General features: G+C 39.9%; 15 protein-coding genes, 1 long non-coding RNA gene and 1 pseudogene across 22 annotated transcripts; 12 read left to right on the top strand and 5 right to left on the bottom strand.

The window, feature by feature from the left end:
* The first annotated feature begins 2,199 nt into the window (after positions 1–2,199).
* LOC115738101 lies at positions 2,200–2,988 on the top strand. Its single transcript, XM_030670616.2, has 2 exons — positions 2,200–2,694; positions 2,833–2,988. Exons 1-2 carry the CDS (start codon positions 2,233–2,235, stop codon positions 2,905–2,907), a joined length of 537 nt encoding a protein of 178 aa, XP_030526476.1. The 5' UTR covers positions 2,200–2,232; the 3' UTR covers positions 2,908–2,988.
* A 1,246-nt stretch (positions 2,989–4,234) lies between these two features.
* LOC115735650 (SUN domain-containing protein 3) lies at positions 4,235–14,630 on the bottom strand. Of its 2 annotated transcripts, XM_030667028.2 has the most exons (5): positions 7,803–8,132; positions 6,732–6,948; positions 4,857–6,112; positions 4,678–4,763; positions 4,235–4,509 (listed from the first exon to the last, which is right to left on the bottom strand). In XM_030667028.2, the coding sequence occupies exons 2-5, from the start codon at positions 6,889–6,891 to the stop codon at positions 4,260–4,262; spliced, it is 1,752 nt and encodes a 583-aa protein (XP_030522888.1). In that variant the 5' UTR covers positions 6,892–6,948; positions 7,803–8,132; the 3' UTR covers positions 4,235–4,259. The 2 variants fall into 2 exon arrangements, with proteins under 2 accessions (XP_030522888.1, XP_048130508.1); XM_048274551.1 differs by lacking the exons at positions 6,732–6,948; positions 7,803–8,132 and adding an exon at positions 14,627–14,630 and having other exon boundaries at positions 4,857–6,039.
* A 2,714-nt stretch (positions 14,631–17,344) lies between these two features.
* On the top strand, positions 17,345–20,806 carry LOC115739067 (pentatricopeptide repeat-containing protein At1g71420). 2 transcript variants are annotated; one of them, XM_030671932.2, is made up of 2 exons: positions 17,345–19,917; positions 20,519–20,806. In XM_030671932.2, exon 1 carries the CDS (start codon positions 17,554–17,556, stop codon positions 19,792–19,794), a length of 2,241 nt encoding a protein of 746 aa, XP_030527792.1. In that variant the 5' UTR covers positions 17,345–17,553; the 3' UTR covers positions 19,795–19,917; positions 20,519–20,806. The 2 variants fall into 2 exon arrangements, with proteins under 2 accessions (XP_030527792.1, XP_048131121.1); XM_048275164.1 differs by having other exon boundaries at positions 17,345–20,201.
* Positions 20,807–27,116: 6,310 nt separating this feature from the next.
* LOC115736406 (RNA-binding protein 7) lies at positions 27,117–29,604 on the top strand. The gene is made up of 4 exons (XM_030668148.2): positions 27,117–27,203; positions 28,212–28,423; positions 28,806–28,968; positions 29,069–29,604. The coding sequence occupies exons 1-4, from the start codon at positions 27,170–27,172 to the stop codon at positions 29,230–29,232; spliced, it is 573 nt and encodes a 190-aa protein (XP_030524008.1). The 5' UTR covers positions 27,117–27,169; the 3' UTR covers positions 29,233–29,604.
* A 515-nt stretch (positions 29,605–30,119) lies between these two features.
* On the bottom strand, positions 30,120–32,439 carry LOC115736137 (endoglucanase 9). Its single transcript, XM_030667699.2, has 6 exons — positions 32,172–32,439; positions 31,558–32,061; positions 31,302–31,451; positions 30,999–31,110; positions 30,727–30,890; positions 30,120–30,649 (listed from the first exon to the last, which is right to left on the bottom strand). The coding sequence occupies exons 1-6, from the start codon at positions 32,379–32,381 to the stop codon at positions 30,317–30,319; spliced, it is 1,473 nt and encodes a 490-aa protein (XP_030523559.1). The 5' UTR covers positions 32,382–32,439; the 3' UTR covers positions 30,120–30,316.
* A 6,681-nt stretch (positions 32,440–39,120) lies between these two features.
* Positions 39,121–41,721, top strand: LOC115737403 (annotated as a pseudogene).
* Positions 41,722–49,217: 7,496 nt separating this feature from the next.
* On the top strand, positions 49,218–51,142 carry LOC115736208 (mannan endo-1,4-beta-mannosidase 5-like). Its single transcript, XM_030667820.2, has 5 exons — positions 49,218–49,597; positions 49,679–49,873; positions 49,978–50,100; positions 50,198–50,400; positions 50,572–51,142. Exons 1-5 carry the CDS (start codon positions 49,268–49,270, stop codon positions 50,939–50,941), a joined length of 1,221 nt encoding a protein of 406 aa, XP_030523680.1. The 5' UTR covers positions 49,218–49,267; the 3' UTR covers positions 50,942–51,142.
* A 1,812-nt stretch (positions 51,143–52,954) lies between these two features.
* On the top strand, positions 52,955–54,774 carry LOC115736542 (molybdopterin synthase sulfur carrier subunit). The gene is made up of 3 exons (XM_030668325.2): positions 52,955–53,084; positions 54,009–54,438; positions 54,627–54,774. Exon 2 carries the CDS (start codon positions 54,052–54,054, stop codon positions 54,367–54,369), a length of 318 nt encoding a protein of 105 aa, XP_030524185.1. The 5' UTR covers positions 52,955–53,084; positions 54,009–54,051; the 3' UTR covers positions 54,370–54,438; positions 54,627–54,774.
* A 634-nt stretch (positions 54,775–55,408) lies between these two features.
* On the bottom strand, positions 55,409–60,513 carry LOC115736283. The gene is made up of 2 exons (XM_030667938.2): positions 59,389–60,513; positions 55,409–55,852 (listed from the first exon to the last, which is right to left on the bottom strand). The coding sequence occupies exons 1-2, from the start codon at positions 60,292–60,294 to the stop codon at positions 55,721–55,723; spliced, it is 1,038 nt and encodes a 345-aa protein (XP_030523798.1). The 5' UTR covers positions 60,295–60,513; the 3' UTR covers positions 55,409–55,720.
* LOC115736621 lies at positions 56,252–56,978 on the top strand. Its single transcript, XR_004014914.2, has 2 exons — positions 56,252–56,359; positions 56,798–56,978. It is a non-coding gene; the product is annotated as an uncharacterized LOC115736621 (long non-coding RNA).
* Positions 60,514–67,274: 6,761 nt separating the features above from the next.
* LOC115737370 (disease resistance protein RPV1-like) lies at positions 67,275–71,298 on the top strand. Its single transcript, XM_030669459.2, has 5 exons — positions 67,275–67,765; positions 68,314–68,434; positions 68,841–69,854; positions 70,033–70,278; positions 70,357–71,298. Exons 1-5 carry the CDS (start codon positions 67,275–67,277, stop codon positions 71,296–71,298), a joined length of 2,814 nt encoding a protein of 937 aa, XP_030525319.2.
* Positions 71,299–73,070: 1,772 nt separating this feature from the next.
* LOC115734625 (histidine--tRNA ligase, cytoplasmic) lies at positions 73,071–80,089 on the bottom strand. Its single transcript, XM_030665487.2, has 7 exons — positions 78,670–80,089; positions 77,774–77,953; positions 77,224–77,481; positions 76,620–76,754; positions 75,664–75,945; positions 74,755–74,895; positions 73,071–73,564 (listed from the first exon to the last, which is right to left on the bottom strand). Exons 1-7 carry the CDS (start codon positions 80,032–80,034, stop codon positions 73,265–73,267), a joined length of 2,661 nt encoding a protein of 886 aa, XP_030521347.1. The 5' UTR covers positions 80,035–80,089; the 3' UTR covers positions 73,071–73,264.
* Positions 80,090–85,156: 5,067 nt separating this feature from the next.
* Positions 85,157–88,166, top strand: LOC115735221 (nuclear pore complex protein NUP50A-like). Of its 3 annotated transcripts, XM_048274583.1 has the most exons (3): positions 85,157–85,402; positions 85,486–85,614; positions 86,559–88,166. In XM_048274583.1, the coding sequence occupies exon 3, from the start codon at positions 86,585–86,587 to the stop codon at positions 87,818–87,820; it is 1,236 nt and encodes a 411-aa protein (XP_048130540.1). In that variant the 5' UTR covers positions 85,157–85,402; positions 85,486–85,614; positions 86,559–86,584; the 3' UTR covers positions 87,821–88,166. The 3 variants fall into 3 exon arrangements, with proteins under 3 accessions (XP_048130540.1, XP_030522208.1, XP_030522225.1); XM_030666348.2 differs by lacking the exon at positions 85,486–85,614 and having other exon boundaries at positions 85,157–85,441; XM_030666365.2 differs by lacking the exon at positions 85,486–85,614 and having other exon boundaries at positions 85,158–85,402.
* A 1,801-nt stretch (positions 88,167–89,967) lies between these two features.
* LOC115735784 (probable protein phosphatase 2C 2) lies at positions 89,968–93,358 on the bottom strand. Its single transcript, XM_030667185.2, has 5 exons — positions 92,546–93,358; positions 91,759–91,932; positions 90,850–91,020; positions 90,575–90,754; positions 89,968–90,435 (listed from the first exon to the last, which is right to left on the bottom strand). The coding sequence occupies exons 1-5, from the start codon at positions 93,236–93,238 to the stop codon at positions 90,289–90,291; spliced, it is 1,365 nt and encodes a 454-aa protein (XP_030523045.1). The 5' UTR covers positions 93,239–93,358; the 3' UTR covers positions 89,968–90,288.
* A 6,048-nt stretch (positions 93,359–99,406) lies between these two features.
* On the top strand, positions 99,407–109,592 carry LOC115731634 (bifunctional aspartokinase/homoserine dehydrogenase 1, chloroplastic-like). 2 transcript variants are annotated; one of them, XM_048274521.1, is made up of 19 exons: positions 99,407–99,587; positions 99,618–99,661; positions 100,182–100,246; positions 100,399–100,773; positions 101,199–101,287; positions 101,388–101,691; positions 101,849–101,901; positions 101,978–102,192; positions 102,320–102,407; positions 102,486–102,599; positions 103,629–103,727; positions 103,955–104,149; positions 104,966–105,048; positions 106,864–107,089; positions 107,344–107,489; positions 107,631–107,766; positions 108,509–108,592; positions 108,683–108,775; positions 109,341–109,592. In XM_048274521.1, exons 1-19 carry the CDS (start codon positions 99,507–99,509, stop codon positions 109,584–109,586), a joined length of 2,736 nt encoding a protein of 911 aa, XP_048130478.1. In that variant the 5' UTR covers positions 99,407–99,506; the 3' UTR covers positions 109,587–109,592. The 2 variants fall into 2 exon arrangements, with proteins under 2 accessions (XP_048130478.1, XP_048130477.1); XM_048274520.1 differs by having other exon boundaries at positions 99,407–99,661.
* Positions 109,593–110,367: 775 nt separating this feature from the next.
* On the top strand, positions 110,368–116,486 carry LOC115737375 (TVP38/TMEM64 family membrane protein slr0305). Its single transcript, XM_030669479.2, has 8 exons — positions 110,368–111,033; positions 112,432–112,484; positions 112,810–112,902; positions 112,983–113,206; positions 113,785–113,851; positions 115,251–115,361; positions 115,912–115,960; positions 116,087–116,486. Exons 1-7 carry the CDS (start codon positions 110,541–110,543, stop codon positions 115,933–115,935), a joined length of 1,065 nt encoding a protein of 354 aa, XP_030525339.1. The 5' UTR covers positions 110,368–110,540; the 3' UTR covers positions 115,936–115,960; positions 116,087–116,486.
* Positions 116,487–117,156: 670 nt separating this feature from the next.
* LOC115746421 (phospholipase SGR2) lies at positions 117,157–131,350 on the top strand. 2 transcript variants are annotated; one of them, XM_030682210.2, is made up of 22 exons: positions 117,157–117,442; positions 117,671–117,943; positions 119,210–119,310; positions 119,699–119,881; positions 120,335–120,490; positions 120,733–120,804; positions 120,912–121,064; positions 121,859–121,909; positions 124,732–124,902; positions 125,235–125,384; positions 126,259–126,324; positions 126,412–126,963; positions 127,049–127,127; positions 127,263–127,339; positions 127,699–127,771; positions 128,221–128,323; positions 128,821–128,914; positions 129,034–129,096; positions 129,726–129,774; positions 129,903–130,006; positions 130,704–130,750; positions 131,013–131,350. In XM_030682210.2, exons 2-22 carry the CDS (start codon positions 117,724–117,726, stop codon positions 131,248–131,250), a joined length of 2,802 nt encoding a protein of 933 aa, XP_030538070.1. In that variant the 5' UTR covers positions 117,157–117,442; positions 117,671–117,723; the 3' UTR covers positions 131,251–131,350. The 2 variants fall into 2 exon arrangements, with proteins under 2 accessions (XP_030538070.1, XP_030538230.1); XM_030682370.2 differs by lacking the exon at positions 131,013–131,350 and adding an exon at positions 130,861–130,928 and having other exon boundaries at positions 117,178–117,943.
* Positions 131,351–131,614: the final 264 nt, after the last annotated feature.

The following is a 131,614-nucleotide window of genomic DNA, read 5'->3' as shown; positions in this document are numbered from 1 at the left end:
TTTAGAATTTTTCTAGTCAAAAAGAGTTCATACTTGTGATTTATTATTTATTATTATTATTATTATAGAATTAAGCACATGTTTTTGGCTGTGGCTTGGTCCGACACCATACCCCTTCTCATTCAACTACGCTTCTCTCTCTCTCGTTGTGGAAGTTGCTCACCAGGTTTCATGGAAAAGAGCGGAAAGCCTATACAAATTTCCAGGAAATTTTCAATTAAGAGCCCAAAATGCTTTTATTTTCTCAAATAAGGGTATGAACTGAATTTTATTTCAAATAATGGCCTAAAGTACTATCATTATTTCAAATAAGGGCCTAAAGTGAATATTGTTTCAAATAAAAACCTAAAGTGACCATATTAATCTCAAAAAAGGACCTCTCACTAATCAATTAGGGGCATTTTCATCATTTATTTATTTTTTAATTTCTTCCTTTGTTTATTCATCTTTTAGTTTTCTAAAATTTAAAAAAAAATTAAAAAAAAAAGCACATAGGTGGGAGGGGCTGCCTCTCGCTTGTGGACGCCGCCCCATCATTGGTGGGGAGGTGAAGGTTGTCGTCGGGGTCGCCGGCCCCTCAACGAGGGCCGGCGACCCCACCAACAAGTGGCGAGGGTCACCGGGCCCTCGCCGCGATTGTAAGAGGGACGCGACCGGGAGAGGGTTGCGACCCCCTCCCGGATCCGGGTGAGGGTCGCCGGCCACCTCGCCCGGGTTCAAGGGACGGCCGCCGCCCTCAACCAACGACCCTTGCCCGGATTTGGGAGGGGGTCACGGCCGTCTCCATATCGCGACCCTATCACGGTCGTGGTGAGGGCTTGCTAGCCCTTGCCACCGGTCGGTGGGGTCGCCGCCCCCGTCGAGGTGCAAGCGACCCCATTAGCAACCACAAGCGGGAGGGTAGCCTCTCGCCCGTGTTTCCTCTCTTTTTTTTGTATTTTAATTTTTAAATTTAATTTAACTAAAAATTGAATTAAAATTGTATTTTGACGAAAATACCTCCGATCGGCCCGAATGTGTAATTGGTTGGCTTGCCGAAGTGGAGAGACCCATATTTGAAACATGCATAATCATTTCGGACTCTTGTTTGAAATATGGATGACACTTCAAGTCTTTATTTGAGAAAACGAAGGTACTTCGGGCCCTTAATTAAAATTTTCCCCAAATGCCCCTGGACCACTTGCAAATCTAATTATTTGACCTAGTCACTGGTCGGTCTTTTTCCTCATCCAACTCTTAGGAAGTTTCAAAAAAAAAAAAATCTTAGAAAGCGGCAATATTGTAAGCGAGTGAAGCCTAATATTTTAATTAAGGTTTTTTTTTTCTTGTTTTTAAGTTGAAAGTAGAGGCAGAATATTTAGCGCAGATATTTAGTATAGAGATGCAGCAAAATATTTAGCACGGAAATGCATTAAAATTTAGCGTAGAGTAGCAACAGATTTAGCGCAGAATAGAGAGAAAATAGAGAAAAGAAAAAGAGAGTCCGTGACGGCATTTGTGAGTGTTCTCAATTTCTTTGTACCTTGATCTTGTGAGAAGATAATCAATTGTATTTCTACTTTCTCGAAAACTAGTGGATTAGCAGAATGCTTCTGCGCGAAAATATAGCTCAAGTTTGGATGATCTTCGATAACAAATTTTCCGAGGGCATGGAGGATAATAATGCTGGAGCAGAATTCCCTCTGAAATGTTTCTGAAGTAGAAATTCGTTGGTTACGCAATTTCATTTTTCTACTTCTGGATTTTCTTTTTTGCCCCAAGAATAAGTATAAAAAAAAAAAATTTACTTCTCTTGAGAAGTAGAAAAATCAATTTTTGCTCAAAAGCAAAAGTTAATTTCTAGATTAGAAATATTGCCATACGAGACTTTAGACTTTGATGCATTTTGTTTTTTTATTGTTATATTCTAGTCAAGGATTGTTTGCTTGGATTATTTATTTATTCATTTTAAATTAGTGCGTGATTCCTAATAAATATATTGTTACGTAAACTTTGACGCATTCAATGTCTTTCTCGTTTCTGGGATGTAATCGAAATGACGAAAGTTCCTGCGAGGGCTCGAGAAAAGTCGACGCTGGAGATTTAAGACTGATGCATGAAACTGACCCCGCGTGGAGAACTCGAAAACACACGATGGGGATCGAGGTTGACGAAGACTTCACGACTTATAAAGCAGGGAACCAGTTTTGCAGAACGTGCGAGAAGAACAAATCACCAGCAGCGTCGTCGCAAATGGAAGACATCCGTTTGGCCGCTTCCTTGTTCTTTGAGAAGAACCCAGGATCGAAGAACGCCGCGCGGGCCGAGTTCTCGACCTTGAGAGAGGCCAAACCGGGCCGCGTCGCCAAGAAGGCGTTCGGCGAGCACCTCCAGCGGTGCCACCCGGGGTGCTCGACCCTCAACTTGGCGTCCGAGCTCGACGCCGACCGCGACGGTTATCTCACGTTCGAGGACTTCCTCGTCTGCTGCTACTTGTTCCAGACGAGGCCGGTCTGCAGACAATGCAAGGCCATCGCCAAGCTCGTCTTCTACACCTGTCTCCAGTGCTTCGTCGAGGGCAAGTCGAAAGGGCCGACCTACGATCTCTGCCCCAAATGCTACCGCGACAGGAACAAGTCCTCGCACCCGCACAATCTGTTCGTCGACAACTATGCACTGGCCAACATCATCCGGATCCCGCCCAAGGATCTTCCAGTATGTGTCCTCAACATTTGCCTTTGCCTCCATCTTTCTCTTCTCGGTTAGGACGTAGGCGTACTGGCTACATGAATTTGACGCGCAAATCCATCGGTTAGGGCAATGACTTTCCAAATGTTGTCGCTTTTTTGACAGATCGAGGCGAAGATCGGGTCGTCAGTGGCAATTGGATTGACCATGGACAAACTATTGTCTGGCTCAGGCAATTGACAAGTCGCATGGCCCCTGAAAGAAGAATTTACATGTCGAGGATTTCCTGAATAAAGTCGGTCCCCAGACATTCAGATGGAAAATTATTCAAAAAGCCATAAACCTATTATACCGTGATAAATATAGTACTAAACCTTTTATTGTGCTAAGTCAATCTTAAACCTTTTGATCATTTGCCAATTTAGTCCTATACATTTTGATGATTTATCATTATAATCCTTTCGACCGATTATTCAAATAATAGGTTTAGCACTAAATTGGCTAAACTTGTAAATATTTACAACTAAATTGGCATAATCGGAAGATTGACGACTAAAATTGGCATATCGTCAAAAGGTTTAAAACTAAATTGGCCTAATTGAAATAGTTTAGGACTATATTTGCTGCCCTGTAATAGGTTTAGCACTTTCTGGACAATTATCCCGGCATTCAGAAACCATACTTTGATCAATTCTACTATAGGAGGTTCCATCGAGTTCTTGACTTTAAAGTGAGATTAAATCCTTGTTGCAGTCTCATTGATTCTTGCGATTCAATCTTTTCCGTAATTTTATTTTCATGGCAATTATAGAGATAAATGCTATGGTAATATTCTTAGTGAGGTATCTTTGTAGAGACATTCTATATCTGAAATTCATTTGATACAAGAAGGATTAAGTCATGTGAAAACCCGTGCGTTTACTACCAACCAATGCTCTTCTTTTACTATAAAGGTTTGCTAAGCTCGTGTTGTGCTATGGTGGTGGAAGAAAAATCTCATCTCTACACGCTGATAACTAGCAATGATCAAGTAAAGAAAGGCGATCGTTAAGCTCGTCTTCTACGCCTGTCTTAAGTGCTTTGCCGACGAGAAGGGGCCGACCTACGATCTCTGTCCTAGATGCTACCTCGGCGAGTTAGATCATCCGCACAAACTGTTCGTCAATAGCTACGCCATGGTCAGCAATGTCCGGAAGCCGCCCAGGGGTGTTCCGGTATGCGTCCTAAACATTGCCATTTAACTCCATCTTCTCTTCTCTCGGTTTATCAGCTTCTTAAGATCATACTGGCCCGCTACATGTATATCCAGCTCAAGCCACTCAGCATATTTTTCACAAGGTGGACCTAGCTTTTATCTTAGTGAACGGATACATGTAAAAGGTAAGATTAAGATTGTTTGTAGTACCGATAGCATTCGCTGCATTGTAAGGATCCCGTCGAATTAAACCGCGAACGCGAACTCATCCCCATCGGGATCTGTGTAGCGATCCCAATTATCTCAATTGTGTTTATCGGTAGCTATAAAAAGTTCGAAGTGCGCACCAGATATGCCATTAACAAAGGAAGCTCAACAAGTAAATTTTTTTCCTCGGCTATAATGAAAGTACGAAAATTACAGTGCTACAGCTGAACAACAATAAAAGCCAGGAAGAGCTCATGCAACAAAATTTCCCGGGCTTGTCCAGTGTATGAACGCTACTCAACACTCTATAAACACCCACTGCCGCATCTATACATAGCCTCACAACTGCTATTAAACCGAAAATAAAGCACACCAGAAATGCTACAATACCCTTGTTCTCCATCGATGTTTGGTCCTTCCGCACCATCTCGACCTTGGATCTGCAAATTAATGGAATCCCTTAGGTCTCAGTTAAGCCATGCATAGACACAATGATTGCTATGAAGGTTTGCAAAACTCATGTTTGCTATGGGGGGAGAAAATCTCATATCTACAGGCTGACAACTAGCAACTATCAAGTAAAGAAATGCGAAGTTTAAAATAGAAACCTGAGAACAGCGTTATCCTTAAGCAGGTCATCAAGCTGCATGGAAACAATAGTTTTCCAAGCTACAAGATCACCAACATCTTTACTCTGCAACCAAACATTAAGGATTAGCCGAAGTCAAAGCAACACCCAGAAAAGGAAAGACAAGGGAAAAGAATGTAAAATTTTTGGCTCACACACCATAGCCTCCTTGTGGTCCAGGAGCATAGTAATGTCTGATCTAATGTATTCCAGAAGTAAATTCTGGTCTCCAATATCCTTGTCAAGTTCTTTGAAAATATTGCCGTATCTAGAATTCAAATCCTCCAGATAACGCTCCAAAATTGACAGATTCACATCTAGGGAGCGGACTTTCTGCATCAAAATCTTCATGACAGTGTCCCCAGGCATTCTACCAATTTGCTGACGCCCCTCTTCTACAGAGTCCTGTGAATTCTTGTGAACGTCACGCTTTACATTGATTTGTTCTGGCACAACATCAGATTCCATTACATGATCCAGATTTTGATTAAAATCCTCAGCATCAGGTGATTCTGGCTGCATTGATTCTGCTTTCTTCTCGTCATTTCCTTCCTGATTCGCAAGCGAGTCTTCTGGAACAGAAATCAAATCCTCCAGCATTCTTTCAACAGCATCAACTCCATAAGCCTCAAGGATGCTCAATGTACAGTAGAATTCATAACCATGGTGACTTAAGAGATTCAACTTCAGATATCTCACCCATTTCGGTTCGGGAAGAGCAAATCTCTGAGCCTGTTTGACATTGGCAGCTGTAAAGATCCCAAGGTTGATCCATGTCTCCGTGGGGTATACCAAACTGCCAAGAAGTTCAAATTCTTTGAGATTGGAAGAGTAATGCTCAAAATTTGCAATTTCAATTGTATCTACCAAGGTTTCTTCTGAAAGTTCGATGACCACAAACTTCCCTTCTGCAGAACATGGGTTTCTAAGGTATTTGTCCTTGTCCCGGGATAAGATATTCGAAGCACCCTTAGCTTCTTTGTTACAAGCCAAGACCTTTGCTCCTTTTGCAGCAGAAGCATAATTATAATCTGCACCCCCAGGCTCCACTCTGTGGTTGATGCCTTCAGACATACCAGTGCTGGATTTGCTTTTAGAACTGTAACTCTTGCTCTTGAACTCGTCAAGACCAACTGGCACTGCACGGGATAGGCGGTCTACTGCCATGGTATCTTTTCCAGATACATAATTTGAACCTGAATTTTCTGTCTCAGAGGACTCTTTAGTGGATGGGGAGTTAAGTGTATTTCCTTCAGCAGAATGACTTTCGCCCTCGGGAACCTTGATTCCAGCATCATCATTGCTATCGACAGAAGATTCTGACATCGGTCTATCGACAAAGCTAATATTTTTATGATGTCCCGACGTTGTCTCAGCCCATGGTGATGTGGTTGGTGGAGGTTTGTCTGATCCATCTGAAACCATAGTAATGACAAGGACATCTCATAAGACAGAAGGCTTGGAGCAAGTTCCTAGACTATTTACAATAAGAGCAAGAATGTGCTCAAAAGAAAATACATCTATCTATCGCCCATCCCTAGGACAGGGGTAGCTCTTGCACAATAAGTTGTAACATTAATAGACATTCGTAATTCCTATCAGTTTGACCAGCATTGTGTGCTATCTACTTCCATTTTCACTCTACTCCTTGTAACCAGAAGTTATAATGGGTATAGAGCATGCTACCTATCAGAGGTAGACTCAAAAACTTGATGTGTTCATAGACTTGCTAAATCTAACTCTGAATCCACACAAATATGCCTGATGTGTACACAGACACACAAACTGCATTTAGAGCCTCAAATGCAATTTGGCATGAACATCTCTGCTGAATTGAAACAGTGGCCCATCAATGATCTCACTGAGGGAAGAGAACAAAATATTTGGATTTCAGAACATAAACTAGTGCTCAAAATGAACTTTCATGAAAACAGTGGGTACTGCACTCGTTTAAGATTCCATTAGAAGACAGTAAAGAAAGAAAATTAATAATTCAGCCATGTGAAACAAAACTAATGGTATTCAGAAGCTTACGTCTGTAGCCATCACCACGACTGATCCATAAGCTGACAAGGAGGACGAGGCCCCATAGAACAAACACTAATGACAAAGAAAGTTTATAAAATCGACTTCGACAACTCGTTGCACTGTCCAAAGCTCTCCTTTGCAGAAGAGCTCTGCGTGATCTCTGCATCGGGCATCAATCCAATCAATATTCAGGCTCTAGGATGGGAAAATAACAATGAATGCCCTGCAACAAACACAAGCATTCCATTTAGTTCCACAGCAAGAGAAACAGAAAAGAAAAAACTACTTTCTTTTTTTTGGTGAAGCTGACACATAGAAGAAAACTGGCATCTAAATGGGAAAGAGAATAAGCAAAGCTCACATCAGAGGCACATGGTGCAGTGGTGAAATTGATCTCCAAAGGCTAAAGTCACTAGTTATATAGGATCTGGCTTGCAGAATCAACTATTGCATCACAGATCATTGCATTTCCCCTCTTATCAAAAGACAGAATCTACTTGAAAGTCAAGTAAAACAAGGCTTTTAACAAAAGGAATGCCAGATATGACCGAGAAATTGCTAAGTCTGCAACCTTTTTCTTGAAGCAGACGAGAAAAACTTCAACAGAGCAGTGCACATAGAAGTCCAATTGCCACCAGGATCAAAAAGACTGAAAATTGAAAGAAAGAAAAGAAACGAAAATCTTTGCACAGACAATAAAGACAATGGGTAAAAGAGGTCGATTCCAGCTTCCAAATAGCAACGGTTGAAGTTTCACTATTCCTAGGAACTATAAGACCAATCATCATTCATCATCGTCCAAGCGCACCCAGCATCCCCATCCATACGAAAGCATCCACCAATTTGATCTCCACGTATTATTTCGAGGAAAAAAGGGGGGGATCAAGGGAGGTGGAAATGATGCCGGCAGATCTCAGTGAATGCGACGTCAACTTCAATTGCTTTGGAAAGAGCAAATCCAATGTCATAACTGAGTCAGAAGACCGGCACGACCGATCTTTGGGTACGCAACACAGCCCGGAAAGAGTAGAATTCGAAATTTGAAATCCGGCGGAAGGATTCGGTCGGCGCAATCACCTGGATTTGCCGAATCGGGACCCTGTCCCCGGTCGATCACCAGCGAAGGAGAAGGGATTGACACTGCGATCGTAAACTCGGAGAGGGAGCTCGGAAATAGCGATCCTTGGCGTTCTCTGGTGGGTTTGTCGCCGCACTCTGATTCGGTTTCGTCCTCTTTCTCGTTCTCATCTTTCCTCGTCTCAGTAACGTTCGCCTCGCGCAACGATGCTGATGCTTTCGCCGAACGCGTCGTCTCCGTTTTCAAATCTCTCTCTCGATTGGATTTTACTCCATTGTACTGTTACTAGTCTCTCTCTCTCTCTCTCTCTCTCTATATATATGTATAGCGCGTGTAGGCTATGAACATGGTATTGATGGTGTTAGAAGCAGAGGATTTCTTTCCTTCCAAGGAAAATTTTTTGCACCTACAATAACACGACATGCTCTTAATTATGTAAGCACAATGTTTTTTTTTATTTCCAATTATTTATTCCGAGCCCATCGCTAAAGCTAATTTGCATTAAAAAAAAATCCGTGATTTTCATTTCACCGGAAGTTATTGAACTAAACTCATCATCCAGTTATCTCGCGTGTCCATTATTTTTTTCATACAATCCCTTCATTCTCATAGGCTATTATCGAGACCGGATGATCGCATAGCCGAATCCATCAGAGTCGTTGAGTCCGCTTATGAAGTGAAACAAAATGACGATAATTTCGCTTTCCCTATGGGCATACTTGTTTTAGCGTGTCATTGTCTCGAAAACTTGCGGGTTATTATTAATTGAGAGGACACGTCATGTCCCGACTTTAACATTAAACATTGTAAATAGGGTAGAAAGAAAATCAATCATGTTAATCCATAATAAGATTTGTCTAATTTATAAGGATTGGGTAAGACTTAAAGAGTATTTTTCTTTTTCCCCCATTGACGTGCAATGATGCAAGTGACGCTACATACAAGAACTACAAAAGTAATGTCTTGGTAGAGAGACCCCTTTGAAGAATTGAAATCTCACCTAAGCATAGGGAAAAAAAAAATGATGAAAAGAAAAGAAACCGGCTATGGGAAGTTGACTGATGCAATGGACTTATTACAGGGGTAAAATGATGTCTAGCCACGTGGCGACCAACAAACCATCATCCCATCCCATCTTCATCAAACCCACCCCGCATGCCATGAATACAAAATTAGGACAAGTCTATCCTGGAATAAACAGGTACTTATCCTAAGTTAGGTCATAACATAATTATTGATGTTAGGATGACTCAGAGTGGCATTAACGCCAGCACGAATAAATAAATGAACCGGAGTTGTCTCCGCGTCAGAGTAGTTCCATGCGTGCCAAACATAGGCATAAAGACACTTCAAGTGTCAATATCTATTGACGATGCTCACTTTAGTGTCATTATATTTTGGGAAAAATCCAAAAAAGGGCCCGAAATCCTCACGTTTTCTCAAATAAGGGCCCCAAGTGAACACTGTTTCAAAAAATGGCCCAAAGTCTTCATATTTGCTCAAATAAGGGCCCCAAGTAAACACGATTTCAAATAAGGGCTTGAAATGACCATAAAATCTATAAAAAAAAAAAGAGCCCGATTTAAGGGTATTTTAGTCTTTTTACTTATTTAATTTTTTTTATTATACTTTTTGTTATCTGTTTTTTTTTTTTTTAAGTTGGACTTTCATAGGCGGGAGGGGCGGCCCTCCCGCCTGTGGCCACCGCCCCACCGCCGGAGGGCGGTAGGCAGGGGTGGCAAAGGTTGGCGGGGTCGCCGGCCTTCGCCGCGCCTGCCGACCCCCCCACCGACGGTGGGTCGGCGGCCACAAACGGGAGGGGCGGCCCTCCCACTTGTGAGTAATTTTTTTTTTAATTAGAGAAAAGAAAAAAATGAACAAAAAAATTAAAATGTGAAATGACGAAAATGCACTTTAGGTCAGACCCTTTTTTGAAACATTATGACCACTTCGGGCCCTTAATTGAAACGTATTATATCACTTTGGGCCCTTTTTTGAAACAAAGTTCACTTGGGGCTCTTATTTGAAAAAATATGAGGACTTTAGGCCTTTTTTTGAATTTTTCCCTAATATTTTTTATCACTTAAGGGCCTGTTTGGTTCAACTTTGAGGAAATGTTCTTGGAAAAATGCAAATACATTTAGGTTAAAAGAGATTTCTAAAATACAAATAGTGTTTAGTAAAGTGTATTTTAAAAACACATTGAAAAGTAACTTTCACGCAAATCCCATTTGGTAAAAAATAATCCTTTGTAAATAATTCGATTTTCTAATTATTTTTTATTTTTTCGAATAAAGATTATTTTATTTTTTATTTACTTTTTAAAATTTTTTCTTGTTTTCTTTTCCTTCTCCCTTTGTTAATTTCTTCTACGCCCGTCGTCGGCCACAACGACAGCTGACGAGCCGAGACAGAGCCTCGCGGGATTTGGCAAGGCAAGCCTCACTCGCTAGAGTTCAAGCCGAGCCGAGCTAGATTCGACGAGGCTTGGTCTCCCTTGAGGCCAACGATGCTAAGGCTCGCCTTGCTCGCTCAAGGCCGAGCCGGATCCGATGACGCCAAGGCTCTCGTTGCCGAGCCTCGAGCTCACCACGTGACACCAAATCACTTTGGGTTAAAGGCCTTTGAAAATGCAATCGTATTTTTTCAAAGTTGAGCAAAAAACGAACCAAATACTATTTATATTTGGTCAAGGGACTTTTGAACTCTAAAATCCCTTTCAAATGTTGAACCAAACAGGCCCTAAGTACCAAATCGGAGAAAAAACTATCACTTTAATGTCAACGAAAAGAAATTTCGGCAATCTCATCGGATATTGGCACTTAAATAATTATTTTTCAAAAAAACTGATATTTAAGTGATAAAAAAAAATATTGACGCCAAAGTTAGCGCTGTAAATAAATAGTGACACTTGAGATGTTCTTTTGTCCGAGATTATATGTATAATACTCCAAATCCAGCCTCTATCCGTGCCGTGTAATGTTCAGCTTATAGAATATGAACGGCAGGTTCATCGTCTAGATGTGAGGCACGCAACTTGAGATGAATTATGGAGGATGGAAGATTTTCCGAGATAAAATAAAAATCGACGTGGCTCCAATGACAAAAGTCAACGTACTGACGTGGAAGAGGTGGCGATGCCACGTGACGGCCAGTGACTTTACCGACACAGAGGCAACTCCAAGGACAAAAGATGGCACATTTTGAGGGCTGTGCCTTTCATGTGCGCATGAGCTGGAGGCCAGGGCGGCACAGCGTTTCCCGGTAATTCCGCCATCTGATTGGCCTGTCACCCTTTTACACGACCCTTGTTAAATAATTAAAAAAAAATTAAATTAAGATCCAAAATGCCACTATTTACTCACTATAGGATTCTAAGTGAACTTTACTTCAAAGAAGAGTCTGGTAATTAAAATGGATACTTATATATGCTAAAACAAATTCCTTTGAGCACTCCGAAATAGTGACATTTTACTTTGCCCTTGTCTAATGGCCGGCAAGCTCCGAATCTCGCCGGCCACACTAGCAATAGGGAAGGAAAAAGAAAAAAGAAACAGAAAAAATAAGAAAAAAGTATAAAAATAATGTTAAAAATTGGCCACGTCGGCGCCGGTCCGCAAAATGGATCGAACCGGCACGATTACAGAGGTTTATGACTCAACCGGCAAGAAAAAAAGAGTTTATGATTGAATTGGCATAATTACAATAAATTTATGACTTTTTCGATGATTCTCCTCGAGTATTCTCTTGATAGTTTGAATCTGTCAATAGAATGAAAACTTACTTATATGAGAATTGTATTTTATATTGGTTAAAAAAATTATACAAGTCTTACATCAGCAATGGACTTAATTAATAATCCTTTAAGGCAAAAGGCACCTCAAATGCCAATATTTGTGTATGGCTCTCATTTTGATGCCAATATTTTTTTTATGATCACTTAAGTGCCAAATCGGAGAAAAAAAAATCACTTAAGTGCCAACGGCAAGAAATTTCGGCTATCTCACTGGAGTTGGCACTTAAATAATTATTTTTAAAAAAAAATTGGCACTTAAGCGATAAAAAAAAATCACTTTAATGTCAAATCGGAGAAAAAACGATTCATGTAGTACCAACGGTGAGAAATTTCGGCGATCTCACCGGAGTTGGCACTTAAATAACCGCTTTTAAAAAAAATTAGCATTTAAGTGATAAAAAAAAATATTAACACTAAAGTGAGCGCCGTACATATATATTGACACTTAAGATATTCTTCTACCAATCCTTTAATGTGTCATGCCTTTGTTAATAAGTTTCATTGTTATTGTTTTGTATAGATTCACGTTACATTTCAGGTTTGTCACGAAGTTGAAACTAGTATTAGGCTAATTCCGCTAGCGCACACTCTTTTCTTAACAAGCACAACATTTGGAATACATTTGGGGATTGACCATAAAATTATGAATAAACTACATAATAAACGATCCGTTTATTTCATAAAAAACAAATTATTTCAAATATATATATTAAAAATAACCACTTATATTGCTTATAAAAATAATACGATGATGCTTCCGTGTGAATTAGAGTTTCTTATTCCCGGTGCTGTGACTCCCAAGCAGTTGAAGACTGATCCTTGGCCGCCTGAGCTTTCTCTTCACTCTCCATGATACCCTCAAATCGATTTCTTGATCGTTGTACCGTCAAAATGGGTTTCTCGTGGGAATGCTATTCTGGCATTGAGATGGAGCCGTGACGTTAAACCAGTATTATTTTTGCATCTCGGATCACACACAAACAAAAAAGGGTGCGCAATCTCATTAAGTTTTCGCGTTTCTATCTAAGGCAATCTTGTTTCGGCGAAAATTCCACATCGGGCGAGCGAAAGACGCTCTTTCGCAGGTTCTCGAGCGAGCAATTCGCGGACCGTCCCGTGTGGAAGATTAGGTTTGCAATCAAAAGGCAACCCCGGATCAACCCCGTCGGTCTCTAACTCTCCCGTCTCGGCGGCGACGTGGATGTTTGCATAGACAGCGGCTACCACGAGGAAGCAGATCAGGCGGGCCGCAAATGGGATGGTAGACTCGGCGCACCGAGGGGGAGTGTCGGAAGTGGTGGGCGGAGGCCGAAGCTAGACATAATAAAGGATTTCGAAAAAATTTCTACCCTATCTTAAGTTGCACCAAACATATGATATGATTTTTTATAATCTAGAAGGTATAATGAGGGTATTCCAAGTATTTCTAATACTAATTATCCTTCGTATCCCAATCCAAATGCGGACGACCAAAATAGCGGTGCCTTTATTACCACAAATGGCTATTAAAATATAATTGGCAACCGAAATCTTCACAATAAAGGGATATGGAACCAATTTGGAAAATAATATCAGCTGAACAATTTGAAAAATATTAGAAGGATTTATAATCCTACATTATCTTATCATATTGCAATCGAAAACAATGGCGCATTTTCTTCCACAAACGACCATTGAAATAGACTTGGCTAAGGGTGTGTAAAAGAACGGAGAATCACTCGAAATTGGATTGAACTGGCCCAAAACTCGATCTCTACTCTCTCTCGCCACAAACTCTCAGTGTTTCACTCTCTCACCTCGGTCTCTTTGTCTCCGTCTCCGTCTCCGTTTTGATCTCTCAACTCCTCTCGATTGATGACTCCCATTAACTCACAGCCATGCCTCCGACCATTCATCACCTCCCTTTCTTGCTCTCACATCTCCATTTTCTATAAGTTTGAATTCTCAATCTTCAATCTCCATTTGGCTGATGAAGCTTGGTGGGACCAATGTCATGGATCCACTAGAGAGCCGGACCGGACCCGTGGTCTAGCTCCCGAGTGAATCCATGGAATCAATTGAAGTTTCCCCGTTTCAAATTTTCGGAATCAGTCCTTAGTGGGCGGTTCCCGATTCTAAGGTCTTTGGAATAGCCCACCTGGACCCTGCTCACCCTTTGAATTGTCAATCGAAACCATCACAATAAAGAGATACGAAGTAAATCTGGAAAAGAGTATCAGACAAAAAATTCGGAGGATATTCGACGATATTTCTCTTCCAAAAAGAAAATGAAATCAAGATTAATGATGGATCGATTGTTGATCATAAAAGAAGATTCGCCGATATCAAATTGGGTCTGTTAAAGTTATTTTCAGGGCTCCGTACCAGAGCCATGATCCGACTCGTGAAGTAATCATAGAGAATTTAGTTGGTGAAGTAAAGTAATTGATTGTTACTCGGAATCAATCGCGGAAGATCTATGGGTTTTCCATTGGATTTTGGTGAGGTAAAGCGATTGATTGTTACTCGGAATCAATCGCGGCAGATCTATGGCTTTTGCAGTGGGTTTTGCATAGAGTGAAAGAGAAGACCTTGGTGAAGGATGTGGAGGAAGGAGAGCTTGAAGATATTAAGCAAGAGGACTTCTGATGCGATGTCCATTGACGAGATCAAGGAGGAGGACTTCAATAAGCAAAGAGGTGAAGCATGAATTAGCAAAGAGAAATCGGCAAAGCAAGTTCTCCGGTTTCTCTTGAAATATTTTTGGTGTACGCAAAAAAAAAAGGGTGATAGTGTTTGAATTCTTGCATCACCGCCATTTCTAAACTAAGTAAAGTGCGGCCGCCTCGCCATTTCCTCCTCTCCCAATGCCATTCCACACTCTGCATTGCTCACAGACTCGCACTCAAAACTTTCCTCTCCGCCATCTCCATCAACCTTATCAACCGCCTCCGAGTCCAAATCGATTTCACCTTCCTCAAGCTCTCCGTCCTCCTCCTCATTGCCGCCGAACTTCGCATCCTCTTCGTCCCTACCGTCATCGATCACGACTTTCCACTGCCTTCACCGAATCGTCGCTGCCCTTTTGCTCGTCCTTGCCGTTTGACACCGCCACATCGACTTCCATCGTAACAACCTTACTTACAGCTATCTCTACAATCCTGCATCATCGAAACCCTAGCCGAGACCTCCTTTGTCTCCTTCACCCCCTGCTTGTTGGAGTTGTCTTCGTTGATCTCCTAAATCGACATCACACCAGAAAAATCATCTTCCTCTGCCGGGTGGTTCTCCTCTTTCACCGTTAGCAAAACCCAACTCGGCGACGAAAAAGCTTTAAATCTTAGGATAATTACACAAATGGATCATAAATTTTGGCTCGAAGTGCAGTATTGTCCCTGAAATTTTAATTTGTACAATGCGGCCATGAACATTATCCCTATGCGCAATTGCTTTTAATTTATTCAATATGACTCATAAACTTTTGGTACATGTTGAATATAATCCCTAAATTATGTGAAAATGTTCAATGTTGTCCCCGAATTTGAATTAATAGAAGGACAACATTAAACATTTACATATAGTCCAGAGACTAAATTGAACATGTAACACAAGTTCATTGATCACATTGAACAAATGAAAAGTTCAAGGATGATGTTTCACGTTAAGCTAATGTTTATGGACTACATTGAATAAATTAAAAGTTGAGGATCACATAAAATATCGAGCCAAAGTTTAAGAACCATTTATGTCATTTGTCCATAAATCTTCTGCGATCGCTTCCAAGTAACAATCAAACGCTTTACTTCACCAAATTCCATCGAAATCCACCACGATTATTTCACGAATCAAATCTTGCGCATAGTCCTGAAAAATAATTTAAATAGATCCGACCTGATTTTAGTGACTGTTCTTTTACTATGTGTGTTCAATCCATCATTGTTCTTGGATTTGTTTTCTTTCTGGAAGAAGAATATCGTTGAACATCTCAAAATTTTTTGTGTTAGATTCTTTTCCAAATTTGCTCCATATCTTTTGGACGGCGCTATTTCCGCTCCCTATATGACTAAATCCATTCAATTTTCTTCAAAAAGACAAAATTGCCCTCTATCATTAGAGTACAATTTAAATTGGTGGTTCCAAATTTATTTACTTTCCTTTTTATTAGTTTTCTTATATCTATGTAGGACCTACCTGCCATAATTAAGAATTTCATATGTTTTTTTTTTTTTTTGGGTAAGGAAGAATTTCATATGTTCAGTTTTTGTTTATTGAATATTTTCCTTGTATATTAAAGGAAATATTTTTTTCTATGTCAGATATTACTTCCATAAGAATTCTTTTTTCAAAAAAAGAAATTTCCAAGAAAAACTAGTTCTTTTCTACATTGTCGATCAAATTTATGGATATATTAATAAGTAGATGAAATTTAATTAAATCAAGACATTGCATAAGGTAAGATTTTTTTTTAATGCCATTTTAGATTAACAAAAATGAATATCCTCTAGGAACTATTCACGCAAAAAAAAAAAATCAAAATACCTCATCGTGCATAACGATTTTTGTGTATTCCTAGATATTCCTCTAACTTCCTAGATACTTTGAATAAAAGTATCTCGCCAATATAGTAAGCAAAAAAAATTCCTTGATATAGGAAATGAAGAGACTTGACATATATTTTAGACTAATGAAATTAATAAAAAGTTCACCTACAAAGTGAGCTCTTGTGATAAGAGGGACAAAAATAGAGAAGTATGATGAAGAAGATACTTTTGATTTTTCTACTACATCAAAGAATGTCTTTTGTCTTACTATTAACGAGATAATTTTACATGGAGTATGTAAAGCATTATAGGAATATCTGAAAATGCGCTATTCTTTCATACGCTACAAAGCAAAACACGTGAAATGCTTACTTATGGTAATTATCCTAATCAGAAAAAAGGAGGAGTGTGGCCATAACTTTATATCATAATTGAAAAATTGATGGTAATTTTGTCTTATTAGTGTACAAGGAAGTGGATTTAATCTTTTATGGGCTGGAAGGTTGCCAATTCTATTTCAGTGTCCATTTTGGTAAAAAAGGCACTTTACCATGGCAGGACTCAAATTAAAATACTATTGTCCATGTCATATTGCCTTATTTTTTTAGAAATAAAAAACTTTGTTCATCGCTCTCTCTTTTTTATGCAATTTCGATATACGGTTAAGAATTGAGATTTTCGATAAGTTATTATTGTATGGATACTTAGGGGCTAAATTAAAATATAGATATTCAAATAACACACATCGTCTTGGAAATTTGATTATCGCCATATACAATTAATGTTTCGTAATGTATATCATGCGATTATATAGGTAAAAGCATCTTAGAATTTTCCCATCTAACACAAATGATTTTGTTTTGATGAGAACCAATTTAAACATTCAAAATAACAAAATGAGAACTTCACATATTGCATTTTTTTTTCCAAGATAAAATGATTTCCATTTAAGGAAAACACTCAAAGCAATAATAATTTATTAATAAAAAAAATTGAAAAAATCACCTAAAATTTTTAATTGGCACTCTTTTGCCTCTTTCTTAGTTTTGTCTTTATTCACAAGAATATATTCTTCAACGTCAAACTTCGACCAAAAAAAAAAAAAAAAGGAGAAAGAAAGAAAGGACAATTGTCAAAAGAACGGGTCTTGTTCAAATTCCAAAACCCGGATTGGGCCGAATTGGATATTGAACCGGATTGGACCGTCCCTGATGTACTAACCAACCCAGCCATTCTGAATCACGTTCTTCGCTCTTTGCTCTCTCATCGTTAGCGAATGAAAGCTCTTACCGGGGAGAGGAAATTCAGAAGCTGCTGCTGCTGTAACCGCTTGAATACAATGGTCAATGGGGCTCACCAACAGTGGAGATTGCCATGCGAAGCGGGCTGAGCAAGTTGTAATCTGCAAGCGTTACAGACGGTGATGTCACCACCATGCAGACGACAAGATCGCACCACCTTCGCCAGCTATCCTCGCTCGTGTCGCTGACTCCAGGATACCAAGCTCCCGACTGCAGAAGCCTCCTCGACTGGGCACGCGTGGTCTCCACCCGAGGCCAGCTCCAGGAAGTCCTTTCTCAACTGTACGCTCTTGCTTTGCCCATTGACGACCAGGCCTTCGCTGCTCTTTTCCACGCTTGTGCCCGCCACAAATGCCTGGAACAAGGCGAGGCCTTGCATCGTTACATGCTTCTTAACTGGAATGGCCCACCGGACCTCTTCGTGTCGAACCACCTGGTCAACATGTATGCGAAGTGCGGGGATCTAGAGTGCGCCCGCAAGGTGTTCGATGATATGCCGCATAGAAACCATGTTTCTTGGACGGCTCTCGTTTCTGGGTATGCACAGCATGGCCGGGGGGACGAGTGTTTTAGTCTGTTCTCGGGTATGTTGGCCCATCACCGCCCGAATGAGTTCGCGTTCGCCAGTGTGCTCAGTTCGTGCCGGGAGTGTGACGGTGATCGTGGCCGACAGGTACATGCGCTTGCCCTGAAAATGTCCTTGAACTCGTGTCATTACGTTGGGAACTCTCTTATTGCAATGTATAACAAGACAAGTGGCCGCCAAAGTGGTTTTGATGAGCATAAAGATGAGGCTTGGACTGTGTTTAGAAGTTTGGAATCTCGCAATCTGATCACTTGGAACTCAATGATTGCAGGGTTTGAGCTCCGTGGCCTTGGAAGACTGGCTATCAATCTGTTCGCCCAAATGCATACAGGAGGATATGGATTTGATCGTGCTACACTTCTTGGAATCTTTTCTTCCTTGTCAGAAACCAGCGGTGCTGATGTTGGATTTGCCCTTAATTGTTGTCTGCAGTTACACTGTCTCACAGTTAAAACTGGTTTTACCTCAGAAGTGGAAGTGACGACCGCACTGGTGAAGGCTTATTCAGATCTTGGAGGAGATGCCGCTGACTGCTACAAGCTCTTTTTGGAGACTGATGCTCACAAAGACGTTATTTGTTGGACGGGCATCATAGCAGCATTGGCAGAACGTGAACCTGAAGAGTCCTTCTTCCTCTTTCGCCAGTTGCTTCGAGAGAGAATATCTCCCGATTGGTATACGTTTTCTAGTATCCTAAAAGCATGTGCCAGTCTTATGACTGAGAAACATGCCTTATCGGTGCATTGTCAAGTAATTAAATCTGGATTTGATGGGGATACAGTGCTTGCCAACTCCTTAATCCATGCCTATGCAAGATGTAGCTGCATGGCTTTGTCTAAGCAAGTTTTTGACCTGATGGATTCTCATGATTTGGTTTCTTGGAACTCAATGCTTAAAGCTTATGCTCTGCACGGGCAAGGTAGGGAGGCATTGCAGCTCTTTGTACGAATGAACTTCCGACCCGATAGCAGTACTTTTGTTGCTCTCCTCTCCGCATGTAGCCATGCTGGACTGGTGGAAAATGGAATTAACATATTTGATGCCATGTCAACAGACTATGGTGTTGCTCCACAGCTTGATCATTATGCTTGCATGGTCGATATTCTTGGAAGAGCTGGGCGTGTTCTTGAGGCACAGGAAGTGATAAACAGAATGCCTATGCAACCTGATTCAGTGGTCTGGAGTGCACTTCTGGCAGCATGCAGGAAACATGGTAATGCACAACTAGCAAAAACAGCAGCTATTAAACTGAAGGAGTTGGAACCTAATAAGTCCTTGGGATATGTGCAACTATCGAACATTTGTTGTTCAGGCGGAAGATTTGATGAAGCTGGTCTAATTAGATACGAAATGAATCATTCCAGAGTGAAAAAAGAACCAGGTTTAAGCTGGATCGAAATAGGAAATCAGATGCATGAGTTTGCATCTGGAGGAAGGAGACATCCACTGAGGGACAAGATATATGTGAAGCTTGATGTATTTATTGGCAAGCTGAAAGAGCTGGGTTATATGCCAGAAACATGCTTGGCAATGCATGACTTAGAAGAGGAGCACAAAGAGGAGCAATTGCTTTACCACAGTGAGAAGTTGGCTTTAGTATTTGCAACAATGAAGGAAAGTAGTTTGCCAAGAGTTATAAAAATCATTAAAAATATCCGCATTTGTGTTGATTGCCATTACTTCATGAAAATGGCCTCAGATCTTCTGAACAGGGAGATAATTGTGAGAGATTCGAACCGATTCCACCATTTCAAAAGCAGGGTTTGCTCTTGCAATGACTATTGGTAACTCATTTCCAGGATTAGATTGGATTAAGTGGTTATATCATTGTCCCTTCATGAGAAGATGTGAGCAACCCCTCCAAGATTTATATGGCTGAGTGGGATTCTATGTGTTCAGCATCATAGCATGGTAAGAATTTTGTGAAGCAGAAAGTGCTTTCTGTTGATTAATTATGTAAATGTTCCATTGAGTCCCGTTTTAGCTCCTTGGACATGGAAGCACCTGAAGTAGAATGTTCAATCTGGACGTTGAAAGTCTTAGAAGATATCATACTGCAGTTTCTAAGCATGCATTGGAGGCTTTTTAAGAGCTCAAGTGCCTTGCAGTTAGATATGATTTCTTAAGTGATATGAATAGCCTTCAAGTTCACTCCATCGCACTTTCTGAACACATTATCTGGTGGCACTTGTGTGGTGGGCACTTCATCCAACTTTTTAGGTCATTAAAGATGAGCACCTTGATAATTTCATCTTCTTTTCTCATTATGATATATGTTGTATTACTTTTGAATGCAATGATCACATGTTTAGCCTTTTTAAGTTTTGACTGGGCTTTGGGAGAATTTCAAGTGGCTTTAGGAGAATTTCAAGTGCCTTGGTCTCATTCACTAGAAAAAGGACATCTATGTATGCATTCTGTGCAGCATGGAATTTTTTACCATATCTAGGACTTGCATTATTATGTATATGCATGTTTTTAGTTTTGACTCCATGCATGTTTTCTTGTGTAGGATCAACTTAATCTCAGAGAATGCTCGTTTAGGATGGAGATATTACTGCTGACGAGGATGAAATGTTTGAATAAGTCCCTGGTCCAAAGAAATTGAGTTACATCCGGGGTTGGGAGGCCAGCCCAAAGCCTCAGACATCTCCTCCTAATCCAGGGGTCTTGCAAATGCTAGAAAGTCAAGTTCAGGAAGACACTAGCCATGCGAGTGAGGCAACTAAATGGCCAGGAGATATGCAAACGAATCGAAATGTCACGAGTACCAAGTGAATCCGGGCAAAGTCAACTCGGGAGTGATGCTTCCATAAGTTAAAAATTGTAGCTTTGAAACAGCGGAAAGTGTCTTATGAGTTGTGGACCGAGGTTAATAGTTAAAGCTCCGACATAAACATCCATTCATACAAAGTTGTTGAACTTGTCATATTGATCTTTCGGCCTTACGTCAATGGCACATGCTAGCTGTTGGTTCCCGGTGATGCTGGAATACAGCTTTGCCTCAAGTAGGTATCTGGTCCTCCATTGTTTGACGATCTTCTTTCCATTTTGCATGTGTAGTGTGTGTTGTTGGTATACTACATGATTTGGACCTTTGATATTGCAAATCCCCAGATTGTGTAAGGTATTGGTAAATTCAAATCTAAGTTGTCAATGTACTAATTTAACAGTCATGCTTATTAACACATCTAATAAAGTACTATCACTAGATGAAGTTCGTGGTGCGTTAACTAGGTCGGGATTCCAGTCAACAACCCTCCACAACGTATTTTGTAATTAGAGTCAAGTCAATGAGTGTCTTGACTTTGCTATGCTCCGCTCAATTACACCAGGTCTTCTTTCTTTAATTGTAAAGGTCTTACAGAGTGAAAATAATAAAATAAATTAATATCTAATGAACAGGACGAGGGTGACCAATGACCAGTAAACATAAATTATTCTCAATATTGACTAATTATTTATTCTCTCAAAAGACAATTAATGACCTTTAATAAGTGGCTTGGAGTACTTCAATATATTCTTTTTGAAAAAAAAACGTAATTATTACACAAGTTTGAATTTGGAAAATTCTTGACCAATGATTGGGTCGAGATTCCCATAGTGGCATCGACCATCTGCATCGGTGTATGTAGGGGTGTGAACATGCCGGGTCTCCGCCTGGCTAGACCAGGCCCGAGCCCGAATTACATGTACCCCAACTCTTCGAACAGGGTCAGGTCGGGTCGAATTCTTTTTTTCTTTTCTTTTTTATTTTATTTTTTGAAATCAATTTCACTTCACAAACCCATAGAATGAAAGAATATAAAAAATAAAAATAAATTAAATTAAAAAGAAAACATGGGCGTTAAAAAAAGCTAGAGCCGCCCGACCCAAACCGGCCAAGCCCGACTTGGCCCCGAAAATGCCCGAAAATTAGGTGAATTTTTCGGCCGGGCCGAGTCGGGTCCGGGCGGTGCGGGCTTTTTTTATACCCCTAGGTGTATGTAACATGCATTAGCAACTTTATCCATTTCACTCGTCACTTTTCTTTGAAAAAATGACTACCCGAACTTTAATTTAATAAGTACTATTATTCATAAACTCTAAATTTATTTGATATGGTCATGAAACTTCAGGCCCACGTATAAACAACAATGTTATCACGAATTTTTATATTATTCATAATGATCTTTTGACTTTTGGTTCATATAAAAATATTTAATATTATTCTTGAATTTATTTTTCATGAAATTGACCACTACTTTAAATATATAATAGAAATTTAAAAATGTTATTAAATATATTGAAAGTTTAGGAATCATATGTTACACTTCATGGAAAAAGATAATATATTATATAAGAAGATCGCATTAGATATTATGTATTTAGTAAGTTCAGCCAACATTGGTTATCCCAATTTCTTCTTCTTCTTCCCTTTGTCCACACCAAAACAGGGGCTTTTTTCAAAAATATGGTAAATTTTTTTTGCAAATTTAAGTGTTTTTTAAAAAAAATCACTCATTTAGTGTATAATAGGCCACGGGATAGGGGAGTTGGATGAGCTTAAGTGGTCCTTTGGGCTGATTAAACGGTCTTAGGCGGGTCATTCTCGTGCGGCTCATTGGATATCGCTATAGGTACTAGTTGGGGCGGTGGCATCATTGTAATCCGCCTCTCCTCATCATACGCCAATAACTTTGCCCTAATTATCCTTGCTATAACCTGCATGTTCTCGCGAAATGTAACGGAACTTAATTTTAGGATTTGTTCCATGCCATCACCCTGTTCATGAAATCAAAGTCAATAGAAGTTGTTAAATGCCAATAATTTGTGTTACTAAAAAAATGATTAATGAAGTAAATTAAAAATGTTTCACGAACCAATGCACCCATTGCGCCTCCCTTGTAAGAAATCTATCTCCGTGTATGTCTATGATACCACTCCATATATTCCGAATGATAGTGAAGTGGCTCCATTGCAGGAATACCAGAGACAATATAGTTATGACGTCGTCTCATTTATCAATCTATCGTCTGTGGAAATGGACTCAATTCTTTCCGGATCGCCTTAAATCAGCATCATGAAAGGCTTTTAAATCACGAGGAGGAATACGTATCGGCTATTTCATGCCAAACTACCGAAGTACTCGATCTGGATAATGCCACTCAACCATGTGGAAACAGATGAGCGGGACACGAGCTCTCCAAATATGTTGTCCCTACAAGCAGCAATCTAGTAGAGTCCGGAGAATGGGATCGGTGTAGGGGTCCTAGGTAATCTGTTATCATATTAAAACACATAAAATTAAACAAACAAATTACAAAAAGAATTAATTTACAAACTAACATTACATTAAACTCGTTAGTTACTATCTTACTTATATCTGCGCATGTCATTCTATCAAATTGGTAGTGCAGATGCGACAAAGTATGTATAGGGACGTCTGTTATCTATCGGGCTTGATTCCAACTTCATAAACAAAAACAAGAACAGTTAAATATATTACGTACACTGAAAAAAATCTATGACCTAAGAACTGAAAAAATATTAAATCATATACCGACTATCAAGAGGTGCATTTGATAAAGGGTTACGATTTCTGATGGATGGGGAGACACAATTGAAGCAATTTCATGCCCAAATTTGCAATACATGTAGGGCACCACCGATTTGGTGCGTTGATGGATCGATCGCATTACATAGCTCCCTATACAACCACGCAAGTCTTTCTGAACCCCAACCGTATCTAGTAGGATGCTCGAGGTCCTCCAAGAATGGAAGAAAAATCAAACTAACTCTAGTTGATTTGTCCGAACGGATACATCCTCCAAGCAACCGTAGAATGAATGCCCTAACATGCTGTTGTATGGTAATCTCATTGGCATTGCTAGGAATTACACCAAAACGTTCTCTCAACCAGGCTAATCGGACCACCGAACCACGCAACTAGGGTGGGCGATCACTAAGTAGATCCTCACAAAGAGGGCCCCAATCCATAGTAGTGGGGCCAGTAACCGCGTCTCCTTCAATGGGAAGTCCCGTAAGAACCGCGATATTCCGTAGTGTGATCGTGCACTCACCTTCCAGCATATAGAAGGTGTGAGTCTCAGGTCTCCACCTCTCAACCAAAGCTGTAATCAAATGCCAATCAACTGCCCAAAATCTCATTGAATAAACTCCATAAAATCCCGAAGCTCTAAATATGGTATTATCCGGTTATCAAGTTCAGGTATTCGTAGCATCGATTCACCTCGCCTACATGTAAGAATTTAATTTTGGTCTATCGCAGAAATGTTACATTAAACGTTAGTGGCAATTTTATTTCAATACAAAACATACAAATGACAGATCAATTGTTAAATTTCTTAATTACCTCGGCGTCCCATATGGCCTATGATTTATGTCGAGCCCGCCGTGTAAGTAATAAATCATCCTCGGATCCTGGCTTGATGTAATTCCTATGTTCCATGTCTACAAATGGAAACAATACATCTAAATAAATCTCGCACAATTATGATATTGTAATATTACAAAAATCAAATATCTAAATTGCATAATTCATATATATATATTGAGAAACTATTATGGAAATCAGAAATATTACATTCAATGTTCACATACTACGATAACAAGTAAATACGAAGTAGAAGTTTAATAATTCATATATATATAAATTGAGAAACTGTTATGGAAATCATGGCGGACTATCCACCTTCGTCATCATGTCCATATTCATTTCGTATTGTTCTACCTCCCCAGTACACAGTCGCAAAAGATCTAAGCGATATTCTGATAAATAAAGAAATTATAAATTGTTTTTTCATCTCAAAATTGATAAGTATTTTTTCCTATAAAACCAAAAAATTAAAAAATAATACCCTCAAATTCAAACATATTCGTAACAAAATTTAAAAATAAAAATAAACAATACTAACATGTACACTTATTACAATAACAAAATTTAAAATATATTAATCATCTTAACATTAAAAAAAAATTTAAACATATTAATAGCAACCTATAAATAACATAAAAACATAAAAACATTATATTTTGTTGATAACAACCTATAAATAATTTAAACATTAGAAAAACATTAACAAAAAAAATAAATGAATGCACCTTAACTAATCAACTCCCTAATTCGGTCTCGATTGATTATTCCGATCATAGTTAATTAATCTAACTATACTTAGTGAACCCAATAATAATTAATTAAATCTATCTTAATTAATTAACCCAACTACAATCAATCAACTCATCTCAATTAATTTATCCGACTATAGTTAATTAAAATAATTTTAATTAATTAATCCAACCATAATTAATTAAAGTCTACTTTAATTAATTGACCTAGCTTTAACTAGCTAACTCATCTTAATTAATTAACCCGACTCCAATTAATTAGCATGTCAAAATTCAGTCAACTTGACTTCAGGTAATTAAACCGATCGGGACTAATTAAAATAACTAGAGTTAATTAAAAGTAACTACAATTAACGAAAAGTAACTGCAGTTAACTAAAAGTAACTACGGTTAACGAAAAGTAACTAGAGTTGATTTAAACTAATCGCGGTCAACTAACCTAACCATAGTCACTAATCTAACATGATCACGATTAACTAAACTAAACCGTTATTAAACTAATCTAACCCATGATTAACACTAATTAAACTAACTTTAAGTGTAATTAACGACCTAATCGGAGATTAGAGGTTAACTCACAAACTAACGACGGTCGGTGACGACACGCAGCGGTGATAGCACTCGGCGACAACTCGGACGACGACAACGACATGGCGGCAACTCACAGGCACGGCGGTGGCACGGGGGTGGCGGGCCGGCAGATCACGAGGGTTCTCGGGCGGTGGTCGGCGGAGGGCGGCATGGCACGACGGCGTTGCTGGGGTTTGCAAGTCCATGGATCTCGGGTCGGCACGGCCCACGAGCATAAGGACCGAGAGTGATTTGCAGCTAGGTAGCGACGAACGGGATGGACGATGGGTCGGTGGTTGGCTTGGGCGGTTGAAAGGAGCAACGGCGCGGTGACACGGCACCATGGTCGAGCGAGGACAAGAGCTTGGGTGGGGCAGCTATGGAGGTTGGCCGGCCAAATGAAGAGGGGGGAGAAGAGAGTCACGAGAGAGAGAGAGAGAGAGAGGAGACATCTTGTTGTGGGAACGCGCCGCTTTAGTAAACTCTGACGACACACGAAGCGGCGGCGACGGCGGGTTGTGGGTGGTGGCCGCGTGCGCCGGCACGGTGAAGTCGCCGGTGGTCTGTCTCTAACAAGCTCTTCGGCGCCCACCGGGACCACAAGATCCGGACCTAGAGGATCCGAGCTTAAGACCCGAACCAGAATCATCCGAACCACCCGAAGTATTCCCGCTTGACGATGATGTCGACGCCGGGCGACAGTCTTCTGGGGCTCCTGGCACAGGAAAGGCGAGTCCAGCTCCGGCGGCACAAGAGGTGTGCGTGGGCGAGCCACGCCGACGTCGTCTTGGCGCTCGCGTTGTCGAAGGACGAGTCGTTCCTCTACTCGGTGTCATGGGACCGGTCGATAAAGATATGGCGGACGTCGGACTTCAGGTGCTTGGAGTCGGTCGGACATGCGCACGACGACACGATCAACGCTGTCGCATCGTCCGGAGATGGACGGGTCTACACTGGATCGATTGACAAAAAAATCAAGGTGAGCCAAGATATGGCCGGTTTGGTCGAACCGCCGGTTTCGATTCCGGTTCGGAACCGCCCGTTCTCGAGCCCAACGGCTCTTTCCCCCGAGGCCTCCCCCTTCTTTTTTTTTTTTTTTAACGGGTCGGAACCGTGGCCCAGTCAATGGGCCTGTTCCGGGCCCACGATTTCATTTGGCCATGTCTAGGTGAGCCGATACTCTTTAGATTGACACCCACTAATCAAACAGTAAACGAGCCTGTACCTTGGACAAAAGTCCAGTGCTCGACGGGTTTTTAAAAAAATATGAGCAGATAATATGGTCGGCCAAAGGTCTTTTTGTAGCTGCACAACAAGAAAAAAAAAAGATGTGCCCTGGCAGGCGCACATGGCCTCTACTCTATGAACTTAAATTCGTAATTTTTTTTGACCATATGTTTTGGAAAAAACCCCCAAAGCAGAGCATCTGCTGAATCTTTCTTTGGCGAAGATCTAGAAGACAATCATGTCTGCGAATAGAGATCGCACCGTTTACGTAGGTCAGTGTGAGCTCTCTCTCTCTCTCTCTCTCTCTCTCTCTCTCTTCACTTCTTCACTTCTTTCCTTTTCCCTCTTTCGTCGTGCAATTGATTTCTTCTTCCTTTGGCTGAGGCGGGGAAGTTGAAATTCTTGAAGCGACTTCTCGAGGTGTTCTGTCGTTCTTTTACGGGTGTCCTAGGGTTTATCGGTAAACGTTGTGTTCATGGTCCTCAGTGCAAAGTGGGAATTCTTTACTTTTCTGGGTGCGCTGCGGTACAAGTATTTTGATTTTGGGTCTGGGATTTGAGAATCGGGTTTCCTGTTAGTTTATTGTCTGACGACTTCCTAATGCGAATCTTGCGAATTGATGACCACCCAGCTTCTTCTTTTGTCTTGGCTGGTTCGCTTAATTACGAAAAGTGATTCGTGGTGCTTAGAAATTGGCAAAAATCGAAGAGAGCTACATGGTAAGACTGGGTAATCAGGTTTATCTATTATGTGATGTATACCGTAATGGATCTATCTGTATTAACATACAAAGGAAGCACATTGATAGAATGTTTTCCTTTTCTCTAAGATTACGGATGCATATACTTGGATTCTCAGTTTCTTGTAGTTATGAAATGTTTAATTTGTGGCTACTTTGATAAGCCCGATGATCTGTAATTCGGTCCGCATTCGGTTCTCTGTGCATTACAAAGCAATGCTTGCCTCTGGGTTTTATCTAACAATGGATTTCACCAGCTTTCCTCCTGATATTTTAACTTGAAATTGGAAGGCGGAGCACTCTGTCATCACCCTTACAATTGAATATCTTGGGATTTCTGCCATTGCAATTTGCTTTGCATTTTCCTTTACCTGATTCTCTTATTTTCCAGCGATGTGCACATCTCATAAATTCTGTCGTTTTAGTTTGTGGTGCAATTGACTTCTTGCAACTGACATATTTCGAAGAAGTGTTGCTAGTGTGGACTCCTCTTATTAGCGGTATAGCTGCGTGCTGCTAACATAATGTCCATCTTGCACAGGCAACTTGGATGAGAGGGTGAGCGAACGAGTCTTGTACGACATTTTGATACAGGCTGGAAGGGTAGTAGAACTGTATGTTCCTCGTGATAAGGAAACGGAGAAGTCCAAAGGCTATGCTTTTGCAGAGTATGAGACAGAGGAAATAGCCAACTATGCTGTTAGGCTGTTCTCCGGCCTTGTTACTCTCTACAACCGAACACTTAAATTTGCGGTATGTTCCCATTGTTTCATACGTGGTTCTTCCTTTCTCCTGCTGCTGCATGCTGAATCATCTTTCGATGATTTTTTAAGGATTTGGCATTGCCAAAAAATGCATTCAGATGGTTTATATTACTCTTATGGCTTTACCTTGGTTCTGATGTATTTATGCTTGCCATGTTCCGTGCTCAAGCTTTCAGGTGGGACTAGTCTTGTTTTCTAAGGTCATTAACACTTCTAGTTGGTCAGATAGTACCCCATATGGGATTAGGGACTGTTATGATCATTAACAATCTTTTGAATGATCATAACTGGTTGATAGGTCGATTTTTACTGTGTACCTCATAGTACTGCATTCTAGCTTTTTATAATGGCATTGAAAATGTCATGTGCAGATATCTGGGCAGGACAAGTCCTCCTCACATACTTCTGCAGCAAATCCCTCCCAGAATTTAAGACCCAACCGTCCAGAAAGTGACAGTGCAGAAATTCCTCAAAATTCTGCTGGGCTATTTACTCCTGGCAGAGCTTCAGCATATTCAGATAACCATTCTCACGGTAATGTACATACTTTATCTCTCGGGGTATTGTTTGTTGAGCATACATGTGACTTGTCATTTCCATTTATATTAATGGTCTATTTTTCCTTTTGGCTCAGCTTCCGTTCCTACTGGTATGACACCAGAAAGTAATGGCTTTGGATCTCGTTCAAGTGGTTATGAGTACAGTCGACGAGTTTTTGGGGCAACCCTGGAAAGCATTAACCACAGTAGGTCACGCCGTCATGATACAAGTAACCCGGCGGCTGATCCCTCCTATTAATTGCCCTGGTAGCTAATGTGACATTATCTGTCACCATTCTTCTCAAATTTGTGTAGCTTGGTTGTCGATTAATTTGTGTCATAGGTTGGGTTGTTGTCTTGATTGAAAGTGGGATAGTGAAGGAGGTTAGTTATCCTTGTAAATTAGCATAGATGTTAAGTCTTGTGGCATTTGCTTTAGCAGCTAGAGCTAGACTTGCTCATAAGTAGTTCATCTGCTTGTAGAAGTATTTTAGTTAGATTTTATTTGTGAAGTTTGATTTTTCCTTGTTTTGGCATTGGATATCTTTTAGCTTTCCGAATCGTAAATCTAGCTCATGGTGGCTTTCAGCTACAAGCAAAGCAGTACAGTTGTTGCCCTGCTTCTGTGCTACCTTTGTTGATATTTACTTTTGATAGGCTGTGAATAAACTCGGGCCTTCCTTTTTTTCTGAGTGAAAATTGTCGAAAGCGTGGCTTGAAATGGCATTTTGGAGGTGCTTGGACTGATGTGATGCTGCTAGAATATGTTTCAAGAGCAGTAAATAGATAGTTTGCAGTGGTTAAAGTGGTAATGTTCTGGAGAGATGACCCATCACTCATATTATGCTTGTTTGTAAATGTAGTCATCATTTACACCAGTCGTAGATTGGGTGATCCATTGGCTGAACTATGATCTGCATCTATCTTGGATGTACTGCATCATCTTTTCTGTCACAATTCTCTATAATGGACATTCACGGGTTCAGCGGGTGGTGAATATACTCAAAATAGTAGTCATGGATCAAGATCAGGAACAAAAATTCAAGCAAGTTTAAATAAATTATGCAGTCTTGAATTTAGTTTTATGTTTTTCTTGTTTGGCCAGGAAGATTTGCGGAGTGTTTTTAGTTTGTTTTAATAGAATATAACAAATCCTGTTAGTATGAAATTTATAAAAACAGAACGAGACACTGGTCATTAACTGCAGATTAGTGAATCATGCTAAGGCCGAGGGATCTTCATTTACATTTGGTTGGCAGTACAGATCCCTCCTAGCTAGTTCATCATCATCAACACTGACCTATTTAAAGTTAATGAACTTTGTAAACATTTGGATCTTTTACTCAAGCTGAATATGATGCTGCAAAGTATGTTAGAGGTCCAACGATGGCTGCATTGATGTAAGTTGCGGGCTCGGAGTGACTGTAAGCAGTCCGGTCGTCCGAGAAACCATCGTTCTGGTCCGGACCCCCAACGATGGCTCCGGTGAGGATGTTTGGGTTTGGGCTCGATGTGTAGTAGAAAGGTTGGAAGCCACCTTGACAGCCTATTGCCTGCGGGTGGCTCAACAGGGAAGGCAGGGATGATCCTCTATGGTGAATTCTCCTGGGGAATGTGGTTCCATATCCCACCATGTACGACATCTTCAGAGGGTTCACCCCAAGAATGTAGTCGACCTGCAATTTCCGGAGTTGAGAGAGAGAGAGAGAGAGAGAGAGAGAGATAAGTATGAGAGAGTTGGAGTTTGAGAGACCTGCTTCTTGGCAAGGTATTTCAAAGTGCTAGGGGTGACGACCATGTTGCCACAACTGAAGGTGTGTTTTGCAGAGGACATGTACTTGGAATAGGTTGTGAGCAGGAAGGTTATGGAGGTGACGTACTGGAGATTGCTTTCACTCAGCTTGAACATGAGCCCACCTGCACTTCGGCCATAAGCACGCAGCGATCAAGTTCTAAATCGCTTGCAACTTGTAATATGATCCTTCAACTACTACTCGCATTGTGGGATAAATGAAAACGACATACCTGGAGTGTACTGTGTGGTGGAAGAAGGAGAATTGGGGAGAATTCTACACATGAAATCCTCTGCTTGTTGTCTGAACTGTTCATAGCTACTGTCTTTGTTCAGCAATGCCCTCTGAAGAAAGAAAGTGACGAGGTCATTACAATACTTAGTCAAAGGTTAAGCGTGTACTAATTTATTGTCGAAAAGCCGTCTAAGGCAATATAGTTTCGTAAGATCTAGTAAAGGTAGAAAGAGGGTTCTGCTTGAGGCTGTTTTCTTGGACAGTTTCAGTAATTTTTTAATTTCACGGGGGCGGGATATACCCTTGAAAGAAGAACTCGAGCTCCGGCGAACTTGTTGTCCCAGCTAAAGATGTCCGTGGCATCATTAGCCCCCAAAGATTTCAAGAAATTGGCATAGTACACATCATTTGTTGCTCTATAAAGCCATGCCGCTCCCCACAGCAGTTCATCCTGATAATTCATGACAGTTGACCAGATTCTTCAGATTGACAATCCAATTAGCCAAATGCATATGGTGAAATAACTCACTAATCAAGCATTAAAAGACAAGATATACCTTATATCCTGAGTATGAACAGTAAAATGGGCAAACAGCGGAACCAAGTGAATCGCTGTACGCACCGCGGTATTGCATAGCAAACTGCATCACCTGCTTTGCAGTATTGAGCAACAACCTCGAATACTTAGGGTCGGCCACCCGGAAGACCAAGGAGGCGGCTGCTAGGGCTGCCGCGGTCTCGCCCGCAACGTCGGAGCCTGGGTTGCTGGGGGAGACCGAGTAAACTGAACGGGTCGTGTCCATGTCCTCCGGCCGCTCCCAGCAGCTGTGGTCCACGTTGGGGTCGCCGACTCCCACGTAGAGCTTTCCGGGGGTCGCCTTCGCGCACTTGAGGAGGTAGTCGGTGGCCCAGCGGATCGCGGCTCTGGCGTTGGGGAGCTGAGCCCCCATGCGCTTGCCGTACTCGAGGGTGCTCCAAGAGAGCATGGTGGTGGTGTAGGCCATGGGGAAGTTGAACTTCACATTGTCTCCAGCATCATAGTATCCTCCTGTCAAATCCACCTGGCCACCAGAAAATAAAAAAATAAAAAAGAGACATGGAAAAACATTAACGGCACATGCAAAAAGATTGATGATACATAACAACGACAGACAAAAAGAGTAAGACTTACACGGGCAACGGCACCATCTGAAAGGCCAGAGTTGGACCTCCAACTTAGCAGCTGGTTGGTCGGGAGCCTCCCCGACCTCTGACCTTGGAAGAACAGTATGGATTTTGCAAGAGCGTCTTTGTAATTGGGGTTTCCTTGTACGACATTAGTGCCTAAGCACATGATGGAACACAACAACAATGGTAGCCACAAAGAAACCCTCGTCTCCATTTGCGACTGACTAACGTTGCTTGCTAAACTGCGATGTTGGCTAGCTGCTCCGGTTTGTCTTAGCTCATGTGGTCTTTGATTCGGATAGGACTAGTCATTATATAGGGAGAGAGGGAGGGAGAGGCTGGCCAATCACCAAGCGCAATATTAGGCTTTTTCCTTAAGGGTCTCATTGAGTGTTGACCACGTAGTAAAGTTAAGGGGACTTGCTCATAATGCTCTCCAATTTCAAACTTTCTTTTTTGGAGGGGATTTTGGAATGATTTGGAAGTCAGTCCACTTATCTTGCAACGACATCCGTTAATCCTACGTCTTTTTAGCCGCAATGAGATTCCTTAAAGAACGGCGAGTTGGTCCCTCGCGTTTGCATCCTCATTTACAATGTCATTTCTTTCGTTTTGTCGTTCGCCTTTTTGACCATCTTTCGTTTTCAGACATTTTGCATCTATGATGTTCCCCATGTTTGAGACTTTTCGTTGCTAAAGAAGGGCGACATGACATGCCGGTTTCCCGAGCATTCGTCGAACAAAATTTTCACGCTCATGTCCGCTCGCTCGAAAGGAAGTTCATCTACACTGAGACTCGCCAAAAGACTTTTAAGAGAGCTGGAACTTGAGAACCTGGTATTTGTTCTTTCGAGCATAATACATTGTAGATGTATCGCGAGTTAAATTTTTAAAGTAATCGAGGATCAAACACCTTAGAAAGTCACCCACGAGCAAAAGGAAATCCAAAAGCTACCATCACTTGTTGAAAACTACTAATCTCGAACGAAAGATCCGTGATTTCAATATAGGCAGGAAAAATAATGCAATGACTTGATCACATATGTTCTCAGCTTTGTCATGACTATATAGAACTCCACTTTAGGATAATAGACATCTAACCTTTGAATTTTTCTGATTAACTTCAAACACTCTGTAAACCGGATTAGTGCATCGATCATAATATATATAAGTCATATGTCGTACTTCTAGGTAGACGTTTTTGGCTGTTTGTGCTCAAGACAGGGCAACGACAGAGGCTCGGCTCGTGCATGAGTTCAGCTTCGTGGTCGTGCTTAGGGTTAAACCGACCAGTGCATGCAAATGCCTGCCACAAAATTTTGGCCTAACTTTTCCTACCAAATAAAAGAATCTTGTCTCCTTTTTAGGTACGAGAAACAGAATAACAGGAAAAACCGGAAGATTAGCGTCTTACTTTCTGGAAAGCTATTGGGCTGATTTTTCAACTCCGCTTTGGTCAAAGTTCATTATATAATTATGGTGATTATAGTCCCTTTCCTTTTGTGTAACCTCCACTTGGTTCAATGTATGATAATTTGCAAAGGAAGGCGCGATTGGCGCCCTTGGATCACGCTAAGGAATCGGCGCCCAAAGTTAGGAAGAAAGCCTCACGAATAATTTCAAATAATTGTAAGTTACCAAAGGAAAATAATAATAATAATAATAATAATAATAAGACAGAAAAGATTAAAAAGAAAATCTAAAAGAAAGCTGATGATTATGGAACTAAAGAAAGGTATTGCTTTTTGGGAGTCCGTTGCTTCCGCTAGAAACGCTCCTTGGGATTGCATTTGATTTAATCCACTTTCTAAACTTGCTTTATGACTAAGCTTTGCTCTCGCAACCTTTATCGCTTCGGCTCCTGTGTGAAAAGTTCGTTTTTTGCGTTGGTGATAGTATAATTTGGGTTTTAAGTTCAGTTTCTGTTCCCCAACTCATGTCGCAATTACAATCTTTGAGATTCAAAATTGTTTCATTCGATCAAATCCTCTACTGTTGATCGGTTTCTCAATGTCGCCCTGTGCTAAATGAAAAAAAAAAAAAACGAAAAGAATTCAGATTATGCTGAGTTCACTTGTACGATGCTGCTTATCGAACCCTAACTCTAGCTCAGAGTAACCTTCTAAATAAGAGATTATGGTGCAGTAATCGTCCGAGCAGGGGATGTCGTGACTCGAGTACAAAACTTGCCGTATCCGAATTAAACACTAGACTGTTCAAACAGTCCCTCAAGAATCAATGATATGTACATTAAATATTCATAGTACACGCATCCGCACAACTGTGTAAATCAGATTTTTATTTATGTACACAAGTCATGTCCGGACTTTGTACAGCTTATTGAAAGAAGAGTTGGGGAATGTTCTCCGCCACGATAATGTAGTACGATGACTTCGTTCATCTTGAGTATGTTCAAAGAGTGTCTGCATAACGTAACATGATGAATTCTACAAGCTCTACAAGCAAGCCTCTGTTAGAGAAGGGATAACTTGATTATAAGTTATCTTATATCACCATCGTTTCGTTTCAAAAAACATGTTTTTAAGAACCCTGGTACCTGATTATAGTACACAACAAAATAAACACGAATGTTTTCCGAGATTTATTGAACGACCATACAAGTCGGTGCGGCGATAGGCTCGACGCTAGAAGCATAATTAAGCATATGGAACAATGACCCAAAAATTTGTAAAGATGGTACAAAGAGTTGTCCATTTCCTGGGATCTTTGTCAAATATCAGAATGAATTTAGGCGACATATTCTCACACGCGATCTGGACCCGACAATTGTTTAGATTATCAAATGCTACAAGTTCGCGTATGAATGACACCCGAATCGATCAGAAATACATTAACAACTAATAAAAAGGCGGCTAACGGGATGTCTTGCAAAGCTGGAGATTTAACATAAGTAGTGTGGTCAAACTCGTGAACATGAATCTAGTGGCATGAAAGATAAGTAGATTAGGGTTTAGGGTTTCATTCAAAGACTTGCAGCTTGGTTTTATCAATATCGGCGACCTCTATCATGGAAATCTTTTACGTGGATAAAGGACGTTTCGTGAGATACTATTTGAAGCCACCCCTTTTGAAGTCTACGACGCACTTTTGAGGCGTACGATTGCAGCATACGATAGTCTCGTAGTTGTTAGCGTCTTTTAATGCATGGTTTATAATATCTTGTGCTGCATGCACGTAACAAAAGTCAATTACGAGAAGTTGGGACGATGGCATGGAACTTGATTGGTTTTCACTCCATGAGTATAAAGAACGGGAGCCGGCCGGCAAACAAAGGGAGAGTGCATTCCTAAAATCACAAAGGAAGGTAAGTTTAGTTTAGAGTTCAGCCTGGAACCTACTCAGCATATCCTAAAACCTGAAAATTGTTGTGGCTAACGTTATCATCTAGAGAGGGTGAATAGTTGATTTCAAAGAATTTAAGAAATCAATGCGGAATATAAACGAGTACGCTTAGAGCTTCGTTCGGATGATGCTAGCTAGTAAAATCTGAGATACCCTCGGATGCAGCACAATGCACATTTTTACTATCACAGTATATAATCGGATAGATTAAGAGAGAGAATGTGCACAGAGAATTTATAGTGGCTTGGCTTTGTTCAAGCCGACGCCCGCTTCTTCATGCTGGCGCCGAATCGGCTGGATTCCACTAGTGAATAGCTCGGAGGTTACGATTCGGTGAATAGACTACTTGTTTAACGCTCTTACACTCGTATGGTCTCCTTTAAGTATTATAGTGCGGGATCAAAAGTATATGAATGATGTGAAGCTCTCTTGATCTTGGAATTTTGAATTATATTCTCTTATGTGTTGCACTCTTCAGCTTTGAAGTCTCATTTTTATATTCCTTCATTTCCAACTGCCCGTTGCAAGATCTCCGGAGGATTGCTCTCTAAACTTTTCCGTTTGGACGAGACCGTATACAAAGGATTTAGTAACCATTGCGGTTGACAAAGGAAAGAATCGCTCTTTGGATCAAATCGTCCATACAATCGTGATCCCGAGTTTCCGTAGATAGATTACTTCATTAGGTGAATCGTCCTCGTCTCTCTTTAATCCACGTCCTTGATTGATCTTTACGATTGAGAATCTCCAAGTACGAATCTAGCTTGATTGCTAGCCGTTGAGATGATGTAATATGTTAATTAAATCATCTTGAATACATCTCTTGATAATCTAGTCGTTGCACGTGAAATACTCCTCTCGAAGCTTGAGCATCATTCCAACGTCCGAGCTCCATACAACGTCCGAGTCTCTTAGAACAATGTCTAAGCCTTTTCTACCAGATTCAATCTCGTGTAACCCATAATTATAGATAATCTGCAAAATGATTATTTCATTGCATTAACTCAAATATTAGAGATCATTGATTATTTTATCAATATCAAAATCAATTAGGTATTTTTCCCAACAAAAACTACCATGTCACATATTTCAAGGCCGAGTCCAATGCCATCACCTCTAATGACCACCGTTTGTTGCTATAATCCACCGACCACCACTCATATTACTGAAAATCGAAGTTCGGACTAATAGTTTCAGATTACACGATCATCATTGGACGCCATGAAATATCAAAGGGTCGCTCAAAGACATGGACAAGAAAAAAACAAAGACTTTTTCTAGTATCCAGTTCCCTTCAAAATCGATTCCCCAATTTTTGAAACTTGAAACCTACCCCACATGCCCTATAACTTGAAACCCGACCATTTCCCACCAATTCCAAGTTTAACCTTCAAATCATGCTCGCCGCTAATTTAGTTGAGGTGCTCAAGAGCTAGCTTAGACACAATTCAAACGCTAAACAAAAGAAAGGAAGAAAGAAAAGTATGGCAACTTATAAATGCACATATCCGGCCAAGAAATACTAATGGCGTATTATAAAGGGAATTGAGAAACCGACATTATAACAGTACAATTGTGCAATCTCAATCGCAAGTGTTATGAATGGAAAAAACTATTTAGCTATCATTGTGGGACCCACCTTTGATCTTATGTGTAGCATTCTGCCATTATACTGTCACACTGTCATACAGGCGAGGTTTCCATGAAAAGTAAAGAGAAATGCTTTTTTTGACAATACTATCGGGGACACGGTACAATTTCAATTGTCACACTGTCATACTGGCGAGGTTTCCATGAAAAGTAAAGAGAAATGCTTTTCTGACAATACTATTAGGGACACGGTACAATTTCAATCGTAAACCCACACATCATCATCGCGCGTTTTATATAAAATACTCATTAATCGGGAGGTCGTAGGGTAAAAAATAATTGACAGATCTTGTCGGATTACGATTGTGAGTTTACTAACCTCCAAAAGTAAATAGTTATTGGTAGACATTTTGTAAAATACTTATTGCAAAGCAAAGCTTGTGTCTTTTTGATTGGGGGACTTACTGAAACTCTGAAAATCCGTTTCTTAACTGGCAATACTGGATCTCTTGGTTTTTTTATTTTTTTTTTGAGCTTGAAGACAGCGTCGTTCTACAGCTGCAAGAAATCGTTTATGGCGATGGGAAATGTGGAAAGGGAGAGGGATCGAGAGCTCCTCATCCCAGTGGTTGTTTCCGAGGGCGACGTCTAAGCCCTCTCCTTTCTTCTTAGTCTCTGCACCACAGGGGTCGAAGGCCGCACGACGGCCGCCGAGGTAGCATGACGTTAGTCAGATCTGAGCTCACCGGTCAAATCTGTTACGCGATTTGAATTAGTGGTGGAAAAAGAGCTTGAAAAATCCTCGTAACTCAACACAACTAAAATTTAGATAGTTTAATGAGGGCAAAGTTGGAAGAAATTTTTTTACTCCGTCCGATCACGGAGTAGGAACTCCCGTGATTTGCCACCGGGTGATCGTATCGTGATGATCTGCTCTCCTTTGTTTACGATAAGTCGGAGTGTCATCTCATCAGCAGCATAGCAGGAGAGCAAATCCTATTACATGATCAATAACCTGTGCGCCAATCGGCTAAATCTCAGTTAGCACGAAGTGCTCTATGTCTATCAACATGAACTTTCTCTTCCAAGAGTTTGAAGGAATCCTACTGCCGATCCAGGAAAAAAGTGTCCGATCACACGCCGGTGGGTCAATGACTTTCGATGTTCTTCTTCTTCTTCTTTTCCGAGAAATGTAGCCTACAGATTAACAGAAATCACACCTGGCAATCACCAAAACCTGTATAAAATGGTTGGAAGATAATCTTGAAAAACGCTAGTGAAGTCGTGGTGATGATGTTGTGTATTGGGTCAAAGCAATGAGAAAAGACTGATGCGCAGCAATTAATCATTCGATTCTAGCCTAGAATAACAGGAGAAATAAGTCATTTAGCGTCGGTGTGTTTGTTGTTGGTTTAACGCAGCAAGAACGAAAAGAGAAGGTCTGACAATGTCTTTGCCACTCCCTTTTGTTCCCTTCACTATAACCATCGCCACCCTATGATGGGGCCGTCCGACATTACACTACCGAGAATGCGTAGTTAGCCATAGGCTCGCTTATCGTGGTTCTCCGACAATGCGGTTGCTAGTGGCGGATGGTCGAGACTGCTTTAGATTGTCCACCTGCCTCCCCAGGAATCAGCGTCTTCTTCTTTGGCAGTCCACAGTCTCCTCCCGTTCCAGCTCCCTCGCCAGAGGCCCTCATGTTCATTACGTTGATAACGAAAGGCAGGCAAAATAATTAGCTAATGGAAATTTTGGTAGCAGAAGTGGTGTATGTAGGTTCACTCCTGCATAGACGCAAGTGGTTTATGGAGAGAGCACATTTCAAGTCAAGTAACTTATGTTTAGGATAGCATGTGATTGCAGGAGAAAACGTATTGAGCTTTTCTTGAGATATCTGTTTGCCCCATGCAATTTCTCTGAGTCCTATCGAAGCGCCTTTGTCATAGGTTAAGTTGCTGCCTCTATTAACGTCCAAAGTATTCATGAGTTATTCTTCTTACAAACTAGGCCATCTTAGTTTAATTTTCACATCAGAATTTCATTTTTATGAGTGGAAGAACTGCATCTTGAATCGGAACCTGCGAAACCGATGAGTTTCTACCATCTTGATTTTGTTAACTACTTTTGATGTCTGTTTGGAGATTTCAGTCTGTTTGACATTTGCGTGTTTGGGTCCATGCAGGGAACTCGTGATTTTACAAAAGAACAAATGGCTATAAGAGAGAAAGTAATCTCCATTATAGTAGCGTCCTTCAAGAAGTATGGTGCCACGGCACTTGATACTCCTCTCTTTGAATTTAGTGAGACTCTGACGGGAAAATACGGGGAGGACTCAAAGTTGATATGCGATCTTGCTGACCAGGTAAGAATCGATGATTTCTTATTACATTCACCTTGCTCGTTACTTTCGAGGTATCTATGGTGGGTATTTGTATGCATGTCATGCTTTAGAAAGTCCTGAAAGTTCACAAATTCCTTAGCTCTGCGAATCTAACGTTGTCACCGACTTAAAGAACCAGGGATCGGTGTACTTGATTTTCTGCACTAATGTTTGGTATTCTCTGTGTTTAAGTCATGCTATTGTTTCTGCTTTACACGTAACGGGATGAATGATCATTTGTCTCCCCTCTAAAAGTTACCGTCCTTTCGTTTGACAGGATGGAGAGCTTTGTTCCCTACGATATGACTTGACTGTTCCATTTGCGAAATATATGGCCATGAATGGACTTACGTCGTCAAAGAGTTACCAGATTGATAAGGTATACTGGAGGGATAACCCTTCTAAGGGTAGATACCGCGAGTTTTAGCAGTGTGACTTTGACATCGCTGGGCAATATATAAGGATGGGGCCAGATTTTGAGATCCTTAAAATGCTTACTGAATTGCTTGATAAACTGGATCTCGGAGATTATGAGGTAAACATCCTCTCTCTTTTCGTCTTGCCCTACACACTCCCCCCACATTCAACAGATTAGAAGAAGGAACAATAACAGTTTAAACAGGAAACAGAAAAAGAATAGAAGGAGAGTTCTTGATGGTTAAATGGGTTACACTCCTTGAGGAATGTCATTTTGTAATGCCATGATTATATCTTTGTTTTTGATGTCCAGAATAGCGTTTTAATGTTTATGTCGAAATTACAGAAAGATGTGCGCCTCAGTCAAAAGTTATCTGACTGTCGTTATGGTTGCCTTCAGGATTTAATGGTTGCTATGGCTGCTGTTAAATGTATAGTATCCGTTGTGTCTCCTTTATGCTTCGCATTTTCGTCAGTGTTAGAATGCCTTCTGAGCTGCTGTTTTTTTATTTTTATTTTGTTTATACTGTGTATTCTCAGGTAAAGTTGAACCACCGGAAGTTATTGGACAGTATGTTGGAAATATGTGGTGTGCCATCAGAGAAATTCAGAACTATCTGCTCTAGTATTGACAAGTTAGACAAACAGTCATTTGAGTAAATGAGGAAGGAGATGGTAAGAGATTATACCATCCTTGTGGGCATGCTTGTGTATGAATTAGGAAGGTAAACGTGAGTCACTCTTTAGTAGGCTTGCACGTGCGCATGTGTCTGAAGTAAATGTCAGACCAGATCAAAGCCAGATTTGATATGTGGTGTTGCGATTGTCATTTTCATTTTAAACTCAATTTTGTTCGACATTGTTTGTACAAATTTTGCAATTGATCCCGTGGAGGAAAAGATTGCATCGGGGGATTGAAGTATGGACAAACTCGAAAGCACTTGCAAGGGCGCTCTGTTTTTCTAATTATATGTTGACTATCGATTCGTTATTCGCCATTGGATAACATTATTAATGATTTTCTCTGGAAGGAAGAGTTTAAGCACATTCAAGTCTCCTCAATCGAATGCACGAGTCATGAAATATCCAGAGAAGTTGAAGGTAACGCGCATGTCTTATCATCCGGTGCATGTCAGCTAGTTGTGTCGTGTTCTAATTCACTGCTTATGTACGGATACGTTCTCAGCTTTCATCTATTTGATGGGGCTCTTTAACAACTTTAGTTTTTTGGGTGGATTGTCATGAGCTGTGCTGATTATGACCACCTGTTCTTTGGGCGGATAAACAGGTATTTTCAGTGTCTTATTGTTAAACAGATGAGCTCATATTTCTGTTAAAATACTTTTTTAACATCATTTAGGTGGAGGAAAAAGGTTTCACTGCTGAGATGGCAGACGGCATTGGCAATTTTGTAAAGGAAAGGGGTCCACCTCTGGAATTGTTGTCAAAGCTTCAACAGAAGGGGAGCAAATTTTTGGAAAATGAAGGATCTGTCCAAGCCCTGAATGACTTGGAGATATTGTTCAAGGCCTTGGAAAAGTCGAAGTGTATCAACAGAGTTGTTTTTTATTTGAGTCATGCTAGAGGTCTCAATTATTATACAGGGGTGATATTTGAAGCAGTTTATAAAGGGGCCACGCAGGTAACTCTTGGCGAGTACTTCCTTCTTAATATTCCAGGGAAAAGCAATTTCTATCTTACAGTTTTGTTTGTGAAAGATAGGACATATCAAGTAACTGCTTCCGATCTCAAAATAGAGAAGTTGCATGGCCTGAGATGTTTAGAGAAGCTACCTAATTAAGGGAGGGAGGGAGTTTTGAGGGATATTTTAGAACGTGGTTACAGAATGTACTAAATGCTTCTCTATGGGAATAGTGGTGAACTGCATAATTACATGGCCTGAGATGTTTAGAGATTAAATTACAATGCCAGGTTGTGAAAGTGAATATGAACCATCCACATTTCAGGGCCTTGCTTTTGCTCTTCTTGCACAGGGACTGCTGCTTTGGAGACCCAATGGAGCAAATATCTTTTACTTAGCCACTCTCACAAGAAATGAATGAGTTGAGTGCCTTTACCATCCAGGATGGTGATGTGGTTGAATGAAGTAGATGTATCTTCCAGTCTGTTACATGGTGCCTGTTATGATGGGATTTGATGTAAATGCCATTATTGCCTTCTAAAGGGATAGAATAGAGCAATCAACTACCCACCCATGGGTGGCTCAGTTGGTTAGGGCGCACTTGGGATTGTGTGGTTAGGTGCACTGGTCCCAGGTTTGATTACCCAGCTGAGCATTTGTGATTTAAGTGGGGGATCATGGTGCTGGGTTGCTATGCTAGTCTCCCCCGAGGAATAGTCGAGGTGCACGCAAGTTGGCCCGGACACCTCGGTTATAAAAAAAAAAAGTACTTGCAATAGTGGAGCAGCTTCCAAAAGAACAGAATCGGGTACTCAAATTTAAGATTCATCTGTAATTTTACGTACTTCACTTTTCCCCTTGCTCTCCCGTTACTGTATTAACTGCAAAGCAGTTGAGCAGTTCAATGCCTTGAAATTTATGGCTTACTAACTGAGATGCTCTTTCAGAAGGCATAGATGACCCACTATTTGTTAACAGATATGTGGATCAAAAGCTCAGTTATCTTATGGCAAAATAGAAGAGTGATAAATTTGTTGTAGAGGTGGTACTGACCATTTGAAGGTACTTTCTGGGATTTAGACATTGGAGTTTCCATAGGAGGCTATTGCTAAATATCATTAGGACCCTTTGCTTGTGTCTCAGACCAGAGCTTTTCTTTAAGGGGTCAGTACCTGTTTTTGCCTAGTTTCTGGTTTGGAAGTAAGATTTGGAGCAATTGATTTTCGTTTTCAATAAGTTCCATCTTTTCTTATGACCGCGATCTTTATAGGTTCTTCCCTATTTGTGAAAATAAAATTGTTTCTTTACTTTTTTTCTTCGGTTCTTGGAGTAATGTTAAATTACTGTTAGTGGGTGCAGCTTACCATTGTAATCAATTTATTTGTTTCTATAAATCACGCCTGCATTCGTTTATGCTTTTTATAACTTGCTCTTCTCCAAATGATATGCCTTCTATTTGAACTGTGAATGAACATAGTTGACGAAAAGTTTGACAAGCTCTTCTGTTGATTTTTCCATGCTAGTTGACGTGAGAAATTAACGTTATGACCTCAGTGTTTGCTGTTCCTTTCCGCATTTCTTATCCTGATACGGGATGGAAATCCCTGAGAATGAAAAAGAAAAAGTTCTGCTGAAAATTGTTACAATCTTTTGTCAAGTTTTTCCAGGACTATCTATTATTTTGCAGCCGAGTATTAGTGAGGATCATTACTTTCTGTTACATTCACAGACATCTAATTCTGATGACTGAGCTTAACATTCTCCATAGCATCTTCCATGCACAGACGAAGTCAGTTAATTGAAGGTTTTAGATGACATTCTAGACATGACTCATACTGCTGATGAGGACAGAGGAGAAGCTTACAGCTGATGAGAATATCATTTGAAAAGGATTATGATAGAGTCATCTGGTTTCTCCTTTATCACTTCGGCTCCTGTGTGAAAAGTTCGTTTTTTGCAGTGGTGATAATATAATTAGGGTTAAAGTGCAGTTTCTGTTTCCCAACTCGTGTTGCAATTACAATTTTTGTTTTGTTTCAATCAAGTCCTCTATGGTGGATCGGTTTCTCATTGTCGCCTTGTGCTAGATGAAAAACGAAAAGAATTCAAATTATGCCGAGTTCACTTCTACCGCGCTGCTTATCAAACCCTCATTCTAGCTCAGAGTAACCTTCTAAGCAAGTGATTACTATGTCGTAATTATCCGAGCAAGAGATGTCGGGACTTGAGTACAAAACTTGCCGTATCCGAATTAAACACCGGACTGTTCAAACAGTCCTTCAAGAATCAATGACATGTTTATTACATATTCATAGTTTATGCATCCACACAACTATGTAAATCAGATTATATAAATTATATACACAAGTCATGTCCACACTTTGCAAATCTTATTGAAAGCAGAGTTAGGGAATGTTCTCCGCCTTGATAAGATTGTCTGCATAACGGTAACACGATGACTTTTACAAGCTCTGCAAGCAAGCCTTTATCCAAGAAGGGAGAACTTGATTATAAGTTATCTTATAACACGGTGGTTTCATTTCAAAAAACTTGCCTTTAAGGTCAGCGGCACTCAATTATAGTTCATAACAAAGCTAACAATGAATATTTTCAGAGATATATTGAGTGACTGGACAAGTCGGTGCGGGGATAGACTCCATGCTAAAAGCATAAGCATATGGAACAATGACCCAAAAATATGTAGCGATGGTACAGTGAGTGATCCATCTTCCTGGTATTTTTTTTTGTCAAACATTAGAATGAACTTCGGTAATGTTTTCTCTAGACCTGAGCATTGTTTAGATAATGGGTAAAAGTACCAAAAGAAAAATCATAAACTTATCATATTGCTATCAATTCAGTTATAAATCTTTCAATTTAACAAATAGGACTTATCCAATATATATATAGATTTATAGAGAGCATTAAACTATTGAGAAAATGTATAAAGTATGGAGATAAGTAATTCAAACCGTCAACCGAACCAGACCAAACCCTTTTTTGGGCTTTGTCTTGCTTGATAGTGCTTTTTCGAAAGAAAAAAAGTTCCACAAGTCGAACCAAACCGCAAAACTGCACTTCACTACCTTCTAATTTTCTTTGTGATAATATTAGTGATTTATAAATGCAGTAGCCTTTCCTTTTAAATGCAAAGTAGCTTCGCTTTTCACTTCGCCTGCGACATTGGAATCGTTATGACTATAGAGTTTGGTTTCTCCTGAGGCCCTAGTGATAAAAACGTTTCTATAGTCAATAAAAATTTCGAAAGCATGGCAATTTTATAACATCTAATATGGAATTGTGCATAAAATGGCTTAAATATATCACGTTTGAGATGATTACACAGCCCGGAGCCTCGTAGACAATTCGTGGAATTAGCCTAGACATGGACGTCACTCAACGAACCACATGCATCATGCCCTAAGGCCTCTGATCCACCGCTATCGCGATGAAAAATCTACGCAGTTTTAGTTGAAACACGATGCCAAACAGAGTCATGTCTGATAAAATATTTACCCTAAACGATATATATTTGAAGTTCCAAGAATTTAGCACTATCTTCCTTATCTTCTCCGAGTCCGGAGTGGAGAGCATTATTGTATAGCAGCAATAACGTTGGCGGCATGAAAAGCAGGTTTTCTGGACATGGAACGTGATTTGTCGAGTCCACTTTGCTGCAGAGCTCAGCAGCAGTTACCGAAGAGAAAAACTTATTGAAAGCCTTCCCCAATTTGAGGACATGGGGAAAGTGGAACATCGTTGTTGTTTGAGAAGGGAACCCACTGGAACTGATGACGTCCCAGGAATGCTCTGCATGTCCGAGTAAAGTGTAGCAAAGAAGTTAAATTTGGTAGAGCTTGTCGATGTTACAATGGAAGACGCAGAATTGTTCATTGGCCTTATCATTACAACATCGAGTTCTTATGTTCATATATGCGCCGCTAGACTTACTAAGACACGGTTTACGATATCAGTTCACCAAATGAGCTGTCAGCTAGTTTTGGGCGATATTACTCTTATTCATTCGCAATGAGAACTAATTTGCGCTTGTGATCATGTTATGTTATTGGACATACTCTTGATTCCAAAACTTACTTTGAAAGGATGTTTGTGCCATAGCGCGTCAGTTCACTAGATTAGATTCTTACATCACATTTCAATTGTTGCGAGCCATAAAGTTTCTTAAAGGACACCAGAAACTTTTGATGTAAGCCAAGGCACCACATGGTTGTCCACCTAATTGAGTATAACGAAACTCTATTGCTTTTCTTGAGATATGAAGGTAAGGAATTTAATTCATCTATATCTGTATTTCCCAACACAATATTCCATTTTCCAAGGTCAAATGTTGAATATACTATTGAATGTTTAGCAAAGTCTAGTTCCCGAATAACATGGCATACACTTCAAACCGTTTAATTCGAAAGCTATTTTGTCACGGCAACAACTTGCGATGCATGAATTTGGTGCACGAGTTTGTCGGAACACGGCTGCGATTTGATAAATAAGTTACGGTTCGCATTCAGAAACTCTACTGTACTTTTTGCTAGGGCAACTTCAATGTGTCATCAAATCAAAAGCATGTGCTTTTGGGTCAAACCATCAATGACTTGCCATGTTCTAGCATCCAACTTTCATTGCAGATCCTAAGGAATTCAGTTGAAATTGATAGAAGATGAAGAAATGGAGAAAATGTATTGTATTGATCTGATTTGTATACAAGTACATAGGTCTTTATAATGCCAATAAGAAAGATAAATATCAGGAAAAAATCTACAACATTACCAATTTACCAAATCAATTATGGATTGACTAAATCAATTAGTCGGTAATCATAATTGATATCATAATCATCAATCAAATCATGTCTCTGACACTCTCCCTCAAACCGGCGACCTATTATGCTGCCTTTCACATAGTGATTTAGTGAAGATGTTTGCAGCTTGTTCTACAATTTCGATTCCTCTTGTTACAAGGATCCCTTCTCGAATCTCGTCTCTTTTAAATGACAATCAACTTCAGTATGTTTCGTTCTTTCATGAAAGACTGGATTTCCCACTAGTTTGAGTGCTCATCATTGTCACAAAACAATTCGCTTGGTTCATCGGCTTCTACCCCAAGATTCGAGGGTAGACCCCGTAACCAAACTTTTTCATAGACAGTTCTCACCATGGCACGATACTCTAATTCGGCAAACGACGGTGAAACGGTTAACTGTTTCTTAGTCTTCCATGAGATCAATAATCTTCCCAATTTGATGCCAAAACTAGTGATGGATCTTCCGGTCATCGATCAAGTAGCACAATTTGTATCGCATTAGGCTATCATCTTCATATTGCAGTCACGAGACAAAAATATATCGAACCTTGAGCATCCCTTTAAATATTTCACAACCTTCATTGCCGCATTCATATGAGATTGTTTCTGTTTATGTATGAATTGGATGAGTATCTGCACTTCATAGTATATGTCAAGTCTTGTCATGGCGAGATATATTAATTTTCTAACAAGCCACCGATATCCCAATAGATCTTTAAGCAATGGATCTCCGATAGATGAATCCGCATCATATTCATGTGTCGTCAATTTTTCATATTGTTCAATCGGTATAACAGCTAGTTTACATTCTGTCAATCTTGCTTTTGAAACAATCTCCAAGATGAATTTCCGTTGACTAAGACAGATTCCCTTATCGGATCGAGCTATTTCAATGCCAAGATAATACTTGGGAGGTCCTCAATCCTTGATGTGGAAAGCAGAATGTAGAAATTCTTTGAATCTTCCAATATTAGAGTCATTATTCCCCATGATAAGTATATTATCAATATATATATATTAGTAAATAAATTGATGAAGTACCTTCATTCCTTGTGAAAAGGGCATAATCATGTTTGGAGGGCTAAAACAGTGAACTTGGCATACCATTCCCTAGAAGCCTGTTTGAGCCCATACAAGGATTTACGGAGACTACATACTCGAGACTCCCCTTGTCTTTGTAAACCCTAAGAAAGCTCTATATAGATTTCTTCATCCAAATCATCATGTAGAAAGGCGTTGTGAACATCCATATGATGCACCGGCCAATTGCGAACTACGGTAATGGATAAAAAGGAGCGAACAGTTACCTCTTTAGCGACTAGGGAAAAAGTTTCATCATAATCAAAACCTTCTCGCTGTGTGAATCCCTTAGCAACCAAATGAGTCTTGTATCATTCAACGAGCCATCTCCTTGAATTTAATCTTGTATGTCCATTTGCAGGCAATCGGCCTTCGCATTGGGGGTAATGGAACAATATCCGATGTATGATTCTCCATGAGGGAATTGATTTCAGCCTCCATTGCATTTTTTCCATCGAGGATCACTTGTTGCTTCATTATAAGAAAAAGGTTCCTATTCCTCGCAAATGCGACTAATACAACATATTTGTTCCGGTAATAATCGACTTAGGGAGACGTATAAGGATACGAAAAGTTGTGTACCCGACGAACAATGTAGGACAGATGTAGTATTTTGTCCATGTGAAAGGGTGAACATGGCATCTAGAACGTCAAGGTTGCTCAGTTGTCTCTATTCAGGAACTGGTGGAGAGGCCTCATGGGTAAGCTGTTTGGAGATGCCACCGATGAAGTAGGCAAACGAATGTCCTCAAGCGGTAACACTGGTGATGCAACTTCTTGATGCAAAGAATCCCTCATAACTAGCATGGATGATTTTGGCGCAACAAGGATATATTGAGAAGCCATAGATAAGTCTTCTTATGATAGAAATTGACGACGATCTGATGATGAGCTAGATGATTGAGAAGAAGACGCCATCTCTTGAAATGGGAATATATCTTCATGGAAAAGCACATCTATGCTTATAAAGAAATGCCCTACAGAAATCTCCATAACACGATATCCATTTTGTAGAGGAGGATATCCCGTAAAAATACATTGAGTGGCAAGGGGATCCATTTTATCCCGCGGGCCAACAATCGTTACATAGCATAAGCAGCCAAATACTCTAAAATGATCAATTCCTGGCTATTTTTCGAAAAGCATCTCAAAAGGAGTTCTCCAATCAAGAATTTGAGTTGGCATGCAATTAATTAAATAGGCTCTCATGACCACACAATCTCAAAAGGAGTTCTCCAACGAAGAAAATGTATTATATTGATCTGATATGTATATAAGAACATTGGTCTTTTTATAAAGCTAACAAGAAAGACATATATAAGGAAAAAAATTATACAAGATTACATTTTCCCAATTTACCAAATCAATTGTGGATCAATTAGTCTGTCATCAGAATTGATATCATCATCATCAATCTAAGTCATATCTCCAACAGAAATCAATTGCTTGCGTTCCCATATCAACCCAAAAGCCTTTGAAGTTTGAAGTACGCAACCAATACATGCTCAGGCGAGATCTGTCTCTTATCATGCCTTTGTGTCTCTTTCCAACCACATTCAGACCAACCCCGCGCGCTGCATCTTCTTCCCCCTTACTCATTTCCGTTTTTTGTCTCCTCGCAACTGATGGTTTTTTCCTCATTTTCAACACCATTTTCGGTGCTTGCTTTATCGCCTTCAGTGATCTCTCTCTCTCTCTCTCTCTCTCTATAGCCTCATCAAACATTTCCTATAAATGGCCACCAACCCCAACCTTATCCCTCACGACTCCCTCTTCTTGAAACGCAACTCGCATTGCATCAAGCGAAATGGCATGCTTGAGGAAACTTAGCTGCATTCTGGGCCTGGTTGTGCTGGTGCCTTTGGTCTGTGAAGCTAGGGTCCTTGCGCCCTCTGGGTTTGTTCAAGTCAGAGGCACTCGGTTCTTCCTCAACGGCTCGCCCTTTCTCTTTAACGGGTTCAACTCCTACTGGATGATGAACGTGGCCACTGAGCCCAGTGATAGGATCAAGGTGTCCGATGTGTTCCGCGAGGCCTCGGCAGCGGGTCTTAGCGTCTGTAGGACGTGGGCGTTCAGCGATGGTGGCGATCGGGGTCTCCAGACATCTCCCGGTGTCTACGACGAGCGTGTTTTCCAGGTGACTTTTCGTCCCCATGTCTTTGATGTCTTCTGGCCTTAGAGAAGAAGCTGATATTTATGTTGCTTATCACTTCCGCAGGGACTTGATTTCGTGATCTCGGAGGCGAGAAGATCCGGGGTTCGACTCATTTTGAGTTTGAGCAATAACTACCATGACTTTGGAGGAAGGCCTCAGTATGCTCAATGGGCTAGAAATGCCGGCGTCGCCATTGGCGACGATGACGATTTTTACACTAATGCAGTCGTGAAGGGCTACTACAAGAACCACCTCCAGGTAAATTGACAAGCAATTAAGAAATCAGCAAATGAATTTGATGTCTTCTTTTCACTTATGAAAAAGTATGCAGTTGGTCATCCTTGATTACTTTTTTTTCTCAGAGAGTGCTAACGAGGGTCAATACGATCACCGGTGTCGCATATAGAGACGATCCCGCCATCATGGGGTGGGAGCTAATGAACGAACCTCGTTGCCAAGTCGATTATTCAGGCAATACCGTCAATGTAGGTGACGGAGAATTATCATTTTTCCCGTGACATTCGAGAATTCAGTTTGTTCATTGTTTATTAATTACGGATCTGGGAACCAAACTAAACACAGGACTGGGCTCAAGAGATGGCATCCCACGTGAAGTCGATCGACAGTAAGCACTTGCTGGCGATCGGCATGGAAGGTTTCTACGGCGATTCCATGCCGGATCGGAAGCAGTATAACCCGGGCTACCAAGTCGGAACGGATTACATCAAGAGCAATCTCATAAGAGAGATTGATTTCGCGACAATCCATGCGTATCCTGATATTTGGTAACGTTTTCAAAGTGTATTTTCACGTTCAATTTTCCTCCGACAGAGTGCTTTGGTCCAATTTTTCAATCCCAGTTCAAGCTAGAAGATTAATTAGATCATGAAATATGCACATGTTGACACGGAAATTCTCATAAACACGGCGGGCGAAGGTTATACTCCAATCTACAGGTTGTCGGGTCAGGACGAGAACGCTCAAACGGCTTTCGCGCAGAGGTGGATGGAAAGCCACCTGGCCGACGCGAAGGCGATCATAAGGAAGCCGCTGGTCTTCACTGAGTTCGGGAAATCGAAGAAGGACCCCGGCTACAGAATCAGCGCGAGGGACACGTACATGAACGCCATCTACTTGGACATCTACCACCTCGCGAGAGGCGGCGGCGGGGCCATCGGCGGGGGCCTGGTGTGGCAGATTCTGGCGGAAGGGATGGAGTCCTACGATGATGGGTACGAGATCGTCTTACCACAGGAGCCATCCACCAATGCCATCATATCTGAGCAATCCACGAAGATGACATCCCTCCAACGCACTTTGGGTTAAGTAAATTGAAGACGAAGAGCGATTAGTGTCCAAATAACGAACATTAATCAGTGGTTCTTTGGCTAATTAGATGCTGAATTTTACTTAGTGGAACTAGGCTGAGCAGTGACGCTTGAATCATTATTATGTCGCTGATGAGTAGTGTATCGAAATGAAGTTTGGCAAACTTCCCATGTAACTTCGGATTAGATTACATCCTAGTATTGGACCAAAAAAAAAAAAAAAAGATTACATCCTAGTCAAATTTCTAGATGGTCCAATACGTATTCTCTCTTTTCAGAGTGACTGCTTGCTTCTAATTCACAAAGTCATTGATATTCGGAAAACAGCCAAAAACTTAGAAATCTATCGCACTTTGCCAATTCGGTGACGAGCATTTTTAATTGTCTTAATTGAGTCATAATCATGAGCCCATCCCGTCAATTTTGGCAGAAAATCGCTGACGTGGACGCATGCCGTCCTACGTGGCATAACACTAACCATCCTAGGTGGCACAATTGGCTCTCACGTGAACTATTTTTAAAATTTTTAATATTTTTCCAAATTTTATTTATTTTTTTATTCTTTCATTTTCTTTTTCTTTCTTTTGTTCTCTTTTCCTTCTTTTCTTAGTGAAAGTCATCGGGGCCTCGTCGATGGCCTGTAGAGGTCGCCGGCTTCAAGCGAGGGCAACCCTCGCCTGATTTGACAAAGGGCTACCCTTGCCGAACTAGGCCCAGGCGGCCCTCAACCGAGACCGGCTAAAGGGAGAAAGGGAAAAAAAAAGAAAAAAAAAAGAAGAAAAAGGAAGAAAAGGAAAAATAAATAAATAATTCAAGAAATTATTAAAATATATTAAAAATTGCCAACGTCAATACCGACCATACCATATAGGACATCCGACATTTACGTCAATAATTTCTGGCCAAAATTAATCGGATAGACTCAATTAGCCAACCATAAAGGAATTGATGACTCGATTAGCACAATTAAAAGGTTTGTGACTAAATTGGCAAAAGTATAATAAATTGATGACTTTTTTGAGAATTTTCCAATTTTGGTAGATTCAAGTAAAAGCTATGGGATAATTTTAACGGTGTCGGGTTCAATTAATTGAAAAACAAACTAACAATATTAAAGTAGTATTCTGACCAAAAAAAAAAAATATTAAAGTAGTATATTTTATGGATGTGCATATCATGAAAGAAATAGGTGATGATGAACTTCTTTGTTTTAATAAACAAAGCAAAAAAAATTAAACGTAGGAAACTAAGGAGATATGTTATTTCATTGGTTGGGCCCAGTGACCCCCGCTGGCCACTACCCCACCATCTCCGACCCTTTCCAGCGGCAGTGGGGAAGCCCTCGCCACCGGTTCTACTTCTACATTATTTTCTTCTTCTTCTTCTTTAAAAAAAAAAATTAGCTTATTTTTTAAATTAGTTTAAATAAAAATTATTAAAAATCAAATTTTGACCAAAACGATATTTTTTTACCCAAGTTGTCGTCATGTAGAAAAGAGAAAATATTACAAAAAAAAAATCATGCCAACATGTTTCGTTAACCCAATTGGACAGAGCCAATAGAAAGACTTGAATGCATCAATTTGACAATCTTTGGAACTTGATTACACTTTTTATAAGTCTTATGACTTAATTAGACTTTCATGACAAGTTTTACGACTTCTAAAAAAACATATCCCAAAATGAATAAAGGAATGCGCTATTTTCACGTTCTAAAGGGCTGAACGCACGGCATTTTCAACTAAAGTGACTGAAATGCCCTAGGAATAAGATGAGTCGAATACTTTCCATCGTTTGAAGTTCTTCTTTTGTTCTCCTCTCATTTTCGAGAATCGATTTTTCACTTTGGAATTCTCCATTCGACAGCACCCACAAGTCTCCATAATCTAAGATAGATTTTTATTCTGTTCTTTCATGGATTTTCTTATATAATTCTTTTTGTAGCAATTCCCTATTGCCGTAAATAAGCCCGAGAGACTGGAGAAAGGGTAGTTCTGTCTCTTCATAGCAAAAGCTGTGGAAATAGTCATAATCCAAGTGGAATTCTCGCTCCCCGAAGAAGCTCTTCATTTCCTGGAAGAGACGCGTTCTTCGCCCACTCCCCTGCGATTCTCCGAAGGACGTCTACAAAGGGTTTGAAGGTCTCTCTCTCTCTCTCTCTCTCTCTCTCTCTCTCTCTCTCGCGCTCTCTCTGCACGAATTCTTCGTTTCCGATATCCCAGTTTGCTGTGTAATTCCCCTTCTTTTCTGGGACCCAATTCGATGGGTTTCACTTGATCAGTCGCTAATCCATCACCAATTCGCCTGAATTCCGCTAGTTTGATATCGATTTCCATTTGGGTATCCGGACAATCGAGATTTTTATCTGTAGTAACTTCGTGTGCTTGCAGTCATATGTCGTTGCTCTTCCTGTTTTGGCCACGACATGAATTTGGGCTTTTGACTTGTCTGGTGTTTGAGTATGGATTAGTTTCCGTTGGAATAGGAACGCCGCGGCATTTGCTTGAAGCTTATGCAATGTTACACGGTAGAGAGCAAAATGAAGAAAAGTGACTGCCGAGCTATTAGGATTTGGAGAATCTTGAGAGGATATATGAATATGATGGTGCTTACTACCGATTAATGCGCTCCAGGCACTGGAGAATTCAATTTATGCTGGTGCTTCACTTCTTTGAGCCCTGTGAATAGAAATCGAAATTCTGAGCCTGTTATGTTGTGCATGTGTTCAGCTTGTTTTCGTATAAGCGTGGATGGACGCTTATTGAAGATTGTATTCGTTTTTCGACGATGGGTCTTCTTTATAGTTATCTAAGGATTTAGTGGGTATATTTCTGTGCTGAATATGTGATTTTCTTTACGTGGTTTTGAGTTTTGTCCAACCTTAGATTGGTCTTGTTCTCGAGAAATTTTCATGTGAACAACCGCGTGACCTTCGCTTGACCTTGTTTGTTCTTGTTATACACCCGAGAATAGTTGCTGCTGGCTTAGCTTAGCATATCATACTGGCGAGTTCTACTTGGTCTAAGCATCTTGTGTAGATTCAAATTGTTGATTTCTGGTTGCAGACAAGAGACCTCGCGAGTTGGTCTTGATAAGGGTTTTTTCCCAATGGATGCTGTCGAAGGAGAGTCCAAGTATTATAGCACGCAAGGTATGCCTAAGAAGGAAGAGGGATCGTCAGTTGGCATAAAGGTCTTGTTTTTTGCCAGAGCTCGTGATTTGACCGGGTTGAGCGATGTGCGTTTGGAGGTCCCGTTTGGTAGCACTGCAAGTGACTGTTTAAAGGAGCTCGCTGTACGATTTCCAGGCCTGGAAGAGATCCGTCAATGCATAGTTCTGGCACTGAATGAAGAATATGCAAGCGAATCAACCGTTATTAAGGAGAACGACGAACTGGCCATCATCCCTCCCATAAGTGGGGGATGATTCTTTCTGGTAGCGGCCATTGACGCAATCATCATCGACATGCACAAGCTGTTATGTCATACATGTTTCATCTAAAGAGAGGGAGGTACTGGTAGCAGCCATTGGCGCAAAATGTATGGAACATTGTAAAGATTAACTCCTGATTTGCATTGGTATCAGATAAAACCGTCGAGGACTAATTCTTCAAATGAGATATGTTCAATAAAGTCTAAAATGAGATATGTTCAATAAAGTCTACAATATGACAAATTCGGGGTTTTCATAGCAGTCTAAAGAACTTCAAGAAATAGGATGACCTATAAACTGATGCATGAATCTGTAAGCATCACATCAGGGCTCTGGTATGATATCTATGCAACTGAGGTGGTCTTGTCTTCTAAATTTGAAACAAGAGAAACAAATTGAGCTTGCAGACTTGTTAAGAAACTGCAGAAAATTTGATGCTTGTAGATTTTAGAGGAAAGGAATATAGTTCAGGGGAGGAGAGAAGGCTGACAAGGGTTCTGAATTATGCCTTGGTTGAAGTTGGCCATTTTTAATCCCTGGACGAAGGAGGTTGACATGTCCGTAACTTGCGTCTTATTGAATTTGCGAGGCAGACGCAGTTTAGGGACCCGACGTCCCATTTTGCTTTGAGCAGAACCCTCTCTGATCTTGCTAACTCTGACTAAAAACCTGACTAAAATTACAAGTTCTTACCAGAACAGTACCAACCATCATTCTTTTCCAGCAGCATTTTTTGCTGTCAAATTGCCAAGTCGGAAGTGTTTTTTAAGGTGCTAGTTCTCTGTTCAATTATGTATTCACTGATAAACATTGGAGTGGAATCGAATCAAGCATATCTTAAACCCACAACCCAGCTTTGGTTCAACGTCATGTGTCCACCTGTTCCCACATCAGCACGTGCGTGATTATATCTTGGATCAGATCTTCTTTACCGGACCGAGTATCGATAATAGACCGGAACTGCCTTACACATCTCTCCCGAATTCCTTCCGTTGCAGGAGTGATTCAGGTGGTAGCATGAATTGAGGGGAAATGAATCGTGGGCATGTGGTGTACCTCACATTGAAATGGTTTCATTAGATTTATCATTCATATTCACCAGAACCATAATTACATGAGTACATGCCCCTAGAAAAGGCACAGCAAAAAAAAAAAAATTTAATGTCAACTCCCACAAGGTCCGATATCTTCTTAAACAAGCCCAGACAGACAAATTTGAGAGATTATACACGAACAGTCGTACCACTTACATCAATACAACGCATACCAATAAAAACACGACAATGCACTCTAGAGAGTTTCCCTGTGAACAGACTGCTGCTTCTTGTGACCATCTCAAACCCTTTTATCGCAAACTCATGACAGGCCATGCAGCAACACCAGGCGCAGGAAGTGAGGGCCGCACAATGGGGACGCGTTTCACCACTGAAAACGCTTCATTGAGACGTGCTGCACGACTCATGAACTGGGACACCTTCTGCGAGCATTCATCATAGATTTGCAGGGAGTCAGATAAGGTTCCAGCAAAAAGACTCGACCCGAAGCTTACATCATCTCCCGAAGGAGGAAGAATATGGTCTTAGTAACAGGCAAATTATATAAATGAGAGGGCCAAGAGGAAGGAGTACAACAAACAGCATCTAGTTTCCTTCAACTTTAATATTGTAGGGAAAAGGCACGTCTCAACTGCTTATTCAACAAATGTGAAAATTCAGGTACTTCAGCCTCTTCCAAGAAGATAAAACTATTTGAACACTAAAACTTTGATGTCCTCTTCTTTCAAGATTTCACAAGAATAGGACATCAACTATTATAGTGAAAAAAATTTTATAGGCAGTCTTTCTTTTTATAGTGAAAACTGTTTACAGTGAAAACTCTTGTATAAGACAACGATGCCCGGTCATTTCCTAGGCCCAAACCCTTTTCTGCACATCCTTTGTACTTTTTTCATACTTTTGAACTTGGTGATAACCCGTCACTGTAAGTGCTTATAATAACTAAAACAGAAACAAATCCCCCGGGCCATCTCCTTAAGGGTTCTAGTGGAGTTACAAGACATAGCAGCCTAGCTCCATTAAAACCTGATAGAAGTTGCATGGAAGGATCATTTTCATGAATGTATATATCAACCCCATAGTAATAGTAGCTGTTTAGACAATTAACCCCTTTATATGAAGCATAAAAAAAACTTCCGACCATTGGATCATATATCTTATGGGATGTTTGTTTGGAAGGAAAGGCCATTTCATGTAATTGCCCTTCCCTCGCAACCTTTTGTAACCTAAAAAAATAATAAATGTTAATTATTGATTAGTATGATATAGGCCTGTTGGTTTATACGTTTTAGAAAGCAAAAACGCAACCTTTTGCTTTTTTGCCAGACTTTTAAATGATATCCAAATTTTCAAAAATTGTGAAAAAGTTATGTATGAATATACATATCGGAATTAGTTTATTTTATTCCCTCAGCACCTTGAGGACTCTCCAGGGAGAGGCATCCTGTTTGCCTCACATGGACACCTTCATATAGCGAATGTTTCAAGTGTTCCGGATTAAGCAAAAGTCAAAGTACGCCCGCCACAAGATTTAGATTAAGCAAAAGGCAAAAATGAAAAAACTATCCAGATACACCCTAGAAATCATGGTAAGAAAAATCCCATTTAAATTGCATTCCCAGAACATTATTTTTTTTTTTTTTTTTTTTTTTTATTCCTCACCAGCATACACAAGAAACCCCATTTCATTCATTCCGACAGTTTACCAAACATAATTATTAGTTTCATCATTCCCTTCAATTCCATTTTCATTCCAGTCCATTCATTCTATTCCATTCTACTCCATCATACCAAACACAACATAAAGCCCCGGTTCAATAGGTTGCACATTCAACAGGTGAAACCTTGCAAGCCAATCACCATGAGTTTGTAAGATTACATATTCATCTCAACATATCAACACTGCCAACAAGGTCTTGTAACAAGTTGAAGAAGAACAGGATTTCTCTTGTCTGTATAGAAGATTCAGACTAACCCACGTAATTAGACAAAAACACTGCACTTGCAGAGACTCTTAAGATGCTACTTGGGTAAATTAGGAGTTAACCTTCCTGTTTTTGATAAATCAATGGCACCACATTTTAAAAAGAAAATTCTAAGGTGCAAACATGGAAAATCCAATTGGAAGCACAAACTGAGTTGATGCGCCTAAAGAAAAGTGTAAAGCACCGCCAGATCTGATAAGATAGCTTCAGCCTTAAACTCAGAAGATGACTATTTTAGTCATATAGTTATTTCTACATCTCTCTCTGTCTCTCTCTCACACATATGTGATAGCATGCTTAGTGGATAAGATTACTAATCTCATAATAAAAATTTGCCATACATGTCATAGTAATGATGAAATTACCATCAGCACACAACATAAAAAAATCAGAAGCATCAAGGCAGAAAATTCAATCTGGTTGACTATGTAGCTACCGCTGAAATAAAAAAAAATTACTCCTTTCTTTGAGGCCAAATGAGAAAATTAATTACATGTTCAGATATAGCTAACAGAAGAAACCTAATTGTGCAACACATTATGGCATATCCATGATACAAGTGAAAATTGAAAACGCTAATATTGATCTGAAGAGCATCAAGTCGACCAATATTAGAAGTTGTGATCATGCTTCTTGTGAGCCTAAGCATCATTTTCAGATGTAGAATTGATCATCAAATGTGGACGGCAGAACAGAAAACATCCATTCTGTCCCTAAATACAAAATGCCAAGCTACAGTACAGTATATTTGCACCAGGACAAGACCTTGGTGGTGGAAATACACTTTCAAATGTAATTCATCCAACTAGATTGAAAGGACGTGCTTGAAGGGATCATCGACCAAATTGATTCGAAACTTTATAGATCTAGGCAGATTATACAGCCACAAAGTTTGTAAATCTAAGGACTTTGTAGCAGCCACAGCATAAGTGCACTTGATAGAAAGTAATTTCGCCAGAATAGCCACCAAAAGAATTATTTACAACGAGGAAGTGCCAAACCTGTATAGATGATAAGATAACCTACACAGTGACTCTATCATTTCTTAGACAAGCCGAACTATAATGCAACAGAAGCATCCATTATTTCACAAAAAATCATAGTGCGGTAATGATTGGGACACATAAACAGAGAATGAAGATCTGAAAGTAGGTACACTTTAAAGGAGAGACTGACAAGCGTCTGTGCCAATTCAAAGAAAATGGTATCAACCACAACAACAAAAGGTACAAGTACCTCCTAGCAAACGCAACATCATCAAGTCATAACAATATGTACTTGCTAAGTCGAGTGAAAAATAATGGCATCAATCCAATGCCAAAATTTTGACGGAAAAAAAAAATCCAATGCCAAAAAAGCACTTGTAATTGGTTTTAGGAGATGGAAATGACATTAATCCAATGCTAAAAAGAATACTTATTGGAGATGACAAAGGGAAAATTAACAATGTAACCCTTCCGAAATTTTTTCGGAAAAAATTAAATTTAACCTCATTATTAATCAGCCATGTAACTCTTATGGAAAGTTTAGAAATTAAATTTAACCTCATTACTAATCAACCAAAAAGGAATGGTGATTCCACGGGAATAGAAACGAGTAGAATAGACCTAGATAGACGCTACCCAATAACTATTAATCGAGGAATAGAACAGTCATCGTCACGAATGGACTGTAAATGGAATGGTCATTCCCTCGATCCAGACGCTCTGTCAGTTAAGTAATGGGAGAGTACTATGAAACAGCTAGTCCATCCAATATATAGCATTTTGAATCCAGTCTTTTCTATAAAACAACGCCCATAGAACAAAGAACGTTGCCACTTTGCGAAACAACTAAAGAAAACGACTAAGGAAAATGACCAAGCAACCAACCAATTTTACCAATTCAGAACACCTCGTGAATAATATCAGCAAACAGAATAGAGAGGCTCGACTTGAGTTCAAATGAAACAAGGAAATGAAAGGCAGACTGACCTTGTCATCCACTGTAACCTTCAGCTGCAAAGTGCGGGTCTTCTGCTTCATCTTGTACAGCCTCCTTCCCAGGATGACAACTCCCATAAAAGCAGCAGCTACAGAGAGCGACCAAAAGGGACTGACCCTAAACACACAGTACCTCAACAGCTCAAAAGGCACCTTCCACCAGACTGTTCTTCTTTTATCTTCATCACCCTCCGGCTTCGCCGCTTTGATGGCGAGGCTTTCGTCCTCGGCTGCTTCGTTCCCACCCTCTGCCTCCGGCGCCTGATCATTTCCAACCCCCAATACCTCTTCCCTGCTCATGTCCTCCCCAAGTTTCATCGCAGCCAATCCCTCACCACCCGAAGCAGACCAGAACTTAGGAGAAGAATCCTCGCCGAGACCTTGAATTTCACCAACACCGACCTGCTTCTTGGCACTTCCGGAGAAACCAAACTCGTCCTTGACGCCCAAATCGCCCAAATCGAACTCGCCCAACCCGAAAGCCGACTTCTCGCTCTTCCCCCCAAATCCCCCGGCCGCCTCCATCTCCGCGGGGGCCTTCGCGCCCCCCGCAGCCGCAGCCGCAGCCGCGACGAATTCGCCCTTGGGGACGAAATCCCCGAGCTTGCGCTCGTCGGAGAGGTCGCTGCCGGAGTCGGACCAGAACTCGCCCGAGTTCTTCCGCAGATAGCGAGTGTCGGAGCCGGGATCGATCCAGCTGGGGTTGTCGGAGTGGACGGAGTCGCCCGGGTCGCTGGAGGCGGCCCTGGGGTACCTGGTGGAGCCGTCGATCGAGAAGTAATCGGGCCGGATCATGCCCCCGGATTCATCCTCGATCTCGTCGAGGCTCCTAGGGTTGTCGACCGAGTCGGAGTCGGAGCTGTGGAGCAATTCCCAGTCATGGAGCTCGCCTTCCATGGAGAAGGGAAATTCGACCAAGGCAGCAGCGGCGGCGGCAAAGTCGAACTGCGAGACTGAGAATCTCTGGAGGGAAGGGGGGAGAGGAGGAGGAGGAGGAGGAGGATATGGAGGCCGTTTTTATGGGTGAGGACATTAAAATAGGAGGGGGTAAGTAGTTGATGTGTTCTTACCAAAATCACACAACTCGATTTTCTCTCTCTCTCTCTAAAAAACAGAATGTTCCATTCTCTCTCTCTGTCTCTCTAACTTTACCCTGTCTTTTAACTTTAATTTTTTATTTTGTTTTTTTTTTCCGACCGACAAAAAACGTTATTTGCTTATTTTTTATTTTATTTGTCCGGGGTTGTCCGGAGTGGAGGAGATAAAACTTAAAAGACGCCGAGTTCCTACGGCTCGGGGCGGGGGACCCACGTTATTATTCGTGGATTTATTGGTGAATTTTCATTTTCATGGATGATGATAATGATTTTATTTTTTGTTTAATTGAGTTGTTAATCTTATATTAAGCGTCATTTATTTTAATTTTTTTTTTAAATGTCGGGCTGATTGTGTTAGTAATTGCGATTATTTTTGTAAAAAAAACTGTCAGAATGATGTTTAAGTTGGTGATGACTTGCGAAGAGAGAGAGACGGAGGGGGGGGGGGGGGTGTATGGTTTGGTCTTGACTTTGAATTCTAAAGAATAATTAATGAGAGTAGTAGTAGTACTTCTTCTTCTTCTTCTTCTTCTTCTTTTTCTGGAGGGTAGGGTATCGAAACATCCTTTGCTTGACATAACAGAGAAACTGTAAGATCCCTAGATTTTATTGAGAAAATAAGACTACATTGATATTAGGAAAAAAAAATTCGAATAAAGACCTAAAAATGCGTTCACTGTTTTGAAAAATGACATGATCGAAAAGCATTTTCGTCCTTTACCCTTTTTTATTTTTATTTTTTTTTATTATCCCTCTCCTCTCCCCCGGCTGTTGCTAGCCTAATATGCGAGGGTGAGGGTTGCCCGCCCCAGCGCCGCCGGCATCCAGTGCCCGCTCTTGTTCATCCACGGCCGCGATACCTTCATCGCCGCAACCCTCGACAAGGACTCCGAGCTCATGTCCCGAATTTGCCCCATTTTGAGACGAATCGAGATCCTAAACACCCAAGTCACGAGCCCTCGGGGGCTAGTGGACTCACTCGAGCAAGGCACTCGGAGGAAAATCCTTGGCTCGGTCCCCCTGGTGGTCGGGTTCGAGGAGCCACCGGTGCTGCCGGACTTCATCGCGACCTAGAGGCGAACAGCTGGGTGGCAATTTATGAGACACAATGACCGGGGGAGGATTGCATGGACACGATTGTAAGCAAAGAGGGCGGCCGGTGACCGGATGCGATCGGTTTTACCTGTAGCAAAGAAGTGGAAGGCCTTCTGAAAAGCTTGAAGACCGATTTTGGATGGGAGTGGGAGTTGGCCGAAGTTGGTGGTGGCGGGAGCGAGGGGGGTGTCGGGATCGACGTGGTGAGGCCATGAGTTTAAGAGCTTCGGGGGGGTGTTGGCAAGGCGAACCTCGCCCCACGCCGGTGATGGCCCGGAGGAGGGGAGAGGAGAAGAAAAAGATAAAAAGTAAATTCAAAAAAGTAAATGACGAAAATGCCGATTGATCGGGCCCTTCTTTAAAACAGCGAGAGCAGTTCATGCCCTCATTTCAAATTTTCCCTTGAAAATTTGATGTCCCTGTTAATCTGACTAAAGATCAAAAGGAAAAGGCAGACGAAAAACAAACAGTTTCTTCTATGGTGGATCTTGAACTTACAACATTGAAAAAAAACAAAGTGATTGCGAAGTGCGAGAGACGACAGGTAAGGTTGGTGGAGACTTTGATTTCTCTTAGCTTGAAGAAGAGGTACAGTCGAGAGTACATGGCCCCATAGCAAACCCATTTCTCCAATCCAAAAAAATATATAAAAAAGAAAAGAGCTGTCTTATTCCAACCTTACAACATCAGAAATACATAAAAATACACGACGACACGGAAGCTCCCATCTCTTGTCATAACCCAACCGCGTTCCTCACGTGCCCGAAATTAGTTTTCCGGATTAGAAATGGCCTTCCTTCTGTGATTAAAATTTTCTTTCAACGGGCTGCCGTCGGACGGTCGAGTCGCGGTGGCCCGACGGAAAAGAGCTCGTCCGCGATTTTTCCCCGGCGCACGTGACCTCAACTCGAGTTCTTCGAGAGAGGATGGCAAGACCGAGTCCGATTCGGCTCCGGTTTCTCGTGTGCGGAGTTCGACAACACGAGGGACATCTTTTGACCTCAAAACAACTCGAGTGCCATGGCACCGAACCCACCAGCGCAATCAATATTGAGACCCAACTGAATTCGTTCGAGGCATGTCAAGTCATTTCGACTTTACGAGTCTAAGCTTAGTAGATTAGGAACTGCTCTCATCTCGTTTCCATGTCTTAAAAAGAGGCAAATTTTGATCTTTCACCTAATTCGATTTCACGTTCAATACTGATCCCCACACTGGATCTAGCTAAGGTACTAATTTACCAAATTAATAAAGACGGGGTCCAGTTCCATTGTATTTCACCCACACAACCAAACTACGATCGGTTTCATTCCACGCCGCAGCCAGTCAAATTAAATTGCCGTGGGCTTGGAGCTCGGTTCTACATAGCTTGCGGGCCGGATTTCTTTGACTTTGACTTTGACTTTGAACGATTTCATTTACCCTCCTTTCCCTCCTTTTTGTATCCGTTCTCTTCACACTCTTAATGCATTTCATCGCCTTCTGTTTTTCAAAACAAAGAATTGAAATGGTCTGAACCTTTTTCGAACTGGAAAATGACATGGTTTAAACTTCTAGATTCTAAAATTCTAGTTGAGCACGCAAGATTGATCTAAAAATGCAAACATACGTAGGTGAATTAAACCAGTAGCAACTCTTGAGTGGTTTCTCTTCAGTAAAACGAGAAATGCGAATCTTTTCAGAAATAAAAAGTTTAAAAGACACTCGATAGAATTGTTAGTGTTTTGATTAACCTCTGTTTCGTGGGGGACAAAACTGGTCCAGGGGAAGAAGGTGGTCCCAGTGGCTACGTTTCGTAACCATGTTTTACAAGGTGGTCATGGGGAGATGAAAGAAATGGTCTGCTTTCATTGCATCCCGAGCCATGATAGAAACGTGCCCTGGATTTCAGTCTTCCTGGTTGGAATTTGGTTTTGCCTTCTAATTGTCAGTTCGCTTTGGGCTGATAGGAAGGTTTCTAGATGTACCTTCACTCTTACTGTGCTACACTTATAAATTCTTCAAACCATAGAATTTTATTGTTGATATTGCGAAATTTTTTCCGAGTACGTATGATATAGGTCGTGGAGGAAATCTAAGATTGTCGTGGAGGATGTGAATGCGGGGTACAGCGAAATAGCTAAACATGGATTTGCTGCTATGGAAGGATCTCGCTCTATGTTAGAGCAAACCTCAAGCCAAAATGAGGCAATGGCCTCGGAAAGAAAGATTGAAACGGAAAAACTTGTTGATCTCGGAGGGTATAGAACTAAACACGATCAACGATTCTTATACTTCGCTATGGAAGTTTGCTTTCGGTACAAGTTCGTCTGATGCTAAAGTGGCTTCATTTTCCTTAGGTTGATGATCGGAATTGGAGAGCGGGTGTGCTCAATACTGCTTCTGACCTCCTTCTTCCTACGGATGAAATAAAGTCTAGATTTAATCTCGACAAGCTACACCACGGGGTTAAATGCATTTTAGTCGGACTTTGAACTATCCCCACGATCAAGCACCTTCTACAATCCACAGGTGTTTAATAGAGTGAAAAATTTTGTTAGTTGCTCGAGTACAGTAGAATCTTTGTGTATGGCTTCACGTTTATAGCTGCCCAAGTGGTTACGCCATTGTGGCTCGTCATACAACGTTAGTGGATGTTTTTCCAATGATGAACAATGGCTGCAATGAAGGCCAAATGTAGTTGATTTATGATGGAATTACCATGACGAATCAGTCATGTAGATGCATCGAGGGGGAGACTGAAATTCCGATCTTGTACTTGTTCCCTGCCTAATAAGATGAATTGTCTCAGCTATTAAGACTTTACAATGAAGCTGTGATCCCAAAGTAAGTCTTTTGAAGGCTAGATCTTATATTTTCTTGTTTGGGTTTATACCACTGAAAAATTCCAAACTAGTACAGCCATGCCACGTTTACACTAAACTAATTATGCGTTATTGAACTGATACTCCTACGCCACATTTTACCCAAACGGGTGCACTAGTGCCACATTTACTTCAAACTAGTTTCCGTATCACAAAACTCTCAAACCGATACACTCGTGCTATATTTACCCCCAAAATTAATTTACTACAACTAGGGTTAATGTGGCAAGGCTGTACCATTTTGGAATTTTTGTGACATGAAAATTAGTTTGGGGTAAATGTGGCATGGGTGTATCAATTCGAGAGTTTTTGTGACACGAGAATCAATTTGGGGCTTTTTTCTTGTATTAGCCCTTCTTGTTTTAAGCAATTTTATGGGGATATATGTTTCTGGGCTTTGTTGCCTTAACGGGTGCATTTCTTTTAACCAGTTTAACAAGTTTTATGATTTGTTAAATTTTTGAAAGTTTACGACTCAATTGCACTCTCATAACAAGTTTTGACTCATAATGCACTTATCCAGTTTTATCCATGCGCCAAGACTTTTATTATGTGTTGAAATTGTTCTTAGGTAGGACTAGCATTTTCAACCTAAGAATGAGATTCTATATCCATCCTAGGGCAATTCTGCGCATGGAACCAAATTCAGATTGGATTCAAACCGAGTTACCCTAAAGTTAAATGACTCAATTGCACAAACAAAAGTTTCTGTTCATTTGCAAATGTTATGTAAGTTAAAAGATGAACGTGGTCTTATTTTGAATCACCATTATTTACAAAATTACAAGGTTATATCTACATTTTTTTTTATTCTATTCTTGTTGCTTCTTATAACTTAAACTAAGCGTAATCGCAAAAGACTCGGTGAATGACCCCGTACAAAAAGAAAGGGGAAAAGTCCCGCACAAATTCAGATTTTCTTTTCGAAGCTTAACGTAATTTACTTGAAATCACCGTACTGTTTGTTACGCTTATATGTAGTAATTTAGTTTTACGAGTCCTAGTTTATTTATAACTGCCGTGACTCATTTTTCGCATACGATTAATGATTTACCTCTATGACCCAGGATTTAACAATAGAGTAGGACTTAGTAACTACCTAAGGTAAAGATAATAGAATAACAGCACATATCATAACGAGCATACCTCGTAATTTTTCTCAGCATTTGTAATTTTTGTTATATGTTCTTGCAAATATTCGGAATCCCATAAGATTGAAAACTTCCTAGCATCCGTGAATTTTCTAGAGAAAATATCATGAACAACTTTAATTTTTTGCGAATTACTTTTTTGGCAGTAACGTCACTCTAAAGATTAGAAGTTTAAGAGTTTATTTATTTATTTTTTGGGGTCGAAAAGACGGGTACTTTCGTTCACTTAATAAAGTTTGAGAAACGGCTAGACGCAGCATCGACACGTGGAAAATCCCCATCTTGAACGACCAATTGTGGGAGGTAGTAATAACGAAATCCGCACAAGAGTTTGCTTCGCGAGGAGAGAATTGAATTGGCCCAACAACATTCTACAATGGGCTATAAAAATCGAGATGGGCTGGGGGATGGGTGGGCTGGGCCTGATAAGAGCTTTAACAAGTGATAAGTTATCACTGTACAGCTTCCGTTGCAGGTCAGGCGTGCTTATCACTTGAAGTCTTCGACGAGGGCTTCAAGTGGTAACACTTTCGAAACAAAATTTCTGCTTCAAAAGTGCTTTTGGAATATAAATTCATTTGGTAACGTAATTTATGAAATAGAAATTCGTTTGGTTCACAACTTTAAATTTTTACTTCAGAAACAACTTTTTACTTCAGAAGTGATTTTTGCAGCACTTTTAATAAGTAAAAAAAACTTACTTCTCACCATCAGAAGCTATTTTTTTTTTTTTTTTACGCTTTCCTCTTCATATTTTCTTTTGTTTACTGGAGAGCTCTCTCTCTCTCTCACTCTCTCTTCGCTTGCTGTGTACTCACTCTTGAGAGGTGCGGGCCGAGTTGACCTGGTCTAGAAAATAGTTCAATTGGCCAAGATCTATTTTGGATTTTTTAACCTCCGATCTTTTTAAATTGAAGATTTTACCATTTTTGGCAAATTCTCTCTAATTTCTCCCAGATCACCCACGAACTCTAATCACACATTTTCTAAGCCCTTAAGATTATATTAGGGAACTCTTGATATGTATTGATGTGTTTTATTTATGTACTTGATTGCGCATTTATTTTATTGAATGTGATTGGTAGGATTAATCTCTCGACTTGCATAAAAACTCGTCAATGCTTGCATTTTAATTTTTCTTGAATAAAATATATTTTAGGTTATGATCGATAATTGTTCGTAGAAATTTTTTCATGTTATCAAACATCTTTCTTGGATTAGAAATTAAATTTTGAAGTAGAAATAGAAAAATTAACATTTGCTTTAAGTAGAAGTGTTGTCATGCGCACGTAAGCTCGTTGCTGACCGTCCTTCAGCGCCAGGGTTTCCGCCGAGAGAGGGGACTCAGCTCGAGTTGACTCTGTGAAGCCGTCGATCATTGTCCCGCGGCTGTCCCTCACTGTTTCGGCGACCGACGCTTCCGATCTGCTCTCCACCCACGACGCGTCGACGTGAATTTTCCAGGTAAGTTGGAAACTCTTTCCTCCGAGCAAAGTCCAGATTTTTTTAGGGTGTATCGGTGGGCGCGTGGATTGTGATTTTTCTTGGCGGTTCGTAAATAATTAGTTTTGTTGGTCTCCGAACCGTTTCGTTGAGTTGATTCTTCTTTGAAAACCCGGGTAGATTGAGAAATTGGACGACGAGAGACGGAGGTGAAGGCGGAATCGAGTATGGCTGAATCCGCAGCAGGCAGAGAATCCGATAATCTGGATGCGAAACAGCCAGAGGCTGATGTGATCCTGAGTTTCAGAGGGTCCGATGATGTCTTGGGATTCGTTGATTCCCTCCATCGCCGCCTGGTAGCTGAAGGAATTCAGGTTTTCAGAAATGATGACGAAACCCTGTCTATTCTACCTGAAGGGGTCTCCAGCTTCAAGATCTACGTACCCATCTTTTCGAGAACCTACGCTGATAGCCCTCGGTGTCTTGAGACGCTCGCACTCATGATAGAGCACACGTCTAGATCAGGTGGGAAGAAAGAGATCCTGCCCGTTTTCTACGATGTGGAACGGTCTGATGTGCTGCTGGAAAAGAAATCACTCTACAGAGATGCCCTGGGCATGCACAAGCAGGGCTTGGGCAATGAGAAAGTGGAGCAGTGGAAGAAGGCTCTCGTGGAGGCTGGGAAAGTTGAGGGATGGAAACAAAGTTCATATACAAGGCATATTTAACATCTGTCTTCTTCTCTTGTGGGTTTCCTTTTTATTTGTTGCTGCATCGAGAATGGCAGAAAATGCAAATACTCTGCTGTGCTCTCTATTGTTTTGTCCACTTGCTTGGGTTTATGATCGTTGCCGAGCCTGTTTCAAAGCTTTATGGGGACAAAAAGTAGAGATAAAAAGAGGAAATCATTTGATGAGGATTAACTGGATTAACATTTTTCTATCTTTAAAAATTCAACTATTCATCGACATGACCTCGTCATTCCATAATTCGACCCGTGGTTGAGTGATATTTTTATCCCAATGGCCAACTTTGACAAAATAATCCATTGCCTGGACTATAAACTTGCTGCAATGGCATTTTTCAGACGTTCATGCAATTACTAAACATCAGTGTGCATATCAGGTAAAGCATGTTCTGCAGTAGAGGATCAGTGATCTTTTAGCACATCCAAATTACCATTTCCTTATGTAGTGTGTTGCGTGGTAGGTCCTTAGATCGCATCTGTTAATGGTTTTGGAACTGAGATTTTTTCTGCCTTGGCAGTCAAGGCGCACTTGTCATATCCATCGGTGGAGAAATTTTGTCGAGGCTGAAGATAAAGCACAATTATGTTCCTGAAGATCTATCCATTGGTGATAATCCCATGTTTTCTTACAGGACCTCGGTATATTTCTTTGCTCCTATTCTCCTCTCTTCTCGAGTACTCTCTCCTAAAGATTGTAAGCATTGATGAAGCTAGTTTCAGCTTAAGTTTGTTTTATATCAAATAGGAATGGGTGGTGAGGTAGTATTGGCCATAGTTTTGGTGTCGGAGATTTAGGTGAGTGATTTTCGTAGAGGGTAGTTAGGATAAACACTCAATACCAACTGAACGAGACTTTGATAGGACTCTTAATTTTTAGTGTTGATATACAAGTGTGTACGTGTGTGTTGTACTTGGCAAAGAAACAGGAGATGTACGTATGAGAGTAGACTTTCACGGCAAAAAAAGCTCTTATTATTCAATTGTTATTACAAAAGGAAGGAGGAGAGCTCAGTTGGTTGGTCTTCTAACGTAAGTACCTTTACAGGAGCTTCAAGACAGTCAAGAATCGAAAGTAATGGAATTATTGGAACTGGATGTAAACGACATACGAATTGTTGGAATCCATGGGAGAGATGGCATTGGAAAGACTGCTCTTGCCAAGATTGTATATGACCAAATATCCCTTCGCTTTGATGCTTGCAGTTTTCTTGTGGATATGGAAGAAACAAAGCAGCAACCTGGTGGTGTTCAGTATCTTCACACCAAGTTGATCTTTGATATTTTAAAAAGAGAGTATGAGGCTGCTTGTGCTTTCGAAGAAGTACGATTTCTTAAAGAAATATTTCGAAATTTTAAAGTTCTCATTGTCCTCGATGATGTGGAAACGGGGTCCCTCCTTGAGGAGTTTGTCGGAGCTAAGCTTGATTGGTTTGGTCCTGGAAGCAGAATAATTGTCACCTCAAAAGAAAGAAGCGTTCTTCAAGGGTTTGCTGATCGAGGTTTGGGTCCATCGTATTACGATGTCATTCCAATGCATCATAATCAAGCTTTCTACTTTTTCTGGCGCTGTGCTGTCGGAAAGAGAGATGAGCTACCTTTGTATGCTTATATTGCAAACAACATAGTCAAGGCTGCAAAGGGACTTCCGCTGCTTCTCAAAGTTTTTGGTTCTTTTTTGCACGATAAAGGACTAGAAGAATGGATTAAATTCGAAGATATCATACAACAATCTCAGGAAGATTACCAGAAGATTCTGAGCACAATTTACGATGCATTAGATCGAAAGCAAAAGCAGATGTTTCTGGATATTGCATGTTTTCCCCCAGATGTGGATTATGGGTTTGCCTCATACATGTGGCATTATTATGATCATGCTGATAAGGTGATGGAGGTCCTTCGTCGTATGTCCCTAATAAAGGCGGAAGAAAATAAAATAGGCATGCACAGCATGCTAAGGTGCCTTGCCAGGAAGATTATTTGCAAAGGTTTCCATGATCCAGGAACAGGCATTGAATTGTCCATTCCTGCCATAGCCCAGGACAAGAGCAAGGAGAAACAGGTATGCCGGGTAAAAAAAGTAGCATTTAGGCCTTAATTTGTTTTTTGATTTTCTTCGAAAAGGTTCATGGATGAAGCATTTTTCTTTAGCTCAAAAGAGCTTGAGATTCCATAGTAATTACTTCATTGTCTGAAGACTTTCTAGTTTCTTTTGTTGACTTTTGTGGTCCGTCGTACAGGAAGCAGACCACCTTAACACTGAAGTGGCAGGCCATGAGATACCGCTGAACACGACATTTCTCAGCTTGGGTCGCACCAATGGTGGAGAATTTGCGGCTACCTTATCAAACATTCGGTGGCTTCATTGGCAAGGGTGCCCTCCAGATGCAATCAGCATTCATTTAAAGGAAAATGGGAACCTAACTATTCTTGATCTTTCGTGGAGTAAGGTTACAGAATCCTGGGGAGCTTGGAAAGGAATTAAGGTGGGTTATAGCTCATTTTTTGTTGTTTGATAAAATTGAGAGTCCTACGGCATCTGAATATGTTCCCTTGTTTTGCAGATGGAGCAATTGAAAGTCTTGAATCTTACAGGTTGTGCGGACTTACTAGCTACCCCCAGCTTCTCTTGTTGCCCAAATTTGGAGATATTGATTCTTGAGCGATGTTCTCGATTGGTTCATGTGGATCCTTCAATTAATGATCTGAAGCTCTTGGTTACCCTGAATTTGAAGTTCTGCTCCGAACTTACCATGTTGCCAGTGGAAATGGGTGGGATGAATGCTTTGAGAGAGCTCCTGATCGATGACACTTCCGTACGAGAACTTCCTGCGTCGATAGGCAAATTGATTCAGCTGCAAATTCTTAGTGCCACTAATTGCTTTGCATTGGACCACGTTCCTGATTCAGTTTGGAAAGCTGAAGCTCTTTCAGTGATAGCCTTTGATGGCGCGGAAATTCATGAACTCCCCGACTCAATTGGAGACTTGAAGAAACTTAGACGCTTGTCTTTGAGATATTGTCGTCAGCTAGGAATGCTTCCGGACTCGATTGGCGAATTGGCCAACTCATTAGAAGAGTTGGATATTTCGGGTACAGGTATTACGCAATTGCCCGATTTGACTAAACATTTACGGAATCTAAAAGTGCTGAGGATGGGTTCTTGTTTCATAAGGAAATTTCCTCGTGACATTGAATGGTTGACAAACCTGGAAGAAGTCCATGCATCCTTGTCTAGGAATTTGGGGGGAGACATTCCTAGCGGTATTTGGCTTCTACGTCATCTCAGAGAACTGAGGCTTCGAGCTACTAGTATATCCAGACTTCCCCCAGAAATTCAGTTTATGTCGAGTCTTCAGACTCTGGATTTGTTCGACTGCGACTGTCTCAAAGACTTGCCTACCGTTCCTCCTCCTAAACTAATTAAACTCGAAGTTGATCCCCACCGGAAGCAAAAAATGTTAGGATCTTCAGAATTCAGCCGTTGGTGGTATTTACTGCAATAAATAATGTAGTGTTGGTTTGAGTCAGATGGTTGAGTGTAGTAGTTGTCGTGGTTACAAATAATTTAAGAATCTGTAATAAATAATGTAGTGTTGGTACCAAGGCCGATTACCCTCCTTGATTTGTCAATAAAGTTCATTTGGCCAATTTTCTTTTTCTCGTATCAATTCTCTTCGTACTTCATTGACCGTGTAATGTCGGTTTTATTCACTCATGAGCAACAACGGAAACCGTTTATTGTCATTTCTACTTACTATAGACATGTGATTAAGCTTATGCTTGTCAAACACGTGAGTTTTATTTCGCAATGATAGGCGAAAGTATCCGCGGTCTATGTGTTTTGTCCTTGATAAATTGCGGGTGTAAATTTGATCAAGGGAAATAAATTACAACACTGAATTCTTGAAAGCTATATCGACCCGAAATCAAGCCAGACATATTGGATTGTGTGCATATATTATGGGTCGCCGGCGCTTGCGTTACATATGAGGGACTGTAGCCTCACTATTAACCTAGACAAAACTGTTTAGGTTGATTATATGGGACTCAATGTATAACTTAGATCCGCTCACTGATCTTACATGCATAATGGTGTAAATTTTTCAGAGATGAGGCCGAGATTTTTTGTGCGCAATTGACTTCTTCCGATACAAAATGTCCAAATCAATCGGTACAATCAAGTTGTTTGGTTTCACGTCCTATCGTAGGGACCAATTCAATCTTGACCCGCGATCAACTCACCCATTTTCATGCTGATATGGTTGGCCTTCTTGAGTTCCAGTTGTTCGTCCTACCATCATTAGATAAGACAAATCATACCATCATGCAAGCAAGTGCTCTATAGGCCATCCAACATCCAACGTGGTATGAACGAACTACCGAGCAAAAAAATTATCCAAAAAAACATAAATTTATTATACTTTTTTATCAACTTAATTCTAAATCTTTTAATTTTACCAATTGACTTTCTATTAGCCGACTCAAGTAAACGTCAACCATCCTACTAGCACGACCATGCTGATATGAACGATTTTTAACAATATATAAATACTTCTTCGCTTTTTTTGTTTATTTATTTTTCCTTTCTCTTTTTTTCATTTGCGGCCGATCAATAAGACTCAATTGGAAAAAATATAGAAAGATTTAAAATTCAATTGCCAAAATTAAAAGAATTAAAACTAAATTAGTAAAAATGTAATAAGTTTAGGATTTTTTAAATAATTTTTCCAACATAAAGCACTAGGTTTGTTTATATCGACTTACACTAAGTTTCTGGATATTTACAGTCCTCGTGCTTCAACTTTTCCACCTACTACAGAGCAATTGAAATCTTTAAAAGAATTCAAAGAATCACATGTGGTAACACGGGTACTTTTTCTCTAGTTTTCTAATTTTCAAACTAAGGAAAGTCTTTCGATTAAAAAAAAAACTAAGGAAAGTCCAAGGCAAAATTAAATAAGTAATTTTCATAAGTTCCCAAACAGGGCGACTTTCAAGGCAAAGGACAATAAGCACGCTTTAATAAATATGGAAAAAGCGCAAACCCTAGTTGAAAAATCAATTTGACTCCTACATCATACAAGGTTGGTGATCTGGTCGCTTCTTCCTATGTGTTTTACTATCATAAAATAAAAGACTTTTGGCTCCTACAATTCAGAATTCCTATAGCTAAGTCCCGGCAACAATTCCACCCCACCTTTCCAAGCCCCCAACACCCCAACTCCCCCACCCCCCCCCAAAAAAAAAAAAAAAAAACAGAGAGACAGAGATGCATATGAAATGTTAATTTCTATTGTTTCAACCTTGTTGCCAGAAGCAGTATCTGACAACCGGCATCATAAGCATGAAAGAAAACTACTAGTGCTTGCCGGTAATGTTAAAAAAAGGATGAACAGTAAAGGAGTAGAATAGAAGCACTAGTGGTCAAAATGGATGAACAGTATAGAAGTAGTAATGTAATTGAAGTTCTCAACCCTTCAAACGGTTGAGAAGTTCTTGAACCATGGCGCTTCTAGGAACTGCTTCCTCTTTGCCATTCTCCATATTCTTCAACTTTACCACACCTTCACTCAATTCCCGTTCCCCTACTAGCACCAGCCAGGGGATCTGGTTCTCTTTGACGTAACCAATGTGCTTATCCATTCTTTTATGGACCATGAATTCTGCTTTCACATCAGCATCCCAGAGCTCCTTCACCAGCTGTGCCGTTAAAGGCAAGTCATCCCCCAAAAATCCGACCAAAACTTGCGTCTCCGTTGCTCGAATTTTCTGTTGATGAAAATAGAAATCAGACGACTCTATCATTACACTTTCAAATGATATTCTCATTAGCCATAAGTTTCTCCTCTTTCCTCAGCAGTTTGCGTAAAGTAAAAATGACGTTACGTTTCAACTACTGAAAGTCTATAGATCATCTAAAACCTTCAAGTTAATTTGGTCTAAAATGGGAGATGCTAAAGAGAATGTTAAGCTCAGTTTTCAGAATTATGTCTGTGAAGGTGACAGAAAGCAATGATCCTAATATTCGGTTGCAAGCAAAAATTTGAAACTATTTTCATCAGACCTTTTTCGTCCTTTTTATGCCCGGGTATTTCAATCCTATATGGCTATGAGGATGGTGGAAAGGTCCAGCGACTGCTGAGGTTATAAAATTAATCTGTCCCATCAACTAGCATAGAAAAATCAACAAAAATGCTCATAAAAAATTTCCTCATATACGTTCACTCAGAGTCCAAATAGGAAGGCCCATAATTATCTCGAAAAAAGCAAGTTATAAAAAGCATAAACAAATGCAGGCATGATATTACAGAAAAAGATAAATTGGTTAATATGGTAAGCTGCACCCACTAAGAGCTTTTTGTACTCATAACTATTTGAACAACTTTGATCAATGTATTTTAAAATTCCTTCAAGAATCGGAACGAGGCAAACAAATAATGTACTTTCACAATTAACGAAGAGCCTAGAGACATTGTAGTCATAAGAAGAGACGAAACTTATTGGAGAATAAAAATTAATTACTCACAATCTTACTTAGACGTTCCAAACCAAAACTAGGTTTAAACTGGTTAGGAACCCCTGCAAAAAAGAAAAAAAGAAAGAAAGAAAAGTCTCGGCTCTGGCATGCCATACAAGCTAAGGGTCCCATTGATATTTAACATTAGCCTCCTATAGCCATTACGATGTGTAAATCCCAGAAAGTACCTTCGAATGGTCAGTTCATACACAAATTTATTACTCTTTGTTTTGCCAAAAAATAATCAATCTCTTGGATCCACATTTCTATAAAAAACAGTGGGTCATCTATGCCTTCTGAAAGATTATATCGGTTAGTTAGCTATAGAATTTCAAGGCCTCTGGACTCTTCATCTGCTTCAGCAATTAACAAAGTAAGTCAAGATACAAGTTATCAAATATCCGAGCAAGGGGAAAAATCACAGACAGATCCTAATGAGTACCTGATTCTGATCTTTCTGAAGCTGTTCCATTATTGCCAATACTCGTTCAATTCCCAGACTAACACCAACCGCCGGAACCTGCTTTGTACCAAACATTCCTACAAGGTTGTCATAGCGCCCCCCAGCAGCAATTGTCCCAACCTGAGGATATAATATATTAATAAAGTCTAATGATCAACGATCAATCAGAAGATTAAAAGCATGAAATTTATTGCACTATTCTATCCCTGCAAAAAGCAACCATTGCAATTTCATCGACTGACAAGCACCATGTAACAGATCGAAACCTATATCTACCACATTCAACCACGTCATCATCCAACATCACTAAAGCACTCGACTCTTTCATCTATTGCAACAGTGGCCAAATGAAACTATTGGTTCCATTGGAGCTTCAACGGCAGCAGTACCAGTGTTGTACCTGCGAAAACAGGGCTCTGAAATGTGGATGGCAATTCACATTCACTTTTATAACCTGGTATCGTAATTTATTTTGGTAGCTTCTCTAAACATCTCCGGCTGTGCAATTATTCAGTTCATCACTGTTTCCATAGAGAAGCCTTTGGTACATTCGGCAACTATCTTCCGGATTTTTCACGTGAACATTAACAAAATAAAGTGAAAATATGCCCCGCTATATCCTATCAAGATGCAGACAAGCAAAAAGAACTCATTCAACGTCTCTTAGAAAATTTTACGCCACAAATCTTTCATCTGTCTCTCTCTCGCACGACGCTCTTTTGCATGTGTAGAAATAACCATGGCCACAAGACAACAGTAACTACAAGGCAACTCCCCCATTTTTTTTATCAGAAGCGCTTTCTATGTCCTATCTTTCACGAACAAAACAGTCAGATAGAAATTGATTATACGTGGAATATTAAGTAGGAAGTGCTTCCATACAGTTACCTGTGTCTCCCCCTTAAAAACTGCTTCAAATATCACCCCTGTATAATAATCGAGACCTCTGGCAAGACTCAAGTCAAAAACAACTTTGTCGATACACTGTGACTTTTCCAAGGCATTGAACAATATCTCCAAGTCATTCAGGGCATTCACAGATCCTTCATTTTCCAAGAATTTGCTCCCCTTCTGTCGAAGCTTTGACAACAATTCCATGGGTGAACCCCTTTCCTTTACAAAACTGCCAATGTGGTCTGCCATCTCAGCAGTTAAACCTTTTTCCTCCACCTAAATGATGTTAAGAAATTTTAGCAGGAGTTTGGGCTCATTTGTTTACCAATAAAACTGTGTGAAAAAATCAGTTTATCCACCCAAAGAACACGTGTCCATAATCACCACAGCTCATGACAAACAACCCAACAAAAAAGGTTGTTAAAGAGCCCCATCAAATAGACGAAAACTGATTACATATTCATACATAAGCAGTGAATTGGAACAAAGCACAACTAGCTGATATTTACTGAATGATAAAACATGCTTGTTACCTTCCACTTCTCTGGATATTTCAGGACTCATGCATTCATTGGAGGAGCCTTAAATGTGCTTAAACTCTCCAGAGAAATTCATTAACGTCTTCCAATGGCAAATGGAAAATTGATTGTCAACAGATAATCATAAAAACAGAGCTCTTGCAAATGCTTTCAAGTACTACCACATTTGAATCACCCAATGCTATATTTTCCTCAATCGGAATCAATTGAAAATATTGCACAAAAAAAGTTGAACAAATATTAAGTTTACAAAGAAAATGACATTCACACCACCACACACCAAATCTAATTTTGATATGGTCTGACAGTTATTTCAGACACAAGCATGCATGCAAGGCTACTAAAGAGTTCTCGCAGTGACCTTCCTAATTCAGACACAAGCATGCACCCAAGGATGGTATAACCTCTTACCATCTCCATCCTGATCTGCTCAAATGACTGTTTGTCTAACTTGTCAATACTAGAGCAAATAGTTCTGAATTTCTCTGATGGCACGCCACATATTTCCAGCATACCGTCCAATAACTTCCGGTGGTTCAGCTTTATCTGAGAACAAGCATTGTGAACAAGATTAGAAAAAAAAAAAAAAAACAACAACAGCTGAGAGGGAAGGTATTCAAATTCTGACGAAAATGCCAAACATAAAGAACAACTTTTTCCATGTACATATCTAGTCTGCATGCGAGATACTAAATATTTACCAGCAATCATTAAATCCTGAACGTAACTATAACAAGAGTCAGAAACCTTACGACCGAAGTGCAACATCTTTAATGAATATCTACAAAAATATTAAACGCTATCCTGAACATCCACAAAGATATGAATATTACATTATAAAAAGGACAATCCTTGAAGCGGACAATTGTCACCCATTTAACTATCAAGATTTTGCATTCATTTTCATTTTCCTGTTTAAACTTCTTTTTGCTTCTTCTTTTAATTGTGTTCTAAATTTCAGGATATAGATAAACAATGCGAAGGATGGGGTGTTGACAAGAGACAAAATGTTTACCTCATAATCTCCAAGATTCAGTTTATCAAGCAACTCTGTAAGAATTTCTATGACCTCATAATCTGGCCCCATCCTTACACTTGGCCCAGCTACGTCAAAATCACACTGGTAAAACTCTCGGTATCTACCCTTAGCAGGATTATCCCTCCGGTATACTTTGGCAATGTGGTCTCTCTTCAATGACGTAAGTCCATTCATGGCCATATGTCTCGCAAATGGGACAGTCAAGTCGTATCGTAGAGAACAAAGCTCTCCACCCTGTCAAACAAAAGGACAATAATCTTGAGGGAAGACATAAGATCATACATCATATTAGATGAAAAGCAGAAACATGACTATGACTCGCAACAGAGAATGCCTAACATTCGTGCAGTCAATCAATTACGCTGGTCCCTGGTTCTCCCAGTCAGTTAGAACGTTACATTCGCAGAACAAGGGAGTTTATCAACTTTAAGAACTTTCTTAAGCATGACATGCATAAGAATACCAACCATCAATACATCTAAGGTAACAATCAAGGTGAATGCAATAAAATATCCTCGAAATTTACCTGGTCAGCAAGATCATATATCAACTTTGAGTCCTCGCCGTATTTCCCCATCAGAGTCTCTCTCAATTCAAAAACAGGAGTATCAAGTGATGTGGCGCCATGCTTCGCGAAAACCCCTGTTACAATGGAGAATGCTTTCTTTCTTACTGCCATTTGTTCTGCCCCAAAATCACGAGTTCCCTGCATGGACCACACCATGCAAATGTCAAACTGACTGAAATCTCAGACAGACATCCAAAGTCGTTAACATTTATCATAACAGTAGAAGTCATCAACGGCTTTGGCAGGTTCCAATACACAATAAAGTTCTTCTAATCATAGAAATGATATTCTAAGCTGAAAGTTAAGCTAAGATAGCCGTGGCTGTAAGCAGAATAACTCATGACTACTTTGAATGCGAGTAAAAGCAGCAACTTAACCTATCACAAAGGTGCTTTGATAGAACTCAGGAAAAATTGCGTGGACTGACTGACATCTCAAGAAAAGCTCAATATTTCTTCTCCTGCAATCACATGCTATCCTTACTTAACTTGATATATACTCTCTCTCCATAAAGTACTTGTAACTCTGCAGAGATAAACCTATAGAAACCAGTTCTACCAGTCCACACCCCAACTTAAGTTTTCAGCACCCTCTTTAGGAACACCAAAATTTCCATTAGTTAAATATTTTTCCCTGCCTTTTGTCATCAAGCAGCCCCATCATGAACGATGGTCGTTATAGTCCATCCAAAGTTTTCAGACAAACAAATCATATAACAAGCTGAAGAATCATCCACTATCTGGTTTAACTAGAAATCAAACCATAGCATGCTAGGCCTAGGGCAACAGAAAAAGAACAGATAAAAGCAATTCTGTCGATACCATACAAATTATTTCATAGCTTGAATAAATTACCTTGGCAAGCTTCGGTAGCCTTCTACTCTCATTACTTTCCACAATGTCCTTCACTTTGTTCAAGAAATGCTCAAAATCTGTACCCCTCGTGTCCAGGAACAGTAATATATCTTTTACAAGTTTCTCTAGTGAAACTGAATTATCACCGTCAGTTGCTCCGTTCATTTGAAATCTATCCTTAATCAATTGCACCACAACAGTTGAACCTCTCCCCAACACCTTCTTCTTCTTCTTCTTCTTCTTCTTCTCACTTTTCCCATCTGCTTGCACCCCATTAATTTCTTCATCCTTTCCCTTTTCGCTCAATTCACTTCCCTCAAGAGCAACAAATGCAGTAATTGCCTCCCAAACAACTACTTTCCAGACAAAACCACAAAGCACATACAATTCGTGCACAAAATTCTCAAAATCTCCATCAATATCTGCATCATTGAGAGCCTTCTTCTCATTCTCCAAATCATCCATACCTATACAGTCCTTCTCAAACATACCTGTTAAGCTGCTTTTCAGGTCATCAGCAGCAATTGAATCTAAATTCATCTTCGCTCGGCATAAAGAGCTCTTACCGATCCTCAGCAGCACACGAGCCAGCGGAAACAACACATCCACAACGTCATCTGCTGCGCCATCAGCAGTAGACCCAACTTTCTGTATTCTAACTAACGAATTAAGGTACACTCGCACCTCCGAATGTACTGATTTCACCACCCTTCTCAATGATGCATGAACTTTGGGAATGGACGAAATCGCCCCGCTCTCCACCTCACCCACCAACTTAGACCCATTAAGTAGAACTCGAAAATCGCTCGCCACTCCGATCTCATCCTTCGAGACAAACCCATCGCCCGAGTCCATTAGATTGAAGACCGCCACATCAGCTTTGTTGGCCTCACACGACAATGCAGCGACCACATCGACCATGGTGGACAAGGCCGTCGACATGTGGTCCAAAAGCGCGCAAGTTCCATATAGATGGGAATGCGCTTTCCCTAATATGCAAACTTCTTCGTCCGTGACGGCGAGATGCCCAAAATCCTTGCAGGGGACAGAACTTAAGGAATCCAAAATTACGTCAACGAGTGCCGTCCGCGTACCTGAACAACCCGAAAGGAGGAGCTTGTTGAGAAGCACCGTAAGATAAGCGCGCGTTTCCACATCGGTAAAGTAACCAGGGAAGGAGAAATGGAAACCGGCGGTGGGAGAAATCAGATCGCCCGATGAAGAAGCGAGGCGATCGCGCGCCGACGAGTCCACGCGCACACGCGCACTACCGGCAGATACTGCGTATAACGAGGACGGAGTGAGGGAGGAACCCTTGCCTCCCAACATCACCACCCCGGAGGTGGTTTCGCCGCCGTCGGCCATTGCAAGCGCAGGGGGAAGAGAGGAGAGGGACGCAGGGGGTAGAGAGGAGAGGGACGAAACTGACTCGGCGGCGAATGTGAGGAAGACTCTGCTTTCGGAGAGAAGGTGTAATGGCAGCGTCTAGGGTATTGGGGTTTGGCCAGTAATCAGATTGCGTTCAAGAAACGAACTTCGAATCTTTTAATTGGGAGTTCTTGTTCAGGAAATAAAAAATAAAAAAAGAATATTTACCGCAAGAATCGATGCTGAAAAGACGTGGCACGTCAAGAACGCATCACCGACTTTGAGCACATCGAATCAAAATTATTATCGATCCGGAGTTTATAATATCCATGTGGGGGAAACAAACATTAACCGTATTTGAACTTTAACACAATATATAATATCATTCATAAATTTTTAATTTATTCAATACAAAGTCCCTAAACGATAATCCAATGTGCAATGTCACTCCCGAATATTGAATTTGTTCAACGTGATCCCCGAACTTCAGCCTAATATGCTATGCAATCCCTAAACTTTTAATTTATTTAATATAACCGCTGAATTTTTTGCACTTGTTTAATTTAGTCCACGGACTATATGACAATATCCAATGTCCAAGTTACTAAAAAATATCGAATAATTTCATTTAATCTAGGGATTCGATTACATATCTACCAAAAGTTCATAGACCGTATTAAAACAAATGAAAAATTCATGGATGACATTGCATATTACGTTAAGGTTCAAGGATTGCATTGGATAAATTAAAAGCCCGAGAAGGACATTGCACTTTGAACGAAAGTACAATGACTATTTGTGTAATTATCCCTATTGGTATACATGAAGTGAGCAGTTTATTCTTTTGTTTTTTTTAATCACCCTTCGCAAGGATATGAAAAATCATGTTATGTACTCTCGAGACCAATTAATCGAATGAATCTCAAATGATTTTCGGAGCTTGATACGGTATCGTGTCCTGGATAACGATTTTCTTAACAGGCTAACATGGGAGGATTCATATGTGGTCGAGTCTCATCGGAGCCCTGGCATGGAAATTTGCGGCATCGGTTTATCGAGTCTGGAATTGAGGAACAATTAAGAAACGTAATAACATCTTGTAACCTCAAAACTTAAATGTCATTGACGCCAAACACGACTTAGCAAAAGGGTTAACAGAGCAGCCCAATTCCACCCGCGCAACTAAAGCCGAAGATTTGAGTCCCTACTGAATTCATTCGGTCATGTCAATTCTTGCCGGCTCTACCGGTCTAAATTTAAGCTTTGTTTGTTTCGAGAAAAATGATCGATTTGAAAAATATCTTTAAAAAAAAAACGATTGCTTGTATTATTTGTGAAAATAAATAAATGAAAGTATTTCCACCATCCACGAACATGTTTAAACATAAGTTGTTGTCGGTAATGAAAGTATTTTCTATTTATTAATTATTTCAAGAGATATAAATGATCATTTAAAAAAATTTATAAATGACTCATTTTACAAGAAAAAGATGGACCCTTATAGATGGAATGCTAGCATTGAAAATATATAATTTTCAAACTAACGATTTTCAATAAATCAAGAAGAATTTCTACCATTTCAATTATCTCGAGAGTCATAAATCATAAAAATTTGTATGAAAAGCTCTAATATTAAAATGGAAAATGACGATGAGCATTGCAGTTGGTAACCTCCTTCTTCGTTATTTAAGAAAATATTTGGCTCATCCCGCGGAAAATAGCTATCCAAAGCCGCTTACATTCGATACACAACTCTTCATCCACAAAAACGAATAAACCTCGATTGCAAGCAATTATATCTTTTACCAAAACATTCGTTGAGGAAGTAGAAACCCTTTTGAAAGAAGCTATCCAGGGACGGAAGGAACACTTTGTACTTCGGGAGTAAGGAGAGTAGAAATAAATAAATTGATCGCTCTTAACATTACTTAATTAATAGGGTTAATACCATCAAAAGTCCCAAACTATGTCCATTATGACACATTTATTCCAAACTTTTTTTGTGACACCAAAAACCCCAAACTTGTGTATGTATGACACTTTTACCCTAATTTTTTTTTTATGACATAAAAAATCCCAAACTTATGCCCTTGTGACATAGTTACCATCCGTTATGATTTTATCAATGAGTACAATTAAAAATCATGCGTGGCAGCTAACGTGAATATCGGTGGACAACAAGTGAAAATTATGCAATTTTTTTTTTTGTCAAAGAAACTATGCAGTTTAAGTGAAAGGGAAAAGACCCCGTTTTAATTAAAAAAAATCTCCCCCCTCTCTGTTGCTCAAGTTTGGTTTGGGGCAAATTTTAGGGTTCTTCGTCCACGTTTATTGGAAATAATCTTTTTTTTCGTGTTTGCTAGGAAATAACCGACCGCCAAATTCCGGGATAAGTACATCATGAGTGCCATAACTTGTGTACGGCGTTCACTTGAGTGCCATAACTTTCAAAACACTTACTTAAATGCCATAACTTTAAAAAATTGTTCACTTGAGTACCATGTCAGAGCAAAATCGTTCACTTAAATGCTACAAGAACTTTTCCGACGTACCACGTCGGTTTTTCGACGTGCCACACCATCTTTCCGGCGAGCCACGTCGCCTTTCCGGCTACCACGTCGGCTTTTCCGGTTGCCACGTCAACATGGCACTCAAGTGAACGATTTTTGAAAGTTATGGTACTTAAGTGAACGTTTTGAAAGTTATGGCACTCAAATAAACGCCGTACAAAAATTATGGTACTTTTAGTGTATTTTTTTCCCAAATTCTTGAGTAATCGATTCTTAACATACCCGCATTCAAGAGATGAGAACAATTGAGTAGATATGGTAAACAAGCACATTTAGTCCAACCAAAATTTATTCCGACGGAAGATAATTCCCCTTATCCCGTGTGATTCCCAGAAATGACGAAGGAAAAGAAAAAAAATACTAAAGACGTGGATCTGAACTTCACTTGGTTATCATATTAATTCATTCAGTAAAAAGACAAAAGGAAAAAGAAAAAAGAAAAAGAAAAAAAAAGGAGGATCAGCTAAGCGGAATCTTCACGTTCATTCATGTCTTGATGTCGCGTTATCATGGTTTGAGTTGCGCTGGCCGAGAACGGTCGCCTCAATCGATGGCAAAATCGCTCAAGCCCATACCGCCACCCATTGATTATCATTGCCGCCGTCCGAGGCTCGTCGCTGCCGTCCGAAGTCGAATCACTGCTGAAATCGTGACCTCGGGCTCGGTTTTGGGGCCGTCGGCATCGTCACGTCCTCCAACTGCTCACCACTGGTCACCATCCGTGCTTTTGCCATCATCGTCTTCAACACCATTACCGCGGTCGTGAACTGTTGAGTAAATTGTTAAGAATTAAGATACCATTCGGGAAGGAAGAAGATGAACGTGGGAGCTCGGGCGAAGGACAGAAGAAACTGAAAAAAGGAGAATGAAAAATACCTCGTTTATTTTCAGCAAACATGAACGAAGAATCCTAAAATTTTCCCTAAATCAGACTTCAGCAACATAATGGGTTGAAGTTCCCCCATTAATTCGGGCTCGGGCCCTGCCTGGCCCGACTCGAAGATTTCAATCATATGTAATTCGGGCTAGGATGGGCTCGGACCGGGCTGAGTTGGGTACTGTATAATTTCGGGTCGGTTCGGGCTGGGCCGAGACCCGATTCGACCCAGCTCATTGACACCCCTAGGGGGAACAGAGGCAGCCATGTCAGACTTTTTTTCTAATTAAAACGGGTCTTTTCTCTTTCGCTTACAAAGCATGGTTTCCACGTCGGCTCCGTTTATTACGATACTCATTGACAAAATCATAACGGATGGTAAATATGTTATACGGGTATAAGTTTGGAGTTTTTTATGTCATAAAAAAAAAGTTTGGGGTAAATTTATCATACGGGTACAAGTTTGAGATTTTTGGCCTTACAAAAAGAAATTTTAGGGTAAATGTATCGGGATATAATTTGAGAGTTTTTTAATGGTATTAACCCTAATTAATAATATATAATATATTCATCCGTTTTATTTAAGGAATATTGGCAAGAAAGCCGGACTCTAATTTTTAGCGTAAGAATGCGACATTCGTTATTACAACACATTAAGAGTTGAAATCTACTCAATATGAAGAAAAAAGGGGGGGGGGGGGGCGGGGGGGCAAGTTTGAGGTGGTAGTCGATTTTAACCTACAATCTTACGCAATCTGCTTAGACGAATAAACAAACTTTTTAGAGTTATAATAAGGACAAATTTTCGTGAAATTCGATTTAAGAGTCAAAAGACAATGAAAAATTAAAGACATCTCGAGAACACAATACATACCGACAACATATGTCATAAATGGTATTGCCTTACGAATAATTTCACTTTGCGTTATCAAATATTGAACGTCCCGAATTACTATATATATATATATATATACACTTTACAATTTTAAATTGAATTTTTTCGTTGACTAAGTTTTATTTTTTAGTTGATGAGATTAATTACTGTATCCTTTTAGATTGTTTTTGGGGTAAACGCGGCGAGGATATACCAATTTGGGATAAATGTGACACGTGTATACCAATTTGAGATTTTTTTGTGATATAAAAATTTATTTGGGGGTAAATATGGCATGTGTACGCCAATTTGGAGTAAGTGTGACACGGTTGTATTAGTTTATGAGTTTTTGTGGCATAGAAATTAGTTTGAAATAAACGCGACACCAGTTCACCGGTTGGAATTTTTTGTGGTATAAATCCTTATAGATCATTACACGGTAACGAGAGAATCCCAACAATTGAAAGGTGCATGGAAATCTTAAACGGTCATAGAAATAATCAACTCATATAATTCATCGCGACAATATTGACAATTGTTCCGTCCAATTAGTAAGAATACATGAAGTATGGTCCGAGATCGGTGTTGTCCTAAAATGTTTTTGGAAATAAAGTTAATATCATAAAAATCCCAAATTATAATTTTCCCATCACATTTACCAAACTAAGATGACTGGATACTTGCCACGTGGAGCCCATCGACCCGGTCCAGGCAGAATCATCTCGGCTCCGTGGTATGGCATCAAAGGCTGAGATTGAGATTCGTCTATGGTTTGCCTGTGAGCGGGATCCCCTGCGAGGGTACTTTCGTCTTTTTGGTGAAATGGCCGTGTCTAAACCCTAATTTCCTCTTTCACTCCTCTCTCTGACTCGCTCCCTCTCTCGGAGCATCTTCTTCCAGAAGTTCCAGCTTGAATCCCACCCGGCAGCTGCCTCCGTGGAGCGCTCGTCGCCGGTCAGAGCTCCTTCATTCAACCGTCAAGTCCTCGCGGTTCCTGCTCTCGTAGATCAAGACGTGGCCCTCCATTTGAGCCGTCGATTCGTGGTTCGTGCTCTTCTCGTCGACGTTTCTCTCTCCGCTTAGGTTTGTTCCCCTCTCTCCCTCTCTCCAATTGTTTTGGGTAGTAGCTTCGTTTTCCGTCAGAAATGGTGCTTGCTTCGAGGAATCATCGGGAGCGAGCGAGTAGTGGCCTGCTCGTCATCTCTTTAAAGAATCGCGAAACATTGAGTTTCGTACAGCGATTACTGTGAAACTAGGTATTGGTCTCTGTTAGTTGGAATGCGAATATATGCCTGATTGTAGATTGCTATGTTCTTGGCCGATTAGGAAGATTCGGTTAGAGGCTTTTTATTGTGCCGGTATTTTGGTGATAAGGCACACAAGTTGTGTGCATGCCTAAATAGCAGCAGAAAACTTTTATGCGATGCACGTGATCAGATTTCTTTCTAGGATTGCTTGCAGTGTTCGGAATTTCAGTGTGTTGTATTGATTATTTGTTCATTCAGACTCCCTCTTTGCTTTGTATATATAAGAAATTGGCTTAGCGATTTGGTGAGTATGCGTCCTGTTCTCAACTTGATGTTGTTTGAGTCTTATGCTGGTCAGGGTGCTGGTTTCTCTTCCTTAGGTCCGCCGAATGTGTGGGTCTCAGTCGTTTGAAATAGTCGCTTGAGAGTGTTCATATGAGATTACTTTATGTTATTTTCAAGAATGGTAGCAGGAAATATAGTGAGATGTCTCTCAGTGTTTATTTGTTCCTGAATGGATAAAAGGCCAAGTATAATGAAAATACTTAAATCATTTGTTGATTTTTTTTTTCGCTATTTCTTTATGATGTTGGTTGACCGGGTGCCTTAGAGCACCCAAGAAATTGTGTAGCTTGTTCTGCAGTGGGATAATTACCGAGGTAGGAAGTTGCTTGATGACCATGAGAAAGTTGACTTTTGTGGGGTTTGCTTGGACGCGAATCATGGCCTTGCTTCTTGAGGGGCAATTCGGTGTTGAGTGTTGACCAACTCTGCTGACCCTTAGGTTGCAGCAATCTTTTTGCTGTTTGCACGAGATGGAACATGCAATATAACATGTCGTTTACCATGTCTAGTTACACTCTTTATGATAATGTATACTGCTATGCTTTTGATAAATTATTCATGGAAGAATATCGGTTTACTGACTCTAGCAGTCTACCTTGACCATGCAGGAATTTGATCTTGATTTGTATTTTCCATGGAAGACGCGGAGAACACCCTCCCTCCCTCAAAGAAAAGGGCTGCTGGTAGAGAACTTAATCGTGATAGACCTGAACTTGATGATGAGGAGGATGCATCGGAACAAGAGAGCGGGACCTTCAAGCGGGCAAGCAATGACGTGCTAGCAACCAGGAGAATTGTCAAAGTACGTCGAAGTCAAGGCACGTCTGCCCCTGCTTCCAATCCTTTTGCTGGAATTCGCTTGGTTCCACTTGCTGAGGCAAAGCCCGCGGAGGTGAGCCCTGAAGAGGAAGTTGTGAGTGAGAAGGCTACTGCTGGTTTGAATGAAGAGGACAAAGAGATTGAGAAGGACACCAATGGTGATAATAAACAAGCAGAAAGCAAAACTGGTGAAGTTGGAATGGAATCTGCTGCAGATAAGGATGTTGACGGCAATGCTAAAAAAGCATCTGAGCCTAAGCCAGAGGTCAAGGCAGCAACTGGAGGCAAAGAAACCGAAAGTGATGTCAAGAAAGATGACGAAAATTCAATTTCAACGAGTGAAACTACTCCACTGAGCTCATTCCAACAGCTTTCAAGTACACAAAATGCATTCACTGGTCTTGCTGGTACTGGCTTTTCTACTTCTACCTTCTCATTTGGGTCTATTCCGAAGGAAGGGTCCGCAACAGGCACTGGTTCTGGTTCTGTTTTTGGACTCAAAGGAGACCAACCTTCTTTTGGGTTTGGTCTCTCCAGTAATGGGAACTCCTCAATTTTTGGCACTTCTGTTGTGTCCAAGGGTGAGAATAGCAGTGTCACGGCTCTGCAGGAGGTTGTGTTTGAGACGGGTGAAGAAAATGAGAGGGTGGTTTTTTCTGCTGATTCTGTGTTGTTTGAATATGTAGAGGGTTGCTGGAAGGAACGTGGTAAAGGTGAAATCAAAGTGAATGTCTCGACAACTGGTAATGAGAAAGCCAGACTCCTCATGAGAACTAGGGGGAATTACAGGCTTATTTTGAATGCCGGTCTTTACCCAGAAATGAAGCTCACAAATATGGACAAGAAAGGCATCACTTTTGTATGCGTTAACAGCATCACTGAAGAAAAGGACAATCTTTCAACGTTTGCTCTAAAGTTCAAAGATGGCTCCATCTTGGAAGAGTTCCGTGAGGCTGTCGCAAAGCACCAAGGTAATACAGCACAGAAAGATGATGATGCAGCTGCAGTTTTGAAGACTCCAGAAAATTCCCCTAAAGCTTCAAATGAGTGAAAGGTGGTAGACGTCCAAATTGATGATTCTGTTACGTGTGGATGTCTGTCTGTGGAAGTCATTGGTGAGAATAATCTCATAACTAAGCTATCGCCGGGTCCTCGTGAAGTAGAGTTTAGGGCTTATGATCTTTTTGGTCGAGTTGGCCTTTGCTGGCATGTTTTTACCTTTCTCGTATATCGAGTCCTAAACTGTCAACTATCATTTACAAACCTGAGAACATGGAGCAGCGAGAGGATTAGCTGTTGTCCCAGTTGAATAGTTACTTGATGAGTTAACCGGGAATAGGACATAATGAAGTAGCTTCTTTTTTCTTTCGGTTGCTAAGCATGAGGCGGTTAGTTCATTGGAGCAGTCGTTAAACTTTGCTGTACGGTCTACACTGCCCCAGACTAGAAGCGGACTTCACACTGTACGTATTTTCTCTGTTTGGTCAATTATCTCCTCTGTATCTGTTCACTCATTGAGGAAGAGGAACTGAAAACTTGAACTGAATAGCAGTCTAGTCCTTCCATGATCCAACTGGTGAGTTAGAGGTGTCAAACGGGTGGATCAGTCTCGATTTAGATCGGGTCGAATATGGTCCGATTCATCTTGATCTACTTAATTCATTTTGATCCATTTTCATGCTATAAAAATCTATTAATTCATATCTAACTCGATCTATATTGTTAAAATATTTTTATAATTTAGAGAAAATTTCTTCTTATACATTTTTTAAAGATGCATGTATCGCTAATTTTTATTTATAGTTTTCTTAGCTAATCATTGATGATCTATTTGAAATTTATTTAGGGCTTATTGAGTTTCTAAGTAATTTGTTCATGATCCACTTTGAAAACTTAAAGAATTTATTTATGATCTACCATCATGAAATATGGGTCGAATGTGGGTTTTAAATTCGTTTTGTCACCTCTGATTATAGCCTTCTCTGGCCGAGTCTACATTAGGATAAAGACATCTGGAAACTTGCGCGTCTGTGGTTGGTTAACTTCAATTCAAGAGCATCGTCTTATTAAATACAGGAATCTACCAGTGATGAGGCTTCTTTCCATGCATAGGATAATAATAAAGGTCAAGTCATTAGGGCTGGCGCACAAAATTTTGGATTTTTCGCGTCCTCACGCTCACCCGCAATCTCTTTTTGCCCTTTTGGATATCGGAAAAGGAGAATTTTCTCTATGAACTTGAGATGAATAAGGCCAACAATGCCGATAGGAGCACATCTTTGGTCGACTTGCTACCCTCCATCCATCTCTATAGGTATCTACACGGTTATATTTATATTTTTATCGGTCGAACGGTTAAGTGGGTTTATTACTCTCACTAAATGTTATTTTCCTACACGATATATTTTGCCTATCACTAAATCTATTGCATTGGTACCAATTTGGCTCTAAACCTTTTAATTGAACCAATTCAGTGATAATTTTTTTTTTTATATTGGTGCCAATGGAGTCCATCCTGTCAATTTTGATCATGGATATTTTCAATAATATCTTAATTATTCTTAACATTTTTTTTTATGATTTTTTTTTGTTTTTCTTTTCTTTTTTGTGCTTTTTTTCTTATTCATTTTGTGGATTGGCCGACCCTTGCTAGTTGAGGCAAGGGCAGCAAAACTCTCGCCCCCGATCCGTGCGAGGGTGCTCAATTTGGGCTTTGCAGCCTTGCCTATACCAAGCGAGGGTCATGATACCCTCGCCCAAGGCTGGTGGGGGTAGGCCGGCGGCCTTGCCGGCCAATAGCCGAAAAAGAAAGAAAGAAGTAAAGCACAGAAAAGTTCAACCAACAATAAAAGGACGGAAAAGAAAAGAAAAGCGAAAAAAGAACCAAAATACTTGTGAAAATTTGAAAAAATCATTAAAAATGTTCATGTGCATGCTGGCCACGTCACATGGGAAGGACGGCGTCCACGTCAACGATTTCCCATCAAAATTGACTGGATGAACTCAATTGGTACTAATGCAAAAAGGTTGGATTGAATTGGTTCAATTCAAAGGTTTAGGATTGAATTGGTACCAATACAAGACGTTTAGAACTTTCTTAATAGTTTTTTCCCCCTATTTGAGGATTAGAATTGGATACTATAGAAAAAGAAAATATCATTCCAAGTACAAATGCCACAGATGGGGCACGCTTAAATGGCAAGAGAATGATAACAAATGAAGTAACGAAAGGAATGTGAAATCCACTTTAATTTGCATCTGTAAGTTCTCTGCGGAAGGCATGTGAGTGAATCTACTCCTGATTTGCAGTGCGATCTAGCATTCTTCAAAGTATAGAACTCCAGGTATATACACTTAAAGCCCGCTGCCACTTGCAGAACTGATCAAGGGGTATTGCTCCCGCGACTCGAGAGGTGCGTGACGTTTTGTCCGGTCCTTCCGGGCTGAAGACATGTTCGGGATTTAGCATCCTCCAGCTTGGCGCGGATTCGACATTTTAATTTGTGCAGAAAGCAGCCATCAGGAGCAGAAGTTCTGAAGATTGATGAGCATCACAGTTATGTCATCCATGCTGCCCTTGGAACAAGCTAATTCCACGAGCTTCTTACAAGATTCTTGCAAGTTGCCCTGTTTGGACACCAAATCAACTGCCCCTTGATCACTGACCTGTAAACAAAACGAGACCATTGAACCGAGATTCAAGGTTCCCCTGGTGTGGTCATAACCTTTTAAGCTTAATTGCATCAGATTAAGTCACTTTCTTTTTAACCATATGAAGCAGAATGTCTTTGATACTTAATATTACCTTGTCCCACAATCCATCCGAAGCCATGATGAGGAACTTGCAATCCGGTGTTATCCGGCACGTCTTAATCTCCGGCTCGGAAATTACCCATTCTTTCAAATGCAAGTCCCCGATCGCTCTAGAAATTGTTAGAGAACCATGAACTCTCCACACCCCGTTGCGGCTATGTACGAAGCCACCCTGCAAAAATTATTGATCCTTCATTAGATGTCCGACCCTCGTCCGTGGACTAGTGAAGAATCCAATCGAGCTCTGAAGTTGCAAAGACGACTTGCCGAGTTCTCGATGCGGAGGCGCTCGTCTTCTCGGCTAACCCGGTGGTCTCTGGTCAATGCGTTGGCTACTCCGTTCCTACACAGGACTACTCTACAATCACCTACATTTGCTACGTGGAAACGCCCATCCTTCAGCAGCACACTAGCTGCACAAGCTCCACTAGCTACACCCTGCAATTATGTGAATCCTTTTGGCTGTTATCAAACTGTATCAGCTATGGCAATCCCTTAGTAAAACCAAATTGAAGGCGTTGGAATGATTACAAGTAAGATCTAGTTTGGCCAACAACCAAAAGTCAGATATACTATCCAGACTCAAAGGGGGCACGTTCAACTCGACAATCCGTGCTCACTCAAAGCTCGGTCGAGCATCATTTATCTAGCTATCCGTCTTCACTGACCGAACTATACAGTGTGTTCGAGCCCGGCTCGACTCCGTTTTGTAAGGAAGAGCCAAAGTCCGCGTGGAGTATGGTTATTAGGAGGAGTCGAATTCAAGTAACTCGAAGACAGCTCGACCCGACTCGCTCAAAAGTCCAAGAAATCATATAGACGACTTTTGGGTTGTTGAGCAAAGGTATATATAATATAGCGAGATTTGGGGTGAATCGTGCTTTGAATATATTTGCTTAAGAGACATCATATTCAAGTTCATCTACCTCAAAACGTCACGCCTGTCTATTGGAGATTTATCAAACAGAAAGCACGTAAGGCAAAACAAAGCGACCAGGTCTCATGGTCAGAATTCCATCTAGGTTTTGCTAGGTTTTCCAAGCAATTTAACGTCTTCAATCAACTAAGTCGACCCTCTATTTGTTTAGTCCCTGTTTGAAATTTCCAGAAGCACATGCACGATCCATGAAACTCATCACTATTTCTTTACGTTATTTCCTGAGGCAGACGGCTTACCTGACTAAGAAACTCCTTGTCCGTGACCAAGTAGCCCTCGCGAATGGCCTCTTCTGGAGAACCTCTTTCCTTTCCCACGGTTTCGGCTTCTCTGAGGATGTTGTTTCCTAGGTTTTCGGCGACGTAATCAGCCGCGGTTCGGCCTCCGTGTCCGTCTATCACAGCGAAAAATGCCTGCGAATGAGAGGAATTATAGTGTCGGAAAGTATAGCACTTCGTATGCACGCACAAATAATAAGCTCTGAAGTTGAATAATCAATACAACAGGATTAAGCCCTGATCCACAGATTGAAATTGATCTCACGGAAAACAGCATGGTCAAGGCAGGAATGAGCAGACTAATCATCATCTGCTCCGTGCCGGGAACTTTTGTGCTAGATGCTACAAGATACTAAATTTAGGAAAGTTTAGGAACTTGTTAACACCGAACCCAATTGTCCAAAATACTGATCAACACCTAGGAATGACGAATCCATTCGCCAGTGTGGCGATAGAATTTGCATCATCCTCGACAAGAACTCTTCTGCTTAAATCATTTTGTACCAGTGAAGAATCCAAGACTATCCATGATTCATGGTTTCTTACCACCGACTTCGAAAAGGTCGACAATAACTGGGTAGGGTTATGGTTTGTGATGAACGAGAATTGGAAGACTGATTACGAAATAAGGATGGTCACCGATATAGCGAAGCCAGTATAATTACTATCAAAATAATGAATCATGATTAATTAGCAAAAACATTAAATAAAAAGAACAGATGCCCACGGATAGATTTAAAAACCCTACCTGCTTGGGATCTCCGGCGACATCGACCATGACTCCATAGCTATCCTCCATCACGTCTCTCTTCCCTCTCTTGCTAACCAAACAGTAATCTCTTCCCTCAACCTCAAACTCCTTGTTCTCTCTCTTCTTCAACCTTTCACAGCCGAATTCGAGAACCGGGAAATTCTCCGGCAAAATAAGCCTCGCAGGCCTCTTCCTGAGCATGTTAGCACTTGCCTTTTCGCTGGCAATCACTTTCTTCGCCGATGAAGCTGGGACATCTGACATGGCCTCAGAATTAATCTCGTGTGGACGTTCATCGTGCAAACCTTTTTCACGCACCTCTCTACACCGCTCATCCGCGAACAAATTATCATATTTCGCTGGACATGATTCGTCGTGTGAATCGTCCAATTTGGTGCCGGAGGTTTGGCCTTCTCTATCGGCGCTCCTGTTGCCAAGGATTGATATCTCTCCCTTTGCGGAAGGTAGGCTTTCTACGGTTTCGGGCAGGAAGCTCGGAGAAACCGGGGACAGCCCTCTCCGCCCCGTGAGAACCTTGGCCAACGTTGACAGGGGACGGGGAGACGGCGAGAACGCCAAAGGATCGTGCCCGACGGCAACCGACATCATCAGGCTCCGGAGCCTTTGGATTGAGAAGAGCACGAGCGAGACAATCGAGAAGCCCCACAGAAGCTCATGCAGATCAATCATCGTCACTCACGTCCATAGGATCGGGAAGCTCGCGACCTTGCATGGGAATAACGAAGAGAGACCCGCTGTGGAAATCATGCACGGCTTGATTTGCGAAACTGCATGAGAGGTGATGGTGTCTCCAAACCAGCGAAGAACATTAAAAGTCTCGAATACAATTTGCAAAAGGGTGGATGAAAAGGACGAGGATCGGGTCAACGGAATTAGTAAACTTTCGGACTTTCGGCGGATCACTTGGACAAAAGACGGAGATGAACAAAGTCCAAGGTCTCTTGAAAACTTCAAAGCTAAGGAAGCGGTCGTTGCCCCTGGGAGTTGGCAAAAAAACGTTGTTTTATAATGAGGTTTCGGCGTTTCACTTCGTTTCGGCTTCTCCATTGGCCGGTTCAAAGTTTGCCCTAAAAGGAAACAGAAAGTTGACTGGGTAAAGCCATCTAATCTTGATTTTCTTCCTGGCTTTTGCTCGCCTGCATCTTTTGGGGGTGGAGCGTTTTGAATTCTTTTCCCATCATGTCGGCTCTCACGACCTTACCTTGCATTCGAAGTAACTTATATATGCAGAAATCGAACGGCAACATCGGGGTGTTGAACTTTGAATTTTGTTTCCATCAACATCAATCGACTCGCAAAGTCTTGATAATTCTAGTATATGCTCGCTAGGGGTTGGTTCGTTGCCGGGGGCTTGTTTAAAGTGCCGTCGATGTCTTAAAAATCAAGCGAGATCCACACCGACAGATATCGAATCTTTATCTTGCTCTGTATCGCTCTTGGTATCTCAACAAATGTCGACTGCAATTACAATTTTTCGTAGTTATAGAATGACCGTTATTCGTGTAGTCTTATGATTGGAATGAGCGAGGCGCTAAATGGAGATGCTAGCGGGGAGTAGAGGATCTCATTTCGACTTTGATCTTGTGATGTTCGGACATACCTAGCGCAATGGAGGGAGCCTCTCTAGTTCCCCGCGGGGCCCGAGGGCTAGATAGAGGTGTCAATTAAATTCTACAAAATGGGTTGTTAACGGGTTAGCCTAATTATATGTGGGTACCCATTTACAACCCATTTAGCTAGACAAGCCCAACCCATTTATTAATTGATTATTTATTTATTTTTTAGAAAACTAAAAAATAAAAAATTTCGTTAAATTTCTATTGCATGAAATTATTTTAGCAATATGATTTTTTTTAACAAAATATAATAAATAAATATTTCATGATTTGGTTAAATATAAAAATGTTTAAGTAATATGGGTCAGGTATGTGCTGGGTATTGGTCGGGTCAAGTATGAGTCATTGAAAAAAAAAATTGCATTGCATGAAAATGAATCAATATGGGTCAAACCAATTTGACCCGGCCTAACCCACCTGTTTAATACTCTAAATATGCGTAAGAAAGAAAGACACGTGTATCTCCTGAGATCGAGAACAAAATAAAGATGGAGAAGTAGTATGGAAGTGTTTCGGGACTATGGAATTGGCTTTTCCGGAGGGGTGTTTTGGTCTCTTTAAAGTTCTTGAAATTATAAAACAAAAAATGCACAATGAAACCATTTTTAATTTAGGGGTCATCGATTCCCAGTTCAATATGTTCCCACCCTGGAATCGGACCAAAGCGATTGGTTCGGTCTGATTCCCGAGTGATCCAATCATTAGATCGGTCATGTTTTTTTCGTGATTTATCATTAACAACACATTCACTGCACAACTTCTCGTCAATAGCATCACGTTTTTTCTAAACCTAAAAGTCATATTGAGCATCTTATATTTAGGTTTACGTTTACATTTAGGAAATTTCTTTTAGAAAAAAATATTATTCGGTCTGGTTTGGTCCCCCTTAGAACTAAGAACCGGACCGACTTTAATCGGTTTCAATTCTATGGAACTGGAAATTGAACCAAATCGGTCGGTTGGCAATTCTTGGTTTGGTCGATCCATTATGCTCAACCCCACTTTGATTGACACATTTGAGGAAGTTGAGATGAAATAAAAAACATCGAAATAATCAATGAGAAATCGAAATAATGATTCATCTAAATGTTACTACATTTAGGGACACTAAAGGGATGTGCTTTTATGTGCTTTTCATATTTAGCCTCGCTTTTTATCATAGGTCAATAAAATATACAAAACATATTAGTAAAATATTTAATGAAGCGTCCCTACCACCTTAATTATCTCCAACTAACAATAAGAATTATCTTAACCCATTCGAAAGGATCGCATCTCATAATTATCTATGGCTATTTATGTCTTTAGCATGATGACTTGATGAAAATATTTTCATATATTTTCAATATCTTAATTTATTGGATTTTTATTTATTCTATTTTATTTGTGTTTGAATTCTTTTTATTATTAAATATTTTATTTCTATTTTTATTTTTGAAAGAAAATACAATTCAAAATAATTCGTATCAAAAGTTAATATCATAAAAAATCTCCAAACCAGTACACTTATGATAAATTTACTCATAACTATTTTTTGACCATAAAAAATCTTAAATTGGTATATTTATGACAAATTTATCCTAAACTGGTGCATCTATGATAAATTTACCATATGTTAGTTTTGTTAAATTTTACCGTCAAATTATTGAGTTAGACGACACGTGGTAGTTGAGGGTGTATTGATTTAGGGTTTTTACTCTCTGTTTATCACAAATGTATCAATTTGAGATTTTTCATGGCATTAACTCAATTTAACAAAAATCAACGAAGGGTTAATTTATCACAGATGCATTAGTTTGGGGTAAAAATATCATATGTATATTAGTTTGAGTTTTTTATGGTCAAAAAAATAATATAGGGTAAATTTATCACAAGCGTATCAATTTGGAATTTATTGTGGTGACAAAAATAGTTTAGGATAAATTTATCATAAGTGTACCAGTTTGAAGTTTTTTGGTGGTCAAAAAAATAGTTTGGAGTAAATTTATCATAAATATATCATATTAGAGCTTTTCATGGCATTAACCCTCCTAGTATCAAAGTCTCTCAATTTAAGCCTTTTTCATTGACTAGTTCTTCCCTCTCACACGTATATCTCTCTCCATCTATAATAAAAGCCTAATACCCAAAAAAATCCTCAACTTAATTATATAAAAAAAAATTGTCTAAAAAAAGCTTTTCATTTTTATTTTTGTTTCAATTCTATCTGTCTAATACCCAAAAAGTCTCCAACTTTCGTATATATCTCAATTATATCCAAAACTTTTTTTTTATCATATAAAAAATCTCAAACTTTTACATTTGTCCTAATTTTACTAGCATCAGCCTTTAGTCCATAATTACCATTAATTAATCCTACGTGACTCGAATTTTCTCACCGAATTTACCAATAAATCTTCAAAATTTGGAAATGTCAAACCTCAAGAACGACGAGATTTTAAATCGTTCGTCCGAATAACCAGATCTCCACATTCAGCCATTCTTTGGGCTATTGAGTGTTGGAGAAAATCCAAAAAGCGCTGTCTTGAGTGGCTCTATATCTCGACAATGTGTAGGGGAAGCAGAAGAGAAGTTGGAGGTTTTTTTGTGTCAGCTTTACTTAAGTATAATTCATTAACAACGTGAAAAGTCACATAGGATTAACTAATAGTGATTTTATACGGAAAGTTAACAGTGGTAGAACCGAGACAAAAGTGAAAATTGAGGATTTTTACTAAACAAAAAAAGTTTTGGATATAATTGGGACAAATGTTAAAGTTGGATTTTTTTTTTTTTTGTATTAGACCGGCATACTTGGGACAAAAATAAAAGTTGAGGATGTTTTTTATGAGGCAAAACAAATTTGGATATAATTATGGTGGATGCTGAAGTTTGAGATTTTTTTTTACTGTTAGTTCCTATAAAATGGGGTTAATATCATGAAAAAATCCAAACTTTTACACTTATGATAAATATACCTCAAATTAATTTTTTGAATACAAAAAAAAAATCCCAAGCTGGTATTCATGTGACAGATTTATTTCAAACTAATTTTTTGACCACAAAAAATCCTAAAGTGATATATTTGTGATGAATTTTTTTTCAATAAATTGGGTTAATACCACAAAAAACTCCAAGCTAGTATACTTGTAGTAAAAGGAGGGTAAAAATCTCAAATTAATACATCCGTCAACTGCAATTTATCATCCAACTCGGCAATTTGATGGTAAAATTTAATGAAAACCTATAAATGGTAAATTCGTTACATGTGTACCAGTTTGATATTTTTTACAGTAAAAAAATTAGTTTTGGATACACTTGTCACATGTACCAACTTTGGATTTTTGTTGGTAATAACCCTGAAATATAATAAAACGAGGGTTTTTTCTTTAATCCTTTCTTATGCTTTTTATTTCTCAATTTTCTATTTCTTTTTTCTTTTCCTAAAATCTTGAGATGACGGATTCAAAGCATCTAATATATGTATGCCGTATATAAGCTGTATAATTTCTTATGCGGTGACAAAATTCGATGCTTGCAATTCGCGATTCTCAAAATGTAAACTTCATCACATCAAATATCCTGTCATTACTGTTTTGTGATTCTAAAACTTCGACAATGATCACATGCACTGATATGAACTCGCGTAAATGATTAGTTATCTATCTTATACTTACGAGTTCACCATACATCTAGAGATAAGAAAAGATGTTTTCTTTAAAATTTGGTATTATAAGGTCATAAGTTAAATGATTTTGGACCTATTATTTAAATTAGAATGCCCCTCGACTCTAAATTTTGGACGCGTTCTATATAAAGAAAGACCGACTAGGGTTTTCTTTTATTTAATTTTTAGTTAGACAAGATCTATAATGTTTTGACTGGACAAATTTTCTTTACTTAAGACTATCCCATCCATATTCAACTTCTCATAATATGCATTGTCACTATTTTCACATTAGTTAATCCGTATTTGCACAACATTTAAGAAAGAGAGGAATAAAAGTCGCATGCTTGGTCATTTATGAAGCATCGTCATAGGTAAAGTATCTGTGAGATTCATGCTTTCATTACACAGAGAACATTTTTAGGGCACGTTTCATATTGGTGGGATGGACCGGACCGGACTGGCCGTAATTATGTCGAGACTCGAGAGTGGAATCGGAAGGCTCGTATCCGTCACATGCTGATATTATCCAAGCAGTCCCACACTTTTCTTTTTTGATAGAAATTTCCAACCTAGAAGAAAACAGCATTGGCACATGATGTCGTCCCTTCACTAAGCCCTCGCGATTAATGGATTGACCAGACGCTATAGGAAAAAAAAATGCTAAAAAAGCCATAAATCTAATATATTGACACCAACTTGATTCTAAATCTTTTGATTTGACCAATTTAATCCTAAATTTTTTGTTTCGGTACTAATTCAGTCAATCAAGTTAATTTTAGTTGGAAATCGCTGACATAAAGATCGATTGTCCTACATGGCACGATCGGTGCTGACGTTAACAAACTTTATAATTTTTCATGTGTTTCTATTTTTTTTTAATCATTATGATTGGCGAAGGTCGCAACCCTCGCCCAGGCCATTGCCAACCGTGGGCAAGGGCCGCTAGGGTTGAGCTCTCGTCGGATCTAGCAAGGGGTCCCTTAGGCAAGGTGTCAGCCCTAGCAGCCCTCGCTTGCAGCTAGTGATGGCCTAGGCGAGCGTCAACCACAATGGAAAAGGAAAAAAAAAAGAAACTAAAAAATGACAAAATATTAAAAATTTGTTCACGTCGGCATTGGTTATATTATGTAGGACGGGTGGTTTTCATGCCAACAATTTTCGATCAAAATTTAACAGATAACTGAATTGATATCAATACAAAAAGTTTATAACTAAATTGGTATCAATACATTAGATTTCAATTTTTTTTACACTTTTGCAGCTACTTGATGAATCATGCTCACTAATTTAATGAGAAAATGACATAAATAATCCTTAAATCTTCGAGACCATATTGAATATATTGCATAAATTAAAAGTTCATAAATCACATTACATGTTCGGTTGAAGTTCATTAAGGCCGTTTGTGTCGCCGTCCCTAACATAAACATTTTTTTTTTTGAATTCCCTAACCTAATTTATGGAAACGTAGAGGTGCAAGATGCGGTAGGCTAGTTCCGGGTGCAGGCGATCATTTCCCCCCGCGGGAGAGTACAAGCGACTAAGCGAGTTGGTGTGCGGCGTGCCCCCCTGAAAAAGCATGGGAAGCCGCCCAACTACGCCAAAAACACAAACAGCCACTGTCGCAGTTCTCTCTCTCTCTCTCTCTCTCCGGTGAAGCTAAACAGTGGCCATGGCGTCGCTCTCCGCTTCGATCTCCTGTCGCTCCTCGCCGCTGGTGTCTCCGCAAGCATTGCTCGGCGAACCAGAGGAGCCGAGGAAGAGGAGCCATTTCCCTGCGTGTCGTCGCTCTGTTCTCTCTCACCTCCCACGCTCGCCCGCTTGCAGGTGCGTGTCCTCTCTGCCCTCCACTCTCGCTCGCGCTACTTGGCTCTGCTGTTTCCGTTTCTCTCCCCGGAAGTTTGCTGGAAGGACAAAAAAAAAGAGCATAAGAGAGTTAGATTTGCGTGTGTTCCTTTGTATCCAATGACCCGGTGGGAACATGGGGGGCCCAAGAACTTGTGCATCGCTATTCTTCAATTTAGCGTTCTTAATTTTTCGTTTTAATTCCATGGAAGAGCTCCAACACAGCTCCCTAATGGGAAGGATTGTATGTGTGAATGAAAGTTTCCGACTTTGCGCGCAAATGCGTGGCTATAGCCCACCAAGCATTGTTATTAGCCGCTTCACGGGCGACCAGCGTACCTCGTTGCAATGAGTATTTGCGCTCTTGCGAGTGGTCTTTTGGCATTTTTCATTACCGTTGCTAAGAATAGAACTTCTTCGGTTAATTTGTAAGGCCTTCATTAAAGATTCGTTTTAACCCTTGAAGAAGCACTTGATTATGCACCTGTTTCTACATTTGCAGAGTAGGTGTTTTACCGTCTCTGAGAAGAAGAGATCTATCAAAGACCATTCATGCATCTGTCACAGGTTCAATTCCCTCAGCATTTGTCTCTTATTTGTATAATTATTAGCATATATATTAACATTTCTCTTTCAAATGTAATTGTCAACATACGTAACATAATGGTACTCTAAACTAACTTTTTTCCCATCAACTTCTTATGTTGAATTACTGCCAAATGTTTCAGTGGATATAGCTATGAAAGAGGTTCAGCTCCCCAAAGGTGAAACATGGTCAGTTCATAAATTTGGTGGGACTTGCGTAGGAAACTCTCAGAGGATAAAGAATGTGGCCAATATAGTTATGAAGGATGATTCAGAACGGAAATTAGTGGTTGTCTCTGCAATGTCAAAGGTGACTGATATGATGTATGACCTTATCGATAAGGCACAGTCACGAGATGATACCTATGTGTTTGCACTAGACAATGTTTTAGAAAAACATAGATCAACGGCACTTGATCTACTTGAGGGGAACGATCTTGCAACTTTTCTATCACAGTTGGATGGTGACATCAATAACCTAAAAGCCATGCTTCGAGCAATATATATTGGTATCAAGCTCTCTCTCTCTCTTTGTGTACATTATTTGTGCCATTTGTAGATATTACCTTAGACTTTAGCATTTCACACCTTACATTTGCATTTTTAAGATATTGGCTGTTAAAAGGGTATGACTGTCAAGTGCATCATGCATCTCAAGGATTCGAGAATCCTTGCCACCTATACATTTGAAAGACCCTTTGGACTGTTAAATGTTAATGATCAAAGCCTAAAGAGTGAATTTACCTAACTTTCATATCTTTTGTTAGAAACTTGTTTTATTTTATTTATTTCCTCTGATTTTTCATTTCATTCATTCCATTAACGTTTTTTGCCACTTTTACTTTTGTTTTGGCAAGCGATGCCATCATTTCTTTGGGTGAAATCATGTTGCACATAGTAGGTTCTTAGGTTGACACTCTATGTTGTCCTGCAGCTGGCCACGCAACAGAATCTTTCACAGATTTTGTCGTCGGGCATGGGGAGCTCTGGTCAGCGCAGCTACTTTCCTTTGTCATTAAGAAGGTCTTATCATATCCACTTCCTTCTTCTGCAAATTTTTGTTGTTGATATTTGATGTGCTGAAAGTAGCATCTGCTCCATGTTGTTTTCATGTGTGCTGCAGAACGGGGTCCATTGCAAATGGATGGATACGAGGGAAGTCCTAATTGTATGTCCTACTAATTCTGATCAAGTAGATCCTGATTTCCCTGAATCTGAACAAAGACTAGAGAAATGGTACTCCCAGAATCCATCTAAGACCATAATTGCCACTGGTTTTATTGCTAGCACTCCTTATAATATTCCTACAACATTGAAAAGAGATGGGAGTGACTTCTCAGCTGCGATTATGGGTGCTCTTCTTAGAGCGCGACAGGTCACTATATGGACAGACGTTGATGGTGTTTATAGCGCTGATCCAAGAAAAGGTATGTGATGGTTCTGTTCTCCTGGTCATGAGTCAATATAGCCAATTAGAAGTTTCTGATTCTTGGAGATAGTAGTTGTTATTGGTACCAATGATAACTGGTACTGACCAGGAAACTTGAGACATCTATTTGAAATGCTGGGTTTGTCTTGTTGCAGTTGGTGAGGCTGTGATACTAAAGACTCTGTCCTATCAAGAGGCTTGGGAAATGGTAAAAAAGATGACTACGAGAATACCAATCAAACACTGATCTACTCTGCTTCTCATTCATTTACATTTATTTGCAGTCATACTTCGGGGCTAATGTTTTACACCCTCGCACCATAATCCCAGTGATGCGGTATGACATTCCAATAGTGATAAGAAACATCTTTAATCTCTCTGCAACTGGAACAAAGATTTGCCGTCCATCTGTGAGCGAAGATGACGATTCTCACAAACTGGAGTCTTACGTGAAGGGATTTGCAACAATAGACAATCTGGCCCTCGTTAATGTTGAGGGGTGAGAGGACTGCATGTTATGGTCAATACAAATTGTTTCCATATCCCTATTTTCAATTTATATAGGAGTTTGCAATATTTATACGCTAGAGTCTCTTTCATATCCTCTGTTTTTCCCTCCTTGCCAGAACTGGAATGGCTGGTGTTCCTGGTACTGCCAGTGCCATATTTGGTGCTGTGAAGGATGTAGGAGCCAATGTCATCATGATATCTCAGGTACCTCTATTTTCTGTTTGATGGAACTACATTGGGTTAAGTAATGTATGATCAAGAATCTTATACGATGCACTGTAGGCTAGCAGTGAGCATTCTGTTTGTTTTGCTGTTCCTGAGAAGGAAGTTGAGGCGGTCGCTGAGGCTCTACAGTCCAGATTTCGTCAGGCTCTTCATGCTGGGCGTCTCTCAAAGGTGTTTCCATCTTTTGTAATCAGGGTTCATCTAGTGTGTTGATACCTTATTTGGTTATGGTCACTTGTGGGGAATACCTAATGCACCTATTATTAGTTTGTAGGGAAAACTGCATTGGAAGTCCTAAAACTTGTCACGAAAGTGCATTTGAGTCCTAAAAGTTTCAAAAAGTTCAATCAAGTCCTAAAACTTGTCATGGAAATGCATTCGAGTCCCGAAACTTTCAAAAAGTGCAATGAAATCCTAAAACTTGTCATATTAGTTCAATCAAGTCCTTCTAGCAATCAAGTCCTAAAACTTGTCAATTAGTTCAATCAAGTCCTTCCATTGGTTGCACTTTTTGAAAATTTTAGGACTCCATTGCATTTTCGTGACTAGTTTTAGGACTTCATTGCACTTTTTGAAAGTTTTAGGACTCGAATGCACTTTCGTGACAAGTTTTAGGACTTGATTGAACTTTTTGAAAGTTTTAGGACTCATTTGCACTTACATGACAAGTTTTAGGACTTCTAGTGTACTTATCCCTAGTTTGTTTCAAATAGAGGGTGCCTGGCATTTGCGCATGCAAACAGAGGAAACTAACCTCAATGTTGCCGAGTGTCACAGACTCACTATAGAGAAAGCTGTGAGAATACCACAAACAATCCTGCATGATGGAAGATTTTTTGAGCAAGCCTTTAGTATTTATGCGTTCTTTATTGCTCTGTCCCTGATTCTTTATTATCGAGACTGTCTTCTAAGGCTAACCAGTTAGATAATTTGTTAGCTTTCTCCCTGTCATGAGGGAGGGAGGGAGGGTGGGGGAGGGGAGGGAGGGAGCCATTAAGTTGCTTTTCTGTTTGGTGCCAGACTTTGTAAAAGAAGTTTATGTTTTGAAATAGAGTGCATCAAATTTTGCCTCCGAATTTTGATTTTATCCTGCAGAATAAACACACTTAAAGTATGTTAGTTTCTTTTTTCTCTGAATTCTGGCAATTGTCAAATTTATATATCAGTTTAGTAGGTTTTTAAATAATCAGTTCTTTTCAGGTTCAAGTGATTCCAAACTGTAGTATATTGGCAGCAGTTGGCCAGAAAATGGCTAGTACCCCGGGAGTCAGTGCCACGCTCTTCAATGCCCTGGCAAAGGTTAGAAATTTATATATCCTCTAGGTCTGTTGTGATTGCTTGCCGAAATAAAGATGATTTGTAACTTGTCTGTTTTCTCGTGTACTGATTCCGAAATTGGATTTTATTGCCTAAGTACATGCTACTTAATCTGGGAGTGTTGTCATCTTCTTAGATGTGGTCCGAGAGATTTTGTTTCTCCTTGAAGTTTAAGCAATCATTCCTCTGAAATCGTCTCTCTGATGCAGGCAAATATCAATGTTCGTGCAATAGCTCAAGGCTGCTCTGAATATAATATCACAGTAGTTGTGATGCGGGATGATTGCATAAGAGCCCTTAGGGCTGTCCACTCAAGGTTCTATCTTTCAAGGACAACAATTGCAATGGGTATCATTGGACCTGGATTAATAGGCAGCACCTTACTCGAGCAACTGAGGGATCAGGTGCATCTTGGTGATAGACTATGTTATTTAAAAGCATGTAGTATTTGCATGTGGTACTCATCATAGTATTAGGTAATTTAATAAGAACGCGCTGGAAGAAAATGTTGCTTTACTTAAGGTTTGGGATCATATTGTTTTTTTCCAATGTATTATGAACTTTCTTTTGTCTTTTAAATTCCAGATGGTTGACAACATAATGGTAACGCATGATTGAAGGGTTAAATTGTTGAACAAAGCACCAGCTGTTGTGGTTAGACCTGCCTCATTTGACATTTCCCTTGAAGATTCAATAATATCTGCTACGGACTTAGTTGCGGAAGTTTAGTTCCTCAATGCTGGTTAAATATTATTTCTATACTATACCCAATAGATGTTTCATGATTGGGTTGACAAAGTGATATTATTACAATGTACAAAGAGAAGAGGTGGGAAAAGTTCAGCATACTTAGATCTAGGATTGTGAGAATTTTGGTGGATTAGATCATGAAGAGGGCCGTTAAGTGTATGTTTGAAAAAGGTGCTTTCTAGATTCTCATTCTTGTTGATCAAGTGGTAGGAGGGTGCCATACTACTAAAAAATGGCTGTCACTTGATGCTATAATCCCGTCAGACAAGTATGGTATAGCTTATCTGAAGTCTATTTGTTGAAAATCTTGCATAAAAGCAGCTAAATAAACGTAATGTAAGTATTTTATGGAACTCTCAGATATGCTTAGTGCATAGTGTATTCCATTTTTTCACGGTGGTTCCTGTGCAAATTTTGGCATTTTCTCTATTACATTGTACATGTAAACAAGCACTATATCTGTTTGACAGGCAGCTGTTCTTAAGGAAGAATTCAATATTGACTTGCGCGTCATGGGAATCACGGGATCAAGGTCAATGCTTTTGAGTGAAGCGTAAGTTACAAGACTCTGAATAAACTTTCTTGCTAAACAAATCATCCAGTGAAACTTTCAAAATTAAGTACTTCCTGTAAAGCTCCTCTAGTTATTCACCTGTTGTGCTATATTATTACTGTTTCATTTTTTTGTTAATAAGCAGATGACCAACCCTTTTCTCATTTCAAGCTCATCTGGTCTGTAGCTGATTCGCATTAACAGCTACTGTACGACAATTACTATGTTCAGTCACTAATGTGCAGCCCGGAGCATCATCATGAATATCAGTGACATTTCCTGTTTTAGTTTAATAGCTTCTATATGTTGGCCTCTTGACAGTCGAGACAGTTTTTCATACCCAAGGAGTGATTGTTCCATACTCCTGGAGCATTGTTCCCTATGCCTGTCAACCACTGGTCATGGGGTATTATGCACTCCATAGAACTCAACTTCACATCCCAAACGGTTGAGGTGCATTGGGAGCAAAAGTCCTGGAGCTCCTAATAAAGTTCTTCAAGTGCAATATTTTAGGTCTCATTCACTTCTAGTCTATGAGATGAAGAATCTCGGTTTCCTCATTTTGAAAATTGTGGAAATCTTATAAATTTGTAATGATGCAGATTAGGCCTTGGGCTGGAAAATCGTTGTGTAGAATGTTAAATTAGATGAGTAGATGGATCAAATGAGGACCCAACTTTATGGGAGTGTTAAAGTATAGTATTGCCCCCTGTGCCTGAATTTAGACTATTCAAATCTTTCATAAAATAGGAATGATAGTTTATCTATGATGGCCTGAATTTTTTTGAGAAAATAAGGCACTGATTTTTCTGTTGAACTAACATAAAGGTCTGCATGAGTTTGTGCACGGACCATCTGGACAAAATGTATAATTCATGTTATATTCTTGCATGACGCTTTTCCATAATTTACCCTGAACATTTTGAAAATAAGCTAAATTATTCAACTTTCAACCAGTGGTTATGGTTTTGAAAGTACTCTTGTGCGAAACATCATGCTTGTACTTTAGTTCTTCCCAGCTTGTCAAATGGGCTCTATTATTCTCATTCAAATTGAACCAGCCATCAAAATCTGAATCATGCTCACTTTGATGGGTGATAATATGGGTTCCCATAAGTTAACCATCAATATCTGATAGCCTTACAATCTTTCCCTTATATATCTGTTACTAAGATGGTCGAAAGGCTTTTATGTAGCAGAAGTTACATTTTACACGAAAGTCATTCCACTTCTGCATTGGGGCTTTGCATCAGTTTGTTTTACATCTCTCCAGCCATCTCTGGCCAAGTTCCAAGTTCCCTCTGCTTTTCGCTCCATTGTTCATCTTGCTCAGAATAAAATACTGGTGCTTAATTAGATGCGTCAGTCATTGGCATCCTCTCAAGTTCCGCTTGGCTGGCTTACTAACAAATCAAAGTGGAAAAAGCTTTATCATATTTCTTAACACAAAGGGGACATGGATTATTTTTGTAAATGCTACCAACAGTTATGAGATTTAATTGAAATGCATGATTCAGAAATGTATACACACTTATGATGGAACATCTTGTGATACAGTAATGTCTTCTTCAAAGCACACCACTATCAACCTGAAAATCTTTATTTACCACCATGGTTGCGCACTAAACCTTTCTCCCGACAACTGCAATTTCTTGCTACGTGTCATCTATCAGTAAAGAGTGTAATTCTCCTATGCATGCTTATGATTTGCTGTCTATGTCTATCTGAATCATATTCAAGGGTAGAACTTAGCAACACCAACCCATATGAAGTTTCTGTCTATTGTAATAGCTCAGTTGATATTTCTGGTTGTAGAGGTATTGACTTATCTAAATGGAAAGAGCTCTTAAAGGAGAAAGGGGAAGTGGCTGATTTGGAGAAATTTGTTCAGCATGTGCATGGAAATGGCTTTATTCCCAATACTGTGCTAGTAGATTGTACAGCAGATTCTGTTGTTGCTAGTCATTACTACAATTGGTTGCGACGGGGAATTCATGTGATCACCCCGAATAAAAAGGCGAATTCTGGGCCACTTGATCAGGTAATTTCTCTACCAGTATCATGATGGAAGGAACAGATTCTTTGTTTTAAGAGCTCTTGAAGAATCTGTTGCTCTTCATAGTCAGTTTTAAGCAGAGCTCATTGAAAATCTTTGTTTCTTATAAAGCTGTGAATGCTATATGCTTGAATTCTATTTACAGTTTTGTAACTTCTTGTACCTATTGGTCTTCATAGTAATGTTGAGACTTTGAGTCAATGTCATGGTTCTTGTAACATCAATTATTCCCTGGGCAGTACTTGAAATTGAGGGCTCTACAACGGCAATCATATACTCATTACTTTTATGAAGCTACGGTTGGTGCTGGTCTCCCAATTGTTAGCACTCTACGAGGTCTTCTGGAAACTGGAGATAAAATTCTCCGTATTGAAGGCATATTTAGGTATGTTAATCTTGGACTTTCTTTTGTATATTTGCAGTTCAGGGCCTTTAGGATATTGCACGTGAAGCAAGGTATTGAATGCATGCTAGTGCCTGCAGTGTATCCTTTCTGAGTTGTTAAATTCTTCTTATGCTTTTGCAGTGGTACATTGAGCTATATATTCAACAACTTCACTGGCAAGCGATCGTTCAGTGAGGTGGTAGCGGAGGCAAAACAGGCAGGTTATACAGAGCCAGACCCAAGAGATGACCTCTCTGGGACAGATGTCCAAAGAAAGGTATGTCCTACTTTGTATATGTGCAGATGCATTAAATAACTGCATTTCAGAGGATTATTACTCACTAGGAGAGTGTCAATACGTTAGAGCAGTACTATAGCTTTTTGGTAACTGCTTTCAGGGTTATTTTAAAAATCTTAATCTCAGATAAAAGTATGGTGCCCAATGGACACGCAATGTGTTATTGAGGAGAAGGGGAACAAACTTACCACTGCTTGGCTGAATGGCCAGCACTACTATTGCATGTTGGCCTCTGTTTGTCGATATGTTTTTGTGTGATCTTCAACGGCTTCTTTCCATTTAAATATGTTTTCCGAAGAGAGTTTTCTTCATTGGGAGACAGCTTTCTAAACTAATGGATCTGCAGAGCATCTGAACTGGAATTTACCTTTGTCTTTCAAGCTACTCCTCTAAGGACCTAAAAAAGTGCACTTCCTCGGCACTTTTGCTGATAAATTGGTTACTTACATAATTCCTTTTAGAGGAGGTATGCATGACAATAAACTGATGCCGTTACTGTTCCATGTGAATTCTTATGTTCTGGTGGATATCTTAATTGTTGTGATGGTTTTGTATGAAAAAGCCCTTTTTGTTTACTTTCTCCCGAGGTTTTCTGGATTCTCAATGTAAATAATGAATTTGATTCTTTAGCCCACGGACTTTGATTTGTTTTCGTTGATTTATACATGAAAACCTTAAGTCCCTATTCCAATATCAAAGCACTCACATCTCGACAATTCAGGTGATTATTCTCGCTAGAGAATCTGGTCTGAAGCTGGAACTTTCTGATATCCCTGTGGACAATCTTGTCCCAGAACCATTACGAGTGAGAATTCAGTTTTCCCCAATTATAGATCTTACAGTTAAATTACTGGGAATATACTTTCTGATGCATTTATCTGGTTATGCTATGTAGACTAGTGCATCAGCTGAGGAGTTCATGAAGAAGCTACCTCAATTTGACCAAAAATGGACCAAGAAGCTAGAGGAAGCCAAGGCTGCTGGAAAAGTGAGTACATAAACTCATAATACTGCTTAACCTATGTCCAATAGTTGCCTTCTAATGTTTGCGCTTCAATGAAACCTCTAATTTCACTAAATTTAGATGAGAATATCTTGTGATGAAGTTCATCTGTATGTAGTTGGAAGCAAACTAAAATCAGGTGTATGAAATCTGAGTACAGTGTTCTCTTGGTCTTCCATTTGATGTACTGCTATATGTACCCCTGGCATGGTTCATAGATTACATGAACTCCTGGAGACTCCAGCAGTGCCATTACCCTTCTCTTTTTTTTTTTTTGGTCGGAGTTACCCTTCTTTTAGATGGCAAGAAACTTTACCAGCTATAGCCACTGCTTCCAAGGAGTTTGGGGTGTTAATTACCCCCTTCTCCTAACTTCATAGCTTCATTGAACTTCTTTTCTCCGGTGGGTATGGTAGATTCGATAATTATCCGTGTACATCCTATCATTGCATGAAGAATTCATCTTTGAAATTTCCTCTTTGCTTTTTTGGCATGCTATAGTGAACTTTTCTCCTATTCTTCCTTTGTGATAAACATGTCCCATTTGCAGGTACTGAGATATGTGGGTGTAGTGGATTTGTTGAAACATAGAGGGGCAGTGGAGCAACAGACATACGAGAAGGATCACCCGTTCGCTCAACTTTCCGGCACTGACAACATAATTGCTTTCACCACTACAAGGTACAGGGAGCAGCCTTTGATAGTCCGTGGACCAGGTGCCGGGGCTCAGGTCACTGCTGGTGGCATATTCAGCGACATACTTCGGCTCGCCTCTTATCTCGGCGCCCCATCTTAGCTGAGTGAGATAGTGCCTAAAGCGTAATTCATCTCGGGTCTAATTTATTAGGCATGGCGGAGTGCTGAAGTTTGTTAGGGCTGTAACTGAGACACATGAATCTTCTTGACTTACTGCATTTGTGACGCTTGGGAGGGAATATAGGGTAATGAATGAATCGCAATGGAATAAGAGTCCAAGTTGAGAAATTCTTATGTTTAGTAATTTGATAAGAGAATAAAATATGTAGGGAAGTTCACTCTAAAGCTTCGTTTGTTTTCGGAAAATGAATGATTTTGAGAATGCTTTGTCGTAAAAGGAAATGAACTTAAGGCGCCACAGAAATGGAGGGAAAACAAGAGCATGGAAGTATCAATTTACACACCTCGAACAAACGATTAACTCTTTTCACTTTATGCATAGTGTGAAGGGCAACCACCGTAGCTAGTAGGGGTTGTCATGAAGGGGTCTCGTACCTATTACAATTAGGCTTCGCGTGAGTTATAACTATCTAGTCCATCCAAAACTCGAAAAACTCGAGATTATCAAATTTATCATTATAATCCACGGGCGTGTTGGATTATAAGCAGCAAAGCAAATGTCCAAGTCATAAGCTGAGGGAGAGGTACGTTTGCGACAGCAAGTAGACTTTGTAGCTTCGTGAAACACATTAGGTGATTCTTGTATTAGCGAACTTTACTATAATTTATGGGGGATGGAGGAGTGAATTGAAAAGATAGATTTTCTTTTGGGGGCAAAAAGGAATATTCCGCATAGTTACACGTGGTGCTACCGCAAGGCAGAAGCAGGAACACTCCTCCCTCCTTATCGCCCCCATGGCTCCACCGTGACCAGAAACTCCACTAACGTCACCGACGATCCACGAATTCATTCATGGCATTCACATTCTGATTCCTCTCACCGCACAAACAACACCCCGGATGTTACTTGGGGCCTCATCGTTCTCAGCCTAAAATGCACTCTCGGGGGCTGAGACCACCACTAACACCCTCCGCCTCTTCATTCCCATCATCGCCATCACCGTCATCTTCTTCTCCATCATCGCTCATATACAACCTGCATTTCTCGTCCCCACCTTCCTCCTTCCTCTTCAGCTTCAGACCCAACAAGCGCTTCCACTTCCTCAAGCCATGCTCGTCCCTCAAGCAGACCAAGAAGCAGCAGCAGCGGTCGCTCCAGAAGACGAGCGCCCCGCAGAGCCTCAAGTGGTTCTTCAGCCCCAAGGGCGACGGGGATGACGAGAAGCGGCAGCTCATGGGAGAAGGCGAGGGCGATGGCGATGGCGAGGGCGAGGGCGGTGGCGCGTCGGAAGGTGACGCGGCGGTGAAGGGGACTCTCTTGGCCGGCGTGTTGCTGGTGGGCGTGGTGGGCGGGTTCGGCGCCGTTGGGTACGTGTACAAGGACCAGATCAACGCTTTCTTGACCCAGTTCTCTACCTTCATTGACGGTAATAATGCGTCCAGTTTAATTTCTGCTTCTCTTGTCATCTGTCTGTGTGCTGTAGAGACAGGTTTCTGTCGAATTTGGTTGCTTCCAATTTCTTGTGACTGCTTGTCGAAGTTGAAATTTTTGAATACGTTTATGTAGAAACATTTAGGACCCCTTTGTTGATTTTTTGTGATTGGTTGTGGGGATGGGCATCCAATCAAGGGATTGATGATTGTTGTCAAGAAACAATCAATATTGCTCTGCCTTGCTTTTAGGCATAGCGAAATGAATCAGTATTACCTCTGATTTCATGGAGAACAGCTGAGCTTTTGCGACTGAATATGGTCATTTTGGACATAGTGCTGTGGCCTGAGCTCAATCGTCGATAATCATATTGAAACGAATATTTGATTGGCAAGAGAACAAGGAAGTTTTAGTCCTCTTCAGAGTTTCATTGGTGAATTATTTTTTCTTTTTTACATGTTTGTGTCAACAAATCGAAACTGAGATTTGTTTCCAGCCAAAAAGTTAATGCAACAAAATCTTTCTTATTCACTCCAATGGTCTCCTGTTTCTCTCTCTCTTAAGCATTTAGGTTGCTCTTCCCATTCTTCCACAACTTAGCTTAATCCCCTAATTAGAAGATCGCAGTCCATGGTGTCCAGTGTGTCGACTCATGCTTTGGGAAGAATGAACATAGTTATGAAGTTTCCTCCTTATGCAGGTTATTCAGGGTCAATGTGCTTGTCTAGGAAGCCTGCATTTTTTAGGAAGCTTTTGCATAGTAGACAAAAGCATCTCACTCTCAATCAGTTTATGCTTATTCAATTTTAACTATGTGCCTGTTTAATGAAGTTGGGCGCCCCTTTTCCTTTTTAATGGATATGTTAATTTGTAGTTCTGCCTTTTAAGGTACTCAGGCTTTTTCAAAACAATCTATCAGCAACAATGTCGTGCCAAGTTAATGTCTCCCTCTATGTGACAGCTCTTCCTGCATAAGCAGTGGAAGCGCCACCAGTTCAGATACAATGCAGGAAACTGCAATGTTCTAAGCTCTCTGGCGAACCCCTTTCTCAATTATCTCATTTCACACCCACCTATACCTGTCATAACATGTCATAGTCTAGAATTACCTTGTTGGTTCACAGGTTCACACTTGTGAGTTGGTATATTGTGAACGCATTTATCTAATTATTTTAGACTTCTAATTCTAGGAGCACTATGGGGGGAAGTAGGGGCACTTATCTTGTTTTATATCCTTATGTTCACGTTCACCTTTTGCAGTGTGTAGAAGTAGAATTAGTGAATTCATTCATTTCATTCAACTTCTTCTTCTTTTTTTTTTTTTCAATGTTTTTGTCACCTGCTTTTTTCCTGGCTAACATTTTGATTTTAAACTGTTCCTTCTCATTTTCAGGTTATGGCCCAGCAGGATATGCTCTATTTGTAGCTGTTTATGCTGGTCTAGAAGTAAAATTTCTATACTCTGACTTGATAATCACCATGCGACTCGTATACTTTCCGCATTTTCATCTAAATGTTTTGATTTCCTCTTATTGTGTTTCTGGAATTTAGATGTAACCTCCGTTACTTTCGTAAGCGTGCATGCTATTCTTAGTTAAAGCAGAGGTTGGGTTTGGGTTTGGGTTTGCTGGTCTGAGCCGCCACATCTCTCAAACTTGTCATGGCATGATACCTTTCATTTCTTGGCTTTTGGCTATGTTTTTCTACTAGCTGTTATCATGATTTCTGAATCTTCATGGAACCCGTTGCTAACTGGTTCATGTCAATGTAGATCCTTGCAATCCCAGCAATCCCTTTAACAATGTCAGCTGGACTTCTTTTCGGTTCAGTAATTGGCACAATCATTGTCTCCATTAGTGGAACGGTGAGTTCTGGATTCCAGAGCATGCTAATTGGTATAGTAGACATTCCTTGTTAACCCTGTTCTTATTCTGCCTCTTTCAGGTGGCTGCGAGTGTTGCTTTTCTTATTGCCAGATATTTTGCTAGGGAGCGAATTCTTAAGTTAGTTGAAGGAAATAAGAAATTTCTTGCAATTGACAAAGCTATCGGGGAAAATGGCTTCAGAGTTGTTACACTTTTGCGTCTGAGCCCTTTGCTTCCATTTTCTCTTGGGAATTATTTGTATGGACTCACATCTGTCAAATTTGTCCCATACGTATTGGGAAGGTATCTATCTTCATTGAATTCTATTATTACTAATACCATATATACCATTCCAAGCTTTTGTGATCCCACAGTTTTATGGTTTAATGTGCTTATGAGTGTGCAACTGCAATCTCTTGAGAAGGTTATATACGTCTGAATATTATCCTGACCAATTCAGCTGAAGGAAGTTTCGTTGTTAGTGCTGTCTCTGGCCTGCTGATAAGTTGCAACAGCCAGATAGGAGATAATGGCTTTATTGTCTTCTTTGCTCTTGAGCTATCCGTAGTTCTCATTTTCTTTTTTATCTGTATGGTTTCTAGTCGTTTGCATGTTGGATTTATCAAGTGAGGTGATAATGATCATATTGACCTGTTATGTTCTCTCACTCAGTCACCAAGTCAAGTAATGAAGTCCCTTATAATGTCTGTGAAATTTGTCAAACAACTCTTTTCGCTGGACTTAAAAGATATTGCTAATGTGCAAAAATAACAAATGTGGATATAGGGATGAGCTAGATTCATGTGCATTTGGTGGATGCTACTGGGAATCCTATTCTAACCCTTCTTTTTGTGTCAAATTTTTCATTACTTTGGATGCAGTTGGTTAGGGATGCTTCCGGGAACGTGGGCATATGTCAGTGCTGGTGCTTTCGGGCGAGCGATCATTGTATGTTGACCTTTGGCTTTTCCATCTTGTTATTAATTGAGTGGCTGTTACTTTATTTTATGTTTAGTCATTTGGTTGTTTTGCTCCAAAGAAACCCAATTCTTGTAAGTAGTATAGAGAAGACCATACTCTTTTTCTCGAATAAGTGAGCAACACTTGTGCTGCCTACTCAAGAAACATATGCAGTAGGACTACCCCAACAACAAGGCCAATAAATGCTGATAATCAAATTTAAACAGGAGTAATGATATCTCAAGTATCTGAACTTTTGCCGTTCTGCAATCGAGTACCTAAACTTTTGTTTTTGTTTTTGTAAGCAGTCAAGTTTCTCAACTTTCAAATTTAGCTCAATGTGAGACATCCTTCAAAACATTGCCACATAATGTGATTTTGCTTACGCGGCTCACTTAGTTGGCAAATTTTAAGCACAATTTTTGACGTGGCTTTCTTATTTGGCAAAAATGGTGTCATCTGCATTTAGGTGTTGGTTGATGAGGGGAGAGAGAGTGCTGTCTCAAGTGGTTACATTGGATACCAATGTAGATAGTTCATGTCTATTTACTGGCATTAGTGTCCAAGTTGGCATTTCAGTCCGCGAGTTTACAGGAGACCTCACATTGACCTATATTGGAAAAGTTGAGGTAGTTGATCCAACAGAAAAAGTGTAGGTACTCAAACATAAAGTGGGGTACTGGCAGTCTCCTTAACCCTTTTCTTTACCCAATTAACAGTTTTATGTGCATGTCATTGTAACTTTTCTATGCAAGCTCTCATATCCTTCTAGACCAGTAACTACAAACTTAAAACACTTTTTACACCTACATCGCCACAATGAGCGCATGTAGCATGCATCATATTATTCCTAGCCTTTCAAGTATGTCAAATAGCCCTTTTGGAATTAACTATGCAGTAATCATAGTCTTCCGTGATAAACAATATTCTGGTGTTGAGAAGCAGCCTATTTGTTGCACGAATTCCATCAGGACTAGTTTGTATTCTTTTGTATTGTGTAAGGAGATTCTTAAATAAGTGTCATCCGGGGTAGTCTAAATGTTACTTGTCGAAGTAGCTGGAAGTGTAGCACCTGTAGTTGCTAGAGCCTAGAGGCACTTATTTTTAGATGGACACCTCGAAATAGTTTCCAGGGAGTCACTGCTGGCAAAATTACCTCAGAACCTTGATGGTATACCCTGAAAGGTTATTCTCTGTTCGAGCCTAATAATTGACAGGTGTTGTGACTGTCTTGCTTTTACTTCATTGTTCTTTTTGTATGTTTGAGCACGCTATATTCCTTGTATTGATGAGTTCAGATTTGACTTCGAGCTCTTGTGGGATGGTGATGTGGTGATTATAGTGAGGCTGAATAGTTCATTTGTTTATTACCATGCGATCTTTGCAGCAAGAAGAATCTGAGATTGGTTTATCTGGAGGAAATGGTCAGCTAGTGACCCTTGGGCTTGGACTTTTGGCCACAGCATTAGCGGCAACCTATGTGACCAAACTTGCAAAGGTACTACCTCCATTCATAGTACGCTCTTCTTCTTCCTTCCGTAAGCACAACTGTTGCTTGGGGGCTCAGTGTACCCAATGAGCTATTTCAATGGACAAAAGAAAAACGGGTAATGTTTCAGTACGAAATGACTGGGTCACAATTTCAGTTGACCGGTATCACTGGCAAATACTGTGATCGTATTGGACAATCCTGTCGTCAAGAGTATTATATCATTATCATGATGGTTTCTCAGTTCCTGTTGGTGCATGTTAGAGATTGCTTCTTTCATACATTTGGAAGCACGGATTCTTGTTTGGCTCTGATGTACAGAACTAAGTTTGTTTTCTTGGGGACTCGGAGAAACGTTAAAACTCTCGAAGTCTCAAAAGATTGTAGATAACACCTCTCTCTCTCTCTCTCTCTCTCTCTAGCGCGTGTGCACTCGCACAGAAGCTGAGCATGTCCTTTTACCGTGTTGGGTCATTCTTTGCAGTCGCATTGGCGATGAAACTGCATATTATTTTACGTCGCCTAACTGTTTCGCCCTGTGTTTATTGTGGTTGCGCAGGACGCCATTAAAGACATCGAGTGATAGCCAGTCGCTGGTTAGACTATAGGTGGGAAACTGTAAAATTAAGGATGAATTCAGCCACATGTAAAAGTAGCAAAGTCCGCATTCTCAATTTTAGATCAACTACTGACGTTCTTCCCCATTTTTGACCTTCCTGTAATTAAATGTATAGCTGGAGTTCCATGATTATTTCCTTGGCTTTCTCTGGTACACCGCGCAATGCTGCCTGTGACCGGGGGAATGTCGTATTGATCAGGAGCTACGAAATGACCCAACGTTCAGGATGGAGAAAACTGCCGCATAGGTTGTCAATTTGTTTCAGCCGGGCATGCCAATGATGCTAAAAAGCGGATCGAAAGAGAATATTCTATGTCTTGGAAACGATAGGAATCCAAAATGAACGTCAGCTTGGAGCATGTGCTGCATAAGTAGAATTTGATGCGGTATTTTCTTATTTCCACTTCTAGCCATTGACTGGTACACCCTGCACCAATAGTGTTGGTAATGTCCTTCTTGAAAAGGATTTTATGTATAATCAACATCAGTGACTAATCAAGTTTTCTTCTTGAAAATAATTTTTTAGAATTAGTTTGGATAGGGCGATTAGGAAGGAAAGGAACAGACTGGAATAATTTTGACAGGAAAGAAGATAGAAGATATGAAGGGATTGAATGGTGGTGGGGCAAGACTTGGATTTTCCTCCTTGTCGGAATATACCATCAGATCAATCCCTCTTAATAAGCGCCTAATCCGTCCTGATGCTTTCCGTTCTGTCTCGTTTCTTTCGTCCAAACACCGTGGTGTTTTCAGACCGGTCTCTCTTTTATCTTAATATTTCCTAACAGTCGTATCGTTTAGCTTTCTAATTAAATTTAATGATACGAAGAATGATGTAATCCACAAGTATTGAATTGTTTCTCCTTATAAAAAAGAATTCGTGCTCTTCAAATGGGCTCTCAAGGTAAATCTCTCTCTCCTTTTTTTTTTCCCAAAAAAGTTTTGACCATAAATGATGACAACAACTTCCAAAAGTCTTTCGTACATTAATACTCGGGTAAAATTCATATGAGCTCTTGGTAACTTTAGGTTATTTTCTGGGCCACGTCATCAATCAAAACCACATTTCTGCTATTTCTCCCAAAAAAAAGAAAAAATCTCAAGAGAGTAAAAAAAAAAAAAAAGGATAAAAAGAGAGAAGAAAAAATAAAAATAAAAATAATAATAAAAGGAAAAGAGAGCATACGAAAATTGCAACCGCCATTTCTGGGCTGCTGGGTTGTTCTGGTTTCGCTGCTTCCACCAAACATTCAACTCCAACCTGTCCTCCTCCTACTCCTCCTCCTCCTCCTTCTTCTTCCCTTCTCTCTCTCTCTCTCCAAGCTTTTGCATTCGTCGAAGAATCTCGCTTCCGTGAAAAAAGTGCAGTGCGTCGCTGTGACGGAACCTCTGGGTCCTTATTATAATGCACGAAGGAGCATAAGCGATCACTTGGTTGGGGTCAACTTTCGCTTCTTCTCATTCGCGGAATGTGTGAGTTTGCGATTTCGTGTCGTTCGGACCCGCGCTTCTTCTCTCTTCAAATTTGGCGTTTTGGCTCGCGGTTCGAGTTTGCACCTGCGAGCAGATTGAGATTGGAGCTGAAATTTGGATTTCGAAGCTGTTTTGTCGGGGCGTGGAATTGTTAATTGTGTTCGGGGACTTGGTTGATCGAATTGAGGATTTTGGGCTGGGAGCTGATATTACACGCGGGTCGCAGGTTACAGTTTCGGCGAGCGGAGTGAAATCGCGTGTCTTGGTGGCCGGCTCGCAATGGCCGATTCTGGGGCGGGGCTGGGAGGAGAGAGGGATGGGTCTGGGATTGAGGAGGCTACGCCCGATTTGTTGAAGAACACGCCTTCGAACATCGCGAGGTTGGAGGATGTGATCGAGCATTGCGAGGGCCGACGGAAGTACTTGGCTCAAACTCGGAGTCCCTCAGATGGCAGCGATGTCCGGTGGTATTTCTGCAAGGTCCCTTTGGCCGTGAATGGTGGGTTCTTTCTGTCCCTTCTCATTCTCTGCTTTTGTGCACTAGTTTGGTTCCTTTGTTTCTTCCATGAGATACTTTGTGAGAGGCACGTAGAGTTACTTGATGTTAGTCTAGCAATCTATTCAAGTAAGCCGAAGCTTGAACAAACTGATTATAAGTTGCATGGTGGAGAGGAATGGGCACTCTTGTGTGTCATTGAAGCTTCGGAAATCGTGGGGAGCTTTTTGGGCATAAGAATGATCCATTTGAAGTTAGCGTTTATTATAACATGCTTACCTGATTTTCTATGCACATGGTGGGACCAGAGAGTACAACATTAATAAAACTAACAAAATTTCAACAAGTAATTTTTACTTCATATGGTGTTTACTTGTTTTTTATGCAATTCCTCTTGTTTTGTTATTTTTGAAATTAGAATAAGTCTTATCAGTGAATTTACAGTATGTTTGTGTCAAATTGCGGAATAAGCTGAACACGTGCACTCAATGCTGGAATAAGAATACTAAATGCGGAGAAGTATTGGGTAATGCTCTCTCATAACAATAGAAAGAAGAATCATTGTTGATAACAAAACATGTATAATAAGTAGTCGAATATGCCAAATACACGTGCTCTGACTGACAGAATAAGCATAATAGATGCAAAGAAATAAACAGGTGATGCTCTTTTGGTCATGCGATCTAACGCAATCACTTGAGTGCATCACATACTTATATTTATTAGTGCATTGCTTCAATTTGTAAGAGTAGGTTAGGTTATTTATTTTTATATACCCTTTTGTTTTTATTCTTTATTAGATATCAATTTTTTAAAAATTGTTCTTGATTCTCTTTTCTTTAAAAATTAAAGTTGCCATATCGGTGTATCGGGGACATTCTAGATTTACTTTGATTGCAAAACTTTGGTTTCTTAGAATATTCGGGTACATGAGAACCGTTGGAAAAATAAACTTGCACAAACAACACAACTCAAATTTGGTCTCATCCCTTTTGTGGCAGAGTGGATGTATTTCACACTTTTGGGCCTCATCCCTCTTAGTGTTTAGTCTAGTCTGATCGCATGTTGTTGATGCTTCAGATGGCATCAATCAGTGTCTCTATCCTTCTGAGTTTGACAGTTAATCCTGGAAGTGCGATAAATTGATAGCTTAAATGTTTCCATATTTGTCATAAGCTTTTCCTCCAATAACTTTTTTTCATTCTCGAGTCGTGTTGGACCTTTAGCTAATACTCAACTTTGTGTGCTGTCTTTTGTTTTCTATTGCAGAGTTAGCTGCCTCTGTTCCTTGCACGGAGATAGTGGGAAAGAGTGAATATTTTCGATTTGGTATGAGAGATTCTCTGGCAATAGAAGCCTCCTTTTTGCAGGTAATTTCTTGTGCCCTCGGTATAATTCCTCAGGATTTTTCTATTCTTTCCTAGCTAATCTAGTTGGCAATGTATTTTCCTACTTTGCCGTCTTTGAATTACATCGAGTATTTCTGTCAAATTGGTATTTAGAAGAAGTATTTCTTAAAAATGTCTGTCAAGTATAAAGGTGTTATTGAGAAACAACCATATGGGTGCCTTCTTTTTCCATTTCAGACTTCTTCAATCTGTCTTTGTGATGGTGGTTTCTTCTGCTGATAAGTAAATAGCTTGGCTGACTTCTTGTCTTCATTTGATTGCCGTGAGTTTGGCTCATGTGCTTCATTCGAGGAATCCTTTCTCAGTTTGGCTACTGAAGGTTCTGTTTTTACTTGATTCTGAAATGCAGAGAGAGGAGGAATTGCTATCCTGCTGGTGGAAAGAGTATGCAGAGTGCAGTGATGGTCCAAGAGCAAGGCTAATCTCAAGTACCGAGGATCCACAGTCGAGAACATCGACTGATCTGTCGGCTCAGCTATATGAAGTTGAGGAAGAGAGGGTTGGTGTTCCAGTCAAAGGAGGACTATATGAGGTATGTTTTGCTTTCAAGTCTTTTTGGGCTTTTATCACTTTGTACTGTCTCTACCTTGTTATTGTGAGAAAGGTCTTCTGAACTTTTATATGACAAAGCAATTAGCATCTGAAACTAAGTTTGTGGCTCTACTCTCTGTATCATTGATACAAGGAGCAAAAACTACTTCCTTTGTGGTAAAGTTTAAAGAGATTTATTGTATTGCTTGTATTGCCCATGATGGTTGGAAAAAGATTTGAAAATGAAGGATTTCCTCGAGAGCATGTTGCATGAGACCTACACATCCACTACTTATGCAAGAAATCTTCTTCGTTGAATTGTATCACTTTCACATTTTCCATCTCTGTGAAGATATCTCTTATCATGCCAGCTTATTCCTCCACGATAACAAAATTGAATTTCTTTTGCATGTTTGTCAACATGACGTGGAATCTCTGTGAAACATTGTGATAGGTAGACTTGGTGAGAAGACATTGTTTTCCTGTTTATTGGAATGGTGAAAACCGACGTGTCTTACGAGGGCATTGGTTTGCTCGAAAGGGAGGGCTTGATTGGCTTCCTCTCCGTGAAGATGTCGCAGAGCAGTTAGAGTTTGCATACCGTTGCCAGGTAGACAAGAACTGTTTCTTTTGGTTTCACTTTTGGATAGATAAAAGATAAAATGTTGTCTTGTTACTAAATTTGTCTGATATTCAAGATTATAAGTAACTTTTACAAGAACTGTCTATCTTTCGGTTAGCAGCCATAAGATGGGAAAAGTTCTGTACATTCTTTTAGGTGAAAGAAGGACAGTTTTTCTTTAGTTATATGTTTATTGTAATGTCAGTCAAATTTGTGATTGGTTTCTCTAGGTGTGGCACAGGAGAACATTTCAACCATCTGGATTATTTGCGGCTCGAGTTGATGTGCAAGGCTCTACCCCAGTATGAACACTTCTCTTTAGATCGAACCTAATATGAAAACACACTGAATTTGAAGATCCATGTTGGATGTATTTACCTTTTCAGTCATTCTGCCACTGTTTATGTAGGGATTGCATGCACTTTTCACTGGAGAAGATGACACTTGGGAGGCTTGGTTAAATGTTGATTCCTCTGGTTTTTCTGGTGCTATTGGTTTCTCTGGGAATGGGATAAAACTGAGGCGTGGCTTTTCTGCATGTCAGTCACCTAAACCGACACAGGTGAATTTTTTTGCATGCTGTTGTTAATAATACCTTAGGACTGGGATTAAGATTTGAACTGCTGGATTATTGTCAAGTACTGTCCTGACAAAAAAAAAAAAAAAAGATGATATTCTACTGGTCTTCTCAGCCCATCGGCTATATACTTTGAAACTTCAAAATTCTTTCGTGCTGGACACGGATTGATGAGAGGAGAAGTTCCGTCATGATCGCTTCTGGTTGAGAAGACTTGTATGAATTTCAGGCCAATTATCTGGTTATGTTGTACCAGCTAATCCGAATGGTGTCTTTATGTGAACTATGATCGTCCTATTGATTTTTTCCTTTGTAAAATTAACCGACCATTCCTTGGAAAAGTCACCGGTAGAAATTACTTTTCTTCAACTATATGAATATAAGTAGCTGCAACCTTGTCATCACCTGTGCTTTGCTGGGAATTGTCTGATTCAGTATGTTCTCGACCATTAGAAGATGTGCTTTTGCTCTTGCATATGGAGAGGAGTCAGAAGCAGCCAGAAGCCTCTTCTTTTCCCCTTCTGTTCATAACCTTATCTCTTAAAATGAATGGTTAAAATGGGACAGAGAAATTTTATGATAGTTTGAGATTTTGGTTTTGAACTGGGGGTTTGTTTCACTTGGGCAACTTGCTCTAAATGTGGTATTGAGCTTTGGAATATTGGGAATCTTTGGCTATTGCTAAAGTACGATTATTCTTTGGGCTTCCCATCTTTATTATATATGCTGAATATATACAATCTTTGATGCTTTAACTGAGAAAGTTTCATTTGCTGCAGAATGAATTGCGTCAGCGGAAGGAGGAGCAAATGGATGATTACTGTTCACAGGTAGTGCAGCATCCATCTATTGCTTTGCATTGAGAATATGCATTCAGAATGTTGGCTATTGGATTCGGCAGTGAATTTTTTTTCAATAAAATAATTTGGTGGAAAAAGAACTCTAGTGACTAAGCAGGATCAGATATATGCAGTCCCAGAGCACTGCGTATCTGTAACTGGTAATACCTTGTCTATTTTTTTGGCCAGACATTGGCGATAACTTGTTGGAAAGAACTCAACTGCAAATAACTAATCTTAGTTCTCCTTGATTGTTAGGTTTTTATAGAAATTGCAGAGGGAGTACGCAAACAATGTGTGGCAAACAGGATATTAACAAGGGGATATTGAGATTAGAGGCTGAGAACAAAAGTCTAGAACTATGCAGGCTATAACATATATTAAACATGACTTTAGCAAGTTAGGCAATGAAATATTGGCACAGTTTTTTTTCAACTAAGCTAATGGTCTACAACTTGGATGATTTTTTATTTTTATTTTTAATTTGGAAGCTACTAGGATTGGGAATTTTTTCTGTGTGATACTATTTTCCAGACCTACATACTATGCAACTTTTGTCAGGATTAGAACTCTAATAATCTTATTTGGGGACATGGAAAATAGTAATCATGTCTTGATAGTTAATATGACACCGTTTTTAATATGTACATAATTGGGAAAGCATGAGCCACTACCAAAACTATTTTTTTTTTCAGCACTATCTTCAGATTTTACTAGAAACAAATAGGGAGGATTTGAGAATTTTGCAGCATCGGAAGACCATGTAGTTGACCCTCATGAATGCGTCAACACCCCCAACCACCCCACCCCCCAAAAAAAAAATGTTTCCGTCTTTGCCGTTGAGATAAAGATAAACTCAGTACATTGTTATCCTCAACACCCCCAACCACCCCACCCCCCAAAAAAATGTTTCCGTCTTTGCCGTTGAGATAAAGATAAACTCACTACATTTTTATCCTCAAAAATCATTTTGTCATCGGCTATTGTTTTCGAAAACCTTTTTATGGATGAGGCACAACTAAATTTCTTAACAATTTGTGTATGTATGGGGTAGCTGCTATTTCACTTTTTGACGTTACTGGTACTTTCGGTGCACAGATCTGACCGATATTTCATAATTTATTACAGTTTATGGTCAGTAAATTTGATGATAACTCTTTGATAAAAAAAATTTGATGATAACTCATTTTCAAACCATAAATATTTGCATTCAAAGTCATATAACCAATAGACACTGAAGATTGGGGAGGGAATAAAAGGATGTCCAGAAAGAAGTATCTATCATGCACTTAGTTTTGCACCACATTTTTATTTAACAGTTTAAGTTTTAAGAAAAGTTGGTAGTGATCTGAATATTGTGCATTATATCCTGCCAGTAAGTCCAATGTTTCAATATCTTCAAGTCTGTAGTTATATCCTCATTTATAAGCAATTCACGCTTAAAGATGCCTTTAGTTTAACAATTTTGGCTTTTAGATTTGCGGGAGTGGTTTCAAATTCCTAGAAGATAACTGATGACTTCCAACACGTCGGGAAGGGGAATTTTTTGAAAAAGAAGAAAGATCTTTCGATTAATATCGATTGCTTGTTGAATCATGTGAATTGCGTGAAATGAAATAAGGCAACTCGATAAGAACCCATACCTAGGGCTAACATCATATGTGGGCGCACTATTATGCGGTGAGGATTGTAACTTCCTTTTGGGAGCAATATGGGCTAATGAGGCATGGGGGGATGTGCATACAATATGAGTGGGATTAGCCACTTCAATGGGATCTTTGATCCTGGTTGGCGGATAAACTGAAAATACATAACTCCAATTGCTATGGGAATATTGTTTAGCAAACATTTATCTATCCATCCATAAGGTAGACCGGCCACTACGCCGATACGAAGTAATTATGCATCATTGACGGTATTCTTCCTAAATAGTAAACACAGGTAATAAATTAGAGAATACTAAAGGTTCGAGCCATTCATCTAGTGCCTAAATATATGATACATTTACAAAACCCAATTGCTAATATATTTGTGACTACTACTACTTAATCTTTGAAATCACAAGGGTTCATCTCATAAAGATTGGCGTACGGTTTATCTTAGGACGAAGTGGAGGAAAGCTATTAGCATTGTGGAGGGGCGGAATTCCTATGTTGCAGACTGTCCTTTTTAGTCCTTTTTCCCCATATATATTTATATATTTTTATTTTTATATAATTATTTATTTTCCCTCAATCGGTCTTGCTTTTATTTTATTTATTTTTTGGGTTCATCGACCGCCGACCCCAACTAGTTTGGGATTAAGGTGATGTTGATGTTGATGTTGATGTACTACTTAATCTTTGAATTTCTATTAATAATATCCAAAATTGATTTTTGGCCAATTGAAAGGATCTAATGACCAACCGACGAAATGCCTCGGGGAGTTGAAAATAAACTGGATCTTCACTTACACTGGGTTTTTCAATAGGATCACCAAACCTATCAATTGATTTACTTAGCCCACACCTGTATTCTATAGAGGTGTGGGCTAATTTTTTTGATTTAAGGGAAGGGCCCTGCTATGAAAAAAAAAATGATTTTCATATTCGGTATACTGTTGCATTTGAGATAATCTTAAGTATATTCTATATATTAGAGGTTTAATTGCATTTACATAACATGAAAACAATATGTGAGTTCAGTATGCAGGTCTTCGTGTTTATTGACCTCACATCAGAAAAAAAGATTTGTTTAGAATGCTATTTAATCTATACTCTATACAATTAGTTTGTTAGGTTGAAGAAAATATAAAAATACGTCCTTGATTATAGGTTCCTGTTGGGCACTTAGTTTTTATGGTTCATGGTATCGGGCAAAGGCTGGAAAAGTCAAATTTGGTCGATGATGTCACCAACTTTCGGCATGTCACAGCAAGTCTTACTGAAGAACACTTGACTTCTCACCAACGGGATACCCAGAGGGTTCTTTTCATCCCATGCCAGGTACACAATAAGCTCTTTTATTCTTTTATATACATCTCCTTTTGGGGTTTCTAGATTAGTTATCATTAATGAAATCCTTTTGCAAATCAACCCTTTGAACTATTATTTGTTAAGCAAGTGATGCTTAGAAACAGTACCACTTTATCAAATGGAAAGTCTGAGAGTTCTCAGATATTGTGAGACACCACAAACAAAACTGTAGCAGATATCCATCTAATATCTTGTGTTCCGTTGAGTTGCACATATTTTCTTTTCTAATTTCAGCGAGCAATCAATCTCAATCCACATTGTAATTGATGCATTTTTTATGTAATTGCTCTGTTTGGTTTCAGTGGAGAAAGGGTTTGAAGCTCAGTGGTGAAGCTGCAGTTGACAATATTACCCTGGATGGTGTTCGTGGTTTACGTGTCACGCTGAGTGCTACTGTTCATGATGTGTTATACTATATGAGCCCTATTTATTGTCAGGATATCATAGATTCGGTATCTCTCTCTCTCTTTTAGAGAAAATTAAGTCACATAAACACTGCTTATGCATACAAATTTCACATGCTTACTGTTAATGGAAGTAGTTTGGTCTGGATAATGCCGTGATATGGCTTTTTAAGCTAAATTCTCTTAAGATCACATTCGACAGAACCCTATAATTAAAGTACTTGGTGTGTAGTACATCTACATTCTGATGAATGAGCACCACTAGTGCTAAATCGGATTGGAGACACTCTGTGATTTAATTCTTTCGTAAGACCCAACCCTAAGTGGTCACTGGCTTGACTCCTGTGAGCCAGGTCTTATCCTTACAGATGGTATCAAAGCAAGACGCCTTCTAGTAGGCTTGTGATTGGAGGACAGACTAGGTCCTTAATCTGACTTGACAAGGGTGTGAGTGATTGCATTGTAAAGGGGGCTCGAACAGGTGTGGCTCCTAGTAGATTTCTAGGACAGTGGAGAGGCAGGAACGAGTGAATCACATATTAGATATGGGGTATCTCTAGGTGACATGGGCTAATACTCTAGAGGATATCAGTGCTTTAAATGGGGGAGTTTGTAACACTATAACTCCACATTGGATGTGAGACGTTTTGTGATGCTAATATGTAAAGACCCACCTTGAACAACCATGTCTTTGAAGTTAACAGCATTTGTACCCTTGGCCTGCCTTAAACATTTCAATTCCTGGAGAAGCCTTTGATCTCCTACAAGGGCACACAACGTAATGCACTACTATTTTTTTTATGGTTTTGTCACTTCATTTGAGGATATGAACAACATCTGTCAGTGTTTTCCAATTTGCAATTTCTAAAAGATGTGAATTGTGCTATTCTGTGCAAGGTGATGAGTAGTCACTTCTTTCCAGGTCTCCAATCAGTTGAATCGATTGTATCAGAAGTTTTTGAAAAGGAATCCTGGTTACAGTGGAAAGGTATTAGATTTCTGCCTTGTGATAAGCTTTCTGTTACTTGTGGCTAGTTCAGTCAGATGTTCTAATTCTGAAAGAGTTCCTGATTAGGTTTCTATATACGGGCATTCTTTGGGTAGTGTCCTCTCATACGACATACTTTGCCATCAAGAAAACCTATCATCTCCATTTCCAATGAACGCGGTGTATAAGCAACAAAATGAGAGTGAAAAATCTTCATCTGGTAACCAACCAGATCTGAAAAGCAAATCCTCGACAGACGTGGAACATAGAACTGTTTCATCAATGGATAAAGCCACCGAGAAGCTGTTAACCACTATTGAGGATGAGGAGAGCACAGAACTTTCTCCTTCAGTGCATGACGAAGAACGTACTCAGGGTTCCTGTTCTGCTTCTCCTGCAAAACCAGATTCTGATGAGCTTTCTCCGTGGGTTTCTGCATCCGAGCAACCAAAGAATGTGGATGATGTTCATCAAGTGCTTGATGAATCCAATAACATGCTTTCCCAAGATAGAGATGGCTTAGATGAAGCAGCAATTAGAAATTACGGATCAAAAGAAGGTAGTGAAGAAAGGTTGAATCACAGGGCATATGAAGATGCTTATGACAAGGAAAGAGTAATAGAGTTACTAAAAGAGGAGGTGGGTGTCTAAACTGAACAATGTATATTTTGCCACAAACTACCTATCTCATTGTCTTGAAACTCTTTGTCTGACTGTCGTTCAGATTGATTCTCTGAAAGCAAAAATTGTTGAATTGAAATTGCAATCTTTGGGAAAGAAAGAAGATGAAGTATTGCCACAAGGTAGTAATTGGTTGAGAACTGGTCATTTCATGCACCTCTTTTCATTAAGAGGAATTTCTAATTTGTCTTTAACATCTATTGCATCACTCCTTCAGGAAATTAGAAGCATAATACAATGCAAATCTATTTCTGCAGATGATTCTCCTCGGCAAAATGATAAAGCTTATAGGAGTTATACCCCTTATATCAAGTATACAAAGCTTGAGTTCAAGGTAGGGAATATGAGAAAAGATACTCCTGTCAATTGCAATTGAGCTGGTTATTTTGACTTTAATGTGGGAAGTTTCTGTAGGAAATTGGAAGAATTTAATATTAATGAGTCCTCAATGCCCGCGAAAGTTCTAATTAGTGCACTTATACCACTTCATAGTTTAGACTTGACTTTTTCATAATCTCTAGAGCATTAGTAGTTTTCGTGCTACTCTTTCATTGTTGGACTTCGAACGGAAGGTATTTGGCATGGTTCACTTTATTTCGTTCCTTTCAAAGTATGTCCAAAGAGCAAAGGTATTCTGCATATAGCTATTTATTTTCATCGTGTCCATGACCAATATTCTGTTTCTTTTATTAGGTTGATACATTCTTTGCAGTCGGATCACCCCTTGGTCTCTTTCTCGCTCTTCGCAATATTCGGCTAGGAATTGGTAATGGCGTTGACTCTCATGTATATAATTCCTTTTTTCCGCAAGGTTTCAAGCTTGTAAAATATGAAGTAGATGGATTACCAATTACTTAAAGGTAAGGCACCAGATGTTACCATCCTGAATGTAAAAAATAAAACAAAAATAAAAGATAAGTTGCTCGTGATTTATAACAGAAATCGAACTTGTTTTTCGGATGCTCATGTTCTCTGTATCATTTCAGTCTAAAATGTTCTGTTGGCATATATGAGGAAGTGTCTAAATCTGTTAGAAACCAGGATCGAATAGCATTGATAGTAGCAATGCAATTTGGCAGTCATCACAGCCGGAGTATATCAAAGCACTCTCATGCTCTTTAATCATTGAGCTCTTCCTGCTGTAGCTATTTGGTTGTCCTCCTTGTGTCTCGTATGTAATGAGATTATTTGCCTCCCGCTTTTTGTTGTTTTTAGGAAAAGGGAAAGACTATTGGTGTGAAGAAAACATAACTGAAGAGATGCCTGCATGTCGTCAAATGTTCAACATATTTCACCCTTTTGATCCAGTAGCATACAGGTTTGTTCAAGTGCCTACCTTTTGGTTCTGTGTGCAAGACGTGCTGTGTGTATATATATGTATGTAGATCCTACAAGCTTCCAATCATGTAATGACATAATGCAGCCTTTCACTGTACAATACAATGAGATAGCAGTCTTGCATTCTCATACAAGAATTAGAATATGGAAGCTTGTTGGATTGATTTTTCCCCTGTCGTCAACACATGCCATTCAGTGATTTCAAACTGGGTCCTTTCATATATATATATATATATATATATATGGGTGTGTTGAATTCTAAATGGATATGTTTATGATGAAATGATGCAGTCTGGCATTGTTCATACCTAGGATTAGAAAATGGAGGCTTGTTTGATTGCCTCCCTTTTTGTTGTCAACAGACTTCATTCCTTCATATTCATTTCAACTGGGTCCTTTCATTCTTGAAAGTTTGGTCTAGAATGATTTCTAGCATTAGAGTTCCTCATTTAGCAAGCATTGACATTTCCCGTGCAGAGTGGAACCATTAGTCTGTAAGGAATACACCGACAAACGTCCTGTGATTATTCCTTACCACAGAGGTGGAAAGAGGTTGCACATTGGATTCCAGGTTAGATAAACTATTGATCATGTTGATATTGACTTTTACCAGGAAATTCCCATTTTTATTTTATCATGTTTATATCGACCTGTTCAAGCAGTTCCTGATTATATCCTTTCCTATTGTAGGAATTTACTGAAGATTTAGCTGCTCGTTCTCAGGCAATAATGGATAACCTAAACTTTGTGAGGGTGGGTTCTGTCAGACCTCTCTCTCTCTCTCTCTCAAAGACACACGCGCACACACACGCATTGTGGATGCAAACTTTTATTGGTTGGGTAGATCTTTTTGATCCATTCTGAAAGATGAATTTATACTTTCCAGCAATGTAAAAGGGAGAGAAAAAAGAAACACGATGTAGTCTTTGGTACTCTCTATCAAGTGCAGCAAGCGAAAAGTATATCGAAAGAGAGAGATCGTAGGTTCTCTGTGCAGTAAAATATGTGAGAGATGCATTATAAATCACCATTCGTGCCCCTTTTACTTCATTAATAGGATTTCTGGTGACTACAATACCCTTTTGGTTATGCCTTGCAAGAGGGGCTGCTCGACAAGAACTGAATTGTTATGGTACATGGAATTATCTGCTTATGGTATTCTCCCCCCAAAAAAAACAAATAATAATAATAATCACAATGACGACAACGACGACGACGATAATAATAAATCTCTCTCTCTCTCTCTCTCTCATTTTAAATGGCTTAAATTGTTAGCTAGACTTTTTAACTTGAGTCAGCAACTATGGATTTGTTCTTTATTTATTTAGTCTTCTTTCATGAAGAACTGAACCCTAAAATTTTGTGCTGTAATGGTCTAGCAGGTCAAGGTTCTCACAGTATGCCAATCAAAAAACAGGGACTGCCTTGAAGGTAATGTACACCAAAGAAATGGTATACCCATGAATGCACACACATGATTAATTGATGGGAAACTGTCTCCTATATATCTGCTTCATTGTGGTCCTTCTCATGAATCTGAGTTTTTAAGCACACTGCAGAAGCAGCAGAAGATGGCCAGGAGAAACAAGAGAGATCATATGGTTCGCTTATGATGGAGCAACTAACTGGAAGTGAAGAAGGAAGGATAGATCACGTGCTTCAAGTGTGTTGTCTACTTATTAAGTGTGTGTTTGTTTTCTTTTGCGTAGGATGAATGATATTCTACAAATACATGTTGACCTCAAATTGCCTTCAAAACGAGATCTTGTCTTACTTTAAACTGTTGCTCTTTGCTGCTCGAAACCTGTCGACATTTTGTTTTGTGTCAAGATTCTTTACTTTTTGTATGTGGTGAAATTTTTCTCTATGTCACTCTTAGTGGTAAGCACTCCTGAAAATGGATGTGAATATAATGAGATGTGAGGACGAGAGTTGTGGTCAGAATGTGGTTTATCCTAAATTTCAAGTAAGTTGTGAAATGATGCAGCCAAGAAATCTTCTTTTTTGTGGTTGTCCTTTGATCTTGTAGAATAGGTATTCATTGCAGTGTAAATAGACAAGCTTAAGATGTCTTCTGCATGTTGAGTCAATTATTTGTTTTAGTTCACATTCCAATTGTAATCTCCCTGAACGCGTTGGTCCTGAAAGAATTTGGTTGTATCTTTACATTTTCGATGTTTCAAAATATGCAGTCTTTTCTGGTGTTTTAGATTAGAGCCTTCCTCGTATGAGTGTTTTGTCATAGCATTTTCGGTCTTGAGTATAGATTGTTGTGGCTGCATTGTTGTTAAGTATTCTCTGTCAACTCATGTTTTATTGCTCGTATTATCCTAATGCTAGTTATTTTACTTGGGTTGCAGGATAAAACATTTCAACATCCTTATTTATCGGCCCTGGGTTCGCATACGTAAGTATTAAGACATAATGTCTGAGTTCCCAGTACTTTGGGTCTTCTAAGCACTTCGATGTTTTTGTGCATTCTTCATATTCTTGAGTTTTGCTTGATTCTCTTCATAGGTAATGTGGAAACTGCTAAAAATTGTTTCATGCAAATGCTGCTTTGCAATATTGGCATTCTGCCTTTCTATGTTTGCAAGCATGAAAAGATTTACCCATTTACGAAATGACTTACCTAAGGCAGCATTTATCTTTTCATATGGATAATGCAGAAATTATTGGAGGGATCACGACACTGCCCTATTTATATTGAAACACTTGTATCGAGAAATACCCGAGGAACGATATTTCTCTCGGGACCCTGAAGCATCTGGCGCAAAAAATGGGGTTGGTGACGCAGGTTGGTGCCAAGGTAGAGAGACTGCTGAAGAAGAGCTTCCCTTGACATTTTCGGACAGCATCTTAGGCAGAAGCTTCTCCAAGAAAGCTAAAAAAGTGGTGAAACCTTGAAAAATCGTGCACATGCAATACAGAACCACAGCAGATGCAGATGCCTTCTGGATGGAGCAATTTCTGGTAGTGCCAAATCCGCATTTGCACGAACTAGCCATATGATTGATAGCCATGATGAGCTGCAGGGACTTGCCATTATCTGTGGTATAGCGTTGGCCCTCAACTGTAAACCGCATAGCCTGTTGCTTTAGTATAGTTTGCTTGATATCTTTTGCTTTCAGGGCCCGTCCAGAGCATAAAAACGCAGAAGTGGGTTCAGACTGCCGCAGGAAAATTGATCGCTTGTGTTGGATACAGTTTGTTGTGCAAAATAATTAGGAAGTCTGCTTGTAAATACATACACGAACACACGTTGAAATGT

Source organism: Rhodamnia argentea, chromosome 2 (genome assembly GCF_020921035.1).
Source record: "Rhodamnia argentea isolate NSW1041297 chromosome 2, ASM2092103v1, whole genome shotgun sequence".
In the NCBI taxonomy this organism is placed as follows: domain Eukaryota; kingdom Viridiplantae; phylum Streptophyta; class Magnoliopsida; order Myrtales; family Myrtaceae; genus Rhodamnia; species Rhodamnia argentea.
This window is presented reverse-complemented; position numbering and strand designations above follow the sequence as displayed.

Bases quoted from the DNA above. Each gene is read 5' to 3' on its own strand.
- LOC115738101 (XM_030670616.2), top strand. From the start codon at position 2,233: ATGGAAGACATCCGTTTGGCCGCTTCCTTGTTCTTTGAGAAGAACCCA. The intron at 2,695-2,832 runs GTATGTGTCCTC...CTTTTTTGACAG, and splicing joins TCCCGCCCAAGGATCTTCCA to ATCGAGGCGAAGATCGGGTC.
- LOC115735650 (XM_030667028.2), bottom strand. From the start codon at position 6,891: ATGCAGAGATCACGCAGAGCTCTTCTGCAAAGGAGAGCTTTGGACAGT. The intron at 6,113-6,731 runs GTAAGCTTCTGA...CTATGGTTTCAG, and splicing joins TCGTGGTGATGGCTACAGAC to ATGGATCAGACAAACCTCCA. The intron at 4,764-4,856 runs GTGTGTGAGCCA...GTTTGGTTGCAG, and splicing joins TGGACCACAAGGAGGCTATG to AGTAAAGATGTTGGTGATCT.
- LOC115739067 (XM_030671932.2), top strand. From the start codon at position 17,554: ATGCAGACGACAAGATCGCACCACCTTCGCCAGCTATCCTCGCTCGTG.
- LOC115736406 (XM_030668148.2), top strand. From the start codon at position 27,170: ATGTCTGCGAATAGAGATCGCACCGTTTACGTAG. The intron at 27,204-28,211 runs GTCAGTGTGAGC...CATCTTGCACAG, and splicing joins AGATCGCACCGTTTACGTAG to GCAACTTGGATGAGAGGGTG. The intron at 28,969-29,068 runs GTAATGTACATA...CTTTTGGCTCAG, and splicing joins TTCAGATAACCATTCTCACG to CTTCCGTTCCTACTGGTATG.
- LOC115736137 (XM_030667699.2), bottom strand. From the start codon at position 32,381: ATGGAGACGAGGGTTTCTTTGTGGCTACCATTGTTGTTGTGTTCCATC. The intron at 31,452-31,557 runs GTATATCTTGTC...ATGAATTATCAG, and splicing joins GTTCATACTCAGGATATAAG to GATGAACTGCTGTGGGGAGC. The intron at 30,891-30,998 runs GTATGTCGTTTT...GCCGAAGTGCAG, and splicing joins CACCACACAGTACACTCCAG to GTGGGCTCATGTTCAAGCTG.
- LOC115736208 (XM_030667820.2), top strand. From the start codon at position 49,268: ATGGCATGCTTGAGGAAACTTAGCTGCATTCTGGGCCTGGTTGTGCTG. The intron at 49,874-49,977 runs GTAAATTGACAA...TTTTTTTCTCAG, and splicing joins ACTACAAGAACCACCTCCAG to AGAGTGCTAACGAGGGTCAA. The intron at 50,401-50,571 runs GTAACGTTTTCA...TCCAATCTACAG, and splicing joins CATGCGTATCCTGATATTTG to GTTGTCGGGTCAGGACGAGA.
- LOC115736542 (XM_030668325.2), top strand. From the start codon at position 54,052: ATGGATGCTGTCGAAGGAGAGTCCAAGTATTATAGCACGCAAGGTATG.
- LOC115736283 (XM_030667938.2), bottom strand. From the start codon at position 60,294: ATGGAAGGCGAGCTCCATGACTGGGAATTGCTCCACAGCTCCGACTCC. The intron at 55,853-59,388 runs GTCAGTCTGCCT...GAATGCTCGCAG, and splicing joins AGGTTACAGTGGATGACAAG to AAGGTGTCCCAGTTCATGAG.
- LOC115737370 (XM_030669459.2), top strand. From the start codon at position 67,275: ATGGCTGAATCCGCAGCAGGCAGAGAATCCGATAATCTGGATGCGAAA. The intron at 67,766-68,313 runs GCATATTTAACA...CTGCCTTGGCAG, and splicing joins AAACAAAGTTCATATACAAG to TCAAGGCGCACTTGTCATAT. The intron at 70,279-70,356 runs GTGGGTTATAGC...CTTGTTTTGCAG, and splicing joins GAGCTTGGAAAGGAATTAAG to ATGGAGCAATTGAAAGTCTT.
- LOC115734625 (XM_030665487.2), bottom strand. From the start codon at position 80,034: ATGGCCGACGGCGGCGAAACCACCTCCGGGGTGGTGATGTTGGGAGGC. The intron at 75,946-76,619 runs GTAAGAGGTTAT...AACATCATTTAG, and splicing joins AGCAGATCAGGATGGAGATG to GTGGAGGAAAAAGGTTTAAC. The intron at 73,565-74,754 runs GTACTCATTAGG...TTTCATCAACAG, and splicing joins TTCAGAAAGATCAGAATCAG to AAAATTCGAGCAACGGAGAC.
- LOC115735221 (XM_048274583.1), top strand. From the start codon at position 86,585: ATGGAAGACGCGGAGAACACCCTCCCTCCCTCAAAGAAAAGGGCTGCT.
- LOC115735784 (XM_030667185.2), bottom strand. From the start codon at position 93,238: ATGATTGATCTGCATGAGCTTCTGTGGGGCTTCTCGATTGTCTCGCTC. The intron at 90,755-90,849 runs GCAAGTCGTCTT...TAATTTTTGCAG, and splicing joins GCCTCCGCATCGAGAACTCG to GGTGGCTTCGTACATAGCCG. The intron at 90,436-90,574 runs GTAATATTAAGT...TTTTGTTTACAG, and splicing joins CGGATGGATTGTGGGACAAG to GTCAGTGATCAAGGGGCAGT.
- LOC115731634 (XM_048274520.1), top strand. From the start codon at position 99,507: ATGGCGTCGCTCTCCGCTTCGATCTCCTGTCGCTCCTCGCCGCTGGTG. The intron at 100,247-100,398 runs GTTCAATTCCCT...AATTACTGCCAA, and splicing joins CATTCATGCATCTGTCACAG to ATGTTTCAGTGGATATAGCT. The intron at 107,767-108,508 runs GTATGTCCTACT...TCGACAATTCAG, and splicing joins GGACAGATGTCCAAAGAAAG to GTGATTATTCTCGCTAGAGA.
- LOC115737375 (XM_030669479.2), top strand. From the start codon at position 110,541: ATGCACTCTCGGGGGCTGAGACCACCACTAACACCCTCCGCCTCTTCA. The intron at 113,207-113,784 runs GTATCTATCTTC...CTTTGGATGCAG, and splicing joins GTCCCATACGTATTGGGAAG to TTGGTTAGGGATGCTTCCGG. The intron at 113,852-115,250 runs GTATGTTGACCT...CGATCTTTGCAG, and splicing joins CTTTCGGGCGAGCGATCATT to CAAGAAGAATCTGAGATTGG.
- LOC115746421 (XM_030682210.2), top strand. From the start codon at position 117,724: ATGGCCGATTCTGGGGCGGGGCTGGGAGGAGAGAGGGATGGGTCTGGG. The intron at 119,882-120,334 runs GTATGTTTTGCT...ACATTGTGATAG, and splicing joins TCAAAGGAGGACTATATGAG to GTAGACTTGGTGAGAAGACA. The intron at 129,775-129,902 runs GTAATGTACACC...AGCACACTGCAG, and splicing joins AAACAGGGACTGCCTTGAAG to AAGCAGCAGAAGATGGCCAG.